Source organism: Ochotona princeps, chromosome 18 (assembly GCF_030435755.1).
Source record: "Ochotona princeps isolate mOchPri1 chromosome 18, mOchPri1.hap1, whole genome shotgun sequence".
Lineage (NCBI taxonomy): Eukaryota > Metazoa > Chordata > Mammalia > Lagomorpha > Ochotonidae > Ochotona > Ochotona princeps.
The window spans coordinates 1,471,823-1,610,449 of record NC_080849.1 but is presented as its reverse complement, the minus strand read 5'-3'; the positions used below and the strand labels follow the sequence as shown (position 1 = coordinate 1,610,449).

Sequence of the window (138,627 nt, the reverse complement as noted above, 5' to 3'; positions counted from 1 at the left end):
CACCCTCACCCCCAAGGCAGCAGTGCAGGGCCTGGTGGGGGCCGTGACTCCTTGGCTTCCTCCATGCGTGTGCAGGCACCAGAGCCCTGCCCGTTGTGGGCACAGCCCCCGCCCCACTCCAGGCCAGCCACCCTAGGCAGTGGATAGCCCTGGGTACTGACACTCCCAGGTACATCCCAGTCCCCGCCTCAGCACACCTGTGGCCCTGTGCACCCCGTCAAGAGTGTGCCAAGGGGGCCGAGGCCCCAGGCAGGCATCTGCGGCAGACATGACTCAAGTCCTGTGCACACACAGGAACTCGAAAGAGTCGCAGGGTCTGTGGAGTCGGACACAGTCTAGAGACGGGACTCTCATGAATAGCTCCGACAGCCCGCAGGCTGGGTCAGCTCATTGACGTGCCCATTGCCCTGCGATGCCTTCTTCCCCACACGTTCTGCCACGAGGGCAGAGGAGGCGAAGGGCGGGGGCAGAGAGCAAGGGAAAAGCTGCTTACCACCCAGCTCCTCCGGCTGTCCCCATGCCTGATTCAGGCAGCCCTGAGTGCCTCCACCAGCCACCCAAAAAGCCCTTACTGACGGCCATGACAAGGGCCTGCGTGTGCCGGAACTGGCTCCTATGCAGCGAGCCAGCAAGCCAACCAGAAACTCCAAGTAATCTGGATGCTAGAAGGTTGCTTCCTCAAACTCTGTTTCCATGGTGACAAAACACCCCAACTCTGCCGGCCCACTTGCAATCCATCAGAAGGGGCCCACTGGCTGCAACTCTTCCGGAATCTGCAGACCTCCTGGCCACCTGCAGATACAAGGAACGTGGGTGGCCGCTTGTCCCGGGCGTATGCCGGCAATATTAATTTTAGGTGTTTTGTCAGCAACAAGGTACAGGGCGTTTGCACGACACGTGACAACTTGTGCAGCACACAGGGCTGTCACAGAGCAAGACAGCCTGGGTGGCTCAGTCCTCCTGTCCAGCGTCCCCAGTGCGGGGAGCGGCCCCTGTGGGGCAGCCACACAGCACAGGACTGCTCTGAGCTGAGTTGTCCCTTCATTGCCTGGGTTCACACAGTCTCCCATCGGTGCAGATCTGTGAAGGCAGCGAGTCTCCTGGCTGTGCCTGGAGGATTGAATGCACCGAGTTTAGCTTACTGCACGTTGTCACACGGCATGGTTACGGTGGGACTTGCAGAACCACTGATAACGTGATGGGAAGCAGGAGGAGGCTGGAGCCAGGCTGAGGCTGCAGGTGTCCGAGTGACGGAGCTGCACGGCCAGCGTGGACCTCTGCTGGCGAGAGAGGCTGCCCTGCCCAGGGCGCGGGGCAGTACTGACCCCAGGGCTCTGACAGGTGTGGAGCCTGCGGGACCTTCTCAGTGCGGGCAAGGCGGGGGGACCCCTTTCTCAGCAGTACAGCTGGGGTCAACAACTGATGTTTCCAGAGTTTGGGTAGGCCCGTGCTGGGGTCAGGAACAGACTCCACTAGCCACAGTGCGTGCTTGTGGAAGATGTGCATCCCGAAGGGTTCGTGGGGAGGACAGTGAAGCCTCGCCCTCTAGCGACCTTCAGGCATATGTGCACCCGGACTACTAACATCACCACTCTGCACAATGGGTCTCCCCACCGCTCTTCACCCACAGCTCCGTGTCCCACCTGCTCCTGGCCCAGCCCTGCCACGTTTGCTCTGTTCCTAAGAGTTCAGGAATGAGGGAGATAAAGTGATTGTACGTGCTGGTGTGCACAGGTGGATGGAGCCAGGGCTGGACGCCGTGTCCTGTCTGCTGGGGGCAGGAGTGTGGGCTCTGGTTTCCCTCGCGGCTGCAGGGCAGAGGGGTGCTGGGCTGGACAGCGGGTCTGCTCTCAGCTTTGTCCATCCTCAGGAATGTCCATGCTGCATTCAAGCACGGCTGGACCTTCACACCATCAGCATCTGGGGAGCTCTGCTCTCCGCATCATCACTACAATTGAAAACCTTTGGGTTTGGGGAGTGGGCAGCCCAGCAGCTGGAAGGCGCCACCGCCCTGTGGTTTGACTTAGCGCTTGATGCTGCTGGCTTGGCCACTGCTTGTCTGCTTTGGATCAATCCTGGGCCATTACTAAATTGGATTGTCTTTTGTTGCGCTGGTCAGGTTCCTCATTGTTTTAAATACGCGCTCCTTTTTCAGTGTCTGCTTTGCAAACATTTTCTCCCGTCTCTGCATTGCTTGCTTTGTTAACGCCATTCCTTTGCCTGTTTTCGCTTTTGGCCGCCAGTGCCCTGGGGTCGTATCCAAAAAGAATCCGATCTTTAATACTGTTAAGTGTGCAAAATATATTGCATTATCACTGCTCAAGTAGAGCATTTGCAAATGACAAATGTTTGATTTCATCCTTTTCACTGAGAGTTGACCACACAGACAGAATCATTTTCAGGTCATCATTCCACCCCTTCTCCACACATCAGGGCGTCCCCCGTGTTCTCCAAAGGCCCTGCCTCCTGACAGCACCACCCTCAGAGCTCTGAGGTTCGCTCTGTCGCTGTTCATCAGGCAGAGTTAAGAAACAGACAGAGGTCTTCCACCCCCTAGTTCACTCCTCAGACGGTCACAACGGCCAAGACGGCCCAAGCCAAACCAAGAGCCTCGGGCTTCAGGTCTCCCATGTGGATGGCAGAGACCAAGCACTTGGGCATTAGCAGGAAATAGGATTGGAAGTGGGGCAGCCAGCTGTTAACCTGATGCCCAGATTGGATGCCAGTGCCACAGGTAGAGGCTTAACCCGATATGCCACAGTGCTGGTCCTGGGAGATGTGATTTGATACAAGAAATTGGGGTGGCTCAAATAGACCACAGCCTCATGTGACACTGGGAATCCTCTGCCTTTGGAGCTTCAAGGTCACTCTCTGTGATACAGAGGACGATGACCAAAGAGGGCAAAGGTGAGGCCTAAGTGACAAGCCTAGCTTGAAGGCAGTGCCCGGCAAGGAGCTGTGGCTGCCGAGCTGTGTGCCTGCATCCTCAGGAACTCTCCCTAGAGAACGCCTGGCCTCAGGGCTCGCAGACTCAGCTTCGGCTGATGGAAAGGCTCAGGCAGAGGGGAGAGGACTCAGAGCAGGCGAGCACCTGCTCAGAGGAGCTTCCCATGAAGCCGTGTCCTTCCCCGCTCAGCCCTGGCCCTCCAGACTCAACCCCTTCCTCTCCAACCACTGTCAAGTGGTCCTCTGTGAAATGCAGCTCTCGGCCTTTGAAACGACCCAATTAATGGAGAGCGTCGGAATGTACTGCACACTACATCTCCCTCGTAGCTCTCTGTCACGCATCTGGTCTCCCCAACATCCGTAAAAGGGAAAGGCACGGCTTCCCATAAGGAGACGGTCTGCTTCCCACTGACAGCATCAATGGCGGCTCACAGCTTTCTTAAGAAGCCGCAGCCCTACCCTGGAGCCTCTGTGTTTGCCCGACCCTGGCCCATGCACCTGACTCAAGACAGCAAAACAGGCCGTGCTCACCTCCCAAGGCTGTGCTGAGGAAGCAGGAGGGGGTCCTGGCTGCTGACAAGCCCATGTCCCCTCAGTGACCACCATAACTGGCCTGCAAGGAGAGGCTGCATGGTGCTGTTTCCAGACTGCCCACCTGAGCGCTAGCAGCCCAAGCCCACAGCACACCCACGGAGGGCGGGCAGGGCCTGCACCCAGGAGACATGGCAGCCCAAGCCCACAGCACACCCATGGAGGGCGGGCAGGGCCTGCACCCAGGAGACATGGCAGCCCAAGCCCACAGCACACCCACGGAGGGTGGGCAGGGCCTGCACCCAGGAGACATGCCTGCCGCTGTCACAGCCCCTGCTCCCAGGAGGCCCTGGCTGGGAGCCGCCCCCACGTAAGAGGAGCGGGCCCAGGTGTGTGAAATGTGGGACAAGTTAAAGACTCAATTTCCCCTATCAATGGAAATGAGAAACCACATTCCAAAAAAGGAAAAAAAAACTCATTATTTTTGTTGAAGGTTTATATATTTATTTGGAAGGCAGTTACAGAGAGAAAGAGAGAAAGAGAAAGATCTTCCATCTGCTGGTTCACTTGCAAAATGGCCACCATGGCCAGGGCTGGACCAGGCCAAAGCCAGGCGTCAGGAGTTTCTGCTGAATCTCCCACATGGGTCCAGGGGCCCACACCCTTGGGCCATCCCTGCTGTGTTGGCAAGGCACACTAGCAGGGAGTGGGATCAGACGTGGAGCAGCCAGGTGTTGAACTGGCACCAATACGAGATGCAGGCCCAGCAGGCAGTGGCTTCGCCCGCTGCGGCCCAGCATTTCAGTTCTGAGCTGGCGTCATTCTGTTCCAGCCTCCACCGACAGGTGACAGCAGCTCCAGCTGTAGGAACAGCATTGCTTCCCAAGTACGCTCCTCCTGCTGAATGTAACCGATGCCTTAAAATCTCTAGGGACAAGGAATCTGGCTTGCTCCTTCATCTGCTTGCTGGCAGTCTATTTTCTTCAGAAGTGACAGATTGTAGGTTAGACATAAAGGTAAAATAGCTGTTTAAAAATTGTACTGCTAACAACAGTGTTCTTTTTCCTAAGATTGTTTTATTTTACGTGGAAGTCAGAGTTGAGGGAGCAATCTTCACTTTCCAAATAGCCACAGTGGCAGCGCTGGGCCATACTGAAGCCAGGAACCAGGAGTTCTGGCTCTCCCACGTGGGTGCAGGGGCCCAAGAACTTGGGTCACCCTCCACTGCTTTCCCAGGCCATTAGCAGGAAGTGAAGCAGCCTGGACTAGAACTGGCACCTATATGGGAAGCTGGCACTGCAGACAGAGGTCTAGTCTGAAGTACCACCACAGTGCCCCCCACCTTCACCACTGACACTTGTCTGTGAGGTCCCTGGGAAGTAGGCTGGAGTTGGCTTGTGTTCCCACAGTGCCAAGCATTTGTTGACTGGGGAGGCAGCCGTGGGCTCCCCTTGTGGATTCACTCAAGTCCGGTAACCAAGAGCTTTCCATGCAGCTCATAGTGGCAGGAGCCAGGCCAGGGACCTCACGCTTCTCGCATCTCTCGCTGCCTGCTTGGGAGACATTCAGGGATCACTTTCCAAATGAGGCAACTGCACCCCACCAGTGCAATGACGTGACAGAGCAGGAGGCCAGCACCCCAGGGGCGCCCAGACAGCGGCTCCCAACACAAACCTCCGTCAGCAGGAAGTCCGGTTTCGGCTTAGCACCAGGGATGAGTTGCCCCTCTCTGGCGTGCACCTGTCTATGATTTCCTGGGCTGTTTGTCTCCCCCTGTCAGTCCACACACCCTCCTGGCTCCATTCCATCTCATGGACCTTGGGGGGAGCAGTTTGCTTTGACCACGTAGCCCCCGTCTGGACCGTCCAACGGCAGGTGTTCCAGGAGCTCTGAGCGCCAAGCTGGGCCTGGCTGCTGCAGGACCAAGAAACCCAGCGGTCGGCACAGGAGCCCAGCGCTGGCATCAGAGGACAGCCACCTCGGCTCGGGTGCCTGGTGTGCAGGTCCCTGGGGGCCATGGCCTGTGGCACAGGGAGGATGGGCAGTGCTGCCCCGATGGACTCCCGTGGTGTTCCAGGTCAGGCCAGCATCTTCCTCATTTGTGAAGAAGCGTGCTTTGAATGCTGCACAAATCACTGTTGTGACAGCCAAGTCATACTGCCCTGCAGAAGAACAGACTCAAATCCTCCGTGTGTTAAGCGTTGCTTCAAGCTTCTGAGGGAGTCCATTTTTCTGTTGTTCGTGGAAAACCCTGCCGCTTTTCACATTACGTCATGCCGCCGGGTGCTCTGCGTCTGCGTGGACATGCGGCATGCCCCACCGCATGCAGGCCGGGCTGAAGGAGGACAGCCAGCGGCCTGGGAGCCTATTTATAGACCTCATCCACCCAGAGCGCGTGAGGGAGCCTTTTTTGGTCAACTCACCAAAGTCTCCAGTTACGTCTGCTAGAATGAGGCGCTGAGCTCCAGTTACGTCCTGGGAAAGCAATCCTCCTGACCACACCGTGCCAAAGCTTTCTGGACATCCGTGCAGAGCGTCCTTTGCTCTCAGCATGTGGGAGAGCGGGGCTAGAACTGGCCTGATGCCCGACACAGCAGACAAATGGGGCAGACAAGCACTGGGGGCACCTGCCACAACGCGAGACGCAGCACGCCCAGCGAAGAGAGCAGGCCAGCACCTGCTGGTCCACACTGGACTGAGCTTCTTCCACACTGCTTTATCCACAGAGAGGCTGGGAGACGGCGGCGGCTGGCAAGGCAGGTGTCAGAGGTGGGCCCAGAAGGGGAGGGCATTCCTGAGCACCTGCTCCCAAGACTCCTCTCCATCACACTGGCCCCACTCCCCTAGCCTCCAGGAGAATGAGCAACAGGTGTGCTGGACACAGGGGCAGACCCGACCCCAGTGCCATGGGGTGGGCTCCAGGTAGGGGATGCTGGAAAAATCTCCTTGCAGCACAGGCCCCTGCCCCAGCCACGCCTGGACACCAGGAACCGCCTGTAGGAACGACTCCACCTCGCACCCAGGCGGGGACAGCCACGGCTGTGGGGGCTCAACTCCCTGCTTATTCATGCTTCGCTTACCAACGTCAAAGCCCAGTCAATGTTACCCAAAATGTGAGGAAAAGATTGCAAAATATAACAGCACCAACTTCACCGAAATGGTCAGTAAAAGAGCATAGATCTACTGTAAAAACAATCTTTGTCACTGCCTTCAGGCGAAGGCCGCATTCACAGCAAGAACAGGCTGAAGTCTCAGCCACGGACGGTGCTACAAAAAGGGATATAAAAGATTGGTGTGTGTTGGTATAAACATTTTAAACACATGCAGTTTCTTCACATTACACGTTTTCCACGAGCACTGGGATGCGTCTCATGCCATTTTCCATTTCTACAACAAAACACCTGATGCAAGGGGAAAGAGGTCTGTGCGACTCATGGTTTGAAGGTTCATGGTTTGAGATGCAGGTTTGGACCCTGGGGAGGACCACAGAGCCAACAGTCCAGGGTGCGTGTGAAGGGAGGACCACAGAGGCAACGGTCCAGTGTGTGTGTGAAGGGAGGACCACAGAGCCAACGGTCCAGTGTGCGTGTGAAGGGAGGACCACAGAGCCAACGGTCCAGTGTGTGTGTGAAGGGAGGACCACAGAGCCAACGGTCTGGTGTGTGTGAAGGGAGGATCACAGAGGCAACGGTCTGGTGTGTGTGAAGGGAGGACCACAGAGCCAACGGTCCGGTGTGTGTGAAGGGAGGACCACAGAGCCAACGGTCCAGTGTGTGTGAAGGGAGGACTAGAGTCAACGGTCTGGTGTGTGTGAAGGGAGGACTAGAGTCAACGGTCTGGTGTGTGTGAAGGGAGGACCACAGAGCCAATGGTCCAGTGTGTGTGAAGGGAGGACCACAGAGCCAACGATCCGGTGTGTGTGAAGGGAGGACCACAGAGCCAACGGTCCGGTGGGTATGTGTGAAGGGCGGACCACAGAGCAAGCCAAGAGCAACCACGATGAAGACAGAGAATGGCACTGGCTGTCAGCAGCCTTGCAGCATCTGCCAGTACCACAAGGCCTTCAAAACCCACCGAAACACCAGCTACCCAAGCATGTCTCACCCCCAGAGCTGGAGCTTGCAATTCTGGGACACAACACACTACCCTTGTGTATGCACGTGTAGAATTTTAAACACCTGAATTTTAGAACCTGACTTGAAGCATTCACATCGAAAGCACCAAGCAGTAGTGAGTGGCTCAGGCAGTGAGAGAGCCGGCACACACACTGTTCACGCGGACAGCCAAGCCGTGGCTCAGCAAGCCCACGTGCCGCACCGAGGCCAGTTCACATCCCGGCTGCTCCACTCGGATCTGCTGCCTGCAATGCATCTGGCAAGAGCCAATGACGGTCCAAGGGATTGGGCCCCTGCGCCCACATGGCAGACCTGGTGGAGCTGCCAACTCCTGCTTTGGCCTGGCCCAGACCACTCTGTCTTCCAATTAATTAATTAATTAACTAGTAAGTCCATTCAGAATGCAAGGTCAATGATCAGCATTCACAGAAATGGCCCAGCATGTATAGCAGCCACATGGGCACATGAGGAACTAGGAAATCAATCTGGAACTTGTAGATTTGGTAACTAACATTTAAAAGTGCTTCCATGAGGGCCTGGTGTGATGGTTCAATAGCTAAATCCTCATCTTGCAAGTGCTGGCACCCCATATGGGCCCCAGTTCGTTTCCCAACTGCTCCACTTCCCGTCCAGCTCCCTGCTTGTGGCCTAGGAAAGCGGTAAAGGATAGTCCAAAGCCTTGGAATCCTGCACCTGCATGGGAAACCCAGAAGAAGCTCCTGGCTCCTGGCTTCAGATTGGCTCAGCTCTGGCCATTGTGGCCATTAAAGGCGAGTGAACCAGCAAATGGAAGCGCTTTCTATCTCTCCTCTCCATAAATCTGATCTGTCTTTCCAAACAAATAAATAAATAAATAAATCTTTTCAAAGAAAGTGTTCCTATGAAAAGCGTGTGCCCTGGTGTCAGGACTCAGGGCCTTTCACCATTGTCTGCTGCCCCTGAGGGTGCCTTTCTGGGGAGCTGGAATGGGGTGTGGAACCAGGACAAGAACCTGGGCACTCTGGAAGCGGAGGGGTCAGTGGTGCCCGCCCAGGAAAGACTCTCCATGCCTAACTGAGCCACTCTGGGGCCAGCATGCTTCTGTGAAGCCTGAACCCCAACCCGTATCTCCTATGCATGTATCTGCACAGGGAGGCTGCCACTCAGAGAAACATGAACAGCAAAATACTCTCCTTGCAAACTTGGGGCAGAGGTGGTGTGGCCACCTTGAGATGTTGGCAGGCTTTGTTGTGAGCGCGGCACCACCGCAGTGCCCAGTCTCAGGGGCGCTGCGGCAGAACATCCTGGTGCCGTCTTTAGAGAGGATCGTCTCGGGCCCAACCAGAGACTTACTCTGGAAGCAACACGTGGGGAGATGCCAGCAGAGGGCACGAGGCTGCAGGGTGGAAGGCACGGGCCAGCAAGGGTTCCCAAGACAATAAGCAGTCACTGCGAAACTCGGGTGCACAGGGTCCGGGGAACAGTGGGGCCTAGGCACGAGCTACATACAAGAGCAGCACCAACTTTCTAGAAAAATGGACTCACACAAGCACAGGTACCCGAGAGACAAAAAGGCCAAATCCTCAGCACTACGGAGGTCTGTCCAGCAGCCACCAGCCGTTTGTCAAAGCCCCCAAGAGCCCTCAAAACCCAGAGAGTCCCCAGAGTCCCCCAAACCCCCAAGAGTTCCAAGAGTCCCCCAAGAGCCACTGAGAGACCCAGAGAGCCCACAGAGCCCCAGGAGCCCCTCCCCAGAGCCCCAGAACCCTTGTGCTGAGTCTAGGGCCGGGAGCCTGAAGGCAATATGGTCTGCCATGGAGTGCAAGTGCCAGAGCCGAGCCTCCTCAGAGGCTCAGATGAAGCAGTGGAGAGCAGACCCAAGTGCACATGGAGGCAATGGCACTCTATCGGAACCTGCAGAGGACACCTGGCACCACAACAGAGGACAGAACAAATCCATCAACTATCCCAGCCATGCGTTGGCAGTGAAAAGCAGGGCAAACGGAGACTCTAAGGTGGACTATGTCAGTCAGTGGATTCTGCAGCGACCTCATCGTGCTTGGAGTGGCGAGACTGGCAGCAATTCATAACTGTTGAACTATCAAAAACCACTTGAGCAAGACCTCGGAGCATGCCCCACATCGGGGATCTGGGATGGGTGGGAGACTGGATGGGGCTTCTCCCTTTACCTCCCCCTTTACCCCAGATACATGGAAAAATGTGGAAATAGTGTTACCCACTTTCCTGCAGCCCTTGAACCTTTGCGCCCTAACTATGTGTAAAGACTGTCAAAATAAAGGAAAGAATGGGAAAGTCAGGCGTCATCGGCACAGTGACATGATTTGTGTGCTGCGGGAGGGGCGAGTGGTCGGGAGGAAACCGGAAGCACGTGGAGGAGGCTGTCGTCCAGGATCAGAGCAAGGCCATGCAGGACTGCCTCTGAAAGCCCAAACCTCGTTCAGCTTGGAACAGAAGCTGCTCTTGGAAGGCGCAAAGGGACACCACGCCAAGGGCCACAAGCCCAGCCCCAACCACTTGGAGTATTATCAGACAGCATATGAATTATGGAGATATGACTGCATATGGAACTCAGCCCCGAGAGTTTACAGTCCTAAGTTTATTTTAAATATTTATTTTATTGGAAAGGAAGACGTGTAGAGAAGCAGAGACACACACATATTCTATCTGTTGGCTCACTCCCCACATAATCACAACAATCAGAGCTGAACCAGTCCAAAGCCAGGAGCCAGGAGCTTCCTCCCGATCTCCCATGTGGGTGCAGGGTCCCAAGGTCTTAGGTCATCCTCCACTGCTTCCCAGGCCACAAGCAGGGAGCTGGATGGGAGGTGGAGCAGCCAGGACACAAACTGGCACCATGTGAGATGCCAGCATCATAGTCAGAGGCTTAGCTTACTATGCCATGATACCTGCCCTACAATTCCACAGTTAACAGTCTCAAGTCTGTGCCACTCTAGCCCAATACCCAAGTTTAGAAAAGTGGATCCTCTTAAGAGACGCCCAGTGCCACTGTGCTAGCTTGCCTTTCTATCTACTCTAGCCACTGTCTCATTCTACGTCCCCAGATACAGGCGAGAGGGAGCAAAGAAGAGAGAGGGGGAGGGAGAGAGAGAGAGAGAGACAGACAGAGCGCGCATCTACCTGCTGCTTCACGCCCGGAATGCCCACGGGCCAGCTGTGGACCACAGTGCGGCGAGGAGCTACACCCTCCACGAAGGGCTCCCAAGTCACCTGCTGCCTTGTCAGATGACTGGGCGGTCAGACAGATGTGAAATGCAGCAGCCGGCACTCCAGCCGGTGCCACCAGTGACTGTAAGGCCTGCTGTGTACGCCACCAGCCACAGGCCTCTCGTGCAGGCTCCCACTGACCGTGGGCTGCCACTGTGGCCATGCAGGATGGCAGGCAAGCAGGAGTCTTGAGACTGACCAGGTGCCAGGTCATGAGGACACTGCCCCATGACCAGAACCACACTGCTGTGGGATGAGCACTGGGCCTCCTCGCCCCTGCCCTCCCGCCATGTGAGCACACGGCGCTGCCCTCCTCACCCCTGCCCTCCTGCCACCAGAGGCCACCCTGCACCTCTGCAGGAATGTCTGACGTCACAGGGTTTACCGAGCCTTTAGAGAAAAGCTCCTGGGCATGGGCTAAGGCCAGAGCAGAGCGGGGCAGGAGAGGGGTTGGTGTGCAGACCTCGAAAACCTTGGAGGGAACATGCGGTCATTCGCCTTGGCCCTGGGTGGAGCAGCAGGGCAGCTGTGCCCGACTGCCAGGGGAGCAGCAGCAGGAGGGCTGGCCGCTGTGGGATTGCAGGGAAAGCCTTGAACATCCTGGAAGCCTTGCTCCATCCAGCCGCCACTCCTTCCTTCCCCTCCGCCCTTCCTTCCCCTCCGTCCCGCCCCCACAGGGAAGCCCGAGGCCGCCTAGCCTTCTGCCAGCCTCATTTGTACGCTGGCTCTCATTTCTCAAAGGCTACAAGCAACGCATTTTGTACTGGCGAGCTGACACTACCCTTAAGCATGTTTCACCAAGAATGCTTTCGGCCGCGGCAGCCCAGGAACTCCCCCATCACTGCAGCATGTTCCTGTACCTGCAGAACTCCGACCAGCACACATGCAGCCCAGGAACCCCCCGTCACTGCAGCATGTTCCTGTGCCTGGAGAACTCCGACCAGCACACATGCAGCCCAGGAACCCCCCGTCACTGCAGCATGTCCCTGTACCTGCAGAACTCCGACCAGCACACACACTGTGGGCTCCCAGAGACTCCGGCACCAAAGTTCCCTCGCAGGGTCCACGCTGTATCCCGCATTATGCAGGGTGCTGGTTCTGAGGCAGTGTTTCAAAAGGCCGTGTCAAGACCACTCTCCAATCTTCTCCAAGCACCAGCTGATGAGGCGTTTTCACTGACCACCACCCCATGTGAGGCCGTTATGGGGACCCCTTAAGTGGACACCACCACCCGGAGACGAACTCACTACAGCGCCACCTGCTGCTGCTGCGTGGCATGGCTCTGCTTTGCAGTTAGGGGAAAGGGGCTGAAGCCCACCAGGAGGGGAGCCTGCGGCCACTACTGCCCCAGCTCCTCCAGGAAGTCCACCACTGCGCACAGCTCCTGCCCTGCACAGGGAACCTGAGGCCTTCTCCTTCAGCAGGAAGGCCCAGCGGGCCAAAGGGAAACCAGCCAGGGATGGCAGGAAAAATGCAGTGGCCCCGTCTTGCCCCTCCTCCCTGTCTTCTACCTTCAATCCATGGCGCCCCATACCCGAACAACACCTGCAGGGAGCCAGGCGATGGTTTCCCAGCTGGCGTGGCGTCAGCCGCAGCCTCGCCCCTGCAGATTCCACCCAGTCACCTCCGCAGCTTCTCTTACACCTCCTTCCTGCACCCGTGGGATCCCAGCTGGAATCTGAGGGAGTGTCAGTGGACCCGCCCTCCACCAGCACCAGACACTGCCATGCTGACCCCAGGGCCTCTAGTCTTCCTCTGTGCCCTGGGAAGTGTCCGGGGGCAGCAGCCACGGCCACAGCCACTGCTGGACAAACCACAGAACACCAGGGGAGGCCTCCTGGCCACCTGACTGCTGGGCAGGCTTGTGGCGATGGCTTCTCAGCTGACCTTGGCCAACATGCCCGACACATAGCATCCAGCAGCTGGCCCAGCCCTGGCAGGGGGGCAGCCGTGCGTAAGGCCAGCAGTGATGGCCTCGCCACAGTCCAGCATCTTAACAGGACACCCTTCTTTGCAGCCAACACTCACCTCTCTTGATTCGATCACTTATACACCAACTCTAGCACCAGCAGCTACAAGGAGATGCCCTGGGGCTTGGCAGGACAGGGTGCTCCATCTGACAGCAGACGAGGCCCCGAGGGGCACAGTGCCAGCTGCCCCTGCGGCCGCGCGCTTTACACCCAGACACGCACATGCCTGCGTGTAGCACCCGGGGTTCTGTGTAAGTCCAGCCAGAGCAGGAGGCCGAGCAGCCGGCAGAGGCGGCGTGCAGCCTGCAGAGGGCTTCCTGGGGATGAGAACTGCCATGCTGACCCCAGAGCCCCTCACCTGACAGCAGCTGATGTGTTAGCAGCAAAATCTTTTTGAATCTCAAGACAAGCATTCACTGAGTGTCTCGTATCTGCACAAGCACGAAATGGCCTGCAGTACAGGAGCAGCGGCCGGAGCGGCGCAAACGGGGAAGTGTGAGACCAACACGAGCCGAACAATTTCATTTAAAAAAAAAGTTATCTTATTTTACCTCAGACCCAAAACTAGAGGAGACGCAGGGCTCGCAGCGCAGCTGGTCCACTCCCCCTTGCGGTCCACAGGAAGCACCGGGGCCTCACCTCCCGCGCTGTGCACGGGACACCAGCCGGGTTTTGTTTGGGTCTCTGTAATTTTCCATTTCACTCGCTGAAGTGCTGCGGAGGGCCAGAGATCACACTAGACCCAAGTGTAGAGTGTTAGGAGGACCCTTTATTTCCCAAGCTTGACGACAGCTGTCGAAGTGGGGAGGTGGGTTCAAGCTCTCACCCTCCAAACAGGAGGCCGGAGGGCCAGGTGCGCGGGCCTGGGAGTCATTTCCGCTGTCAGCTGTTCTGAATGGTGCGGAAGGAGCGGCGGGTGCACTTGCTGCACCTTCAATCCACTTGAATGGCGGGAGGGGAGGCAGAAAGTGCAGGGTGTCTGCTGTCAAGCCGGTGCTGTGAGCCAAAACAGAAGGAGGAAAGGTGAGCCTGCTGCCCACCCGCTGCATCCGGGGCCCCGGGCAGGGAGGGCCAGGACAGAGCTACTGCAAGCTCTGACAAGGGCCTGAGACCAACTGGGGCGGCAGGGTGAGGGGAGCACACGTGGGCGGTTACAATGGGTGCTATTTCCCGGACTGGGATTGCTGACGACCTTGGGGGAAAGTGCAGGCTCCTCTCGGGACAGGTGGCCCCAGGCGGAGGAAGTGGAGCCTAGGGAGACCACACAGGGCCTCCCACCCCCTCGCCTGCAGGGCCTGGCGCTCCCAGGTCAGGCCAGCACTCCAGCAGCCTCTGCAGGTGGGAACCCCAGCCAGGCAGAGGGTCTGCAGAGCACCCAGCAGACAGGCTGGAGGACTTGGAGCCACTCTGTGCAGGCCGATCCCACAGAGGGCTTGGGACACGAAGTGGAAAGCCCGTTGTTTACTGGGAGACGGGAAGAGAAGTAGGCGGGTGGTTTGTTTCCATGGTGACGAGTGCTGGAACAGGACAAACCGACACCCATCCTGCCTCAGCCTTCCATGGTGCTCCTTACAAAGGGCTGCAAGCAGGAAAAACCAGCTTTTCCAACAATTCTGCTTTGCCACTCACAGATAAGATTTTTGTGAAGAAGTCAGAAGAACATTCATTTACCATAAACTCACTCTGGTTAGAATGTGTATTTTCCATATAGCAACTGTCCTGGGCGTTTGCCAGGAAAACCGGGCTCCAGCAGCCACACTTGTTCTTGTTTTATCACAAATTGCAAGTGAGCTGGCCTGCCCCCAGGAGTGGACAGTGAACCTGTCCAGACACCTGGCTCCGCTCCCAGCCGCTGGCTGCTGATGGCAGGTTGCCGTCATGGATGCCCTCGGTGAGGGGGGTGCGCACAGGCGTCCTTGCATGGCAGTGAGTAGGGAGCCAGAGCCACAAAGAAAAACACTGGTTCTGTCCTGGGAGGAAGAAAAGCCCAAAGAATGTTCTAGAAACCCCCAGGCGCCTGCTGGAGTTCCCAGATGAGTACAGCTGACCCCCACCCTGGGGATTTAGGCCCCATGACCTATTTCTTCTTCGACTGGCCACGCAGTCCTCTCTTTTATTGGTCCGGTCATTCATTCCCCAAGCTCCCAGGAGTTCCCACAGGCTCTGGGGATGCTAAGGAACGTGAGAGCGCATGGCTCACACTCACTAATGAGTCAGCAACAGTGGGAAATCATGGCTTAGGTGTGCAGGGTTCGGGCTCAGATGCAGATCGCAACTCTGGCCCCCATCAGCAAGCTGGCAGCCCTCCCCGTCGTGGCCCTGCCTTCCCTCTTGCCTGTACCCTGGATGCTGTGCCCCTCGCCCGGCTGGAGGCCTGAGCCAGCAGCCCGGGCCGGGCCCTCTGAGCACTGCAGTTCCATCTACTGACCCCACTCTGTGGGCTGCCCACATTGCCAGGGGCTGGGGGCTGCCGTGTTGACTGTACGCAGGCGAGCAGACCCCATGCTCTGCTCTCCCACGACTCCCTGCACCTCTGCCTTGCCTGGGCTCATGGCTTGTTCTTAGACACACAGTGCCAATAACTGCAGGAGTCCCGGCCTGCAGGTCGCCAGGACACGCTCACCTCAGACACTGAGACCCAGCTAACCCCCACCCTTCCCCCCCATTCCCTGCGTGGAAACCTGAGCGTGTGTCCTCAACTGGGCTTGCTTCCCTCGGCACAGTGGCCTGCGCATGACGGGTGGCCAGCTGCCATGAGAACCCTGAGTACGAGTGTTGAGAGGCGTGTGCAGCCAAGGACGGCAGGTTCAGGCCTCTCGGCCATGGACACAGTCGCTGTCCTGGCAGCACCTGCGGAGGGCGTCAAGGTCAATTGTTGAGGGAGTACGGAGGTCTGAGGCATAGACCCTCAGGACCCACCATGTCCGTCTGTGTGACTCCACTGCCTGGACTCAGCACCTCCCCTTGGGGAACACAGCCCAAGAGGCCCTGGGTGCTGTGTGTGGGCCCGACTCAGGGCTAAGTGAATGAGAGACTAGGCTGTGTGCCCAGGTGTGTGACTGTGTGGGGGCATGAGTGAGTGGCTCCTCAGCCAGGAGTGGATGTGTAGGAGTGTGTGTGTGTGTATGTGTGTGTGTGAGAGTGTGGCTGTGTAAAAAGGGATGTGTGAGAGCAAGTACTCAGGAATGAGTATATGTGAACTCCGAGTGTGGCTGTGTGTGAGCAGACACGCAGTGAGGCATGACTGTGAACTGTGTGAGTGTGGCTGTGTGTACAGGGGTGTGTGAGCAGACACAGTGAGGCATGACTGTGTGTCTGTGAATGAAGATGTAACTTGTGTATGGGTCTGAGCAGAGACACGAGTGGGAGTGACTGTATGACCCGTGTGTGAGCATGGCTGTCCACAGGAGTGGTTGTATGTACATAAATGCGTGTGTGTGTGTATGTGTGTGAGACAATGGGCAGGTCTGTGCTGCGTGGGGGGCTCATTATCAGTGGGCAGGTGCGTCGTCCGTGTGGTCGGAGAGTGTGGAGGCAATAGGGGCATCTGAAATCCCTTCACTCCTGCTCACCCTTATGAGGTGGCAGGAAATCGGAGCCCTTGCCCTACAGTAGCAGAAATGCTGCCAGGTGCAGCCTGCATGGGTGTTCTCTGATACCCGCTGGAAAAGGCGGGTGACGATGGTGGTCTCTGCCCCCCGTATGTCCTCGAGGAAGCTGGGGACAGTCCTTTCCACACCAGCAGACACAGGCATGACACAGGCCAGCCCCTCCGGGCTGCCCAACAGCAGCCATAGGTTGGTGTGCTCTGTCTTAATGTTTGCTGCCTTCAGCCGCTTTGCTATCACCAGTGCGTTCTAGGGTGTGGCTGGGTGGCAGAGGGGCCGTGCACAGAGTCCCCTCGGCCTATCCCAGGGGTCCCTCCAAGGACAGCTGTGCTCTGCAGAGCTGCGTGGCACTTCCAGGAAGCAGCTGAAAGGGGCTGGCCTGGTTTACAGTCAGGATTTGCTGTCTTGGTTGTAAATCCTATGTCTTCAAGGGTTCTGGACAACTTTCCACCAGAAGTGGGAATTAGGAAGAAGGTGGGGTGGAGATCAGGGAACAAAGTTCCCCCAGGCTCGTGCCAGGCTAGCCTTGCTCGGGGCCGGGTGCTTGGGCTCCTGTTTCGTATACCTCAGACCAGGCGTCTGCACCAAATGTGGAAACAGGAGAACTCAGTCACAGGTGTGAGTGTGTGAGTGCGTGCATAGGTGCTTCCACAAGAGAGGCCCGCCTGGTCACAGCAGGCGGCCTGGAGGACGAGGCTGCTGGGACATCAGCACCTCCAGGCCGCAGAGGCGTGGAGGTCAGTGCTTCCGGGCTTCTGCGGAGTGGCTGCTCCCCACTCCCTGTGCACATGCGTGTGCAGCCACGAGCCCTGTGTTTGCCACCCAGGGGTCCACCTCAAGCACATGAGGCAAGCCTGGCACCAAGGTAGGCTTCTGGAAACATTAAACACGTCAGAGCTGGCATCTGCTCGCTCATTCCTGAAACGCCCTCAGTGGGCAGGCAAAAGTAGGAGCCTCAGATGCAACCCAGGTGTCTGTAAGAACACAGTTAACTCACTGAGCCGTGACTCCAGGGACCCCAGGGTCTGCCACAGCAGGGAGCTGGAATCCGGCGGGAGCCAGAGACCAAAGCTGGAGTGTCTGACATGGGACCTGCCATCTTAACTGGCACCGACCCTGCCAAAGAAGGGGCGTCTTCTCCCCTTGAAAGGAAGCTCAGGCCCTAATCCCACACATAGGGTGTCCCACTCCTTTGTTGGGCAGTCACTGCCTAACTCCATGCCCCAAACCCGTCTTTGCTTTCCCGTCTTCCTCTGACCACCAAGTATCTTTTGTTGGGATTCCTAGGGGAGTGTGTTTGTAAATTATACTTCTTTTTAAAATGGCATACACAGAGGTCACCCCTAAATAAGTGCAACACTGTTGATCACCCCTAAATAAACACGACACTGCTGGCAGGAGGCGGCAGGCCTTGAGTCCACCGCAGCAGACACCGCCTCCTCTGGGGTGGTCCCCACTACACATCCATGACCCACACGGTGGGAGTGCACTGTTTTCTTTTAGTTAGGGTTATGTAAATGCGCATCTATTGCCCTAATGTGCTATTCACTATGAACACTTACTGTGAAGCAGTATGCTGCAGATAGTACTTTCAGCTGCTTTAATGGTAAATACATGTATTACATATATTTTGCTCTCACTCCAAGTTGTGTTTTGAGTGCAAGCGGTGGGCTGACACGCTCCTTACACACGATTCAGCCGGGCCGCTCTCGGCCCGTCTGAGGGTTCTGACGGCTTGTCACGCACCCCGTGCCTGGCTGTGGGGTGACATTCAAGAGAGCAGCCTGGGGCCAGGCCCTGCAGAGGCCTGGGCCTTAAAAAATAATAATATCCCAAATGCCTCCACGGCGGCAGCTGTCTTCTGTGAGCTGGGGAGAACGCCCGGGGGACCTGGCTGGGCTGGAGGGCAGCAAGGCACATCCCGGTGGCCTCTCCTTGGGGTCCACCGGCCCCCGCTGCAGGGCAGGCCCCGCAGCCGCGGGAGCGCCAAGCTCGGGCCGGAAGGCAGACTGGCTGCTTCCCGGCTCGAGCTGCACAGGCTGGCCGCCATCTCGGCTGTCTCCCTTTTAAGGCATTGTTTTCCATGCAGGATGGCACGGGAACATCCAAGGAGATGTGGCTGACAGCAGGCGCCGAGGGGCGGGGTGCACCCCAGAGGGTTTCTGACACCGCACAGCCTTCCTGGGCGGCTGACCAGGCGCTGCCCCGGCCTGGCCCCGTCACGGTCAGGGCCCAGCGGCCCTGGCTAGGGTTTCTCCTCAGGGCGCCCCTGGCTGCGCTGGGCCAGGCCCGTGCACCTGCCCGGCTGGGCCCGGCACACACGCGGCCCTTCCCCACGGGCTTCACAGGAGGCCCCGGGGCTCCTGCGTGGGAGCTGGGAGAGACGGCCCCCAAGCTGACTGGCCGCGTCCCGGGCAAGGCCCGAAATGGCGGGAGTCCCTCAGCCAGGAGCAGGCCTGCACCCTTCCTGCGGGAGCCGTCCCTCAGGCAGCAGCCGGGAAGGGTGTGTCGAGGGCCCCGGAAGCGAGGCTTCCGACCAGGACTCCCGCTTCCCGTGGCGCGGCGTGGCGTCCCCTGCCAGCAGCAGGGAGGCCGGGACTGCTGTCCATCCACGGCGTGGGCGTCCTCCGCCCTGGAAGGCAGCGGGACCCAGCCACGGAGAGCGAGCCTCCAGCAGTGCCGGTGCGCCCACGCCGTACGCGGGAGGCGCGGCCGGCTGGCCCTCCGCGAGCCTCGGCCAGGGCGGCCCGGGCGGCCAGGGCGGCCAGGGCGGCCAGCTGGACTTCCACGGGCTTCCGGGGCCCGGGCCGCAGCCGCTGGCTTAGGCACCACCGCCCCCTGGTGCCCGCCCGTGCCAACTGCACTTTCTACTGGGGAAACAATGCCTCCTTACTAAAAGTTGAAAGCTGGAGGCTGATGTTAGGAAGCGGCGGGATGTGTGACGGGGCGGATGGAGGCTGGGAACTCATTCTAAAATGTTTTGAATTACGGGGAAGGCATCCCGATGTCTGCCACACAGAATTGCACTTGTACTGCTGGCTGGGTGGGTGGTGATCTGCTCTGCTCCGCCTGTTTGAGGTCAGCCACACCCTTGGTTCCTTGTGAACTGGAATACATGCAGGACCCTACTCCCACTCCTGAACTCCGGCTCTGGCCTGGACCCACAGAGACGATGACACCCCCACCCCCTCTGGAAAATAGCTCTCGATGCCAGCTGCAGACGAGCTGGTGTGCCACCCTACCTGGTCGCTGCCCTGAAGCTGTGACTGGGCTCTGCCAGCCTGAGCAAGTGCTCATTTGCTTACCGTGTAGGGTTACTTGAGAGCAGGGCTGCAGACCTGCAGGGGCACAGCCTCAGCGGCACCACACACGGCAGGGCAGCCTGAGGGACCTGTCCTCCAGCCAGTGCTCCATCCTGGTTGCCTCTGCCCAGCTCTGGGCCTGTGTGGCCCGTGGCCCTCTCACACCCTCTCCTCATTGCCACCTGATCTGGATGTGTCCAATCCTGACACCACCCCCAGGGACCTGACATGTGTGACCCTCGTGTCCCACATTAAGTGACAGGTAGGCCCCGGGCAGTCCCAGGCAGCCCAGGGAAGCAGCTCTCCCAGGTCAGTGGAGGGATCCAGAGGCCGCTCACACACGGGTGTTGTCCAGTTCCTCACAGCGGTCACCAGGCTGCCCGGGCACTGAGCAGTCCCTGCTGCCACTGCTCGTGAGTGGCTCAGTTTGGGACCCCTGTGCTGGAGCTGAGACCCCGCCTTCCTGACTCATGTCCGGGGGTCTTCACGCTGAGACCCTGGTCCTGTCGACGTGCCTGTTTTCACCACATGGTGACTGTCCCAAGGTGTGGGGTGTTCCTCCGATGAGACACCAGCTCGTCTGAGACTGGCATTGAGAGCTATTTCCCAGAGGGGGTGGGGGTATCATCGTCTTGGTGGGTCCAGGTCTGAACAAGGCAGCCTTATGAATTGTCCAGAGCCAGGGCCAGAGGTCAGGAGTGGGAGTGGGGTCCTGCCAGCGTCTTTGCATGCATTTTGCTTCCAATGGAACCAAAGATGTGACTGACATCAAATGGCAGAAGAACAGAACATGTGTGAGGTGGCGGTGTGCTGGCGTGGAGCACGTGTGAGGTGGCCGCGTGTGCTGGTGTGCAGCATGTGTGAGGTGGCCGTGTGCTGGCGTGGAGCACGTGTGACATGGTGGTGCAGGCAGAACCTACCTGCTGGGTTCCTGGGGGTTAGAGTGACCTGGACAAGGGCCGCCCTCTGCCACCATCCTCATGTGGTCCTGAATCTAGTAAGGCTTTCCTCCTAACAGCCCTTTTTACCTGACTTCCCCTCTGCGGACTGGAGATTAGGAGCTGGCATGCTGGGAGCCTGGTTAAAGTCTGGCTCCAGCATGGATGAGCTGGGGGATCCTGGATGACTGACGGACCTACCCAGGTCAATACCTAACCCCAGGACTGATCATCTAGGGGACCCTGGGTGATTGACGGACCTCCCCTACCTGTGTGGAATCCCCCTATGTGAATGAGAAGCGAGCAAGCATCTGGGAGGTGACGCCCCGGGAGCAGACGGGGGTTTCAAGAAGCACCGCGCCGCACTGGAGAAGCTGTCAGGCTTTTCAGGGCTGCGCAGGGAGGTGGGAACCCTGAGGGCCCGACCTGTGGCACATCAGGGGCAGAGAACCAGGCGACGAAGCCGGCTGCCACCCTCAGATGGCACTGTGGCGCCTTCCATCATTGCTTGATGACTTGCCTACTGATGAGGGCTGAGCAGCTGCGGGAATCTCTGCTGGGGACAGGAAGAGAGCAGGGCGCTGCGTGGAGGGATGGCAGCGTTTCACTGCCCAGGATGCCGCCCCCCGCCAGGGGCCCATCTTCCCAGGACGCCGACTCACTCGTACCATTTGTAGTCTGTTCCAGTGGAATGAGTTCTGTGCTCATCCTAACTGGGGAGGCTCAGACTGCTTGCAACTTCAGCTGCCTTTTCTAAGCTCAGTTTCAGGAATCCACAAGCAGCCGTCACTTGTCTACTCCAGTTTGTCACAAGGTTGGTCGTTGGCTTTTATTCATTTAAAAAAATTAAAAGGCAAGATGCTTTTGGAGCAGTTAGAAGACCACTCACTGGGAGGTTTCTCCAGGAGTGGCCCTGCACAGACTGGAGCTGCCCCGCGTGAGGAGGCATCTCTGCCCTGCTTCAAACATAAATTCTAACTGTAAAAGCTGGACTACCAGTTCTGAAAAGAAAACCTAGAGATAAACCTGGGATTTTGCTAAAATCTCTGAGGCTGAATGTCTAGGATATAAAAAGAACTCATATAACCTAGCAGTAACATAAAAGAAGGCTCGTATTGAAAAATGAGGGCCTTGCGTGATTGCTTATCCAAAGCAGCAGCACGGGGCCAAGAAGCACGCGGAAGACGCTCAGCATCGTTGCTTGGTAAGGAAACGCAGGTCCCCGGGAGCTGCTTGGCACCCATGGGTGGCCGTGATGTTTCCAAAAGGAGAACTTGCCACATTCTCACAAAATGTGGGAATGTGGACAAAGTCACAGCTCCAAGTAGAAACAGGCCGAATGTTCAGATAAGGAAAATGTGGTGTGTACTGTGGGCGATATTCAGCCGTAACACGGACAGCATGACGACCCGCTGCGGCACGAATCTTGCAGTCATTGTGCTTAGAGAATAATCCAGTCAGCGAGAGACGCGTGCTCGGTGGTTCTGTCATGAGAACAGAGGCAGGCAGTAGTGGCGTGGAGAGTGGAGAACAGAGAATTGTTAAAGACTCGTGGGAACAGGGCTTCTGGGATGGTCTGTAGGTTCTGGAGCTAGGAGATGGTGATGGTAGCATGGCAACAGGACTCTGCTCAATACCATGCCAGGGCCAACTTCCTGTTGTGTGTATTTTAACACAGTAAAATGGCAGCACAGGAAAAGGTTAACATAGGCTTATCAGACACAGCCATCCCACTCCTGGGACTATGGCTAAAATCGTCAGAAACTCAAGCATACGTGCACACATGTTTACAACAGCCAAAAGATAGAAAGAACCAAGTTCCATCAGCTGCTGACTGGGTTAAGCAAATTGTGTTATTGTTATGGCCTTACAATGGGAAGGCCGTAGGCAAAGAAGGAAGGAAGTAGAAATTCATGCTGCAGCGCGGGGGAGCCTTGGAGACACTGCCAAGAAGTGGGGCCATAAAGGGCAAGTCTGAAATGTCCGGACAAAAAGCAGGTGAGGGGTCACAGGGCAAAGGTCACTGAGGGCCCCCTCAGGGGTTGCCATGATGGAAACGTTTTGGAACAAGCCTTACCATTGAATCGTCCAATCTTAAGATTAACCTTGGGTCATGTTGCGTGTGCTTCAATAAATCAAGTACATGTGAGTAGGTGCTTATCTGTCCAGTGGCAAAAACTGCTTTTATAAAGGTCCGTTTCAGATGTCGCATAACGCCAGTTGTGTAGGTTCACCTGTCGAGCTGCCACCAGCAGTCCACCTTCATGCCAGCGCAGCGGGGGCAGTCCTGCAGTGTGATGGACTCCACCTTCATGCCAGCGCAGCGGGGGCAGTCCTGTAGTGTGATGGACTCCACCTTCATGCCTGCGCAGCGGGGGCAGTCCTGCAGTGTGATGGACTCCACCTTCATGCCTGCGCAGCGGGGGCAGTCCTGTAGTGTGATGGACTCCACCTTCATGCCTGCGCAGCGGGGGCAGTCCTGCAGTGTGATGGACTCCACCTTCATGCCTGCGCAGCAGGGGCCCCAGGCGGGAACAGCCTGGGTTTGTTTGGCTGACAGAGTGGTGGTCATTGCAGCCACGTACGGATCGTGACCCACATATCATGTGACCACTTCATGCAGGGGCGGAGTCAGCCTGCCCTCCTCACAGCACTGGCCCCCATGTCTTGTGTGGGATTCTCTGCTGTGGAGCATCAGTGCAGGCAGCTGACCAGCTCAAGGGAAGCCCCGGAGAGGAGAGGGCCGGGCCAGGGCCCCTCTGCCCGGGCAGGCAGGACAGGGCTCTGAAACACCTTCCAGGGAGTGGGCACTCAGCCCTGCGGGCGAGGGAGCTGTGTTCCACCAAGAGGGCTGGCTGGCAACCCCAACTTCCTATCAGAGCACATGCTACCGGCACCTCACCTCATGTGACACGGTGACATCGCCGGGCACCCGGTCAGGGCCACATTTATCCTTGCAGACCTACCAGACAGCACAGGTGGACAGCAAGGCCTTGCGTGAGGCCTCACTTTGCCTTGCTGCCCAGCAGCCATCTTCTGTCCAGCTCAGCTTGGTTCTGGCTGTCTAGACATGCGAGTGCCTGATATTTGCTCGATCTGAAAAAAATTCCAGATCCTGGGATAGTTCCTGAGCTAAGGGCTTGGTTAGGAATGAGTGAGTGAAGAAACACGGATGAAGTGTGTCTCAGTGTGTCCCGGCAGGAGCAGAGGCCACCATGGCGGCGTGGGAGGTCAGCTGCCGGGCTGCCAGACAGCGGCCTGACTGAGCTGGCTCGTGTGGACCTGAGAGCCACATTCAAGCAGGGATGTAGGGGTCAGGCACACCCACACTGCGGCACTGCTGGTCACTACCCAGCCCAGAAAAGACCAGTTTCTGGCACAAGCAGCACGGCATTTCAGCTCTTGGCAAAAGTGAAAGTTCATATCCCCAAGTTGTACACATAATGCTTTTCCTGCAAGACGTCGGCCCTCCTGGAATCTTCCTGGGCCCTGTGCGCTCACGGCCTGCAGGCAGAACTGATCCATTTCTGTCTGCTTCGGCGACAGTGCGTCTGCACGGCGATCCACAGCAGACCAGAGCTGCAGTTCTGGCTGGGCGGAGCTCCCAGGGACATGAGTTGGCGTCACAGAGGGAGGCACATTGCTCCCTCAAGCGGAGTGGGACATTCTTGCGTGGCGTTAGTACGCGTGGCTAAGGCGGGTTTCTGCAGGGCAGGCAAGGAGACCAAGTCCCACTGTGCTAAGTAATGGCAGAAGCAGCTCGTTCTTACTGCTAAAAAAAGAGACAGTTATTTGTGTTGTACTCAAATAAAATTGTTCTGTGATTGAACTCATATCACGTGTAAAATCCTGGGGAAATTGTGTGTGTGTGTGTGTGTGTGTGTGTGTGTGTGTGAAAGACAGGGGAAAATATTTTATGGGAAAAAAATCCTACACTTATGGGAAGCTGAGAGGTTCCTGTGTTTCCCCAGCAGTTACATTGCACATGAGTGTAGCACAATATCAAAACCAGTAAACCAAGGTTGAGTGCGTGTGCGCATGCGCAGTGCCAGCCTATCTTATCACAGTGGGATATGTCGGGGGAGCGTTTCGTTTCAGCTCATGTTCTAACCATGGGACAATGTGTGGGTAGTTCTCTCTCTCTCTCTCTGTGTTAGATTTATTTACATTCATTGCAAAGGCAGAGCTACAGAAAAGCAGAGACAGAGAGGAAGAACTTCTGTCCACTGATTCACTCCCCCAAGCGGCTACAACAGCCAGAGCTGAGCCAAGCTGAAGCCAGGAGCCAGGAGCTTCCTCCAGGTCTCCCTGCAGTTTGCTGCTATTCCTTCACTATTGTGGTTAGAATAGGGTCTAGGCATGACTCAGCTGTGCTCATTGCAACAAGGACCCAGAGGAGAGATAAGATTTCTCACGCAGTGTTGAGAAGAGCAAGGTTGATCTGAGCCCCACTGGAGTGCTGGGGCTCCTGTTAGTCGGCAGAGTGTCCCAGGCTTCAGGACAGAGGCACATCGCACCCATATGTACACGCCTGAGCGCTCAGTGTGGGAAGGTCTCGGGCCCCTCAGCAGGTCAGGGTGGTGCAAATTCCCACCCTAATCTACTGGCCAGGCAGTTCCCCACATGGGGCAAGTGCTTCCACCGTGAGTCAAAGGCCCCACAGCAAGGATGGGAGACCAGGGCTGAGGACTCACTGCGCTGACATTTCACAACGAGGCAGAGGTCCAGGGCTGATAGAACCCTGGCCCTCACCTCTCTGCCTTTGGGAAATAGTATGGCTGCTCGGGGAACAGGCCGTGGGGCGCCACTGACAGCAGAGTGGAGGACAGGTGGCGAGTACCCGGCAGGCTGCGGGCATGGGGTACACCTGGAGCACCCTGAAACTCGAGCTTCTCTGGGATTGGACCCTGCTGTGCGTGTGCCTCACTGTGTCCCAGGAAGCTGGGTCCAGCTGCACGGAGGGAGGGCTGTGACCTCCCACTCCTCCAGGAGCATGATGGGATTCCGCTGACCCCAGGGTCAGTGACTGCACTCCAGCAGGACCAGGCGTTCCCATCCCGAGGGCCTGCAGCTGACGCCTTGGGACTGAGCCTTCCCAGGCCGCCCCACTGACCGGCAAAGGCCTGCATGTCTGATCCAGGGGCAGCTCCGATGTCTGCGTTTGCGGAGTCCATTTACATTGTAGCCCTTACGGACCCCAGATCAAATGATCTCCTCCCTCTCCCAAACCTTGTGTGGTTGGGGCAGATCCCAGAGCAGAGTACAGGAAGCAGTCAGCCTTGTACTGTCCTGGGACGCCCAGCACTGGGTGCCTCCTGCATGCCTGGGGACCTGTGGAATACAGGGCAAGTGGGAGCAGGCCCTGCGGTGCTCACAAGCCTCAGCTGATGCTGGCCATCTCACAGCCCTGGAAGCTAAAGTCCAAAGCCAACGGGCCTTCCGTGGGGGTAGGGGAGGATGTGCCACTTCTGCCCATCTTCACAGGGGCTTCGTGGAGCTCCCCTGGGTGCCAGTGTCCCTTGTTAGGGCCCTAGTCCCTGGAGTCGGTCACCCCGAGCTACTCCAGCCTCGTCTTGAGCAGGCCATGTGTGCAGTCCCCATTTCCAGCTTGTGTCCCTGGAGAGCCTGCAGCTGGTTAAGAACAGCCCAGGCAGGACGCCAGCCTGGGAAACCCCAGGACTGTGGACAGTGATGGACAAGGCCCCTGCTGTGAGCAGCTGAGGGGAGGAAGCTGATGCCAACAGCTCACAATGCACAACTTGCTGCCCGGTTGGTCACTTCCTAGCCCTTCAGAGTTGTCTCTGTTCCGCAAAACTGCCAAACTGTCTCCTGGGGCTCCCTGATAAAACCAGACGGAACTGGCTGTTGCTAGAATTGTATGGACTACGGCATTGGCAGCTCAGACAGGAGAGTTCCCTGGGACGCACCTGCAATGGCCATCCTCTGGGACCCTGAGCCATCGGGGCACACACATTGGGCACACACACATGCCCAGTGCCTCTGCACCGGTGGCCAGAACACAGGTCAGCTTCAGTGCCAGGCAGTGTGCCTGTCGTTGCTGGGGCCCTGAGGAAGGTGTGGCATGACCCTCGTCCTCTGTGGGCATACACCACGTGCATGACCTGAAGCACCAAGTCCAGATAGCAGAGGGGCACAGCGTTTGCACTCATTGGCTTTCTGATTAGAATTTCTAGAATTATCAACTCGTGACTGGCGATGTGAAATGGGAGGACGGGGGAACTGTGCATCTACTACTCGGCAGAGCCATTGCTGAGAGTGGCCAGGATGCCCGTGACAGCCTCAGCTGCCAGCAACATGAATGCCCCAAGATGGCCTGATGTAGGCAGATGGCATCGTGCAAGTGCAGTGGACACAAGCGTCTCCGGGGGAGAAGCTCGCAGCCCTGAGCACTGTACACATTTCACTGCTGTGCTCGGAGGAGAGGCTGCGGTGCGTGGTGCGCTGCGGGAGAAGCTCGCAGCACTGAGCACTATCAGAATCCAAGCATGGTAATGAGACATTTTGCTAAAATGAAGACAGGGAAAACTAAAGCTATTGTAACTCATGAGTTTGTAAAACCACATGATATCCCAGTCCCTGGGTAGAGGTGTTGGTGGCAGGAAGGACGATTCGGGGGCCTGAGGAGACGGCGGGGCAGAGGGTCGGGACAGTGGCTGTATCGTCCCAGGAACCAGAGCTGAGCAAGGAGCCGATAGTGGCTAGGGATGCTGTCCCTATGGTCTCTGTGTTGCTCCCTGATTTTAAATTGAATTGTTTTCTGATTAAAATTAGACCGTGCTCATTTCAGAACACTTAGGAGCTACAGAAAATTTTTTTGAACACATGACAAATAGTTACAGAACTGGGACAAGAGCAGAGCCGTGGTTTTCCCACTGAGCTGAACTGCATCAGCCGGAGCTCCTGGTGGCCCTGGAACCTTGAGCCCCTGCCCACAGCATCTTCGCCCTTCTCTGACCCTGGGCTGGGCACCTGCTGTTGTGTGCCTGGGGCACGGCAGGATAAGGTTCTCCCTCCATTGCACAGAGGCTGCATCCCTGCTCCAGCCCTCCTGTGCACAGCCCACGTCACGCACCCCTCCAAAGCCATGATGGAAGTGGCCCAGATCTCACCCAACACCCGGTGTTCGGTGTGGGATGGGGAATTTGTGAGAGAGTGACATGGCAGAAGACTGACTGGGACTAATTGGCACATGAATACTGGTAAGTGAATGTCCCAGAGAGACCACCCATGGAAGAGGACATCACAAACACAGTGGCAGCACTGCCCGCCACACGGCACAGCGCTGGAGAGGCCAGAGTGGCCAGCCACATGTGGACGTGCTGGGCGTGCCCTCAGAGAGTTTGTGAGCAGGGGTCTCGGGTTCAAGCCCACCAGCAGGCTCTGAGGTCACCAAGGGTGAGGCGATGGTGTGCTTTGGTTAGGGAACCACCCGAGTCAAGCTGGTGAGGAATGTCCATTTATTCGGCACAAGTTCCGGGTTTTTAAAGGTTAAGGAAGGGGAGGGTGAGGACATTTTCAGGTAGTCCCTTCACCCAACAACGACGCTGCGGTTGGGTAAAAGGCATGCCCAACCCTGATTGTCTTCCAGTCATGTCGGAAGTCACAGTCCTTATATAGGACTGGAAGTTGTGCCTTAGCCCAAGGCAGGTAAGCTCTAAGCCACGCCTACCAGGCAGCGGGCAGAGACCCAGGGGTGACTGTCCACACAGGGGCCCAGGCCCCCATGAAGACCCAACATGAGCACAAACCTTTCAGAAATTGGAGTGATTGGGCCTGGCGTAGTAGCTCAGTGGCTAAAGTCCTCACCTTGCATGCACCAGGATCCCATATGGGCACCAGTTCTAATACTTGCAGCCCTGCTTCCCATCCGGCTCCCTGCTTGTGAACTTGGAAAAAGTCAAGGGCAGCCCAAAGCCTTGGGATGCTGCACCTGCGTGGGAGATCTGGAAGAGGCTGCAGGCTCCTGGCTTCAGTTCGGTGCAGCTCCGGTCGTTGTAGTCACTTGGGGAGTGAATCAGCTGGCCATCTGCAGGTGTGTGTTCCTCCAAGAGACGGGCTGTAGCCGGGGCTGCTGGGCAGCTCCCACTGCATGATGTGTCTGCAGCCTGTTCTCTCCCCCAGGGCCATGGCTGCGTGACCTTGGCAGCCATCGAAGCAAACCACCACCACCTCCAGGTCTTCCTGGTGGCGGCTTTGCATCTGCTCCTGTGGATGGAAGCTCAGATTGCAATTCCTGCCGCAGGTACCGTAGGCTCACCTAGTCCCCAAACCCGCAGGTCATGAGCGTTAACATGGCAGTCATTTAAACTTCCTGCAGTGCAAGGAGGACTTCATGCTATCCCACGGAAGCAGGGCAAGCTGAGCTAGGCCCCGGGAAGGCACACAGGAGCGGCAGAGCCGTCTCCACCCTGGTGCACGCCACTCCCATTCCCCGTGGCTGCTGTTCAGGTCAAGGTTCTGGTTGCACTCAGCTGGCCCTCTCTGTCCCCAGTTCAAGGACGTGAAGAGCGACCTTGATGAGGCCCAGGCCACAGCCTCCAAGGGCAGCTGGGCACAGGAGCAGCCTGGCCCAGGCCTGGGTGTTGCCAGGGAGGGAAGAATCTCCTTCCTTCCCTTTCAAATGCAAATGAAACTTGGTTCCTAAGGACCCTGCAGACACCGTGGACCCTGGGGCGCACCTAAGGTGTGCAAGAAGGGTTGGCTGGCTGCTCTGGCTAGGGGCTCTCAAAGCCCCTCCGAGGGGGTCAGTGGCTGGTGGCCACTTCTCTGATGGGGTCACACAGACATCACTTGCTAGAGGTCCTCTCAGGTGGGACCCCGGCCGGACTTGACGCAGCTAGAGGCAGTTGGTGCCGAGGTGGCTTGTGCTTCTGCAGTGCTGTGGGTCCAGCGGACAGGGCACGAGAGCACTGCAGGGTGGATGCCATCCGGCTGGCCGCGGGGAGCTGGGCTGGCTCCTGGACTCTGGGGTAACAAGCTCCAAAGCAGCCAGGCGCTTCTGGAATTCACTCATCCAAGATCTCACGCCCGCCCGTTGTCTCAGACTTTCTCAGCACCTGCCGCTGTGAGACAGACGCCCACATAGGAGCGCAAACTCGTTGGTATCCGCCTGTCTGCTGCTCGGGTTGTGTACGTTGCAGGGAGGGGCCGTTTTAGTCACATGCACAGGCTCATACACACAAGAGGAGGGGGAGAGAAAGTAATGATGACATTTTTTAAATAAAGGCGGAATGAGACAAGCAGGACTGGCTGAGAAGCCCGAGGGCAAACGAGCACTCCTGTGGGACGCAGCATCACAGTGGGCTGCGCTGTTTTTTCCCAGATTTATTTTATTTATTCAGGCACACAGCCACAGAATGAGGTCTCCTCTCTGGTAGGTCACCTTTCCAGATACCGTAGCCGTGAGGCTGGGCCAAGCTGGTCAGGTGCCAGGAGCCCAGTACCAGTTTCCCATGTGAGAGGCACTGCCTGCCAGAAAGTGCTTTAGCCGGAAGCTGGGAGTGATGGAGCTGGGACTGGAACCCAGAGCCTCCGTGTGGGACACAGGCACCTGAGGCCATGCTGCCCCTCAGACACTTTGTAACACCATGCGGGGGTGGGGGGAGCTGCCGCAGCAGGACCATGCCGTCCAGCTCCAGGGACCAGGCCGCTGTGCCGTGGCCTTCTGCTCTGTGCCACACCTGCCCGCAGCGCCTCTTGGAGGCTCAGGTCTCATCCTGTGGGGGTGCGGGCGATGTGCTGTGCCGTGCACTGGGCATGCCTGGAGGCAGACCAGGGGCCGCTGCCGGGCCTGCTGCACAGGCTGTTCTATGCAGATGCGTGACTGAGGCTTTGTGTTCAGGCTCTGAGGAAATCACTGGCAGCCCACAGACAAACATGAAAAATAGGTTTGTCTCTAGGACGTGAGAGGGCCTATGATGGATTTGAATTTGCGCACAATAGAACCCTTTCACACTCCAGGGCAACTGAAATGTGAAATAATTCTTTAAGTAGAATGCGTGGCTTGTTGATCCCTGCAGAAGCCTGACTGCCCTGGTGCCCCTGACTGCCCTGGTGCCAGGAGGAGGATGGAGCTGGGGCAGAGGGAAAGCCTGCCCACTGCCCCTAGGCGCCAGCAGGATTCTGGGGCACACAAGCACTCCACCAGGGAATTTCAAGAAGCAAGGTGTGTAAAGGAAGCATGGGTCCAAGGACCTGAAGGGCAGAGAGCTTCCTGGCCAGTCCGGGACCAGAAGAGCCAGCCGCTGGAATGTGTTCGCCGAGTCCCTGCCACAGTGGTTCCAGTGGCTGAGTGTGAAACAGCCAGCCTCATCACCCCAGCCCAGCACAAACGGGCGAGGCCCATACAACAATTCACAGAAGAAAATGCTGAAAAGCTGCATAGACCAGTGGAAGACACCAGCTGAAGAGCAGCTGTGGAGTTAGTCTCTCAGAGGTGATCCTCAGGGACCCTGGGGTGTCCAAGTGCCGCCCCTGGCAGGTTTATGTCACTCCGAGCAGGCCAAGGGACCCCACAGTGCCCTCCCTCTGTGATGTCACCTGCCATGTGGCTTCTGGGAAGATCTGGTGTGTGGCAGTGAGCGACACTCCATGCTTCATCATCTGAAATGCAACCTCCCTTCTCAGCGTGCCAGGGACCCACAGCACACATACGCACGCTGTGGGTCCTGACGGTGTCGAGACAACAGTCACTCTCGCGTGAGGCAAGTTGGCCTCAGAGCGTTCCGGGGAGCAGAGCGGCACGGGAGGTATGCCTGTGTGTCTCCAGCGTCCTGCACCACGTGGCCTAACTGGCTGGTCCCGGACTGGGCCAGGCTGATGCCAGGAGCTGGGGTTAGAATCCAAGTGCCCCACTGGACCTGGCTCCCAGCCATCCTGAGGCCCCCCCATGGTGCCCAGCAGCAGGAAGCTGGGAACACAGCACTTGAGCCCTCCTCCATTGCTTTCTCAGGCTCATCAGCAGGAAGCTGGATCAAAAGCAGAGCAGCCAAGACTCTAGCCAGCACCCACATAGGATGCTGGCAAACCTGTTACCCTGGTTCCTTGGTGACTCTCAAGGATTCACTTACATAATGCCTCACCTGGCACCTAAGCCGTGCCCAGCTGCCCCGCTTGCATCTCTCGCTGACCACACCCTTGCCGGGACTGACCAAGGTCACGATCAAGCCCACCTCACCCTGGGCAGCCCCTATGCCTGCCATTCCCACGGTCATATTGTGTCCGCTCACATGACAGAAGGCAACATGTCAGGCTGTGTCCACAGATGGTCCGGTTCAATGTTCTCTCAGAGTACGCATCTGAAGAAGTTCTACTCAGAATGTTTTGTCGGAGTTAACAAGCTGACTTTAAAATACTGAAAATGTCAAAACAACTTTGGGAAGGAGCAAAGTTGGAACACGTAGTAATGCTTTTCTTCCTCATCACGCCACTCAGTGGTAATGACTGGTAGGGGGCACAAGCGCGTGGCACTGGGTGAGCCGTGGCTTGAGGTGCAGGCATCCCAACCGCAGGGATGGTTTGGCTACCCTGTCCCCTGCTGCTGAGAGGGGACAGCAGCGCAAGCCGGCCACCCACAGGGGAGACCCAGATGGCCTCCTGGCTCGAGCTGGCCCAGACCTGGCCCTGTGGTCACCTGGGAGCAGCAGGGAGACACAGGTTACCAGCAGATAGAAAAGCAATGTCTCCCTCCCTCCTGCTCTGTCCCCCTGTCTTCAGATGAATAAATCTCATTAAAAACAAGACCGTGGTGCTGGTGAAGAGACAAGCACATTAGTAGGCTGGGCTGGGTCAGGAAATTGACCCGGACAGTAGCTAGTGGCCGGGCACCTGCCTTCCCCATGCCCCACTGTCTGTGAACCTCCTCAGGGGCCTTGCTAGGGACCTGGGTGTGTGGGAGGCTGGTGGGTCCTCCATGGCCCAAGTTACGGTGTGCAGGGCCATCAGAGCAGAGGGCTCTCTGAGTCCAGGGCTGACCAAGTTTCAGGATGAGAGGAACAGGTGTCCAACCCTGCCCACAGCCCCAAACCAATGTACACGCCCTGACCCAACCGAAGCCCTGGGCACAGGCTGTGGGAGAGACCAGGGTGCGGGCAACGGGACACAGGGGTGGGAGATCAGAGTGGGGTGTGGGATGCAGGGTGCAGGAGCAGGGCACTGGGCTTGGGAGCTGGCTTCTTCAGGAGGCCCTGTTGTTCAGGGCCCGGCTGGGCCTGAGGGCGCGGGAAGCCTCGCGCTGTGGGCAGAAGCCAAGAGTCGCGTGTGCCATATGTCCCGCGGGTCTGTGACATGTCGCTGTGTCCTGACCAGAGCCCAGCGTCCACGAGGTGTTGACTGTCAGTCTGTGCCAGCCAGGATTCCTGGGTCAGCCGCGAAAGGTCCTTCCTGAGGGGTGTCGGCTAGGCACCACCTTTGCCTGCTCAGCTGCAGCCCGAGGGTTGCTGGTTCAAGTCCCAGCTGGCTCCACTTTCAACGCAGCCCCCTGCTTGTGGCCTGGGAGAGTAACAAGCTAATCCAGGTGCTGGAGCCCTGCACCTGCGTGGGAAGCCCACAGGAAGTTCCTGGCTGCTGACTTGGGACCAGCCCCGCTGTGGCCATCACGGTCAATGGGGAAATGAACTGCGGATAGAATATTCTCTCTCTAATCATGAAATAGCCTCAAATGTCTTTGAAATGATTCCTTCTCTTGGGACTTAAATACACAGGCCCCAGGAGGATTCCAGGGAGCCTTTCGATTGCTCATCTTGTCATTCACCTGGAAGTGCTCCCACCAGCTCGCTGTATTTAAGCGCTCCCCTAAGGCGCAGTGGGCGTGGCCTAGGGCACGTGACCAGGGCGTCGCTCCTCCCCCCCGTCGCGCATGCGCAGTGCCTGTTCTGGCTGCCGCCTCAGGATCTGCCATTTTGCGTCCCGGTAGGTGAGTGTGCGCGGCCTGGCGTGTTCTCAGGCTCCTCGGCATCAGAACCTCGGCGGGAACGCGGCGTGAGGGGCTGAGGGAGGCTCATGGCGGGAAGGGAGGCCAGGGACAGGCCCCGCAGGGAAGTGGGGCTATGGAGAGGCTGACGGGACTGGGACGGGGAGGAGCATGAGGAGGAGGAGGACGAGGAGGAGGAGGAGGACGAGGACATGGAGGAGGAGGACGAGGAGGAGGAGGAGGCTGAGGACATGGAGGAGGAGGACGAGGACATGGAGGAGGAGGAGGACGAGGAGGAGGAGGAGGAGGAGGAGGAGGAGGCTGAGGATGAGGACGAGGAGGAGGAGGAGGAGGAGGACGAGGAGGAGGAGGACGAGGAGGAGGAGGAGGCTGAGGACATGGAGGACGAGGAGGAGGAGGAGGACGAGGAGGAGGAGGAGGCTGAGGACATGGAGGAGGAGGACGAGGAGGAGGAGGAGGCTGAGGACGTGGAGGAGGAGGAGGAGGAGGACAAGGAGGAGGAGGAGACTGAGGACGTGGAGGAGGAGGAGGAGGAGGAGGAGGAGGCTGAGGACATGGAGGAGGAGGACGAGGAGGACAAGGAGGAGGAGGAGGCTGAGGACATGGAGGAGGAGGACGAGGAGGAGGAGGAGGCTGAGGACATGGAGGAGGAGGAGGAGGAGGAGGAGGAGGCTGAGGACATGGAGGAGGAGGACGAGGAGGAGGAGGAGGCTGAGGACATGGAGGAGGCTGAGGACGAGGAGGACGAGGAGGACGAGGAGGAGGACGAGGAGGGGGAGGGGGAGGGGGACGTTGAGGGGGAGGGGGGGATGGGAAGGGAGGAGGAGGAGGAGGTCGAAGAGCAGGGAGCTGGATGGGAACTGGAGCTGCCAGGATTAGAACCGGCGCCCGTATAGGATCGTTGTCCGTTCAAGGCGAAGAGGACTTTAGCCACTAGGCCACCGCGCCAGGCCCGAAAACTTGTAAAGATGGAGGTGAGCATGTGGCCCGGTGGCCAAGACATCCCAGCCCGTGTCAGAGTGTGTGTGTTTGAGCTGTGGGCTGGTTCAGGAGTCCCACACTGTGGGACGTAGGGGTGATGGCTCAGGACTTTGCTTTCTACTGCTTCCGGTTCCAGCCCTACCCAGCCCTTGCCGTCCGGCACGGGAGGAGTGGACCAGGACAGGAACTTTCTCCCTTCTCCAGTGAAGGGGTGAAAATGGGAGGGGGGACAGAGCAAATTTTTTTTTAAAGATTTATTCATTTTATTACAGCCAGATACACAGAGAGGAGGAGAGACAGAGAGGAAGATCTTCCATCCGATGATTCACTCCCCAAGTGAGCCGCAACGGCCGGTGCGCCGATCCGAAGCCGGGAACCAGGAACCTCTTCCGGGTCTCCCACACGGGTGCAGGGTCCCAAAGCTTTGGGCTGTCCTCAACTGCTTTCCCAGGCCACAAGCAGGGAGCTGGATGGGAAGTGGAGCTGCCGGGATTAGAACCGGCGCCCATATGGGATCCCGGGGCTTTCAAGGCGAGGACTTTAGCCGCTAGGCCACGCCGCCGGGCCCAAGAGCAAATTTTTAAATGGAGTTTTTCTCACCTCTCAAAGGAAAGATGAGAAAAGTACTCAAAATATTGCTAGCTGCAAAAATCAAAAGTGAACAAACTACTGAATGAGCTCCGCTTGGTGGCTGCTGGACAGAGTGAGTCCTGCCGCCCGGGAGGAAGGATCGGGCTGGGCGCCGGCTCGCGGGTGCTGCGGGCTCAGGGGTGCTGCAGGTGCTGCGACGGGCAGCTAGTGGGGAACAGGCTGGTCGTTGCGTTTTCAGTGACCCCGGGAAGGGCTGTCCTGGGTCCGTGGCTCGGGCCGTGTCGTGATGAACCCCTTGTCCTACTTGCCTCGCATCCAGGGCCACAGCAGAGCCAAGGGTCCTTGAGGACGCTGTTTACAGGGCGGGACGCAGGCCGGGGACGGTAGCCCTCCAGTCCTGCAGGTGACTGAAATTCAAGTCCCTACTGTTAGGAAGACAAGCAGGATTTGCAAGTGATGTAATGTTAGGCAGGCCCTTGGCAACCCTGGCAGTCCTATATTTTGAAAACCTAACAGCGTTTTATTTGTAAAAAATACTACACTCCATTACCTTGATGTCTTTGAAAGAAGTCATTAAAGCAGAATTTCACGGAAGCAATTACACAGAAAGCAGAAGCCAGTTTCCTTGTGCGGTTCCCAGGATGACTGGTTTCTGGGGCTGCAGTGGGCGGCCTGGCCACTGGAGGGCGCGCCTTCTCCGTCCCCGGCTAACTCCGCCCAGAGTGTGGGCTGTGGGCTCAGGGTGGGAACTCCCAGTTCCTTCTGTGCTTCCACCCTCTGGCTTTTTTTTAATAAAAATGATTGATTTTGAACATCTACTTATATCTGCTTTTCTGGACTTTTAAAAAAAGATTTATTTTATTACTATTGTTTATTGTAAAGTCATACATACAGAGAGGAGTGACAGAGAAGATCTTCTGTCCGGTGGTTCACTCCCCAAGTAGCTGCATTGGCCGGAGTTGCACGGATCAGGAGCCAAGAGCTTCTTCCAGGTCTCCCACACAGGTGCAGGTCCCACGGCTTCGGGCCGTCCTCGACTGCTTTCCCAGGCCACAGCAGGGAGCTGGAAGGGAAGCGGGGCCGTTGGCACAGTAACTGGCGTCTGTATGGGATCCCTGCACTTGTAGGGTGAGGATTTAGCCACTGAGCCATCGTGCCAGGCCCTGCCTCTTTAAGATGGACTTACTGAATTGAAGGAAGAGTTGGGGGAGGGAGGCAAGAGTTTGGTCTTCTGTCTCACTGCCCAAATGGTTGCAATGGCCAGGGCTTGGGTTACGCCAAACCCAGGGCTCCTAAGTGGGTGTCAGGAGTACACGTGCATGTTAACAGAGAGCTGGATTGGAAGTGGAGCACGGGACTCAACCTGGTGCTCAGCTGGAATGTTAGCATCACAGGGAGCAGCTTAACCCACTGTGCCACCATGCCTGCAACATTGATTTGGCGTATCGTAGTATTTGTGTTCCACAGTTGCTTTTGCCACAAAGACTCTGAATCGCTTGTGATCTGGGCTGGTCTCTCACTGCCCTGTGCCCCAGCTACATGGCACATATGCAGTGGCTGTCAACTGGACGCGTTACTCTAGGGCCCTGTTTGAGAAAGAGGAGGACAGCAGTTAATGTTCAGGGAGGTTCTTTGGTAAGGAGGCAGGACGGCACTCCGGGTCCGTTCCGTTCCGAGGCTACCTGGCAGCCAGAGCCTGGCACACAGCACAACCACGCGACCCCATGGTCCTTGGGCTAGATTCCACTCGGCTTCCTCTGGCGGCCAGCTCTTGACTTTGGACTGAGTTGTTCACTTTTTGTTTTGTTTGAAAGGCAGATGTACAGAGAAGAGGAGAGACCGAGAGAGATCCGTGCATGGTTCACTCCCCAAGTGGCCACAACAGGTGGAGCTGAGCCGATCCGAAGCTGGGAGCTTCTTCCGGGTCTCCCATGCGGGAGCAGGATCCCAAGGTTTTGGGCCGTCCTCTCCTGCTTTCCCAGGCCACAAGCAGAGAACTAGATGGGAAGTGGAGCTGCCGGGATTAGAACCGGCGCTCATATGGGATCCGGGGCGTTCAAGGCGAGGACCTTAACCGTTACCTTATCATGCTTCGCCCAAGCCATTGGCTTTGAGCAAGCATCCCACTTGGGTTAGCCTGAGTCCCACCCTCATATCTGGTCAGGCTCCTTCTGTCAGCGCACCCGTTGGCCTGTAGGCCTGGTTCGCCAGGCTGCCTGGTCCTGGGGCTCCTGTAGCGGCACACTGTCCCTAGATTGTGACTCCCTACTCCCCGTGGTCTGCTCGGAGTTGAGCCTCATCTCTGCCCCACTGAGAACTGTTGGCATGATCCTGAGGCACCGAGGCCCAGAGCCAGCGTTGAGCGGCCTTGCTGTCTTTAAAAAGGACATCACTGCTCTGCGCAGTGAACCCAGCCTGGCCAGGCTGCCCCGCAGCAGTGCCCACTAGCGCAGCGTGGGAGGGAGCTACGGGGTCCAGAATGGGCGCCGGCGTGTGTTCCGGATGCCCATCCAGCTCCCTGCTTGTGGCCTGGGGAACAGTCAAGAACAGTCTCCCTGCACCCGCAAGGGAGACCCAGGAGAAGCTCCCTGGCTTCAGATCAGCTCAGCTCCGGCCTTTGTGGCTACTGGGGAGTGAACCAGCAGATGGAAGATCTTTGTCTCTCCTTCTCGCTGTGTATCTGCCTTTCCGATGAAAACGGAGAAATCCTAATGAACAAAGCAGCGGAGAACAGCCCAATGGAGCCCCGCAACGCGCCTTTCACTGAAGTGACACTTCCTGTCATGTCTACGATACTCTGCATTGGTGTCCTAGGGAGCCGACTTACATGAACTTCATTTTTAACTCTTTAAATGTACGTCCCTAAAAAAAGTGAATCTCCTAAATAATACTGGGACATATTTTCATCTAGGCCATTGCCCTGTCTCTGATTTCAGAAAAAGGCTTGAAGTACCGACAGCAGTCTTGAGACCCAGCCGGAGGAGTTCCTCACTGCTGCTTGAGGCTGGTTTTAGCCGGCGGCTTGCCTGCTTTCACTGGTAAGAACCAGCAGGAGCCCCTCTGAGTTCGCAGTCTCCAAGCTGTCGACAGGGTCGCCATCAACCGACAGCTGGGACGGCTTCCGCTCTGCGGGCTTTCCTGCTTGTAGAAACGGGCTAACCAGACGAGAAAGGCCAAGGACGGGCATTTTTTTTTTTTTTTTGGTCTTCCAGTAAGAATTACTTATTTTTATTGGAAAGTCAGATCAGATTTATGGAGAGAAGGAGATCGGAAGATCCTCTCTGCTGGTCACGCCAGAGATGGCCACAATGGCCAGTGCGAGCCGATCAGGAGCCAGGAGCCTCTTGGCAGGTCTCCAAGGACTTGAGCCATTCTCCACTGCTTTCCCAGGTCACAAGTGGGGAAGTGGGGCAGCAGGGACACAAACCAGTACCCATATGAATCCAGGCGCTTGCAAGGCGAGGGTTTAGCCCCTGAGCCGTGGTAAGGGCTGGCTGCTGTTCCCATGCCGAGTCAGGTGCAGTTCCAGACTGATGCGCAGGCAGAGGGGGGCGCGCCTCAGGGCAGCAAGAGGGATGCCTCCAGGGCGACTTGGTCAGGGGCTGGCCGGGGGCTGCAGGGGCCACGGGACGCATGCCACCATGGGATTGATGAGGGGACGGAAACTCAGTCACGAGGTCCTGGCCACTTGTTCCGATGGTTCCAGAAGCTGTGGGAGCTCCTGGGTGGCCATCGGAGAGGGCGCTGGCTTCCTGCCACCTGCCTGTCCCAGGTGTCCAGGGCTGCCTTCCACAGGAAATGTGGCTTTCTTGACAGGTGGCTCCGGGCTGAGTCGGCGTTCTGTCTGAGAGCTGTTCCGGCTTGAATGTTGACAAGAATGAGGCATTTCCCTGAGGAGAACATGTCAGAAGCTGAGTGACTAGAGGCTAATTATCCTGTTATTGACAAGAGGGTCATACTTTGCACTGTTCAGCTTAAAGTGTTGCTTGAGAGAGAAGTGGATGGCAGTGGGGAGGGAAAGCGCTTCCGCCCTCTGGCTTCTTCCCCAGATGTGTGCAGAAGCTGGGACGAGGTCAGGCCCACACGAGGACCCAGATGGCAATGCCCTGGGTAGTGGGGACCCAGCAGAACCGTCACTGCTGCCTCCGGAGTGCCCATTGGCAGGAAGCTGGGGTCAGGAGCCAGAGCGGCTCGAACTCAGTACCCCGTATGGAACAGGGGCGCCAGACACCCGGCCCGGGCACGGCTTTCTCATCCGCCAGAGAAGACATCTGCGTGAGATCGAAGCTCAAGTCTTTTCCAACCCTGTTCTTTCATTTTACTAATGAAGAAAAAGTACTTTGGATTTTCCTCAAGTCTCATGAAAAATTTTGGCATTTTATTTCTTGATATTTTTAAAAGGCTTAGTATTTATTTTCATTTGAAAGGCAGGTTTTAGAGAGGAGAGACAATGATCCTCCATCAGTCCCCAAGTGGCCGGAGCTGCGCTGACCAGGAGCCAGGAACCAGAACCTCCTCTGGCTGTCGCGCGCACAGGTGCAGGGTTCCATGGCCTTGGGCCACCCTCTGCTGAATGGGAAGTGGAGACGCCCTGGCACGGACTGGCACCTGTATGGGATCCCAGCGCTTGCAGGGGACCATGAAACAACCGACACATTGCACTGGGTTCTGTCACTTTTTTGTGAAGATTTGTTTATGACAAAGGAAGGTTCCATCGACAGGTTGACTCTTCAGAAGGCCGCCCACCAGGCCTAGGCCAGGCCGAAGGCAGGAGCGCGGAGTTCCATCTGGGGCTGTTAGCTGGGTGCCAAGGCCCCAAACTCCTGGGCCATCGTCTGCCGTCCTTCCAGGAGCGTTAGCAGAGCAGCTGTGACGTGAACTGGAACTCTGATCTGGAATGTCAGTCGTCACGTGCACAACCGTGATAGCAATAGTTGCAGAATGGAGGTCTGTCTAAGGAAATTAACAAGATGAAGAGATGTGAGAATGGGCTTAGCTCTTCATCCTCTTCAGGTCAACTCCAGGGAAGGGCCCTGTGTTACACCATCCTGGAAGTCCTCATCTGGCAGAGCCTCCAACAAGTAGTTGGTTTCAGCATCTGCTGCTTTGGTAACTTCTCTTTGGTAGAAACTAAAATGGGGGCCTGGTGCGATAGCGTAGCGGCTAAAGTCCTTGCCTTGAACACACCGGGATCCCATATGGGCACTGGTTCTAATCCCAGCGGCTCCACTTCCCATCCAGCTCCCTGCTTGTGGCCTGGGAAAGCAGGAGAGGATGGCCCAAAGCCTTGGGATCCTGCACCACCTGGGAGACCCAGAGGAGGCTCCTGGCTTCGAATCGGCTCAGCTCTAGCTGTTGCGGCTGCTTGGGGAGTGAACCATTGGATGGAAGATCTTCCTCTCTGTCTCTCCTCTCTGTATATCTGCCTTTCCAATAAAAAAAAATCTTTTTTAAAAAAAGAAACTAAAATGTGTAAAATTTCTAGCCGTGCGGTGATTCCTGCCCCACATCCTTGATGAGCACTGTGTCCTAGCTACTCCGCTTCCGACGCAGCCTCCTGACGTGCCTGGGAGAAGCAACACCAGATGGCCCACGTGTCTGAGCCTCTGCCAGCCATGTGGGAGACCTGGGTGAAGCTCCCGGCTCTTGGCTGGTGCCTGGCCCAGCCCTGGCCACTGTGGCCATCTGTGGAGTGAACCAGTGGAAGGAAGATTTCTCTGTCACCCTGATTTTCAAATAAATACATCCTAAAAAAGTGAAGAGGAATTTTGTAAACCGGGCGTGAAGTTCTGCGTTGTAGGAACAATGAGCCCAAACGTGTTTTTTAAGTGGTAAAAGGCACACAACCTAAGCCTGAACCCCTGGCAGCGACTCTGGCCTCGCAGGGGCAGCTTGTGCCAGCGGAGCGTCCTGCCGCCTGGATGAACTCCTGGCTGCGGTGTGGCTCCCCTTTGCCTGGTGACGGCATTTGGGGAATGAACCAGTGAACACAAGTTTCTTTCTGCCTCTGAAATTAATTTCAAAATGTCACCATCGGCGTTTCTTCCGTGTGCAGTGCTGTGGCATCCTGCACTGTGACTGAGCAGCTGTCACCAACATCCTGTTCCAGAACTCGGCATCAGCACCTGCCCTGCCCACCCAGTGCCCAGAAACCTTTCCGCTGGAATCACATGGTTTGTTGTTCTGTGACTGATTACACTTAACTTGTCTTCATTTTGTCAGTTAAGATGACATCAGAATATTCTGTTCTCTGAGATAATAATGACGGGATTTTCTTTCCTGTTTGGGAAGGGCAGGGGTGTGATGTCACCTTCATGAGTGATGCAGTTACCTAGGTACGCCACGTGGGGGCGGCGTCCCTAATCTGCTCAGTGCTAGGGTGTTTTGTCTTGGGGGAGTAAGATCCAGCCTGTTGATGAAGATCAAGTGTGGGAATGCGGACTGGTGCAGGGCCAAAGTGTAGAACATGGCACTGCATCAGGCGCCATTTGGCATACAAATCCGTTCCCGCTGAATGCTTGAGAGGCCCTGATACGCCTCAAGGGCCTACAAGTGGTCTCTGAAAAGACCCGGGCTGTCCTGCCTGCCTGAGAGGCAGCCCCGTCTTCCCACATCCACTTGTGGTCACGGCTCCCCTGCTTGAAGTGCCCCCCAGATCCTCAGCATCCCTGGAGCCCCCTCCGCCAGCTTCCGCTGATCTCTCCCCGCTGTGAGTGGATGTAGAGTGGTCTTACACTGGCAGTGTCCAGGGAGAGGCGTGGCCTGAGGACTGCTTGGTGTTGGAGGTGTTTTGGAGATGTGGCCCTTGCTGGCACAAGGGGGGCGGGGAGGCCTGTTGTAATGGAGAGGCGACTCCTGGATAACCCCAAAGCTTTCAGCCTGAAAACTGGAAGGCCAAGTTACAGCCCTGCCTTCTTATCTTTGCTTGTCTCACTGGTGTTGTGGAGGGAGACTAACCTTTTCTATTTGGACACTCGGTCTCTTGGAAGCCTCGGGCATGGTGTGTATGAGGCAGCCGTGACCTGAGCCGGGCTTGGCCCAGCCAGAGGCCCTTCAGGGAGTGGGTCAAACTCGCTGGAGAAGCCAGGGCCTGAGTGGGCCCCTTCGTGGTGCCCCGGACGGCTGGGATGTTGGAGCAGGACCAGCTCCCAGCCAGTGCGCCCAGGAGGTCGGCTGGAGGACCAGGCTGGATGCTGTGGGTAGCACAGAGGAGCCAGTGGGCTTCATGGTGTGCAGCCCGACTGACCTCGGTGTGAGTGGAAAGGATTTTTCTGGCAAGGGAGGTGGGGTCAGCCGGAGCCCAAGGGCCACCTGCTGGGGAAGGTGGCCATGGCCATTCCTGCACAGGACAGCGTGTGGTCTTGATGGCCTCCTGCCCAGGACAGCGTGGCTGTGGGCAGGCACCCCGCCCCCAGAGCTGCAGACTCATGTGTGAAGCCACTTGGCCCAGCCAGGCCTCCATGCAGTTTGGGCAGTGCCCACCTGTGAAGGGAAGCAAGGTGCCCACAGGGCAAGGGACAGATGGGCACAGGGAACACGAACAAGAGGCTGCCTAAAACACAGACCTAAGGGGCATCAAGAGCCAGTGCTCCCCGAACAGACGGGTAGGGTCAGCGCACTACCCAGCGACCAGCAAGGAACTGGGACAGAGTTTAAAAATGACTTTGCAGATTTGAAAAAGAAACAATTTTTAAAACATCTTCAATAACTGAAAAATACAAAACTGAAATTAGAAACTCAAGGGCATGCTTCTTGGCAATTTGACAGTCGTGGATCAACAGACTAAACTGGAGGGCGGATCACAAGGAGCATGATGGGCCGTGCAGGAAGAATGAAGAACACGGGATGGGTTAAGTGTCCAGGATGACAGAGTGCACAGTCACAGGCCCAGCAGAGCGGTGGAAGCAGCATTTAAAGATAGCTTCAGGTTTTGCAAAAGTCCCAAACGAGATAAAGATTACAGAAGGAATGTAGGAAATTGAAGATATGGAGAACAACCTTAAAAAGCAGTCAGAGGCAGACAGACGTGGAGGCTGCTCGCGCCCTCCCTGGTGTCCGAGTTGCAGCAGCTCAGCTTCAGCTCAGGGACAGCCTGCACAGCGCAGGGCTAGCCCCGCTCTTGGTCCCGCCCAGCCCGGGCCTGGACGGAGCTGTGGGCTCCCAGCTTCACCCTGCGAGGCCTGGACGGGGCTGTGGGCTCCCAGCTTCACCCTGCGAGGGCCTGGACGGGGCTGTGGGCTCCCAGCTTCACCCTGCGAGGGCCTGTGTTTGGGGAGTGAAGCAGAAGATCTGTTTGCCTTCCCAATAAAATGGAAACAACAAAACTGTTTCGAATGGCTTCAGATAGAACTCTCAGATAAAGACGCAGTTCAACTTTTTTTGGGTTTGGTTTTTTAATTAAGCCAGCATAATCTTGATGCCAAAACAAAGAATTGAAAAAGGAAAAAAAAAAGGCTTCATTGATGATCACAAATGTAATACTAAACAAAACAGCAGCAAGGAGAACAGCAACACATAAGGACACTGTATTCTGAGTAAGCTGGATTTATTCTAGGCACCCAAGGTTTATGTTTTAATTCACCTTATTGACAGCGTATGTGACAAGACATGCGAAAGCTTTCATTAAGGTTGGAAGACAGCTAGCTTCCTCCAGGCAGGCTGCAGGCAACTTGGCTGGGAGGGCGGCCAGGCACGCAGGGCGGGCCGGCTGAGGAGTGGCTGGATCCAGCTCAGACCTTGGCAGCAGACAGAACTGAGACAGGACCAACTGAGGGCTAAGCAGGGATGGCTGCTGTCACTAAAGGGAAGAAGTTCTAACCAGTACCCTCAAGGAAAGGGGCCGAGAACTCAAGGTCCAGACTGGTCCACAGGACAGAAAACGGGGAGGGAACACAGCCAGGACGGAGCTGCCTGCAGGAGGGGGGAGCTGCCTGCAGGAGGGAGGAGGCGCACTTCAGCTCATGGGGAGCAGGTGCAGCCAGGCTTACCACACACCAGCGAGCAGCGAGGTCCCCTCACAAGAGGACTTACTGAACAGCCAGTGTGGCTGGGTGGCCAAGGTTCCTGCTTAGGTTGGTTAAATGTGAAGTAACTTTCCGCAGGATACTCAACTAGGAGGCTTGAGAAGCAGCCCCCCGCCCAAAGGCTTAATGGGGCTGGCTCTATAAGCCAGTCCTCCACTTTCAAGCGCCAGCATCCTACACGGGGAGTGGTTAGTGTCCTGGCTGCTCCACTTGAATCCAGCTCCCTGCCTGTGGCCTGGGAAAGCAGATGGCCCAAGCCCTTGGGGCCCTGCACCCGCATGGGAGACGCGGAAGCAGCTCCTGCCACTGCAGCCACTGGGGAGTGGGCCAGTGGACAGAGACCTAGCGCTCCGGCTCTGTAATTGGCCGTTCAGGTTAAAATAATAAAAGCTAGCTTAGGGAAGACATCTTGGGTAACAGCACAGAGAAACTTCCATTTAGGGTTACTTGCTCAGGACCAAGTGGGTGAGTTCATCTGGAATTTAGGGGTCCAGTGATGCAGGGACTTTCTCTTGGTCTCTCCTCTCCATAAATCTGACCAGGCTTTATGGTTAAAAAATAAGTTAAAACTTTTATTTTTTTAAAGATTTATTTTATTTTTATTACAAAGTCAGATATACAGAGAGGAGAGACAGAGAGGAAGATCCTCCGTCCGACGATTCACTCCCCAAGTGAGCCGCAACGGCCGGTTCTGTGCCGATACGAAGCCGGGAACCAGGAGCCTCTTCCGGGTCTCCCAGGTGGTGCAGGGTCTCAAGGCTTTGGGCCGTCCTCCACTGCTTTCCCAGACCCCAAGCAGTGAGTTAGATGGGAAGTGGAGCTGCCGGGATAAGAACCTGCGCCCATATGAGATCCTGGGGCGTTCAAGGTGAGGATTTTAGCCGCTAGGCCACGCCGCCGGGCCCAAAATAAGTTAAATCTTAAAGACCAATTGGGGATGTTGCCCCCCCCCCCCCCCGCACGGAGGCAGCGGGGGGGGGGGGGGGGAATGCCCTGCTAGGGTTTTTGGATACTGATCCAAGGTTCCTGGGCTGCGGAGGACACTTGTTTTAGAGGCAATTGTTCATCATTTCAGATCCAGCAAACACAGCTTTAGCTCTGCGTTGGCCCTTGTGTTCACCTGCCCTTCCTGAGGGGTGCCAGTAAGACCCCACCTGCTCACTCCTGTGGGGCTGAAGTGCTCCTCTGCATTACAGGCACTCCACTCCAGGCAGGGGTCAGGGCGAGTGCCAACTCTGTTCAGCTGTGCTCGGGGGACAGTGTCCCCCAGGCTGCAGCTCTGTCATCAGTAGCCCAGGATGCTGGGCCGCGCAGCCTGTTGCTCAGTCTGTTAGGTTCTACTGGTCCTTCGTCCCGACTTCTCACCCATGTACCCCACTCGTGTATTTTGTAAATGGCTTCAATCCTTTCCGGATATGAAATCCTTACGTTTCCCTGGCTTCGTGCTTTGGTCCTAACACGGGGAGGCCCACACTGCGTGTCCCTCGCTCCGACGCAACACGAGCGTGTGCATCAGTGGCAAGCGGGTACTTACAAGCCACGCGCCCTCAGATGGCTGGGTGCTTCCAGAGTCTCTAGGAAGGGCACAGGAAGGCGCCTTCAGGGAAGCGCTGCGGCGGGCAGGTGAATGAAACGCTGAATTCCCCTCGTGCTTCGTGGGTTCACCCACCGTGGCAGCTCAAGATCTTTCTTTCAAAGTAGAGGCATTTACCAGGTCACATCTCCAGGAAGTGGGTGAGCATGTGTGAGCACATGGCCCAAAGGAAGCGCTGCTTATTCTGTCCCCGCGTCCTGACCCGCTTCTGGCTGTGAAGATGCGACTGCTCCCTTCGGTCCGGCTCAAGCAGGCCCTGGCCCACTGGGTTCCCCCTCACTTGCGTGCATCTTTGAACTTGTGCTGGATTGTGGAACGGTCCGCCAGGTGTCAAGGTTTTGGCAGGTGAAGCCCTTGAGCACCTGTGTCCCGCTGCAGCTCCCCGGGCGCTGCTGTGCACGCGGGGCTCCAGGCCCGGGGCCACGTCGGGGAGGCCAACGCGGGGGCACGGGCGCGGAGGCGGCCCCAGTCGTCCGCGCCGGACCCCGGGCCCCCGACCCCGAACTCCCAGGTCCCTGGCCTGCCCGCCTCCGGGATCTCCCAGACCCCCGACCCCTCCGACCCCGGCCCGCCAGCCCCCCAACCTCCCAGACCCCCGACCCCAGCCTGCCCGCCCCCCAGCCTCCCGGCCCCTCGGACCGGGTCCCCCAACCTCCCAGACCCCCAACCTCCCAGACCCCCGACCCCAGCCTGCCCGACCCCCGGATCTCCCAGACCCCCGACCCCTCCGACCCCTCGCCTTCCGACCCTGGCCCGCCCGCCCCCGACCTCCCAGACCCCCGACCTCCCAGACCCCCGACCCCTCGCCTTCCGACCCTGGCCCGCCCGCCCCCGACCTCCCAGACCCCCGACCTCCCAGACCCCCGACCTCCCAGACCCCCGACCCCGGCCTTCCCGGCCAGGTGACGCCGCCGCCCGCTCGCCCGGCCGGCCCCGCGCATGCGCCCCGCGCCGCCCCCGCCCCCACCGGCCCGCGCCCAACGCCCCGCCGCGGCCCGCGGGCCATGGAAGCCGCCGAGGCCGGCGCGGCTGGAGCGGCGCCCCCCGCGTGTGCGGGCGCCTGCCTCCCGTGATCCCGGCGCGCCCCACCGCTCCGTCCGCCTCCCCGCCCCGGGCCGGCCGGGCGCGCCCCCCGCCGCAGCACCCGCGCGTGCGCGCGCCCGCCGCAGAGCCGCGCCGAGTGAGGGGTGGTCCGCCGACGATGCCGCGGGGCCGCCCCCCGAAGCCCAGGGACGGCGCGGCGCGCGGCGACTCCGGTAAGCCCGCGGCCCGGGCCTCCGCACCGCCCAGTGCCCGCATGGCGGCCGGATGGCGCCCGGATGGCGCGGGGGGCGCCGGGAGCGGCGGCCGGGCGGAATGATACGGGCGGCGCCGCGGCCCCTCCGCGCGCTGGGCCTACTTTCCTGGGCCGCTGCTCGCTCGCGCCCGCCCCTGCGCCCGCCCCGCGCGGGGTGGGGGCCGGGGCCGGGGCCGGGGTCGGCCGGGGTCGGCCGGGGCGGGGGCCGGGGGCCGGGGGCCTCGCCGGGCGGGCAGCGGGCGGGTAGCGGGCGGGCGGCGGGACGCCCCAGCCCCGCAGGCCCCCAGGCCGCGCCGCCGCGCACAGTGAGGCGGCCCTGCCCCGCGCCGCGCCGCCAGAGGGCGCCGTGCGGTGCACACAGTAGGTGCCGCGTGGCCTCGGCGGGGTCGGGCTCCGCGCACGCCCTCGGTGCGTGCCCCCGGGTGCCCGCGGCCCCGCAGTGTGCCGCTCAGGTACCGGGAGGCAGCAGGGGAGCCCGGGGCTCCGTCCCCGGCTCACCACGGCCCTGGGAGGAGGCTGGCTCTGCTGCGCCCTGAGACGCAGCGGCTTCTGCCCAGGTGAGCGGGCCTCGCCCAGGCGGCCCTCACCTGGCCACCGTCCACCTGCAGGGCCGTTTCATACGGGAAGGAGGCGGCCACAGCCGGGTTACAGCCCTCGGAGAGCCCCGGCCCCTCTGTGACAGGGCCCAGGCCCGTTTGAGGTGGTACCGCGCTGTTACCGTCTGCAAGGCCGACTTCCTATGCGCGTGTTGGATTTAAGTCCCACCTGTGGCCGTCTTGGCAGGGCCAGGCCAAGTGCAGCCCACGGGCTCCGTGTCCCCGCTCTGCTCTGGGGCACCCGGCTGGGTCTGCTTCCACAGAGCGGCGCCACCTGCTCTTGGCTCAGGGCCTCAGCCAGGCCCGTCTTCAAGGCCTCCTCCTGCTAGTCCTGTAGGGCTCTGTGCCTCCCTCGGCTTCTTGGAAGGCCTTCTTCCAACCAAAGCCCGTCTCCTCCTCTGGGGCACTTCTCAGCAAGTGGGCGGTGGCCCTGGCAGCTACTGCAGGTGCCTGGGAGGACCCGTTCCGCCGCCTCTTCCTGTGCAGGAGGTCTTGGGGGCGCAGCCGGTCTCCCTGTCTGCCAGCTGTAACAGTAACAAGGATCTGTATACAGAAACTCCTGGCAGTTTTTTGTGTTAACATGTGGTAGAGTTTGCAAAGAGCATTACTTATTGGAAGCGGGGAGGAGATAGAGCTTCCATCTGCTGATTCACTCTCCAAGTGGTTGCAGAACACGCGGCCTGGACCAGGCTGAGCGAGGAATTGTACGTGGTTTCCCATGTGGGTGCAGGGGCCCAGGCCCGTGGCCCACCCTCTGCTGCCATCTCGGGAGCCTTGCCAGGGAGCTGGCGTGGGAGGTGGGCAGGGGGCACCGGCCGGCCTGCTCTGCCCTGGCCCCCATTCCCTCAGCTCCTAATGATATCTCTCCTGGGAACTGATCTCACCTGGCCTTTCGGTTGCCCCACTGTGGACGGCCCTGAAAAGCCTGTGAGTGCTGCAGGCATCTTCAGGGGAGAGGGGCTTGTGAGGTGCCCGCTGTGGCTTGGGCTGCGGGTCCCTGCGCCCAGATGTGCGTTGCGTTTGCCCTGGTGAGCAGGAAGGCAGCAGTGCCAGGGGCTGGGAGAGGAGGGGGTGAAGTGGGAGGGTGGCCTGCACAGGGCAGTGCCCGCCCCGCACGCAGCCTGAGGCGTCCCCAGGGCCTTCCCTCCTCTCACTCACTGTCGGTGCAGGAGGTTCCGCTTTCTGTCTGCCCTGCTGCCGGTTTGCTGTGTCTAAGAATCGCCCGAGTCACTGGTGTGTCTCTCAGAACTGCAGACGTTGCCTTTGGGGGCTCAGGGCTCCTGGGGAGCACCTCTCCTCTCCCCAAGAGGAGCAGTCACCCCTTTTCTCATCTGAGGCTTGCCAGGGCTGCTCAGTTTGACCGATCTTCAAAGAGAACAGAGTAAAGTTTGGGGTCCCTTTCCCTAGGTACTCGTCGGGTTTGCACTGTTAGTTTTTCCCTTTTTATTTCCTGTTCCTCCTGGCTTCTTGATGTGGCCTGCTCATTTTCAGCCTTAACTTTCCAACACGTGCGCCTGAGGCTGCGTGCCTGGCTGCCGTGTCCGCGGCGTGGCAGGCACCCTGGCCCCGGGCCGGTGGGGTCGGGATGTTGCTTCACTCTGCCCCCCACACATCTGGACAGGGTTTCCTTTTATCTTCATTAGGTTTGAGAAATGAGGCTTTTTTGTTTGTTTGTTTTGTTGTTTGTTTGTTTTTTACAACGTATTTATTTGAAAAGCAGTTACAGAGAGGAGAGACAGAGGTCTTCCGTCGTTGTTTCACCCCCCAGAAGTCCTATGCTGGAGCCAAGAGTTTCCCTTGGATCCCCCAGATGGGAGAGAGGCGCCAAACACTTGGGCGCTCTGGCTGTTTCCCAGGACATTAGCAGGGAGTTGGGTCAGAGGGGAGCAGCCGGGACTCCCACCAGGACCGGTGTGGGGTGCATGTCACTGCTGCGCCGCAGGGCCTGCGCGGCTCAAGGCATTGCTAATCGTCCTGTGATGGCTTGTAAATCCCCCTTCTCAGCTGGGGCTCTTCCAGGCAGTTGGGTTGGTGCTGCGGTGATTGGTCGGGTGGGGCGTGTGCCTGAGGGGACTGTGGCCATCTGGGGCTCACGGGGGCTTAGCTCACATCTGCTTAGGTGCTCGGATGGTGTTATCTGGTACTTTCTGCTGGGGGATGACTGTCCCCCCTCGTGGCTCCTCGTCCTGTTGGACCTCTGTCACTAACTGGCGTGTTTACCCTCGGCGGCGCCTTCGCCCTGGCCTGTGCTTCGGGCCCTCTGCCCCTGTTGGAAGCTGTTTCTCTTGGAAGTGGCTTCTTTCTTCTCTCGTAAGGGTTGTCTGATAGTGTTTTAATTGCCGTGTTGAGTTTTGTGTTTGATTCTCTCTTCTGTTACTCAGGCAAGTGTTTTCAAACGTGGCTTTTGTCCCCCTCCGTGTGCGTTCTGTGGTGACGTGGTCATATATGAGGGGAGTGTGCCTTGGCCTGTTGGTTGGCCCCTCTCCTTAGGTATTATGGAATGTGTCGTCACTGTACTTAAGACTTGGGGTTTTTCATTGTGAGCCCCCGAGAACTGTGCCCTGGCACTAGCATGTGTCATGTTCTGCAGTCATCCACCCGACATGGCTCCTTCTGGAAGCCCTGTGCCCTGGAGCAGTTGCTCCCAGGCACTGCTCCAGTCCCTAACTCCCAGGACCCCCCTTTTAGTATGTGGCTTCGTCCGGCCTGGCTACCTCCTCTCACTGGAGTGTGCGGTGCCTGTCTGTGACCTTTCTGCTTGGTGACTCGGTCAGTGCTTGGTTCCTCTCTAGTGGAATGCGTGACTACCGGGGTGCTGTCTCTGCTTGAACGTTTCTTAGGGATGGACATGTAGGCGGTGCCACGCTGGGAACACGGACGCGTCTGCTGGGCCCCTCTGCAGCCCTGAGTGACTGCGGGAGCGGAGTCGCGGGTTGGATGGAGACTGGCTCTCAGAGCTGCCAGCAAGGCCCAGGGGGCCATGCTGTTTGCTGTGCCCACCTGCCATGTGCTGCAGTCCCGGAAGTGTGCTCCCTCACAGTCCTTGTTGCTCTGTGCGGCTGAGGGGCCTCCCACGGAACCCCCTTGCTTTTGGGGGACAATTTCCATTGCTGGGCATCTTGGCTGCCCCTTGGCGGCTTGAGGACCCTGTGTGCTGCCTCGCCTGGGGCGGAAGCTGATAGCCTCCCATCTGTCATTGCGATTGGGCCTGAGGGCTTCCACCAGCTTAGCAAGAGCACCTTGTCTGTCAAGTTCACCTCTGTGAAGGGCATAGTGCTGTAGGAGCTCCTGGGAACAGAGGCCTCAGGCTGGCCTTCCGTGTGGTGATGTGGCAGGGACAGGCTCTGGGCAGTCCCCGCCAGCTGAGCCTTCTTCCTGTCCACCCAGTGCTCACCGTGCACGGGCCATCCTGGGTGCGGACATCCCCTTGGCCCGTGGCCTCTGGTCTGGCTGAGCAGCTGTTTTGGCCCAGGGTTGGCCGGCTGGCTAGTGACAGGGGTCAGCCCGCCGGAGCATGGCTGGCCGTGGTGCCGCAGCTGGACAAGACGGAGCTTCCCGGGCCAGCCCTCCTGGCTGCTGCCCGCGGTCCTGACTTCCGGCCAGCTGCTTTGTTCCTTCTGGGCCTCCTGCTGCCTTCGGCCTCTGGGGGCGTCCAGGGCGGCTGGGGAAGTTGTCACTGGTTTTGGTGGATGTTCCCTGTTGGTGAACGGCGGAGAGCATCTTTCCCTGCGTCCGCAGCCGTCTGCAGCTGTGGAGAAGTGTCCCTTCAGCCCACCCGTGCTGTGGCTCAGCCGTGTCCTGGAGTGTGGTGTCGGAAGACGGTTGCCGTGTCCTGGATGGTGTCAGATGGCGGCTCTGCAGAGCTGTGTACTCCAGGCTTAGCTGTTTTCCTTTGACATACACGAGGGTTTAGTTCTGGTGGAGCCCAATCTCCATGTTTTCTGCTTGGTTCCCTGCAGCACTGAGCCCGCAGCCATGGGGCTTTTCCCACGTGAGAGCTTTCATGTTCTGCTTCCCAGATCGAAGTCTCTGCCCTCCCATGTTGGTGTGCGGTGGGCTGTGTGCGTGGTCCCGGGACCCCTTGCAGAGGAGTGTGCCCTCTGCGCCGTGTGGTCTTGGATTCACATGTCAGTCGACAGGCAGGCATTGTGTCTTATTCTGACCCCCTGCCCTGCCCCGTGGTCTCCTCAGGCCAGTGCCACACTGCCCAGTCCACTGTGCTTCACGTCGGGACACGCCCCCTGTGCGACTTAAAACCACCTTAGACTGGTGGTGGCACTTTAAGGAGTGCTGCCCGCACGTTGCTGGGCGAGGCTCGTGAGCATGGGCTGCCCTGCAGGAGTGCCTGCTGGGGCCTTCAGATGCTGCTGAGTGCTCGGTTGACGTGAGAGCGCCGCGTGAGGTGGACAAAGCTCGAGGCCTTTTCCCGTGAACTTGGCAGTGACAGGGGAGGAGATGGGAGATTAGATGGTGTTTGGATCCCAGCTGCAGTGGGACCGCTCCCAGGGACTCGGGGTGCTGTTAGGGCAGGAGGCGCCTGCTGCTTCTGAAAAGGGCAGGGTCAGGTGCTTCGGGCTTGTCCTGTGGTGTTCCTAGAAGGAGGTGCTCCAAGCTGTGCTCGAGGCCCACTCCGAGCACTGGGTTTTCTGAGTGACGTCAGAGAAAAGAGTGCAGTCCCACTGGGGCAGACTCCTGGGAGCCGCCTGGCTGGTGATGCCTGTGGTGGACAGGAGTGGGCGGACCCAAGGAGGCTGCCTGTCGCTTTGGGCAGTGTGAGCTGCAGGCTGTGGAGGAGTAGGGGCCGTGTGGACGGGCTGTGGGGCCCTCGGATGGCGGGGCAGGACCGTGTGGACGGGCAGAGCCGTGTGGACGGGCTGTGGGGCCTTCGGACGGCGGGGCAGGGCCGTGTGGATGGACTGCGGGGCCCTCGGACGGCGGGGCAGGGCCGTGTGGACAGGCAGGGCTGTGAGGATGGGCTGTGGGGCCCTCAGACGCTGGCTGCATGACCTTGTGTGCCAGCCCTGTGAAGGCTTGGGAGACCAGTGTGCTGGGGGAAGGGCTCTGGCCGGTGTGGGAGGGGCAGCAGCAAACAGGCCACCCGGAAGCAGAAGGAATTAAAAAGTAATGGGGAAAGAGTGCAGTGTCCAGGAAGAGAGCCTGGCGGTGCCAGCATGGGGCTGGCGCCAGGAGGAGTGCAGGGGGCAGGACACTCAGCTGGGTTACAGAGCATAGAGCCCAGGAGGCGTTTGGGGGTGAGCACAGTTGCTTTGGAAACAGGCTGACATAGTCTCCTTTGGGTGTTGAGGGTCCTAGGTGGGGACTTAGGCATGGCCGATACGTCAGGCGCGTGCAGCTGCCCTCTGCAGCGCCGTGGGCGTGGCTGGACACGGGGAAGTGGCTAGCAGAAGAGAACGGCCCGCCCACTGTCTGGACACGCCCAGAAGCAGGCTTGGCCGCGCAGACCCCGCTGCCTAGCCAGTTCAGCTGGGCCTGCTCTGGGGAAGGGGAGGCCTAGGGGCGCTCCTGGAGTCCAAGCCCTGACACGGGGAGGTCGGGTCACTGGGGGCGGGCGTTGAGCAGCAGCTGTGAGCACTGGAGCTGGCCATGCCCCGCCAGCGTTGGTGGGCTTCTGTCCCTGGGCTGTCAGGAAGCTTTCCGTGTGCTTCATGACTCAGATGGGGTTCACTGGCTTGGGGTAATAGATGGCTGTTTGCTGTTTCAAATCCATTCGTCCGGAGGGTTCCATTGGCCCCGAATCTGTCTCTGAGGCAGGCAGTGCTGCTCGGACCCTGCGCCATCCCTGCGCCGTTGTTGTCTGGTTCTGCACATGGGCAGCAGTGCTGGCCGGCACATAGTGTGGGTCTTGGCTGCAAGTGGTGGTTGTGTGTGTGTGTGTGTGTGTGAATTCCTGTTCTGACTGTGTGTGTGTGTGTGAATGCCTGTTCTGACTGTGTGTGTTTGTATGTGAGAATACCTGTGTGTGTGTGTGTATACGCCTGTGCTGGCCTCTGTGTGTGTGTGTGCACGCCTGTCCTTGATACCTCCTGGTCGTAAAGAAGAGGCTTGAGGCAGAAGGCCTCCTGGCTGTACAAGAGGGGAGGTCAAAGTTGCTTTGGTTTTTATTTTTTAAATAATCTACTCCTTTTTAAGAAGAAGAATTTGTTCACCTGAAAGGCAGAGTGACAGAGCCAAGTGTTCCACGCACATTGGGGTTCCCCCCCCAGAGGGCCTCGTTGGCACTGAGCCTCGAGCTGCTCGGGCCATCCGCTGCCGCATCAGAAGGGCTGCTGGGGTGGCAAGCGGTCATCCAGCGTGCTGTGCGATGTCAGCTCCTGGGCTTTAACGTTTGGCTCAGTGTAAAACCACAGCATTTTTTTCTCCTCTAGTCACAGTTGAGTTAGGATAACTGTGTTCAGTTTGCTTTGGAGCCAGGTTAATATTGAATTATTGCTGTTTGGTTAAGGGACTTTTTGAGAAAGTGCTTTATTATACTTTGAGAAGAACTCTGCTTAAGATGAGAGACTTCTGGAAATGTCTTAAGTTGTAAGTACAACTCCATTTTCCAATTTTAAATGTATAGTTCCTTGTCTCCTGGCTTTTGTCTGTTCCTTGCAGCTCATTAAATCCCTTCTCAGTCAGCACAGAGACTCAGAGCCTTGCTTCACTCTGTCCTCCAAGATCTGTTGCAGAAACACTTGAACTGTGGCCTTGAGGCGCGGATGCTGCTCCTTCTGGGAGCTGCCAGCAGCTCGCCGCTTGCAGGCACTGCAGCTTTGGGAGGGGGGCTCCGGTGCTGCAGGCCCAGGCCCGGGGGGGGGTGGGTGGGCAGTGGTTGGCTGCGGCTCTGCCTGCTCTGCTCCCAAGCCGCCCCGTCCAGGTGTTGAGTCCAGGTGTTGACTGGGGAGGGGTGGCTGCGGCTCTGCCTGCTCTGCCCCCAAGCTGCCCCCGTCTAGGTGTCTGACCCAGCTGTCTGTGGGTTGAATGTGACCCTGCGATTTGTTATGTAACCATAGAACAGGTGTGTTTGACCTCAACCTTGGGCCTGGTTGCCGACTTAGCCAGTTGTGGTGGAGTAGGACGCTCGCCCTGATGAGATCTGAGCTTGTTGAGGCGCCGTGGTGTTTCTTGTAGCTGGGCTTCTCTGGAAACACTTAGGGGTCGGGAACGGTTTCTGGCTATGAGGTCTGGCCAGGGCACTGTGTCTCCCCATCTCGACAAGCTGTGGGAGGCACCTCAGGAGTTGGTCAGTTATGAGATAGATTGGATTATTGTACTGTCTTTGAAAGGCTTTTATATTTCTCCTAAGGTTCATTGCTGAATGGTTTATGAATTTGTGTGTGTTACAAATGGCTTTTCCAAGTGACTACATGAAGGCTCTGTTTTGTAATGCACCAAGCCTGAGGAAGATCTGCACAGGTTGAGAACCCACCGTGGCTTGTGTGTGTGCAGGCAAGCTGATGGAGCTGTGTGTGTGCACATATGTGTGTGCAGGTGTGCCTGCATGTGCAGGTGCGCCTGTGTCTGTGTGCAGGTGTGCCTGCATGTGTAGGTGTACCTGTGTGTGCAGGTGTGCCTGTGTGCAGGTGTGCCTGTGTGTGCAGGTGTGCCTGTGTGCAGGTGTGCCTGTGTGTGCAGGTGTGCCTGCGTGTGCAGGTGTGCCTGTGTGTGCAGGTGTGCCTGCATGTGCAGGTGCGCCTGTGTCTGTGTGCAGGTGTGCCTGTGTGTGCAGGTGTGCCTGTATGTAGGTGTGCCTGTGTGCAGGTGTGCCTGCGTGTGCAGGTGTGCCTGTGTGTGCAGGTGTGCCTGTGTCTGTGTGCAGGTGTGCCTGCATGTGTAGGTGTACCTGTGTGTGCAGGTGTGCCTGTGTGCAGGTGTGCCTGTGTGTGCAGGTGTGCCTGTGTGTGCAGGTGTGCCTGTGTAGGTGTGCCTGTGTGCAGGTGTGCCTGTGTGTGCAGGTGTGCCTGCATGTGCAGGTGTGCCTGTGTGTGCAGGTGTGCCTGTGTCTGTGTGCAGGTGTGCCTGCATGTGTAGGTGTACCTGTGTGTGCAGGTGTGCCTGTGTGTGCAGGTGTGCCTGTGTGCAGGTGTGCCTGCATGTGTAGGTGTACCTGTGTGTGCAGGTGTGCCTGTGTGCAGGTGTGCCTGTGTGTACAGGTGTGTCTGTGTGTGCAGGTGTGCCTGTGTGCAGGTGTGCCTGTGTGTGCAGGTGTATGAGCTACTGGATGTGTGTGCATGTGTATGTGTGAGCAGATGTATGAGTGTGTGCAGGCGTGTGCATGTGGGGTGGAGCTGTGGGCCTGCGCGGGCGTGGGTGCTGATGTGTACCTGAGCTGAGTGTTAGCATGCAGGGCAGTGAACTGGCTTGCGCAGGCGTGGATGGCTCAAGGCTTAGGAACCCCACTTCTGGTTCTGAGCATCCCACCAGCAAGGACTTCAGCTCTCTTCTCCCAGGTCCCCATCATCTGACCATCTCTCAGTTCTAACCTGAGAATATGTCCGTTTTAAAAAACCGGTGTGTGATTAACTTCCTGTAACATTGGCTTCTAAGTGTTAAGCAGATACTTCGGTTTGGTTTAGGGCTCGGAATAACGACTGGTGTTTGTTGTCTGTACCTGTGCGGTTTTGTAGATGCCGGTTTCACCTTGAATGCAGAGAGCACTAACTATGACGAGCCAGTCCCAAACTTCCACACGTGTGAGATCTGTCTACAGACTTTCCCCAAAGAGTCCCAGTTCCAGCGCCACATGCGGGGGCACGAGCGGCATGACAAGGTACGTACCCTCGCAGGGGAGCCTGGCTGTGCCTTCGCTTCCGAGTCCTGCTCACAGGCGGCCGTAGTGCGTGTCACTCTGGAGAAAGCGTGGGGCACTTTCTGCCTGTTTGTGAGTGCATGTGCTAAGGGAATCTGTGCTTCCTTGCCAGTGTGGCATTGGTGTGCTGTGCGGTGTCTTTCTCCAGCAGGGAGATTTGCCCTGAAGTGGTCTGGTCTGTGCGGTGGTGGCTGTGCAGATGTGGCCAGCAGGGTGCAGCAGGATTGTAAGCAGATGTTTGAGCCCTTGCAGGGTCCTCGGGACCTCACTCCAGTGTCTTACCGGGATGGTTCGCCTGAAGGACAGGAGGTGGCAGTTGAAATGGATGGCTGGCATTTCCCTGACTTGCCTGCATGTTCCAGCTCTAAGTACGAGTGCCAGGGCCCAGCCATGGGTGGCGACCTCCCATCCTGGGAATCCACAGATTTCCACGTGCCCACTGGCTGCTGGCAGGCTCACTCTGGGAAGATCCCTGCCAGTCCAAGATAAGCACTCTGTTAAAATCCAGGAAAGAGTGTCTCATGACTTTTGTTGCTAGAGGTGGTTTGGTCTACACACGTGAGTGGGTCAGAAGTCGGACCAGGAGTGTCCTGAGTGAGCTGCTGTTGACCGCTGAGTCGGCCGCCACCACAGCAGCTAAGGTGCCAGCCAGTCAGCGCCTGGTGCTCGGCAGGCCCCCGCTGGGCTCTGCTGTGGCCGCGGCCAATGTGGCCTTGTAGCCCTGGGGGCAGCAGGTGTTTTGGGGAGAGGTTCTGTGTGTGCCGCCGGCCTGTGCTTCGCCAGCGTTTATTGGACACGCGTGTGTGGGACAGTTTACCTCAGGGCTTCTTCACTTTTCTCTCCAAATAGCCACATCGCTGTGACCAGTGTCCCCAAACATTCAATGTTGAATTCAACCTGACACTGCACAAATGCACCCACAGTGGGGACGACCCCGCCTGCCCCGTGTGTAACAAGAAGTTCTCCAGAGTGGCTAGCCTCAAGGCGCACATGCTGTTGCACGAGGACGAGGTACCGTGACCGTTCCCCTGTGCTCTGTCGTGGCCGTGCCGCTGGGCTCTGTCGTGGCCGTTCCCCTGTGCTCTGTCGTGGCCGTGCCGCTGGGCTCCGCGGGCGGGGGCTGTCCGCCGAGCACTGCACGCTTCGCATACACGTTGCAGGAACCCGGTTACCACGTGGTTCGGTTGCCTTGACTAATCTCTAGTTTCCCAGTACAACGTTTTAGTTTGTGGCTCTGTCAGTAGCTCAGCGTGGAGGCATTTTCAGGGCAGTGTGCTGGAAGGGCCGTGTGTGTCCTCGTGGGGTGGCAGGCATCCCGCGTCCGAGCACAGCCTCTGCTCCTGCTCCCTGCTGCTGTGCCTGCGAGCTGACGCAAGTGCTCGGGCCCCTGCGGCCGCGGGGCGACCCTGGGGAGGCCTGTGCAGCCCTGGCTCTTGCGGCCATCTGGGGGCAAATGGAAGACCTCCTTATCTCTCGTCCTCCCTGTCAGTCTGCCTTTCAGATAAATAATAAATACATACTTTAAAATAAAAAAACGTCCAGGTAGCAGAGGCTGCTTCTGTGTCTACCTTTCCTTTAAAATGTCTCTTCAAAATTTATTTTCTGTGTTAGAAGGAAGTAGACAGAGAAGGAGCTCACATCTGGTGGTTGACTCCTCAAAGGTCTGTGACGGCCAGAACGGGCCCAGGAGGGAGCCACGTGCTCGGCCTGTTGACAGCCAGGACAGACCCAGGAAGGAGCCACGCGCTGACCCGTGACAGCCAGGACAGACCCAGGAGGGAGCCATGCGCTCGGCCCAGGACAGCCAGGATGGGCCCAGGAGGGAGCCACGCGCTCGGCCCAGGGCTCCATGTGGGTAACAGTGCTGCAGCTGCTGGAGGTATAATCCACCGCCTTCCAAGATGCGTGTTAGTAGGAAGCTAGGATTGAGAGCGGAACCAGGCCTGGAACGGGCAATGCACCCTGCAGATGTCCCTGGGGCGTCTTAATTGTTACCCAGAGGCCACTCCTCCACACCCACTGTTCACCCAGAAGGGAGCCTTTGCAGGATCCCACCGTGGCTCCCCCGACAATGATAGGGGAACCCTTTCCCCTGGTTTGTGGGAACTGGGGGAAGAGAAGACGTGGGTGGCCAGAGTGCCAGGTGCTTGGCAGCATGGGAGTGCAGGCACGGCTGTGGGGTGGAAGTGGCTGTTGGCTACACCATGCCCAGCCTTCCTGCTTCTCATAGCAGATGCTTATGAAGACATGAGGTGGGGGAGGGGGAGGTAGCGAAAGCCACCTCTGGTTCCGAGGTGATCGCTGACGGTGGTCGGGATGTTCTTCCGCAACAGGAAAGCATCTACAGTCTTCCCGTTGCACAGATACCGCTAAAGCCCAGAGTCAGGTCATGTTTTCTGGGTAGGTTGCATCCTCTTTTTCTGAGTGCCTTTATTTTTGTTTTTAAGTCATGTTGTTTTTGTGTGTATACACATGTTTACTTTGGAAGGAGCTAGAGTCGAGACTCAGCAGGAAGTGCCTCTCCGGGAGGCAGAGTGCAAGGGCTGTCGTTGCCCAGGCTGCAGTAAGGTTGGCTGGCGAGATGGGGCTCCAGGCTTGGGATTCGGGTCAGTCGGGGGAGGGCAGCGGGAGACAGAGAGACGGGGTCCCAGGCCTGGGATTCGAATCTGGCAGGGGAAGCCGGGGGCCCCAGGCCTGGGATTCGGATCTGGCAGGGGAAGCCGGGGGTCCCAGGCCTGGGATTCGGATCGGGAAGGAGGAGGGCAGCGGGAGCCAGGGAGACGGTGTCCCAGGCCTGGGGTTCGGGTCGGCAGGAGGAGGGCAGCAGGAGCCAGGGAGACGGTGTCCCAGGCCTGGGGTTCGGGTCGGCAGGAGGAGGGCAGCAGGAGCCAGGGAGACGGTCTCCCAGGCCTGGGGTTTGGGTCGGCAGGAGGAGGGCAGCGGAAGCCCGTCCATGTGTAGGGACTTGTTGTCACCACTGGCTGTGAAGTGCCACCCCAGACCCATGAACGAGTCCTGTCCGTGCGTCAGTCACAGAACTTTTTCTTTTAATATGTATATAACCAAAAGCCTCTGTAATCACCCCATTTGGAGAACATGTGTGTGTTCTTTCTGACCTTTTCTCAATCCTTGCATTTCGTGTTCATTTTTTTAGTCATTGATTACGTTGTGTTATGTGATATAGTTTCATAGGTACTGGGACTTTCCCCATTTCATGTTCATTTTTACAAACTTTCCCATGATTGTTAATAATCTGTTTTTCTTCTGTTATTAAATCTGAGTGCCTTCCTCTACCCAGAATTTGTTGCTTTATGGAAGTGTTTATTGTTCAACCTTGAAATTGTTAATATAGTATCCATCTTAGAAATGATAATTCAAGCACATTTGTGCATCTTGAATGTTTCGTTAGGATAGATTCTTGCAGTTGTGTCGGCAGCACACGTGTTCGCGAGGTGCCACCTTGGGTCCCAGGAGATGCGTGTCCCTGCACACCTGTGCTCTGGAGCCACGTGGCTCCTCAGACGTGACTGCACTTTTCGGGATGGTGCCTTGCGGGAAGTGGCAGAGCTCGGCTGGTTCGCTGTGACTGCTGGTGCGCGGGCACCCAGCCCCCAGGGCAGCCTCTGCCAGCACAGCTGAGCTGCCCAAGCTGCGAGCAGGGTTTTCAGCGTCTCCTCCAGTCGCCCCTCAGTGAATCCAGCCCAGGGTGCCTGCTGCCTTCTGTCTTCAGGATGCTAGGGGTCGCTTGGGGTCGCCAGGCCAGCTCCTGTGATGGGCAGGTGTTGTGGTGCTGAAGGGGGTGCCCTCATAGAGCTGTGAGGAGCACTTTGCACCCCCAGAGCGAAGGGACTGGCCCAGAAGTCAAGCGTGTTGAGGCTGGGGACACCTGTGCTGTCACTGGATAGTTCATCTCTGGAAATGGAATTGTTGGGACAGGATGTACGAATCACAACTTTAATGTTTGTTATCAAATTGTTTTCCAGAGTTCGTCAGTTTGTATTAGAGTCAGTGGGTGTGGCTAGGAGTGCCCAGGTCTCATCATTTTCAGTAGGCTCTGTTGTAAAACTCGTCTTCCAGTTTGATTAGTCGTTAATATGTTTTTTCTGTTTTACATTTCTTTGACTGAAACATCTTTCTGTTTTTTTACTTATTAATGTTTTTCTATCTTATTTTTGTTTTTTCCTATGACTTATTTATTTGTTTGAAAGGTATGGTTATTCTGGATTTAGGGAGGATGAAAACGGAGAGAATTTTCCATCTGCTGGTTCATTCCCCAGATGACCAGAGCAGGCAGGGCTGGGCAAGGCCAGAGCCGCTGGGGGCCCCAGTCCTGGAGCTGTCTCCCGCCGCTCCCAGGGCGTTAGCGTGAAGCTGAGACCGGAACCCCGGTACTCAGCATCTGGACAGGAGGCCACTGCTGCCACCTTCGGCTTTGTGCAGATAGAGGGGCAGAGAGGCGAAGCCCCGAGCACCTGCTCAACATGCCTGCAGTGCTCAGGGTCGGGCCAAGATGCTTTCATGTGAGACTAAGCGTCTCACACACACTCAGATTTGCAGTCTGCTCATTTGTAAATTATGATTCTTGTAACTTGGTTAGAAATACTTCCTGCTTCTAAAATTAGGTAAGAAAAGTCTCCCATACCTACTGCGGAGCCCGGTATACACCTTTAGAATCGTACGGTACTGCGGTGTCTGCGCGTCTCTGGTCCCTCCTGAAAGGGCCCTTCCCTGTAGGACCCAGAAGCCCCCGTTGCACCCGGCTTCCCAGGGCCCCTCCTGCTGCAGGACCCAGCTTTTCAGGGCCCCTCCTGCTGCAGGACCCGGCTTCCCCTGGAGCACCCGGCTTCCCAGGTACTGCCCCCTTGCTTACCCCCTCAGTGCTGCTGCACTTGGGCTCTTGGCTGCTCACCTCCAGTCGCATGGCATTCAGGACTGGCCTGAGGAAGGTGTTCCTGCTTACCTGTCTCTTTCTCTTTGTCCAGGTTGCCTCTGCTTAGCCCTTGGACCCCCTTTCTAGGCTTGAGAGCCCCCTGCCCCTGTGACAGTCAGGTCACTGGGGCACAGGGAGAGTCTGGGTGGAGTAGGACTGCAGGCTGGGGTGCAGTGTTGGTGAAGGTTTGGGGGTGAACTACTGCTGGAAGTCTCCACTGTCCAGCTGTGCCTTGATGTGTCATCTTGGTCAGGATTGCCAAAGTCCATTCCTCTTCTCTGGCATTTTACCCATGAACTTCAGAATTCCGTGTAGCTTTTTAGGAAGTGTTTTGTTTGTTTGTTTTGATTGTATTACATTTGATTGTCTTGGAGAGGAATCTGGTGTGCGAGTCTTTGTGAGAACATTGTGCCCAAGCCTCACCTGGTAGTATTTGTTACTGCATGTTCGGCACACCAATTCAGTGTGCTCTCAAGCGGACTGAGGTTGGTCCTGGTGTCACCAGGGATCTCCCAGAGGCTGTCCCTTGTTAGCAGGAAGGAACGTTTTTGTATCTGAACTTCCCAGATGCCCTTCCTACCAGATCCTCTTGGGTGTTCCTGGTGTGCAGCTCAGCCACAGACAGTAACTGGGGATCCGTGTGGCGTTCCATGTTCATGTGGCCCCTTGACGTCAGCCTTCATTATCCGCATCCATAGTGAGGGCACGCTCCTCAGTTCTATCAGGAAACATTTCTAACTTCAGAATTGCAAAAATATTTGTACAACTTATTTTAAAATGATTTATTTTTAACTTGAAAGAGTTACAGAGCAAGAGGGAGAGACAGAGCGTGAGAATGTCTGTATATTGGTTCACTCCTCAGATGGCTGCGACAGCTGGGGCTGGGCCAGTCTGAAGCCAGAAGCCAGGCGCTCTCCTGTGAATGCAGGGGCCTACGGCTTTTGGCCATCCTCTGCTGCTTTCCCAGGTCCTCAGCAGGGAGCTGGAGCAGGAAGTGGAGCAGCAGGGACTTGAACCGGCGCCCATATGAGATGCAGTGCAGGCGAAGGATTAGCCATCTGTGCCACCACGCTGGCCCCTGTACATTTCTTGATTCACCAGTCGTTAACATCTGTGAAACCTCGCTCTCCTTCCTGTTTTGAACAGTTTGATATCACATGCCTTTACTGCTGGACACCTGAAGACTGTCTCCCAAGCAAGGGTGCTTGTCAACATTGCACTCCAGGGCTGCCCCCGCCTAGCTGAGCAGAGCCCAGCAGTCCCTTCGGTAGTCCTGTCAGCTCACCAAGGAGTGCAGCTGGGGGCAGGGGAGCTCAGCAGCAGATGCTCCGGTCCAGCTTGGGAGGGACGGGCTGCGGGCCGGGTGGACCAGGGGCTGAGGGCCGGGTGGACGAGGCGCTGGGGCAGGATGGGCCATGGGCTGGGTGGACGAGGGGCTGAGGGCCAGGTGGACGAAGCGCTGGGGCAGGACGGGCCGCGGGCCAGGTGGACGAGGGGCTGGGGCAGGACGGGCTGTGGGCCGGGTGGACGAGGGGCTGAGGGCCGGGTGGACGAGGGGCTGAGGGCCAGGTGGACAAGGCGCCGGGGCAGGACGGGCCATGGGCCTGGTGGAAGAGGGGACGGGGCAGGACGGGCTGTGGGCCGGGTGGAAGAGGGGCTGAGGGCAGGACGGGCCGCGGGCCGGGTGGAAGAGGGGCCAGGGCAGGACGGGCTGTGGGCCGGGTGGAAGAGGGGCCAGGGCAGGATGGGCCGTGGGCCGGGTGGACGAGGGGCCGGGGCAGGACAGGCCATAGGCCGGGTTGACGAGGGGCCAGGGCAGGATGGGCCGTGGGCCGGGTGGACGAGGGGCCGGGGCAGGATGGGCCGTAGGCCTGGTGGAAGAGGGGCTGAGGGCCGGGTGGACGAGGCGATGGGGCAGGACGGGCCGTGGGCTGGGTGGATGAGGGGCCAGGGCAGGATGGGCTGTGGGCCAGGTGGATGAGGGGCTGAGGGCCGGGTGGACGAGGTCTTTTGTCTCTCCCTGTCCCCGACTTCCTTTCTCTGCAGTTTCTCATTATTTCCTGCTCTGAAGTGTGGGTGGGAGTGGAGAGTGGCAGTGTGTCAGTGGGCTTGGGCAGTGTGAGTGCCTCATTGGGCCATGTGCGGCTGCCTTCCCTGGGGTTCCCTGGTCCTAGGGATGGCTGATCCTGGAATCTCCTGACTTTGTGGATCCCACATGCTGCACCTGCCGTGCTGTCTGCACCCGCCCCTGTCGGCCGGTTCTGCCTGGAGGGCCCGGGCGGTACTGACCTTTCCCATGGAACCTGGCCTCAGGCGGGGACTGAGGTCCCACTGCCGTGGTTTCCTCTGACAGGAGTGCGTTGCTCAGTCTTCAGACACATGGGGTGACCTGGGAGCCAGAGCCAGACTTGTATCGGGGAGTCTTCTATAACTGGGGAACAGGGCCACTTGGGGCAGTGGCAGGGATTGGCCAGGGTCTTGGTTTCCTTGTGCTGGCTGTGGAGCGAAAGCTGGGGTTGCCTGCCCTGCTGGTGGGTTTTCAGCCTGGGTTGTGGGTGACATGGGCCGGGGAGGGGCCCATGAGCTAGAAGGAAGGATGGGATAGCCGTGCCATCAAGGCCGGGAGGACCTAGAGGGCCCTGAGCCGGCTTGTGTCGTCTCTTCGTGCTCTGCATGGTTGAGCCAGAGAGCAGAGGGGTGCTCCTGGTGCTGTGTGTGGCCCAGGCCCTCTGCGTAGGTGTCCATGCCAGGCCTGCTTTCTGCTCTCTGGTGGCTGTGGGGGTACCTCACCTCCCATTTGGCTTGCCCAGATGTGCCTGGCAGTCGTTTCCAGAAGCCTGCAGGTTCCCCAAGGCACTTTCAGTATCTTCTCTTCGTTATGTTTTCTCCTTCCCAGATTTTGTGCAAGTTCCCTTCTGGATCATTCTCTGAATGGAGCTCACAGTGCTGTTCACGTGCCTGCTTGGGGCCCTCTTTCTGCTGCCGTGTGTGGGTGGCAGTGTGCCATGCCAGGCCCTCGATCTCAGTGTCCGTGGGCTGTGGTTGAGTGTGTGCGCTCACATCTGTGCCATCTGTGAGTAGAACAGCTGTCAGTGGCTGTTCATGGCTGCTCTGCTGAGATGAGCAGCCTGAGGCCCACAGTGGCTGCCAGTCGCTGGAGCCACTCTTTAGCCAGGGCAGTAAGTGGTTTGTAAACATGCGCCTAGGACTGAGTACCTTCCAGGGCTGTCGGGCAGCCTGCTCATACTCCCAGACCCTCCCTGCCTCACTCTTGCTGATGACAGATGGCCAGTGGGCTGTGCCCACCCTTGTGGCTGTGAGGGCAGGGTGGGCTCTGGCACAGTGCCAGGCTCTTCCTGCACTGAGTCCTGTGTGAGGTCCACAGAGGCCAGCAGCTTCCAGAAAGAATCTTTGGATAGGTCCTGGCATGATGAGAGACTGCAGAGAAGGGGGAAGTGGCCCGGGGGCGCTTTGCCCGGGTGGGCTGGGCAGGGGGTATGGCTGGGAGACTGAGCGTGTCCCCTCACACTCTGTTGGCATTTGGGAGATGAGCTCGTCTCGGACAGGGCGGAGGTGGAGGTGGAAGAAAGTGCTGGGCCTTTCCCGTGCTGCTTTCTCCTGGTGGGGCTGCGTTTGAGGGTTGCTTCTGCTGCCCAGGAAGAGGCCCTCCCTGTCATGTAACTTGCTCAAGCCCCCAGGGTGGCCATGGTGTGCGTGTGGGCCTGGGTGTGCACGCAGCACAGGCAGGTGCATCCCGGCTCCCTGTGGACAGAAAGCGCTTTCCCAGGGGTGACATCTTGGCTTGGCCTGAGGGCTGGGGCGGACTGCATTCTGCTCCCAGTTTGCAAGGTGTCTGTGCTTTGCTAACCTGTGGTCACGTGGCAGTGAAGTAAGGCCTGGGCTGTGGGGGGCCTGGAGCAGCGGGCACTGGGGTGCGAGGCTCGGGCCTGGCCTGTCTTTTTCCAAGGAGAGCTGTGTTGGGAGTGGTTGTTGATTTTCTGGAGGGCAGGGGTCATAGACACATCTCTATTGGGTGTTTATTTTGAAGAAGTGCTGCGCATTTTGGTACCTCCATTTTTCCTTTTGTGAGTTTGCTAGAAGAAAGTTAATGTCAGCGGGCTGTACACAATCTAGGGGTTCATGGTTTCCGCGGATGATGACTAGGCAACAGCTCTGGTCCCCGTGCCTGAGGTCGCAGACAGGCTGCATTCGCCATGTGCTGTGGCTGGGAGGCTGGCACACACTGTGGTCGGCAAGAAGTGTTGCTGGGAGACCGTCCAAGGGGCCAGGACTCTGTGGTGTGCAGACAGCAGGCCATGTCCGCTGTGGGCACCGTGCAGGGAGCCCTGTTGGGCGAGCTGACCACAGCCTGTGGGGGTCGGTCACTGCATCTGACGGACGTAGCTATGGAGCACTGGGTGCGTGTTGTTTGGTCTTGACTTGGGCCTCAGGGGATTCGGCTTTATGGCATCGGGGAGGCAGAGGCTGCTGGTCCATGTGTCACAGGGCAGGTGATTGGCAGGACAGAAGGTGTGCACTAGCGTCAGTTACTACCATGTATCTGAATGGTGTTAACCTTCCAGGAGCCATGTGAAGAACAACAAAACAAAGCAGGAGAACAGACGAGGGAAAGACGTTTTAGCAATAGAAGTTGATTATTAAAAAATATCCAAAGTGTTACTGCGGCACGTATGAAAGGTTCTCCGGGATTCTGTGTTTGTTTTGGCCCTGTGCTCATGGCTGGCAGTGGCCACCACACTCAGCCTGACTTGTCCTCACACCTGGGCAGAGGTGTAACCCACTCCATTGCAAAATTGAGACGAAAGAATTCCACCTACTTCAGAGTGGGAGGTGACTTTTTGTTTAAAAGGGGTCTGCTGGGCCTGGCATGGTAGCATAGCAGCTATGGGCGCCAGTTCTAATCCTAGCTGCCCCACTTCCCATCCAGCTCCCTGCCTGTGGCCTGGGAAAGCAGAGGAGGACGGCCCAGTGTCTTGGGACCCTGCACCTACATGGGAGACCTGGAGGAGGCTCCTGGCTTCTGTCTTCTGACCGGCCCAGCTCCAGCCATTGCGGCCACTTGGGGAGTGAATCAGCAGATGAAAGATCTTCCTGTCTCTCTTCTCCTCTCTGTATACCTGATTTTCCAACAAAAAATAAAATCTTTAAAAATTAATAAGTGAAAGGGGCCTGTTAGACTATAACCTGGCATCAGAGGCAGCATCTTTGTGGGGCAGGTGGACTGAATGCCAGTTAGCCAGCAGCCAGTCAGAACCTGCCTAGCTGACACCACGTCGCCCTCTTCCCGATGTGTGTGTTTTTTCTCCCAATGAAGAATTCCATGTGCAAGTGGTGACTGGTTGGTGTCTGGGCCGTGAGCAGTGCCAGTTCTCCTGAGGAGTGCTGCCTGGGAGATGCCCGCCCTGCTCACCTGTGGCGTTTTCCTTTGCAGAACCTGCTGTGTCCCGAGTGTGGGGACGAGTTCGCGCTGCAGAGCCAGCTGGCCGCGCACATGGAGGAGCACCGGCAGGAGCCGGCCGGGGCCCGGCCGCACACATGCAAGGCCTGCAAGAAGGAGTTTGGGGCCTCGTCGGAGCTCAAGGAGCACATGAAGGCTCACTGTAAGATCAGGTACGCGTCGTCGCAGAGCTCGGGGGTTCTGGACCGTGAGAGGAGCCAGGGCCTACCCGCAGCCAGCCACGTGAAGGGCTTCTCTGCTTTAGCAGCAGGGAGCCACACGGCCGACACGAGCCAGCGTGGCTGCTGCTGGGGTGGTTCCTGGGTTAAGGAAGAGGAGGTGGGGGAGCTGGAGCACAGGCGCTGGGCCGAGTGGGCAAACATGGGTCGCTGGCATGGCCGTGTGAGCCACACACACAGCGCTGACTGTTCCGGGAGGTGACCAGGTGTGTGAAGGAGCCGTTGTGGTCGATGGCTTGTTGATGACACCTGCTTGAGAACATGTGTGTACCAGGCACTTGTACCCGCCTCCCTGAGTCCCCACACAGTCCTGGGAGGCCAGCGTGTTGCTGTGCCCGTGTGCAGAAGAGAACCGAGCAGAGCCTGCGTTCATTCCCGACGCTGCGCACCTGGTCATTTGGCAGGCTGAGCAGAGCGCGCCTTCTCAAGGCCGCACTGCCCTGGAGTCCCGGGGCGTGTGTGCTCCCAGGCAGAGTATGTGTGTTTCCCCTCCTGCTGGTCTCTCTCTGACCACCGTTCGCCACACCTTCGGAAGCACTTGTCCAGCGCGCTCGGACTGCCTGTGTCAGCTGTCCTGTGGCTGTCCTGCGTGGGCGCCGAAGGCGAGGTCCCGCGCCAGGGAATAGGTGCAGCTGGGACGTGCTGGCAGGTGCATTGGGGCCAGCCCCGCCTGACTAAGCAGCTGGCTCTTCGTTGCCTGTGGACGGCCCCTTGTCACTGTGGAACCTTCGGAGTAGTGCTGCTCTCCGTGCACCCCGAGTTCTGCTACAGCCTTTCCTTTACGTCCGTGAGACACCATGTACTCAAGTCAGCTGGCTGGGACTTAGTTCACATAGGAATTTACTGGTTGTCTTGGTTTAAGATTGTAACAAACACAAATGTAATGCCTATATCTATATGGCTTTTTAAATTTTACTTATTTTGTTTTTAAGAAATGTTTAATTAGCATGTAGCATTTAGATATGCCGAATGAGGCAGCCGTGCTGGGCAACCAGCCCTCCCCCCTGTGTGGTGTTGCGGGGCTGCAGCCTGCAGTCCGTCCTGCAGCACGTAGGCTTAAGCCGAGCTGCCCATGCGCTGCCAAGGGCTGCAATGTCTTATGGCTTCTTTTCCGCCTCTACATATTATTTTGTCTGCTGGGAAGGCAGAGTGGCCCAGAGAGGAGGATAACCATTGGTTCATTTCCCACATGGCTGCAACAGCCCAGGCTGAGTCAGGTGGGACCCCGTCCAGACCTTCCATATGAGTAGTGGGAACTCAGTACTTGGGCCACCTCTCAGTGCCGTCACCACAGGGCTAGTACGGAGAAGCCCTCTACCAGGGGATGCGGGCACCCCAGCAGTGGCATCACAGTGCCACAGTGCCTGCCCCTAAAGTGACAACAGTGGCCAGAGCTGAGCAGGGTTGAAGCTGGAACCCGGGAGCTTGCTGAGGAGTCCCGATGGACACAGGGCCCAAGTGCTGGGGCCGCTTGCTACTGCTTTCTCAGGTGTACCGGCAGAGGCTGCACCCACAGCCAAGCAGCGGGGAAACACAGCAGGGCTCTGGTGGGCTGCTGGTACTGCAGGTGGCAGCTTTCCCCACTGTGCCGAATCACCTACCCTCCTCCCACCTTCCTAGGCTCTGGCGTTCGCTATTCTAAGTTCACATAGATTGGTGTTTTATTTTTTAACTCCCACATGGGAAAGAGAACATACAGTGTCTTTTGATCTGTGTCCGGCTTGTTTCGTTCAACATAACAACTTCCAGCTCTGGGCACGCTGTTGCTGATGGCAGGATCTCGTTGGCGTGGCTGAGTGGTACTCCCTTGCACTGTCGCCCCCCTGAGCCTCCTAGTGAACCCTGGGCTGACTGTGCATCCTGTGACACGCGTGCAAGGGCACAGGTCTCTGAGGCACCGTAACCAGCAGCCTGCGCCCCCCGACCCCCTCAGCACCACGGTCCACATCCCCCCAGTTGCCTTGGGGTTCCCTCGTCGCCATGTCCTCGCCAGCACTGATGGTTTCTACTCAGTGAGGTGATTCCTCGCCTCTGATTCTGTCTTGGTGATGGTCAGTGAGTTTAGCATGCTCGCACGGGCGTGGCGGTTTGCATTTCTCCTGAGAGCTGTCCGTGTTCTTCAGCTGATCACTTTTGATGAGGCTCCTGACTTCCTGTAGGGTCTGTGTCAGTTGTGTTCTCTGCAGAGGCTCCAAGCTTCAAGCTGGTCCCATCTGTGTTTCCGCTTTGGTGGCCTGTGCCCGAGGCTCTGGCCAGGAAAGCCTGCAGTCGCTGCTGGTGTGTTCAAGCATTGCTCTGTGGTGTTAGACCTCGTATTTAGGTTTTGATCCCTTGGAATGCTTTTGTATAGGGTGAGAGGTGGGGAAATGCCCCCTTTTTCCTTCTGGGTGTGGGGTCCAGTTTTTCCAGTGCTGTGCGCTGAAGAGACCCTACTGGGTCCAGTGTTTGTCTTTGGCTCCTCTGCTGGCTGCGGGTGCATGGATTAATTTTCGAGGTCTGTGCTGGCCTGTTGACTCCTGGGTCTGTTTTCAAGCCAGGGCCACAGTGGTGACTGTCTTTGTAGTGTGGACAGTCTTCACGTATCTGGAAGACGTTTGAGAGGTGATTGAAGATGTTCAGTTGGTGGTTAAGTTGGCGACCTTCCCAGATTGTCAGGTGGCCTAGCCATGGAGTGGGGAGGACAGATGGGGACAGGGCACAGATGTGTGTGACCATGTCAGATCCACCCTGAAGGGGGTATGCTGGCCAGTGCTCACACAGGGGCCCACTCTCCTGGCTGAAGCAGAATAGGATCGGAGCCTGGCATGGGGTGACACGCTGGCACTACCTTTGGCAGGCAGGGCCCTGGCCTGGAGGCCTCAGCAGGTCCTCCATTTGCTGCTCACTCTCCAAATGGCCACTGAGGCCAGAGCTGAGCCAGGCCGCAGCCAGGAGCCAGGAACTTCTTCAGGTCTCCCACGCCGGTGCAGGGACACAAGGACTTGGGCCGACCTCTGCTGCTTTCCCAGGTGCCGTTAACGAGGAGCTGGGTCAGAAGTGGAGCAGCCAGAACATAAACTGGCATCCATCTGGGATGCTGGCAGAGGATTAGTATGCTGTTCCGTGGCGCCGGGCTAGGATCAATGGGTTTTGTGTTGTGGAGTGCACAGCGCTAACACGTGTGTGTGCACACACTGCTAGTCGGCTTCAGGTGCGGCCCGTCCTGCCGGCCTCTCAGCCGCGCTCCCTGCTGGATCTGAGGGAGTGGCTGAACGAGTGTCTCCTTGCATTGCACTAGGGTGTCAAGTACCAGGTCCTACAATCGCAACATCGACAGAAGTGGCTTCACATACTCCTGTCCACACTGCGGAAAGACGTTCCAGAAACCCAGTCAGCTGACTCGGCACATCAGGATCCACACAGGTACGGAGCCTGCGCTCAGCCAGAGTCCGCCCCGCCTCCCCGCGCCGTGGCCTGGCTTCCTGTGGGAGGCACTTGATCTTGCCCTGGTTTTGTTTGGGCTGAAAAAGGGGATGGTTGTGTTTCTCTCTGTCCCGAATTGCAAGTGACGTGCTTGGCTGGTGCTGGGCGTGGATGTTGCTGTTGGGAGGTGGGGCTTCTGGGTGTTTACCGTGTGATGCCAGCAGGTGCGGTCCTCAGCTCATCAGGCCTTGCTGGACAAGGCACCCTGGGTCTTCATGTTGTCCTGTAATTGGGCTTTACTACCTGAACTGGAAAACATGCAGTAATAAAAAGTGTGTTTCTAGGCCCGGTGCAGTTGCCTAGCAGCTAAAGTCCTTGCCTTGCACACACCAGGATCCCATATGGGCGGCAGTTCTAATCTTGGTGACCCCACTTCCCATCCAGCTCCCTGCTTGTGGCCTGGGAAAGCAGTCGAGGACGGCCCAAAGCCTTGGGACCCTGCACCGCCTGGGGGACCCAAAGGAGGCTCTGGGCTCCTGGTTTTGGATTAGTGCAGCTTTGGCCATTGCGGCCACTTAAGGAGTAAATCAGTGGACAGAGGATCTTCTTCTTTGTCTCTCCTCCTTTCTGTGTATCTGACTTTGCAATGGGAATGAAATCTTTAAAAAAAAAAAATGTTTCTCTGCACCTTTGCTCGGTGCTTAGTTCTGCCTAGATATTTCAAACCTACTTGAGTACTCACATTGGACTTCCCTGTGCCTTCTCGTAAGCGCTGCTTACCGCAAGCCTTGTCCTCTGAGTGGGGACGCAGAGGCACCCAAGGTGCTGCCAGGCAAGAAGCTGGGCGGCCCTTGCTTCCCTGTCTCCTGCCGGACGCCTGCCCCAGCTCTGCCAATGGTGGCTCTGTGGTGGCCGTTGTGCCTGTCGGCCCGTTCTCTGCGCACCGGCTTCACGGCGTTCCCAGCTCTGGGATCTTAGGGACCGTCTCAAGGCCGAGTGCTGTGGCGTAGATGATGGTCCAGGCAACTCTTAAGAGCCTCGGCTTGCATTCATTCTGTAAGGGGAAAAGAACATTGCATCTGCGATGATGCGTGCTGTAGCTCACCTCGCTTTACCCGAGAAGCCAAGGTGTCGTCTCCTGTTAAGCTACCACGGTGCGGTGTGTCTTCTGCACGCAGGACACGCACGGCCTCAGTGCCTTGTGCTCCTGTGCCACCACCTGCCTGGCCCCAGCGTCCGCCGTGTGGATCCCGCCCAACCCGTTGTTGCTGCCACCTTAGTCTGGGGCTCCCTGGAATGCTGGGGAGGGCAGCTCCCCAGCTCCTGGCAGTGCTTCCCAGCTTGCTTCTTCCTCTGCCTCCTGCTTTCAGAGCAGGCAGGCTGTTGGCACCTCCTGTGTGTGCTGTGATGCAGTGAGCAGTCTTGTGCAAACCGTGCCTCGACTGGACGTGCTGGGCAGCAATTGCTCCCAGAGCGGCCTCCCTGACCCTCAGCTCTGGCTGGACTCCCTACTTCCTGCCCCTATTCCTCGCCCCATTCCTGCCGGAGACAGGGCCATCTCCTGTTGGGGCCACTCTCCTGAGGATCAGTTCGGCTAAGAACTGTTCAGTCTCTTTCTATTTCTCAGATACTGAAAGTTAGATGAGACAGAGTAAAGGAGTGTTGCTGTGGGTTGTACTCCAGCCTGGCTCTCTCCTGTGGCTCTGTGAATGCTGAGTCTGTGCAACTGGCATGCCTCTGTGGGCACATGCTCCAGCGAGGGCAGAGGGTGCTGTGGTCAGCGGGCAGGAAGCCAGGCGTCCTGGGGGAGAGTCCTGTGTTGAGTGTGAGGCCCGCGAGCCAGGTAGCTCCTTCTGGGCAGAGGGCCCAGGAATGGAAACACGCCCCATGTGTCCAGGAGCAGGAAGGCGGGTGGGTGGGCGGCTGGGCACAGACTCTGCCTTTCCTCACAATGGCTGGGAAGGCACTGGAGCGGACCTGAGACTGTCAGGCATGGGAACAGCGTGTCGGGTCCACAGTGCAGGCCGAGGGCATGCTACACCCTGCTCCAATGCCACCACAGCCCAGGGTGCCCTGGGTGCTTGAGGGAGGCAGAAGAATCAGAGGTCAGGGTGGCTCCAGGGACCCTGAGCAGAGCCTGGGTAACATGGATTTCTCCTTTGTGGCGTGTCAGATGTCTGCGGACTACGGAAGTGACACTTGGCTCCCTCTCGCTGCAGGTGAAAGGCCCTTTAAGTGCAGTGAATGTGGAAAAGCTTTCAACCAGAAGGGGGCGCTGCAGACACACATGATCAAGCACACTGGTGAAAAGCCCCATGCGTGTGCCTTCTGCCCAGCCGCCTTTTCTCAGAAGGGGAACCTGCAGTCGCACGTGCAGCGAGTCCACTCCGAGGTAACACAGTGCCAGGCCACGCAGCGTGCAGTCAGCTGCACATGCCCAAGTGTGTCCTGAGCAGGCCTCAGTTCAGAGCGTGTGTGGGGGAGTCCCTTGGTTTATGATGTGGGCGCCAGGTGGGCACTGCTGCCTCAGCTGGCATGGCATTTTGGAAGTAACAGAGCTCTGCAGGCCACAGCTCAGCAGCCTGAGTAACGAGTTGGATTCCTTCAGCACAGTTGAGACACATGCACTGTCGAGCTAAGACCTTAAACATCACGGGATGGAAGTGAGGATACAGCACTTCCCTGGCGGCCGCCCTGAGGTGTGGTCCCTGCAGTGCCCGGCCTGTGCCCGGCTCGTGCCTCCTGCTGCTTCCGGCAGGGCTCCTAGTCATAGGGCAGAAGCAGATCTTTAAGCAACACAGAGAACACCGATCGTGGTTAATTCTCTAAAACTCCGGTGTGAACTGCAATCTCCCCTTTTCCTGGAGGTTCATGTGTGTTTCCATTTGTCCCTGGAGTAACACTTGAAGAATGGACTGAGTATGAATAGTACACTTTTATCCATACTTAATTAAAAAAAAACCAGGCATTATCTGTTATCTTAGATAAGCAGAATAAAATTTGAAATGGAGACATCCCCGTACACTTCATGCAGTTTTAGAAACAGACGCTGTGAATTACTTTAAAAGAGACCCCATGTCCAGTGGTGGGGTGTTTGTGCTCAGGCCCTGCTTGACTCTGTGCCGGCGTGCTGCCAGGCGGGCCTGGGTGGCAGCCCAGCAGCCGGGTCCCTGCCGCGCACGTGGAGGCTCGGCTCCCAGCGCTGGCTGGCGCAGACATGGGAGTGCGTGAGCCAGTAGACCGGAGCACTGTCTTTGTAGTAAAGAACAAATAAATAAAAGTAGATCTTTTTGTTGTTGAAGACCCAGAGATTTGAGCAAGGGCATAAATGTCTTAGTGATGCTTTCATAATGTGAGGTGAGCTGCTCTGGGCTGCGTGGGGAGGGGCTCAGTGAAGATGGCTGCTCAGGTAGGGGAGGGTGTGTGTGTGTGTGAGAGAGAGAGAGAGAGAGAGAGAGAGAGGCTGTGTGTGAGAGAGAGACTGAGAATGTGTGAGAGGGGCTGTGTGTGTGAGAGAGGCTGTGTGTGAGAGGCTGTGGGGGGGCTGTGTGTGTGAGAGAGGCTGTGTGAGTGTGTATGAGAGTGAGAGGGGCTGTGTGTGAGAGTGTGTGTAAGAGAATGAGAGAGGCTGTGAGTGTGTGTGTGAAAGGCTGTGTGTGTGAGAGGCTGTGTGTGTCTGTGAGAGAGTGTGTATATGTGTGAGTGTATGAATTAGTGTGTCTGTGTCAGGCTGTGAGAAACAGTGTGTGTGTGTGTGGAGAAGAGGAGATTGTGCATCTGAGAGTGTGTGAGAACTGTGGCGGGGCCCAAGGACTTGGGTCATCTTTCGTTCTACCAGTTTTCCAGGTACATTAGCAGGGAGCCAGATGAAAAGTAGAGCAGCTGGGACTTGAACAGCTGCTCATATGGGATGTCACCACTGCAAGGGAGGCTCCGTCTGTGCCACAGCACTGGATCCGGAGGCCTCGGAGCAGCCCTGGTCATTACACTGGAACTTGACACTGGCGTTGAGTGACCCTGAAAGGCCCTGGGGCGCTGTTCGCAGATGTCCTCACGTTCTTGCCGTTTATGGGGTGTGCGAGAACTGCTGATGTGTTCACAGATGGCGTGGCTGTCCTCCCACGTGTCTCACTTGTGGCCCTCCCAGCTCACTCTGAGCCATCAGTACTGAGCAGTGTGCTCAGAGTATCAGACGTTTGGTCTCTGTTAAAGTAATTGGAGCTGAGAGATGTTTCTGTATGCCTTTGGCCAGTGTGACCTCCCGGGACGGTGGCCCTGGGAGCAGCAGTTCCGTGTGAGCCGCTTGTTGACTCGGGGGTTGCTTCCTGGGAAAGGGGCTGCAGGGATGGGAGTGGGGTGCGCACTCAGCTTTCTGTTTTCCAGGTCAAGAACGGGCCTACCTACAACTGTACGGAGTGCAGCTGTGTGTTCAAGAGCCTTGGCAGCTTGAACACACACATGAGCAAGATGCACATGGGTGGGCCCCACGGCACCACGCGCCCCGCCGACACTGCGCACGTCTTGACGGTGCGTGAAGGGAGGAGGTGTTCTCTGGACTGTTGGCTAGCTCAAACCCATAAGGTGCTAGCAGAGTGCTTTGTGTGGACCAAGGCATTGCCTTTTGGTTTTCTTAATCATGAGAGAAAGTCTGTTTTGAATTTTCTGACTCATAGACTGTTACTGACCTGTAAAAATAAGACAAAATGTTGTCACTTTCGCAGTTGGCATCATTGATGAGCCATTGCATTCTCTTTCAGTTATAGTTTAGAAGTTGGTTACTCTGTGTAGATGGTACTTCTCTGTTGCTAAGTCTTCTTGGGATACTAAATTGTATTTCCCAGTATATATACTTAAAAATTGCCTACACACACACACATACATACATACTTACATACATTGCCCATGGCCATGCTTGGTTTCCTCCTGGTAGGAGTCTGCAGCTCAGGCTCAGCCTGTTAGTGACTGTAGTAGCCCCCAGTGGAGTGTAAAGTAGAACCCCTTGCAGGGAGCTGCCAGAGAGCACAGCCCGAGGTGGGGAGGTGCGGGGGCTTGCGGGGGCTTGCGGGATGCTGCTCAACACGGGGCTCGGGGTGTTCTCCGGGTGCGGCTCACCTCCCTGCCCCAGCATGGACAGTGACTGCAGAGGCCGCTGTGGGCTCCCCGGGCTCAGCTGGAGTGTTGGAACTCGCAGCTGGAGCTGCTTGCTTGGTCTGTTCCCGGTCAGGGAGGACGGTGTAAAATAAATGGAGGACCTGGGTGGTAGAGTGTGATGATGATAAAGCTTTGAAAGTCGCATTTTGAATTAAATATTCCTTAACATAAAAATTTAGTGCATGGCATCAGCAAATACGACGGTATTTTCACGGTTTCTTTCGGCAGTATGCAAATCAAAAGGTAGACCCCTGTCACTGAGGCAGTCATCCAGGGGACCTTGGTGCAGGGGCAGCCGGGATGGGTGGGTGACGCCGGGGACCTGCTGGCTGAGCAGTAATTGCTGTGTTCTGTCAGGGGAGTGGCCTGCGCCCCCAGCACGGACAGCACCTGCCATGTTGTACCTGCCTGATGGAAGGGCCAAGGGCCTTCATCTTCAGGGCCAGGTCTCTTCTCTGCTGTCCTTTTGTAGTTCAGACACTTTTGTAAGAGTAGTTTTTGGGGTTATAGAAAATTGGAACAGATGGTACAGAGAGTCCCCACCTGTCCATGTCCCTGTCTTCCCCGTTGTTAGTACCGTGCTTGTTGTGGCTCTCTGCGGGCTGGCCTGTGGTGTCATGCCATGCCCTGCTGCGCTCCTTGGCCGTGGCTGTCCGCGGGCCACCCTGCAGCGTCATGCCATGCCCCGCTGCTCTGCCCTTGGAGTGGTGCTCTGTGACCCGAGTCCCCACGAGTCACCACGCCCCGTGTGGGTGTGCATTGTTGGCTGTAGCCTTATGAGGTTGTCACCCACTATCCCTGTTTTTTACAAGTGTATTGCATTTCTTTGGCTGCTCTGGTTCTAGCTTTGTTTTGAAGTGCCTCTGCTTCCTTTACTGGGCAGCAGGAGCATGAGAACCCCTGATTAGAGCAGAGCATTCCCCCGAGCATGTTCTTTGGGGAGCCCATGGTGAATTTCACATCGAGCTCAGCAAAGCGTGCTGTTCACTTTTAGGGTGGTGAGGCTTTAGATCCTACAGGAAACGGGTTGCCTATATTTCTTTGCTGTGCTCAGTGCAGCATGCAGAGTCGATTTACCTGCAGGGTAGGGAGTCAAGCAGGCACTTGTGGTGCGAGATGATCTGAGCAGAGCCTTCTCATGTGCTTGCCTGCGCTGGGGGGCCGTGGCGCGTGTTACTAGCACCCCCATGGACGCACATCTGCCGCAGGGGAGGAAGAGCCCCCTTGGTCCCCAGCTAAGAGCACTCTCCCTGGCCAAGGAAAGCACCACTCTACTGGACACCAGGCCAGCTCCACGCCTCGTGCATACTACGCAGTCCAGGCGCATTTCATGTGCTGCTCAGGGTTGCTTCTGGCGGCCATCCTGCGGTGGGCAGCGCCGGCCCCCAGAGCCGTGTTTCTCACGACCATATTGCTGTGTTCCAGGCCACACTCTTTCAGACTCTGCCTCTTCAACCGGCAGAGGCCCAGGTTGTATCCACCACCAGTCAGCAGAACGCCCAGGCGGTGACTGACGTCATCCAGCAGCTTCTAGAACTTTCAGAGCCAGGGCCTGTGGAGTCCAACCCATCCCCGCAGCCTGGGCAGCAGCTGAGTATCACCGTGGGCCTCAACCAGGACATTCTCCAGGTAAAACCCGTTTGCCTGCTGGCCTGGGATCTGGCCGAGAGCGGGGCTTGTTGGAGTAAGGGCAGAGTAGGTAGTACAGCCTTCTCCATGACCTAGTCATCCATAAATTAAAAAAAAAAAAAGCCTGGATCTTTTTTCTAGAAAGTGAATTTACTCAGAACAGGCTTCCCCAAACTTCCTTTGGATCTGCCCGCATCAGCTGCAGGCAGCAAAAGGCTTGGCCGTGCCACCAGAAGGCGGTCAGGGGCCTCCAATTCTGAGTGCCCCAGAGCAGGGCACAGGAGGGGCAGGGGCAATGCACCCCTCTGGGCCTCAGAGCCACTCTGAGGGCTGTTATGTAACAGCTCTGTCCCGTACCGTCATGGCAACAGGCGGCCTGGGCTGGCCGGCTGTATTCTGTGTCTGCAAGGAACATGCAGAGACCCTCAGCCCTAAAATAAGGACCCTCACCCCATTTGTGGAGGGACAGCCTGTATTATCCCCGTTGGGCCAGTTCTGCTTCCCCGTGGCTTAGAAATGTAAGGGAAAGCCTAGACTCTGGACAGGGGCCAGGTGGTGGATCTGGGCTTGGGGGCCAGGCTGGCCGTGATGGCTCGGGCTGTGGAGCTGTGGCCTTGGGAGTTGCAGGCGGTGGGGGAAGCGTGTGGTGGATCTTGGACTGGGGGCCTGGCTGGCTATGACGGCTCGGGCCGTGGCGCTGTGGCCTTGGGAGTTGCAGGTGGTGGGGGAAGCTGTGTGACCTCTTGTGATTGACTTTGGCAGGCAGACATGGGCCGCTGCATCCTCTAACCTTTTAGTTCTGTTCTGTCTCAGCAAGCCTTAGAAAACAGTGGGCTGTCTTCACTTCCAGTTACAGCACATGCCAGCGACACCAGCAAGGCCTCTGCCACGCAGACTCAGAGCCCAGAGGTCACCGGCGAGTGCCCTGTGCCGGCGGACCCCACAGAAGCAGGGCAAGAGAAAGAGCAGGACAGCCCAGAGAAGCTGGATAAAAAAGAAAAGAAAATTATCAAGAAGAAGTCACCATTTCTACCTGGTAATTTTCTCCGGGCACCCGGGCTCTAGGTGTCTGAGGAGCCACTCGGTGGCCTGGTGCTGACTGTCCTGCCCTGCTTGCTCTTGAGTGGTGGCTAGCGTGGAGGGGTGGCCACCGTGACATCTCCTGAGGCTGCCTGTTGTCAGGCTCTCTTGTCGGCCATGGCTGCTCTCTGCCGATGCGCCCCGGCCCGAGCCTGTGAGTCTGAGTGTTGGGCCTGTGTGCACTGGGGACTGCCTGCTGCCTTCGCCTCTCGCCCTGGCCTCTTCTTCCCCGCTGGACCTACAGTCCCTGTCCCTTGGAATCGTCCATGTCTCAGCTCTGGGCCCCTCAATACCTGTCCTGACCTCAGACCTTCCCATAGCTCATGGTGCAGGGCAGGCATTTCCAGGTCTTTCCCGCGAGCAGCCTGTCTGTCGGCACACTGCTCTTCTCAGGCCCCGTCCGGGCGTCCGGGAGCAGCGGCCTTCCTGCAACGCCATGGTTGGCAGGGCTGCGTCCCTCGGGGGCGACTGTGTCCACCCTCTGCTCCTTGGTACTTGCCCTCTTTGCACTGAGTGACGCACTAGGTGCTAGGAGCTAACAGTTTAGTCCCTGGGCTTTCCTTGTCTCACAAAGGACGAGCAAGGAGGGAACCGACGCTGCTTCATCTGTTGATGAGCTCCGTGTTTGATGGCGTCCGGCACAGGTGTGTGTGCGCTCAGTGCGTGCTGTGGGGCTGGCAGGTGGGGGCAGCAGCTCAGGCCAGCCTTGGGGACTTGTGCATGCTGTGGCAGCAAGCCTGCTGGGGCCCTGTCTCAGGCACTTGGATCCCTCCACCCACAGCTGAGGCCTTCGTGGGGATCCGGGCTCCTGGCGGTGCCCGTGCTCAGTGGGGGCAGCCGTTGGGAAGGTGAGCCAGTGCGTGAAGGGTCTCTTGGTATGTGTCGTCTGTTGCTGTCCCTTGCAGGTGGATGGAAATAACCCAACATGTGAACCAAGCGCTCAGACTCTGTTAAGTTTGCTAGCAGAGCTGCCATTTTGCGCAGCTCAGATGTTCAGTAGAGGCCCGTTGCGGCCTGTCACCCTGGTCGAGTTGTAGAAGGGACCTGGAAAGTCCGTCCCGGGGCTTCCGTGGAGCCCTGTCTGTGCTTCCGGGCTGTCTTTCTCTGATGATCTGTTGGGGATCTCTGCGTACTGGATCCTGAGGCCTCCTTGGTACACGTGTTTCGAGTCCCCAGCTGAGCTCTTCTCACTCTGAGGCGTATGTTGATGAACTGTGACAAAAAGCTGCGAGCTTCTAATGAAGTTAAGGCGATCCGGCTTTCACAGTGTTAGGCACCTTGTATCTGGGTTAAGAAATTCCACCCAGTCTGAATTCTCCCATATTAAAAGCTGGCCACTCATAGTGGTCAGTTTCCCTGGGCCTTATTTTGGTGTGCGGTAAGTTATGACGGAATCTTACGGTTTCTGTATTGATAATTACTGGTAAGTAGTTTTCTAGCAACATTTGTTGAAAAATTGTTTTCTGTCCCCCTGCCTACAGATCCTTTCGACCTACTGTAAGAACTCCCTTGCCAGCATTCTGTTTGTTGCCATAAGCAGGGGTGGGGCTTGGCCCTGCCATGGCCGCTGCATCTGGGACTGAGCGCTTTCCCCAGAGCAGGCTAGTTGAAAACCAAAAACGAGGTTGATTTCTTTGTTTTGAAAGAGTTGCAGAGAGAAGGAAGAGCTGACAGGACTGCCACCCACTGGTTCACTCCCAAGTTGGCCACAACGGCCAGGGCTGGGCCAGGCCAAAGCCAGCAGCTTCATCTGAGTCTCCCACATGAGTGCTGGAGCCCAAACACCTGGGCCAGCAGGGTTTATGAAGGAGCCCGGTGTGGTAGCCTAGTGGCTAAAGTCCTCTCCTTGCATGTGCCAAAATCCCGTATGGATGCTGGTTCTAATCCCGGCAGCCCTGCTTCCCATCCAGCTCCCTGCCTGTGGCCTGGGAAAGCAGTCGAGGACGGCCCAAACACCTGGGACCCTGCACCTGTGTGGGAGACCCGGAGGAAGCTCCTGGCTTAGGATCAGCACAGCTCCAGCTGTTGCGGCCACTTGGGGAGTGAATCAATGGCCAGAAGATCTTCCTCTGTCTCTTCTCTCTGTATATCTGACTTTTCAATAAAATAAATAAATAAATAAATCTTTTTTAAAAGTGGAGGAACCAGCACACAAAGCTGTGCCTCGCTGCTCTGGGTGCTGTCTGGGGTCAGGCAGCCAGGGGTGGGAGGGCGTGGTCTGCTGTCTCCCTTTAAGGGGTGCCTGTGCGGCAGCGGTGGGTTGGGCTCTCTGCTCTGCAGTTCGCATGGATTCCTCTCGGACGTGGGGAGTTTCCTTTCACTGTTGGCTTAATGGTTTTCCTTTTCCTTGTGACTCTTTTATCGAATGCCTCTTTCTGTTTTCATTCTGTCATGTGATGCACTCCAGGCCTTGGTTTATTCATGCTGAGCGGGCTGCACATCCCGCTGGGCCCCGGTCTTTTCTCATTTCCTTCCTTCATTTCTTCTGTGGGACACATTTCTGGATTTACTCTGCCAGTTTTGTTCACATTTGTGGATCTTACTGTAAAATTTACAGAAAGAATTTTTTGGTAAAAGTTGTAAGACACCGGCATGTATCTGCATATTCATTGGCATTGAAATACTTCATGAATAATAAAGTCCCTGGGGGTACCAGGAGTCCTCCGTGTCTGCTGTGGCATTTGACCCAGAGCAGCTTGGGTCTCCGTACAGACCCCTTCCAGCATCACGCTTGTACCACACACGCTTGCACGTGGAGGCAGTAATACCTGTTTCCCAGAAAATTGCCTACAAATACACCCCAGGAAGCTCAGAGCAGTATTGAAGTGCCAGCACTCCAGAGAAAGGAAGGGTGCCAGCGGGATGGTACATGCTGCCAGCCGCCTTAGCCGTTAACTGGCAGCCGATCTTGGGAGCACGGGGAGCCTGGTCCCTGCAGTCGGCTCAGTCCCTGGAAGAATTCCACTCAGTAGTCTGGATACACAGCAGCTGCACGACAGAGGACCCGTGCCCAGGGTGCCCACATAGCCAGAGCCACCGTGATGCCTGTGCCTGTCCCAAGCCGAAAGTGGCCTCTAATAGTGCTGCGGAGGACGGCAGAACAAGCCCCCCAGTGTGGCTGTGCCCCCTTCCCCCGTCCTGCTGTCCCTGCTAGGAGAGGGTGGAGCAGGTGCCCATGGGGCTGGTGCTTGTTCTGTGCCTGTCGTCCCCTGCTGTGGTGCCCTGGTCCTCAGAATCCTGGGGACTGTCACAGAATGAGCTCCTGGGTCCCTTTTCCCAGGTCACCAAGATGAGCAGTGTGGGGCGGGGACAGAGGTTAGTCTGCCCAGCAGCCTCACGAACTCTACTCACAGGGCCCCGTGTTGAGGTACAGCCCTACAGGGTTCACAGCACCTTGTCACAAAGACCCCGCAGATCCAGCCACATGGGAGCCACCTGCACCGGCATTCATGTTCGACAGAATCCCGAACTCCTTCATGGGGCTGGGGGTGGCCACGTTTGTCCTGCTGGGCAGGCGCTGTCAGCACTGTGTGCTGGGCGATTTGTGTTCTGCTCACAGTTGTCCTACTTCTGCAACCCTGTGAGCCCTTGTGTGTGCAGGCGGCTGACGTTCTGCTCTTCTCTGTCTAGCAGTGGTTTTAAGAACGCCAATGTCACGTCTGTAATGCTGATGGCACTAAGCCCGGGTGTCTCATGTGTCCTGCATGCTTCTGAGTGTGTCCTACAGAATGCTGGCTGCTGAGCCGCCCCCAAGGAGGGAGAGCCTCCAGAGACAGGGAGCCTGTGCCGCGGGGCTCGCCGTGCTCAGCATCCACGAGCCATGCGCCTGGCAGGGCTGCAGGGTGCAGATGAGGGGCCCACCTCGGTAAGTGTGGGCAAGCTGTGCTGCCGCTGGGCAGGCACGGCCCATCCTCATGTTCATGGTCAACGATCAGTTATAATTCATCGGTTCCCCCTCCCTGACAGCCGACAGCCAGCGTGTGTGCCTCTGTGTCAGCTGTTTGCTGGCTTGTGGACACTCCAGTCTCTCCCGAGCAAAGCCAGCGGGGAGAGAAGCAGTGTTGGTGCGGGCCCCTGTCGCTCTCAGTCATCTGGACAGTGTGCCCCCACAGAGTCCATGTCGCACCCCTGATCAGTACCGACTCCAGCAGATGAGTGCCCATGGCACCCGATGGTGGCCAGTGACCAGGCATGCCCATGGCCCTTCCTCAGCCACAAGGCCTGGCTGCGAACCTGCAGGCTGCCCTATGCCTGGGGCAAGTCTGAGAAAAGCCCCAGCTGTGGGGTGACACAGGCTTGTCCCCCGTGAGTCTATGCACAGGCAGTCCTGTAGGGTTTGGTGCTGTGATTGTAGTGGGCTTGTGTGTCAACAGTGTGTCTGAGCCAGGGCCATGGGGAACAGAGCTACCCTGCTTAGGGGAGCGTCAAAACCCCACAGACAGTAAAACTGAAACGGGGCCTTCTTGGCATGAGCTTGGAGGCACCCAGGGAGCCAAGCCCCAGGAGGGGGGAACTGTTTAGCTGGGAGTTCCTCATTTGAAGCACAAGCTGGGGAGCTGTGGTCCTCTTCCTTGGGGAGAGCTCCCTTGCCCAGTTCTGCCCAGCCCTGCCTGGCCCTGCCCAGCCATGCCCTACCCAACCCTGCCCTGCCCAGCCCTGTCCAGCCCAGCTCAGCCCTGCCCAGCCCAGCTCAGCCCTGCCCAGCCCTGTCCAGCCCAGCTCAGCCCTGCCCTGCCCTGTGCAGCCCAGCTCAGCCCTGCCCAGCCCTGTCCAGCCCAGCTTAGCCCTGCCCAGCCCTGTCCAGCCCAGCTCAGCCCTGCCCAGCCCTGTCCAGCCCAGCTCAGCCCTGCCCAGCCCTGTCCAGCCCAGCTCAGCCCTGCCGTACCCGGGCTCTGGGGCATCTGCAGAGACTGCAGAAGCCATCCTCTGCCTGTACCCAGTGGTTCCATCTGGTTCTACACACACACCCTCCTGCAGGTGTAGTTCTGTGAGGCCAGCCGCATGGCTCTGACACCTGTCCTCTGTGTCTGTGCTACTGGGGTGGCCCGAGGGCCCCACAGGACCCTTCACAGTCCTCCGTGTTTGTCCCTCTGTTCTCTGCCTGGGTGTGGCCAGTGCTGGGGAGAGGGCTGCTGGGTCGGTCTCCCTGGACATGGTGCCTTCTTTCTGTTGAGCCCGGGGAGCAGGTTTTTGTCCACCGCACATGGCACTTGTAGCTCTGACATGTCCCGCAAACTGAACGCCAAGTTTCTGCGACTTGCTTTCATGCTTGGCTCTCCTCTGGTTTAGGACAGGTGCCCCACACGAGGGCCTCCTCGGCAACCAGGCGCTTGTCTGCAGAGCCTCTGCTGCCCGTGCTGCTGGGTGGTAGGTGTGGGCAGGCCTTCTGAGCAGGCGGGCCTGGCTCATGGGACACAGGTGCCCCAGGAAGAGGGAAGGGACATGCACCCCTGTGTTGGCCCACTACACGGTAGCCTAGGTCACTCCATCCCATACCTACTGCCTTATTTTTCAAAGCGCTTGCCTCGTGTTCCCTTGTGTGGATAGAGGATAATTCCTGTCGTCTGCTGGCGAGTGCGTGGACATTCGGGTTCCTTGCAGACCTGGGCTAATCAGAACTGCAGCGACTGTGTCGTGGGCGTGTTTGTCCAGAAGTGGTGCAAGTTTCAAAGACTTTGGTAAGGTTGTAATTTTGAGACAATTTCAGTCTTAAGCCCCATACACCTTGTCCACATGTCCCCAGCGGCTGCACTGTACAGCTGCCTCTCTGCTTATGTAGTTTTCTCCCTGAATTTTCTGAGAGTTACTTGTGGGTAGCATGGGGCTTCAAAAAGCTCTTGGAAGATGTGGAAATAAAGATGATGCGAAGTTTCCTGTGGCTCTCTGGCACCCCAGAAGTGCTTCTGTGCGCGGGAGGCCTCCACTGTGGCCCAGAGCTCTGGGCTGCTTCCTGAAGGCCATCTGAGTTAGCCTTTCCTGATGTCCGGGCCTCATTTCCATGGTCATGGCATAGTTTCTGGCAGCCGCAGGTGGCTGCCCCTGGCTTTGAGAGATGCGTTTCGATGCTACAGGGGCGTCCAGTGCTACCCTTCCCCGCTACACAGGCCGACGCATGAGTCCTGGGGGCCGTGTTTTTGCACGCTGGAGGGGTGTCTCCTGCTTTGCCCTCTGTGTGCAGGTGTTCATGGGGAGGCGGGCCTTCCTGCTGCCCCTGGAGGGGAAGGCGGACGCGTGAGTCCTGGGGACCGTGTTCTTCCGCACCACGCAGAGACCAGCCTGGGGACGTGCCTGTGCAGTGGGGACACGTGTGTTAAGTCACGCCATGACGGCATCAGGGCCGCCAGCGATAGATTGTGTTATATGCCGTGGTTAGAGATATTTTCTTCTGCAGTTGCAGAAAAACCTGGCTTTGGGGGATGATTTCCGTGTGTCACTTAGTGGATGGCTTCATGCTTACCGCTTCCTATTCTGTTCCGGTTTACACGGCACGTTCTTCAGTAATTCTTCATTTCTGCATTGGGTTTTGCTGTCAAAGCAGGCTTAGATGTTAGATTCACTTAAAATAAGCAGCATCTTTCTGTCATCTCTCAGCTGTCCTCCTGAGTCCCCATCCTTTCTGTCACTGTTTGAAGCCTAGCATTGGTTGTCGCAGTGCGTCGTTCTTGGGAAGCAGGACGCATCCTCTTGCTCTGCCGGCCGTCACTCTGACTTGTAGTCAGTGAGAACACGGAGAAGGGAGGCAAGGATTTGATTTTGGTTGTAATCTCATTAGCCTGACCAGGGTCAGTTTTTAATTTTTTCAGGATATTTCTAGAGATCATTCTAGAGACCATTCCGCTTCGTACATTTGCACAAATCTTACCGATCATTCTTCCATCAGAAAAGGCTCAGGGCTGTTTTCCGAGGTGTCTCATTGGTGGAGTTGTGAAGGGTGAACCTGCCTGCTCCCTCACTCCGCGGTGTGGATGTTCTGCTCCTCCGCCCGGCTCCCAGGCTCTCTGCTGTCCCGGCCGGAGCCCTGATTCCTCACTGCAGGTGGAGAGGCCCGGGCTCCTGTTCCGGCCCCGCCCTGCTGGCTCCTGCCTGCCCGGGGCCTGTCTCCGGATAGGGGTCCTGGTCCCCACCCGCTGAGGGCTGTCCCTCGGTGTCCTTCGTGTCCCTCGGAGGTCATTTCTCTGGTGTGGCTCCACAGCCCAGCAGGGTGGCCACAGTGCCCCTTCCTTGGCCCAGCTGTGCCACTTGCTTTCCCTGTCACTGCAGGCTCCATCCGGGAGGAGAACGGGATACGGTGGCACGTGTGTCCCTACTGTACCAAGGAGTTCCGGAAGCCCAGCGACCTGGTGCGCCACATCCGCATCCACACGCACGAGAAGCCCTTCAAGTGTCCGCAGTGCTTCCGGGCGTTCGCCGTGAAGAGCACGCTTACGGCGCACATCAAGACCCACACGGGCATCAAGGCCTTCAAGTGCCAGTACTGCATGAAGAGCTTCTCCACCTCGGGCAGCCTCAAGGTGCACACCCGCCTGCACACAGGTGCGCCGTGGCCCGGGCGGGGCTTCTCTTGGGGAACCAGTTTAGACCGAGCCTCAGACTGAACGAGTCTTTCTAAGGATGAGACCCTCGGGAGCCTGCGGGGGCCCCGGGGGCAGCTGTGGCCCTGGGGCTCAGGGCACTGCCTGTACTGGGGCCCTGAGCAGTGAGGGAGATGAGAACGCCGCCCTGACCGCCGGGTGGCAGGAGAGCCTTCCGGTAGGGGCTGCAGTGTTGTGAAGGAATACCCTCTCTGGCGTCTAACGCACACACAGCATTCAGTCTGTTAACGGTGTCGCTGACACTTTTGTAGCCCGCTGTCCATCGGGGTCTTTCTGTCATTTCTGCAGGTACCCCATGTTCATGAGCTGTGTGTGTGCTCCTTGAGCGCCCTGGCCAAGCTGAGCCTGAGTGTGCAGATTTGCAAAACTGAAGTGTGTTTTGTTGTCTACTCTGGGATCTGTGTTTTCCTTCACCTGTGAGATTGGGCACAAGGGCGTTCCTCAGACAACCTGCGCTCAGTAGGACCACAGGCGGTGGGAGGCACTGAGCGCTGGTACCAAGCCACCAGACGGCGCTCCACCTGCTTCCCCTGGGGGCTTCTGCCAGTTACCTGGGCTGGGGCCGTTACAGTGGAAGGCTTTGTCCTGAAGACGGTGTGCTTATTACATACCTCCGCACCTGCTGTGCGCTGAATCAAGAGGAGGAAAAAGAAAGAATGTGTGACAGCCTTCAAATTATCAGCATGGAATAACAGATTGAATATTCAGATCAGTTGGAAATTCCTACTTATGTTGGCATTCTTTGTTACAGCACAAGTCCTTGAAATAATTGTAAAATGTAATTTTTTTTTCTTTTTTCAGGAGTTAGACCTTTTGCTTGTCCTCACTGTGACAAAAAATTCCGAACCTCAGGCCATAGGAAGACGCACATTGCTTCCCACTTCAAACACACGGAATTACGGAAGATGCGGCACCAGCGAAAGCCCGCGAAGGCCCGCCTTGGCAAGGCCAGCGTCCCAGTGCCCGACATTCCTTTGCAGGAGCCAATTCTCATAACGGACTTGGGTAAGGCAGGTGCCAGGCCACCTCAAGGCTCTCCCTGCGTGCGCCTTGTCCTAGCCCCCACGCCGAGTGTGGGTCTAGGTGGGCCGTGGCACACGTGCGTGCTTCTCAGGCTCACCCATCCCGCTGTCAGGGTTCACGTCTCGTGTAAACCACTAGTCAGAGTCGAGTCGAGTCGGTGCTCACGAGGCAGGGCCCCGGCAGGAAGCTTGCAGGCTGCTGAGTGAGGAAGAGGAGGGTAGGCAGTGGCAGGTGCTAGAACAGAAGCCAGAGAGCCGGAGCTTGTTCAGGGAAGAACAGCAAAACACATGGAGGATGAGTGGGGATGTGCAGAGGGAGGGACAGACAGGTGGACAGAGAGCTGGGCAGGCCCGTGGCAGGGGAGTGGCCAAGCCCAGCAGTCGCAGTGGTTGTGCCTTGACAGTGAGCCATTGGAGGTGCCTGAGGGGATTGTTCTTGGCGATTTCCTCTTGTGGGTGACTGGAGAGGGAGTTCAAGCTCAAGGAGTGCCCGGGAGCCAGGGCCTGGGTGAGTCCTTGACACCCAGCAGGATAAAAGCGAGCTTCCCGAGAGTTAGGCCTGGTCCTACCGCTTCCCTTCCAGCACAGGCGGTGTTTCCCCCTGGGAGTGGAGAGGGGAGCTGCTGGGGCGCACAGCCATGCCCGCGGCTCGCAGGGGAGCTGGTGGAGGGCAGAGCCGTGCCCATGGCTCGCAGGGGAGCTGCTGGGAGACAGAGCCATGCCCTTGGCCTGCAGGGGAGCTGGTGGAGGGCAGAGCCGTGCCCGTGGCTGGCAGGGGAGCTGCTGGGGGTACTGATAACGCCACCAGCATTGCACGGTGCAGGCATGGTGCAATACCCAACCTGTCAGATTTCTCCCTTGTTATTTGAGGTTGGTGAGTATGCAGACAGCAGTGGAGAGGCGTGGGTTGTTTTTTTTTTTTTAACAACTTACTTTGTTTTTATTGGAAAGTCAGATTTATAGAGAAGAGGCAGAGAGAAAGATCTTCCATCCACTGGTTCACTCCCCAAGTGGCTCCAATGGCCGGAGTTGAGCTGATCCTAAGCTGGGAGCCAGGGGACTCCTCTGGGTCCCCTGCATGGGTGCAGGGTCCCAAGGCTTTGGGCTGCACTTGACTGCTTTCCCAGGACACAAACAGGAAGCTGGATGGGAAGTGGAGCAGCCGGGACACGAGCCAGAGGCCGTGTGGGATCCCAGTGCTTGCAGGGTGAGAATTAGCCGAGTGAGCCATCGCTTTGGGTTCGGGGAGTTCTTTGCTGAGGTCTGGCTCTGAAATCTGAGATGTTTTAGGGTTCTTGCTGTTTGCAGATACTCTGTTGCGTTGACCTTTGCAGGGTGGAGGTTGAGTCAGAAGCATCTGTTTAAGTTTGCTGTGTTCCTAGTGTACAGTAATCACCCTGAATGTACAAGGGATGTGTGTGACTGTGTAACCCCCACGTCAGCCACTGCTTGTGTGAGAAGGAAATCCACTAAGAGTTGATCAAGACAAGTCATCGTGGGAGTGGGGTGATTCCCCTCGTGGGAAGCCACGACAACTCACATGCTCCTCATGTCCCCCGTCCCTCCAGCTGTGCCAGCCCGGCTGACGTGGCTCTGCTGTGGCTCTTGGGGACACTGACACCTTGGGGAGAAGCCCCAACTCTGAGTTTGTCCTGCTTTGTTTGACTGTAGGTCTTATCCAGCCCATCCCGAAAAACCAGTTTTTCCAGAGTTATTTTAACAATAATTTTGTCAGTGAAGCAGACAGACCATACAAGTGTTTCTACTGCCATCGTGCATATAAGAAGTCTTGCCACCTTAAGCAGCATATCAGGTAAGGCAGTGGGTCCAGACACGCGGAGGCAGTGTGATGCTGCGCTGCCTGGGGGGCCTGGCGCTTTCAGGAAGCACTTAGGGTGGTAGTGCTAGCTTTGGGTATTTGAAATGTCATCCACTGATAATTAGTAGGTTTCATTCTTTAGTCTCTTGACTAAAATATTTTATCCAGAAATGACCACTTAACTGTCTATATTCTTGATACAGTTCAGTATTTGCTGTTGAAAGGAAATATGGAAAAGCACTGTTTGATGTATTTTTTTAGCATTATATTTACTCTTTAGAGTCTGTATTCATCGGAGTGTAGCTTAATGCTTGGAGCTAGTTCCATGAAGACAGCAGCAGGAGCGCTGTCCCTCGCTGGGCTCCTGGGCTCCTGGGCGCTCGGCGGGGGGCGGAGAAAGCTGCGTGGTGTGGCGTGGCGTGGCGTGGCTCTGGAGGGTGTCAGCCTCACTCGGTGTGACAAGCTTGATCGGGCTTTTTGTTCTCTAGGTCCCACACAGGCGAGAAACCCTTCAAGTGCTCTCAGTGCGGGAGGGGTTTCGTGTCTGCAGGAGTGCTCAAGGCCCACGTACGTACGCACACGGGGCTCAAGTCCTTCAAGTGTCCCATCTGCGGTGGGGCTTTCACCACGGGGGGCAGCCTGCGGCGCCACATGGGCACCCACAACGACCTCCGGCCCTACATGTGTCCCTACTGCCAGAAGACCTTTAAGACCTCGCTCAACTGCAAGAAGCACATGAAAACTCACAGGTCAGTATGGTTGTGGTAGGCACCTTTTCATCGGGTGTGATCCCAGGTATACCTTGAGGAAGTAATTCTCTTCGATTCCCATGTGAGTGCTTCCAGCTGGTCCACACGCTGAGGAGTCATCAGCACCAGTGTCAGGCCATCTCTGAGAGCCGTAAACGGTCATGACCTGTTGGTGTGCGTGGGGCCAAGCGCTCTGCTCGCTGATGGTGGACATTCGGACATTCAGACATTCAGAGGGCATGCTGTGAGTCCCAGGCGCATCACCAGCACGTGGCTCTGCTCCTCTGGGTAGACGGGAGGACCTGAGTGGGCCTGCTTGCCTCGTCCCTGAGCCCGCCCTGCTGCCTTTGGCTTGGTGTGGGTGCTGGACACTGTCTTTCTGAAGGGTCTGCCCTGCTGCCCGGTGGGCACTTTGCTTGCCCTTTGTTTGAAGTGATGGGAATTCCCAGCGGTAGAACACTTGGGAACGAAGGAGGCCGAGGTGGAAGGGCCAGAACATGTGCACCCTGGCCGGTCCTCGGGCAGATGCAGTCCGGTGCCCAGGCCTGGCTGTGCTGGGCAACGCTCGGGACCACCGTTCAAAGCAGAAGCAGCTGAGATGCCAGAAAATGAAGAGGAAGAGTTTGGGAGTCAGGATGATTCAGAAGATCGTGGGGTTGGTCACACGTGGGGGATCCCTGTGGGTCTGGGGTGTGCAGGAGTGAAGAGGGGACTGCCGCCTTGTGGACTGTGGCCATTCGATGTGTTCCAGGGTCAGATCTGTGGTCCAGGGGCGGGTGGGTGGGTTGGCTTGTTAAGATTTTGGGTTCATCTGCCAAACTCCTTGTTCTTTCTCTGCAAAAGAGACTGTTGACCTAGAGGCATCAGTGCTAGGTACTTTTTTGCAGAAGTGTATGTTGCCAAAATCATTGTGAATGTGGGAAACCAAATGGATTTCACCACTGATCACCAATCAGGAGGGCATGTGACTTCCCTTTCTGGGCATATTGCATGCTTGGGCATGGGCCCTGGGTGGATCTGGATGCATGCCGGCTCTTTGGACACCTGAGCTCTCCACAGAATCAGAGTTGGGATTTCCACTGTTAAGCAGGCAACATCTTGCCTCGTTCTGAGACATGAACACGCAGGTGTGTGCTGTGTCCTGCAGCCCGAGAAGGCACCAAACGCATGAGACCCTGTGGTTTCTCCTGAGAGTTGCTCATGGTGGCTGAGTTTTAGCTGCGTTGTCACCATGACTTCAGAATGAAATCCGTGATGAGTGGGTGGGGGCATTGGTGCCAGTGTCTAACAGCACCCCTGTCCTCGGCCTCTTGCAGGTACGAGCTCGCCCAGCAGCTGCAGCAGCACCAGCAGGCCGCCTCCGTGGGTGACAGCACCGTGGATCAGCAGGGCGTGCAGGTGGAGCTTGAGAGCTCTGGGCTGCAGCACAGGGCTGACGCAGTGGCTGCTGACCCCGAAGCCATGCTGGACCTGGGACCCCCACCTGTCGCGGCTGCGGAGGACACGGCCCTTGGCCAGCCGCTGGCTGAGCAGCCTTTGGGAGCGGATGAAGGTTAGTGTTCAGGAAGGCCGGAGTAGGGCGACCCTCAGAGTCATGTGGCCCTTCGCACTCCCCACAGTGCATTCCCACCTCTCTGATGTTTTACAAAACTGTTGATGTGTTTGAGAGGCAGAGAAAGACCCTGACACTACTGTCTGGCACCTCCTTTGTCAGGTGATGCCGAAGCCGGGAGCCAGAACGTGAGCCTGGCTCTCCTATGTGGGTGGTACCCCCTGCCCTCTGGGGTCTGGTTTGGTGGGCAGTAGGCCCGGGAGCAGGGCTGAACACTGAGCGCAGGGGCTCTGCTGCTGGCGTGCTGGCATGCCATCGCCCGCGCATGCCTGCCCCTCCAGTCACAGGATGTGTTGGGGTGTGCGCAGGGGTTGCTGCGCGTTTTCCAGGGCCCCGCTTGCTCCTTAATCAGGTTTCTACTCCATTTTATTTTTTGAGGGCAAGTTCTTGGCTTTTTTTTTAGTGCTTATTTATTTCCATTATACTTCAAAGGCAGCACTACAGCCATTACTTAATTCTTAACATCTGCACCAGGCAAGGCTGGGCCAGGTGAATCCAGGAGCTCAGAACTCCACATGGCTTTCCTACGTTCATGGGAAGGATCTGAGTACCTACACCATCGCCTGTCACCCCCCCGGAATGCACACTAGCACGGTCTAGATTGGAAGTAGTCAGGGCTTGAGTCTGACCCTCCAGTAGGGCAGCCAGGGGTCACTATTTCGCTCTCCTGCCACGAGGCTGACCCTAACAAGCGTCCTTGAGTGACCTGGGGGAGGTTGGCAGGTGGGAAGTGGCTTCCAGTGTGTGGTCTCCTGTCATCTGCATGCTTGTCCTCAGATGGCTTTGCAGCCCGCCAGAACCCCCTCGGAGGGCACATGGAGCAGTTTGACGAGCAAACCCCAGCGGCACAGTCCTTTGAGCCAGCAGGGCTGTCACAAGGTCAGTGGTGGTCTCCCTGAGCTCTTGTAGGCAGCGCCTGCGTTGGAGCTAATTCTGACCCACCTTCAGCATTCCTGGAGTTACAGACCGGATGCGTCGTGGCAGGCAGCGCATGGTTGACGCATGTTTTGACTCAGACATGCTACTTTGTGGTCCCCTTGGACCTTTGGGAAAGTGGCTTTCTCACCTATACCTGCTGTGGCTTCCAGCCAAGGACAGGGGCCTGTGGTAGGGTGCCCAGTGCCATGTGCTGGGCATGGCTCTGCCTGTGGGCAGCTAGTGCACAGGTGCTGGTTACCTGATCTCGGTCCCGATCCAGAAGGCTGACCTGTCCCTTAGATATTTTTCCTGCCTCTTTTCAGGTTTTGCAGTGCCGGACACGTACAGCCAGCAGTCAGAGTTCCCGCCTGTGCAGCAGCTGCAGGATTCCAGCACACTGGAGTCTCAGGCGCTTTCCACGAGTTTCCATCAGCAGAACTTGCTGCAGGTCCCTGGCTCCGATGCGATGAGCGTGGTGAGTGCTGGCAGGAGGCACGGATCTGGCCCTGGGTGGCCTGTACTGTAATTGCCCAGCACTGATTTCCTGAAGAGGGTGTGCTGCCAACTACACACTAAGGCTCTTGCATCACCCATGAAAATAAGGATAAATTGAACCCTCTGTTTTCCTTAAGATACTTAGATTTTACGTAAAGATTTCAATACCCGGGCCTGACGCAGTGACCTAGTGGCTAAAGGCCTCGCCTTGAATGTGCCGGGATCCCATATGGGCGCCTGTTCTAATCCCAGCAGCTCCACTTCCCTTCTAGCTCCCTGCTTGTGGACTGGGAAAGCAGTCAAGGATGGCCCAAAGCCTTGGGACCCTGCACCCGTGTGGGAGACCCGGAAGAAGTTCCTGGCTCCTGGTTTTGGATTGACTCAGCACCGGCCATTGCGGCTGCTTGGGTAGTGAATCATCAGACGGAAAATCTTCCTCTCTGTCCCTCCTCCTCTCTGTATATCTGACTTTGCAATAAAGATAAATAAATATTAAAAAAAAAGAAAGATTTCACTGTTCCTGATGTGCTTTTGCCTTTTTGGTTAAAAGCCAGGATGAGTAACACTCAGGAGAGTATTATGTAATAACAAATGCAGGGTTTTAATGTTGCCCTACACACAAACCTAAACATTTTTGTTTGTACACTCTTACATATGGCAGAAGGAAAATACTACAAAGACTAATATGTTAAATTTTAATTGCATCATTTTATTCAAAAATGTTATCTCTTGTTGGAAATGCTAGATTTTGTATTTTGGAATGTTTTTAATGCTGATGCATACAAATGATTGACCAATCAATTGTTCTCTCTCCCCTTTCTCTCCCTCCCTCTCTGATTGATTTACTTATTTTGAAAGTGTTGCAGAGAGAGGAGGAGACAGATTATTTCATTCACTGGTTTACCCCCCCCGCCAAAATGACCCCAACTCCCAATGCTGTGCCACACTGAAGCTCAGAGCTTCATCTGGGTCTCCCAGTGGGTGCAGGGGCCCAAGCACTCTGACCACCCTCTGCTGCCTTTCCAGGCCATCAGCAGGGGGCTGGATGGAAGTGAAGCAGCTGGGACATGATCTGGTGTGTATGTGGTATGCTGCATTACAAGCAGCAGCCTAACCCATGACATTGCAATAGGCTGCAGGGTGATCTCTCTTAAAATACACTGCTGTGGCATTGAAGCTGCCACTGTGACACTAGCAGTCCAGCTCCTGGCTGTGGCACTTGGGAAAGCAGTGGAGGGTCCCTCAAGTGTTTGGATCCCTCACCCTATTTGGGAGACCTGGGTACAGTTTATGGCTCCGGTTTCAGCCTGGCCCAGCCCACCCCCCACCCCCCCATAGCCATTTTGGGCGGTGAGCCAATGAATAGAAGATCTCTGTCTCAAACTCTCAAAACAAAAGAATCTAAAAAATCAAGCTGTTGGAGTTCTGTCCGAGCGTCAGGGCTGGCTTCTGCAGAGAGCAGCCGAGCCTGCTGGCAGTGATGCCCCTGGCTCATGCTGGGCACAGCTCCGCAGACCTGGTACAGGTGCTGTGCCCCCAGCTCCACAGCGGTGGAGGGTGAGTGGAGCCTGACCCTTGCCAGCAGCTCCCTCTGTGCCCCACTTGGACGTACCCCTCCGTGGCTGTCCCCTGTCCTGAAGGTTGTCTGATTGTCCGCCCTGTGTGTGAGCGGCCTGTTGTGCTGTGACTGGAAGGAGCTCCCCTGGTTGTCGGGAGGAAGTGGCTCTGACAAGAAAGGAGACAGGCTCCCCGGGAGGCAGGGTTCGCATTCTCATGTCGGAAAGGGTCAAGCTGACAACAGAGCATTTTTTAACAATATTTCAGCATCTCATTGCCAATGAAAGTCTGTGTTCCAGTACGTTCAAATCAGGCCAGTAGGCATTGGTTTTAAATTATGACCAACGGTGTTGCTTACAGTGTCTGCAGTGGACTGCTCGGCTTTTTCCTGTGAATGTCCATGTGCGGCCTTGACCTTGATTTCTGGATACCCATGGCAGTCCACTTGACACTTGTGTTCCATTGCAGACAACACGGCTGATCCAGGAGCCACCCCGGGAGGAGCTGGATCTGCGGCCGCAGCGTCCCCTGTTTCTGGAAGACAGTGAAGATCAGAGCCGGCGCTCCTACAGGTACACTGCAGCCAGGCTCCGGCTGCCAAGGGCGAGGCTGCCTCCCCGTCCCAAGCGCTTTGCAGTGTGCTTCTCATGGCACTCTATGGAATAGGTTCCCTCACATTCTCATTTTATTAATGAGATGAGCTGGCTGGGCTGTGGCAGCCACGTCATGCCTGTAGCTGCCACACCTGATGTGCTCTGTGGGGGCTTCTCTGCCCCATTGAACTCCTGTGCCTGTTGGCACAAGTAGCCAAGACGTACTGCACACCTTCTCCATCAGTGGATGGTCTTCAGACCATTCATGGAGGTGACAATTATGAAAAAACCATGCGTGGATCACAAATTTTGGGAAAGAAAACATGTTACAATTCCATGTGTGGCAGCCTGTGTGCCAGGACAGGTGAGCCCCAACAGCTGTGGCTGTGCAGGAGCTCGGAACCGGCTGTGGGTCTCGGCTCTGACCCACACACACTGTGGTGTGGGGCGCAGGGAGTAGAGTGAGTGTCCGTGAGAAGTCCAAGTGTATGTTTCTGAAAATTAGCGTGAATAGTATTTTCTACGGAGATAACTTTAGCCTCAACGTAGTTTTAATATTTTCCTCATTTCCTTTAAGCTCTTCTAAAGTCGAGTCATTTTCCCAGAAACTGTATTCAGCGACGTTGCAGTCACTGTTGTGGGTGTCTAGCAGCTCCCATGGGGTTTCTGGAAGTCGACGAACTTGACCATGCAAGTTTGAGAGGCCCTGGGACTCCTGGGTGTTTACGGATTTGCAGATTCACGGTATAGGGTGTTGATTCTGGCTGCAAAGGGTGTGTGGGTTCCGGGGGTTTCCAGGTGGGCTGCAGCCTTTCCTGCAGCGCTCCCGTCACTTGGTGTACACACTTCATTTGCTCCACGTGACGTGTGCTCATGCCTGAGCATTGGAGCTGGAGTTGGTGATTCCTTCTTGACATTGCTCAGGCTTTACTGGATGGTAGTTTTCAGTCTACCCACCAGCAGCTTACCTACTGTCCATCCAGCCATCCAGTAGTGTTTACTGTGGACCTGTGATGTGCTGGGCACAGCAGAGTTCAGATTGCAGGGGAAAGAGCATAAGCAAAATAAGTCACTGAACTGCATGGAGATGAAATGTTCCCTCGGCAGTAGAGAAAAGGAAGACAGGAAGAGCCGTGGGCCTAGAAGGGCTGTGTGTCCGCCCATCAAGTGTGGGTGACCGTAAGCAGTGGTTTTAAATTCTGGCTATATTTAGAAGTAGAACCTAGAGGATTTACAGCAGGCTAAGAAGTGAGAGAAAGACAAGGGGTAGGGGGGCTGTTAGGAGCTTGAGCTATGCATCTTGATGGAGAGATAGCTGTCTGGAAGGGGAGACCCTCAGCAGGCAAGTTCCTGTCACCAGGCTGGCAGTGATACGGATGGTTGGAGTTAAGGGGCAATCCAAACTGGCAGTCCACATGTGGGAGTTGTCAGAGCAGAAACCAACCTTTCGAGCTGAGGGAGTGTGCGTCCCAAAAAGCATCACATCCTGACCACACCCCTCAGAGGCAAACGAGCAAAGGATGAGCCAGCCGCAGGGACCAAGGTGTACCCGCTGGGAATGGGCAGAGCCTGCGGGGACACATGCGGGTGGGCACCTGCATCGTTTGAAGGAGAGAGAGTGCAGCTTTCCCTGGATCCCCAGGACTGCTGTGATGTCAAAACCATGGCACCTGGAGCTGGCATCACGCTATTGAGCTTGGTCAGAGTCAAGGCTACGCAGCTCCTGGAACTGCTTCCTATGCCTCAGCGCTGATGCTCTTGAGGACAAGGCCAGGGCCTGGCCTCCAGGGTTCAAGCTGTTGCTGGACACCGGGGCAGAATGACTGCAGACAGAGGCCAGCTCCGACCTGAGGGAGAAAGGGCCTTGGCACAGGCAGTGAGTGGTCCCTAGTTGTTGTTTTAAAGAGCGAGAAAGATCCTCCATTCTCTGGTTTGTTCCCCAAATGACTGAAACTGCCAGGGCTGAACCAGACCCAGGCTAGGAGCCAGGAGCCTTATCCAGGTCTCCTCAGTGGTGCAGGGCCCAGCCACTTGGGGCGTCCTCTGCTGCTTTCCCAGGCCACTAGCAGCAAGCTGCATCAGAAAGCCGCTGGGGCTTGAATCTGTGCCTGTGAAAGATGCTGACTTCGCAGGTGGGGCTGTACGTGCTGTACCACAGTGCTGGCCCCGGAAGGTTCCGTCTTGTGTGCATGGAGCTGGGCCTTTAGGGGAGGGTGGAAGATGCGGCTGGAGCCAGCTGGGGAAGGTCCTGTTTGTCAGAGCTGCGCTCCCAGGATGGCCAGCCAGTGCTGCCTTGTCGGGGTAGTTGGCTTGGTCAGTGTACATTACTGTTCCATAGACGTTACTCTTTCGCCATCAACCTTCTTGGTGGATCCCAGCTGGCTCCGTGGCAGTCACTGTGCAGCTGGTTGCTTTCCACGTGACCTGGAGACCAGGAGCTGCCCATGTGCACTGCGGGCTCATCCCTCTGTCGGATGGGGCCTGTTGGGTGCTTGCTTTCTGCTTTTGGTCGATAGCCTCGGCAGACTCCATTACACAGCAGTGAGGCCTCAACACACCTTCACACATGTGCAGCCTTTGGTCTAGTGCCCAGTCTTCATCTGCCACCTCCTGTAAGCTAACACTGAGGCGTGGACAAATAGCCACGTGCCAGTGGAATACGCTTTTGATACATAAATGGGAATTGTGAAGTTTATAATTATTTCAACCCTTGGTAATAATTGAGAGTGCAATAATGTGCAGCTTTTTGGATACTTTATTCGAAATAGCCCCAGTGTGGTCTGTTTGGTGCAGCCTTTACCAAACGTCTGCATCTGAGTGTGGGACAGGAGGCTTCCGGGTCTAAGCACGCTGTGAAGGAAGTAGTGCAGAATGTATGCCCCTCCCATTTGTTGACATGTCCGTGTGCAGGAGACGAGATAGGGTTCAGCCTGCAGATGCTCTCCAGATTAGTTACTGACTCTGCGTCCTGTTGTTGTGTTTAAACCTCCGAACGCTTGCTGGCTTTGGAAGTTGGGTTTGGTTGTCGAATGGCTGTCAGGGAAGATTCTCGAATATTGTGTTTGTGGCCATGTTCTGCTGAGTGTGACCTGAGTGCTGTGTTGGTTTCCAGGTGTGACTACTGCAACAAAGGCTTCAAGAAGTCCAGCCACTTGAAGCAGCACGTGCGGTCACACACCGGGGAGAAGCCCTACAAGTGCAAGCTCTGTGGCCGTGGCTTCGTCTCCTCTGGAGTCCTCAAGTCCCACGAGAAGACGCACACAGGTCACTGTCTGCCTTTAGTGCTCTTTGCCATTGTTACAGGATTTCTGTATGTGTGCATCGGAATGGTGAAGAAAGGGGGGAGGGGGAAGCGTTCCCCTCTGCACACTGACTCACCAAGTCTCAGCAGCCGTGCTGAGCTAGTTACTCCTGGGCCTCTGGTGTGGGAGGCCTTGGGCTGTCTTGCACTGCTTCCCAGACACAGTGACAGGAACCTGGGTTCATTCTGATGCTGATGGGGTGGTGGGTGTCCCTGTGGTGTCATCGCATGCCAATGGGATCACCCACTTTGCATGGACACATGTTCTGAGTCTGACAGCCTCACTCCTGTCTAATTTTACAACGTTCTTGTCATCCCATTAGCTGTCACTACCTCCCACTACATCTGAATCTCTTGCGTGCTCAACCCTGGGGAATCCTTGGTCTACACTAACTCCAGCAACCCCGGGGAGTCCTTGGCCTACACTAACTCCAGCAACCCCGGGGAGTCCTTGGCCTACACTAACTCCAGCAACCCCGGGGAGTCCTTGGCCTACACTAACTCCAGCAACCCCGGGGAGTCCTTGGCCTACACTAACTCCAGCAACCCCGGGGAGTCCTTGGCCTACACTAACTCCAGCAACCCCGGGGAGTCCTTGGCCTACACTGACTCCAGCAACCCCGGGGAGTCCTTGGCCTACACTGACTCCAGCAACCCTGGGGAGTCCTTGGTCTACACTAACTCTAGCAACCCCGGGGAGTCCTTGGCCTACACTGACTCCACCAACCCCGGGGAGTCCTTGGTCTACACTGACTCCACCAACCCCGGGGAGTCCTTGGCCTACACTAACTCCAGCAACCCCGGGGAGTCCTTGGTCTACACTAACTCCAGCAACCCCGGGGAGTCCTTGGTCTACTCCAACTTCATGGATTTGCCTCTTATGCACATTCCGGTAGACTGAAGCAGCAGGTGGTCTTGCTAGTCTCTCCCAGCACACGGTGTGTGCTGGGCCACACGTGCGGATTGTGGCATGTGTCCGTGCTTGCCTCCTGATGACTACCACACTCCGCCTCACCTCGTGTCCTCCTGACACCTGATGGGCATTTGGGTCATTTCCATTTATTGACTGTTAATGAGTAATCCTGCTTGAACGTTTGCATGTGAGGCTGTGTGTCAACTTTGTCTTCATTTCCCTTCTTAGGGATGGGATTACTAGGCCATGTGATGGCAGTGTCTTTAGCGTCTCCTGCCTCTCGCAGCAGACAGCACAGTTCTGAGCTCTCCACACCCTTGACAGTGCTTGTCTGAGCCATCTTTCTCCTGATGCTCTGTTCTGGGGAGGGCAGCATCTCACTGGGGCTTTGACTTGTAGCCTCTGATGGCTAGCGATGTTGAGCATCTTTTCAAGTGCTTCTTCGGAAATAATCTATTTCAACTCTGTTCATTTGTCATCATTGACTTGTAAGAGTTCTTGTATAAAATGTATTTTGACTGCTCCACCTTTATCAGCTATGTGGCTTGTGATAAATATCGTTAGATATACTGCCTGCACTTAATACAACCACTGTATCTATTTGGCATATGAATGACATGTTTAATGTCAGCATGTGTTCTGGTAGGGTTCAGTGAAGATACCCTGCTCAGAACATGCGCTCAGACGGGGCGGGCAGGCCCACGAGCTGGCCTCCACGTGGAGGGAGAGGCTCGCCGAGGGCAGCTGCCCATGAGGGGGCAGGACAGGCTGTCCTGAGCGACGGGGTCTCTCAGATGGATTTGAAAACCACTTTCTCAAGGGGTGAAAGGTCCTGAGACACATTGTGGGTGAGGGTGGAGAGGCCGCCCGAGCCCTGGCTGGTATAAGGGCACACTCTGGGGGGCCACCGTTCTCTCCTACTCTGTTCTAACGGCCTGTAAGCCAGCCAACCCGCTCTGCACAGAGCCCCTCTCCTGTCGCAGCTGGAGACTGTCTCGGGCTCCCTCCTGCCAACCGTGTCTCTGCTGTTGTGCCGCCGCAGGGGTCAAGGCCTTCCGCTGCAGCATCTGCAACACCTCTTTCACCACCAATGGCAGCCTCACGCGGCACATGGCGACACACGTGAGCATGAAGGCCTACAAGTGCCCCTTCTGCGAGGAGGGCTTCCGGACCACTGTTCACTGCAAGAAACACATGAAGAGGCACCAGGTGGTGGCCCCCGCTGCGCCCACAGCTGGCGAGACGGAAGGAGGAGGTACTGCCCGCACAGTCTCGCTGATTAACTGGATAGTGGCGTATGAATACACTTGTACCCAGGTCACCCATGGCTGTTTCCGCCTGGCTGGGGAGGGCTTGGCCTTAGTAGCACCTTACATCTTAAACTGTCTTGTTTTCTGATTATGAGAGCATGCTTGTTCGTTGCACATGGCCCAGAGGTGCAGTGAGGGAGTCATCTGGCAGTGCTATGGGCCCTGCCTCACACCCAGCTCGCCTGCCTCCATCCCTCCACATGGACTGGGCGAGGCAGGGCTCACAGGGTTGGCTTGGGTTTTTAAAGGAAGGCGATGATGTGCCGTCTTTTCTCTCCAGTGTGCGCCCCATTCAGCCCTGATCCTCGCTGGGCCGGGGGACCACCTGCAGCCCTTTCCCATTGTGCTGTGCCATTTCCTGGGGATGGACGTGCCGCTGGCATCTGCTCTCTCCCCAACACAGAGACAGCTGGTGTTGGCAGAGCACCTTCTGCCACACTGTGCCAGCAGCAGTGCCCGCACAGCCCTCTCTCACAGGCGGCACAGACCACTGGACAGCTGACGGAATTCCTTCCCTTGTATTGTATGGGAACCAGCTAAACCTTGGAAAATCTGCCCGCGTCCACATGCCCTCGGTGTATACCAGATGATGTTGGTGTCAGGAATGTGTGTGCACGCCTGCGCACGCATCCACACACACACTGTGTGATAACACATTGCCTTTGAGTGCTGTGAATGGTGCTGGCCTCAGTGCGAGCCATGGGCCGCCGCCTGGTGCCTGGTGCTTGTGGGGAGAGATCTGTGAGTTCCTGAGGACGCTGTGTGGAGGGGAGCTATCAGCCCACAGCCCTGCCGTGGCTGCTGCCCTCTGCCCCTGCAATGCCCAGCCTGCAGCTCTGCGTTCATCTGGACTCAGGGTCCGATGAAACTGTGCGTGGTACCCAGACTCATCCCAGAACAGAGCAGTCTAAGTTGCTGTTGCATTTGGAGGCGTGTGTCCTGTGTCCCCCAGCTTCAGGAGGTACTGCTGTGAGCTCCGACTTTGCAGGAGGCAGGACCCTGAAAGCCTTCACTTCCGCCTTGAAAATCCATCATGAGATTTAGCAAAGGGTGAAGAAAGTGACTTCTTCCCCTCAGATGAATCAAAACGTGTCATCAGCTCGGGTGTCCCACCTGGAGCTCGTGCCAGCCCAGACGTAACATGTCCCATCCCCACGCTCACTGTGTGTCCCCATGGTCCAGGAAGCTGCCAGTGCTGTGGAATCGGTGTCCCAAGCATTGCTCCAGGGCTGTCCTGGGGCCTCCGCCACAGCTGTATGTACCTATGTGGAAGTCACCTGCTTGGTGGTTGGCCTCCTATCCGCCGTCCCTGACCTCAGCTGCCGAGCTCACTTCCTGTCCTGTCTGGCTGTGTTTTTGGGCACCGTCTGCATGAGTCTTGCCAGTTACTGGAGACCATTGTGAATGCCTGTAGATTTCCCCAGGGTTCCCAGCTGGGAGCTGCAGGTTTCTGGCCAGTGATGACTGAGTCACTGAGCTGTCTAAATCACTAATTAGGTTTTAGCCATTGTCTGTTTTGCTATTTCACCTTTATGTTGCATTTTCTCTTCTTTTTTTTTTTTAAGGTTTAGTTTCTTTTTTATTTGAAAGGCAAAGTTACAAAAAGAATGGGAGACATTTTCCATCTGTTGGTTTGCTCCCCAAATGGCTGCAGTGGCTGGAGCTGGGCCAGTCCAAAATCAGGAGCTTCTCTTGGGTCCCCCATGTGGCTGCAGGGGCCCAAGGACTTGGGCCATCCTCCACTGCTTTCACTGCCATTAGCAGGAAACTGGATTAGAAGTGGAGCAGCCAGGACATGAGGGAGCACCTGTATGTGATCTGGCACTGCAGGTGGAAGTCTAGCTTACTACATCCCTTGCATTTTACTTTTCAAAGTCTTTCATGCATTAATGGCATCCCTGTTCCCAATCAGATTTTATTTCCTTCCCTATTACGTATATTTTCTTAATTTTTATTTATTTTCGTTTTATTGGAAAGGCAGGGAGACAGAGGTCATATCCACTGCCTCATTCTCCAGATGCCAGTGGCAGCGTGGGCCGTTGGAGCAGACTCAAGTCAGGGCCTGGAACTGAGGCCAGCTGCCATGTGCCAGGGTCAGCAGGAGGCTGCACTCTGGATGGAGCTGGGACGGCAGCCCTGGCCCCAAAGCACAGGATGCCTGCCACCACGTGTCCACGTGGAGTCCTGACCACTGGACAGGAGCCTCAGCCTGTTTTAGGCTAGTAGCAGTTTATTCTTCCTTGAACCAAGGGAAATGAACCCTTACGCCCAACTGAGAAAACACGTGTGCACGCAGACATGCACACACTTGGTTTTACAGTCTTTTCATTGGAGGCTCTTTGTTTAGAGATCAGCTGGGTCTCCCGTTTTTAGGCTTCTGGCTTTCTTTTCCTGGTGATAATTGACTTTGTGCCCTCATTAGTAAATGAGTGCTGGGAGCCTGTGTGGACCTGGGCAGTTGCTGACAACACAGTGCGCCTGCAGCCAGGCTGTGGGTGGAGCTTTCTCCAAGAGTCCCCCTGATGCAGTCACCCCCACCGCATGCAGCTCCTGGTGCTGCCCAGGGACCTCCTGGTGCTGGCCGACTTCTGCTCATGGCCTGTTTGGTTTCTCAGGGAAGAGGTGATGGGGCAGGAGGCAGCTCTTTGTCGTGGGATGGAGCACCTGGATGAGGCTGAATCCACCTTACGTCCTTATAGCGTCAAGTGACTTCCGGTGCTGTGTTTGGTTTAGGCGTGGGCATGGAGGAGGAGGACGGCTCAGACAGAAACGTGCCAAGAAAGCCCCGCCCTGAGGTCATCACGTTCACCGAGGAGGAGACGGCACAGCTGGCCAGGATCCAGCCCCAGGAGAGCGCCACGGTGTCTGAGAAGGTGCTGGTGCAGTCGGCTGCCGAGAAGGACCGCATCAGCGAGCTGAGGGACGAGCAGGCGGAGCTGGAGGCCGAGCCCAAGCACGCCAACTGCTGCACCTACTGCCCCAAGAGCTTCAAGAAGCCCAGCGACCTGGTGAGGTGAGACCTGGGCGTCCTGTGCTGGCGGTCGCGGCTCCCATGCTGTCTTTGTGGAGGCTCGCCCAGCATCCAGCAGGAAGTCTGGGTCCTGGGTAGATTGCTGGGCCTGTTTCCTATCATTTGGAATTATAGTGAGTGAGGATTTGGAGAGTTCACTTATTTTTTGTTTGTTTGAAAGGCAAATTGACAGGGTGACCGAAACAGATAGCAAGATCTTCCATCAGCAGGTTCACTTGCCAAACACTGCAACGGGTGGGGTTAGACCAGGGCGAGGCCGGGCGCTCCAGGTCTGCCTCTGGAGCTCCAGCCCCAGGCACTGGAGGTGTCACCTGCTCCTTCCAGGGTGTGCATCAGCAGGAAGCTGGGCTGGAAGCAGCCATGGAGCTCAGTGCCCGGCCCCTAATACAGAACAATTGTTGACTTAGACTGCTGCCCCTCAATGCGCAGCCTAAAGCTGACTTCCACATCATGGGAGACTGCAGAAGAGCAGTGGACACCTCCTGCTCCCAGAGACTGCCGGCCGGGGCTCAGGGGAGATGGCAGAAGGCCGCTAGCCATGCAGCAGTGGTGGGCACCTGAGGCCAGACTCCACTGGAAACCAGCAGGTGCTGGCCCTGCAGGGGCCCCAGGACAGAAGGAGTGGGAGGCGTGCGCAGACTGGAGAGGCGAGAAAGCCGAGTGCACGTGTCCTGAGTGTTAGGACCGTTTCCGTAGGCATTGGGGACGCTTCGCTTCTGCTCTAGGAGACAGAGCAAATGAGCCATGATGGGGACAGCGCAATGGCTGCTACAAAGCATCGCATAGCCTGCCTTCATGGTGCTCCTGTCCCAGGATGGTGGGCCCAGCCAGGGAACATGGCAGCTGACAGCTGGCTTCATGCTTCCACATGCAGGGAGTGCGTTCAGAGACCCACCAGGGGCGAGAGGTTAGAGAGGGTGGATGGTGGGGTCTGAGGGTCGTATGCACCCGCGCGTGCGCCTCTGGGCATGAGTAATGGTTGCTGCCATGTGGTCCCGGGCTGGGGAGTGCAACCCTGCGGAGCAGAGGAAGAAGCGCTCGGGCTGGGACTGAGTTTGCTGTCTTGTGACTGGGAGTTGTGTGGAACCAGGGTGGCTACGGAGTGAGGCGACAGGAGAGTGGGCTTCATGTGGAGTTAGGTGGGGCCACAGAGAAGAGTTTGGAAATGCTGGGGCAGCACGTGTGTTAGACACCTGCCAGGCTGAGGCCTGTGGGTGGGCCCGCGGGACAAGCAGGCGATCAGGGCTGGGGCAGCAAGCACCCTGGTGTCTGCAGAGGAAGGTGCAGGGACGGGAGTGTGGGACAGGGGTGCGTCTGCCCAGGCTCCCCGGGGAGCTGGGCGCAGCCTCTCCTGAATCTGGACGAGGGCAGCGTCGGGAATCCTTTATCCGTGTTATGGTCAGACAGCCTGAAGCAAGCGGGGTTCTGCTCCCAGAAGGAGCCACTCAGGTTCTCGTGGCTGTTCCTCAGGAATGTTTATGCCTCTGTGTGTCCCTGACTCCTGCCTCGTCCACCTGCTCCTGCAAGCCTGTTCGCGTCCCTGTGGTGTCAGTAGCACGTGCATGTTGTGCCCTGCCAGTCCCCACCTGTGGGGGATGAGCTCTGGGATGCGCCCCGGACACCGCACCTCGTGTCCCCTGCCAGCCCTTCTGCCTCTGCTCCAAGTGCTGCGGTCGGACCACGGGGCGGGCGAGGCGGGAGCACCTCGACCCCAGCCTTCTGCCTGTTTGCTCTGCTTCTCCCATTGCCTGGGCCTCGGGCTTGTTTTCTGTGCTTATACCAGGTGCCTCCTTGCTGGTTTGTGGGTACTTTTTGGTATTTATGGAAATGACCCCCTCTTTTTTTTTGGTATTTTTTGGTTTGTTTTTTGCCTTTAACATATTTTTAATTTGTTATTGGATCAGTCATTTATGCTTTGGGGTTTGTTTTGTTTTTGTATAGAGTGAGATTCAATTTTTTTATATTTAGTTTTTTGAAAGAGTATATATAGAGAGAGATATCTTCCATCCGCTGGCTCATCCTTGAATGGTCACGATGGCAGGACTGGACCAGGCGCGAAACAGGCTGGCTCTCCCACTGGGCTCTGAAGCCGGTTCACGGGGTCGTCTTGCGTTCCTTGCTCAGGCAGACCAGCAGAGAGCTGGAGCACACAAGTGGAGCAGCTGGGACTGAGGGATGCTTCTCATGCCGCAGTGCAGCACCAGCTGCCGGAAGTTGTTTCTCAATGTGTAGAAGTAAACACTGACTTAGACATGTCTTTTGGCTAGGCACGTTCGAATCCATACAGGAGAAAAGCCATATAAATGTGATGAGTGTGGGAAGAGTTTTACCGTTAAGTCTACGCTTGATTGCCACGTGAAGACTCACACAGGTAAGAAGCCAAGCCCTGCACCCTTGGCAGATACTCGGCAGCGTTCATGTCATCGATACAGGTGTCCCTGTATGTGGCAGCTGCAGTTCTATGGTACAAATCAGGCAATGGATGTGAAGATGACTTCTTGGTAGGGAAGGTGGGCTTGGTGACTGAGCAAACTCTGTCTGGTTCAGCTATGACTTGCCTTGGGCGCCTGCCTGCCTTCAGAGCCCTGAGCCTCGTCAGGGAAGATTCCATTTGCCGAGTCTGCGAGACACCTGCAGGTTCAGCACAGCTGGCGGCAGCTGCCGGCCCTGGCTGGCTTTATGAGGGGAAACATCCTGTACAAGGAAGAAGTGGTGTCTGACAGGCTATCATTGCCGTCCTTTGGCCTAACACGAGCTAATCACAGTGAGGCTTGGCATCTCCATTGTGCTCGGCGCATTGCCGTGGCCCCAAGTGTGGCTGCCACACTCGCTCCCCAACCTAATGACCCTTGAACAGGACACTTGGTGTGTGCTGGCAGGCCCTCTCTTGGGGGTTAGGTGCCATTGAGTGGCCTCAGAAGCTCTCTCTGACTGCTGGGCTCATTCCCTGTGGGTCACGCAGTAACGGCCACCAGGGAGCTGTGCACATGAGTGAGCCCCTGTGGTCTCTTCCAATGGGCAGACACTTGCCACTGCGTAGCTGGCTGTGCCAGTCGCCATGACCTAGCTGTTCTGTGTGCAGCTTTCCTGCCATTGCCTTTGCTTCTTGGGTGTCTTTGTGTGTGACACTGGGAACCAGCCTGTGATGGAAGGCAGTGAGCTGTTTTTTGCACCCATCGGGGTGCTCCTTACAGGGCCCCTGAGGCCTGTGGTGCTCTGCACACCAGCTTCCTTGATTTGGCCTGCGGTCAGGGGGAGCAAGGAGAAAAGGCCTCAGTGCAAACACCTTTCCCCACTATCTCCCTGGGAAGCAAGAATGGGATTTCCATGGCCCCGGGGCAGGACTGGAGCACAGCATTGCTAGCCCTGGAGCGTCTGTATCCTCCACCAGTAGAGAGTCCCCCCAGGGCAGTAGGGGTGCTGCCTGGCGCTGGGTGGCAGCAGGCAGCCTGGGCAAGCTCCAGGAGGACCGCTGCCTGTGTGGGGTGCAGTGAAGCTGCTGGCCCTTGCACAAGAGGAAGTGAGAGGGGCTACAGCTCTCACTTGTACTTTGTACAACCGAAAGGAAGTAGCAGCGATGCTGAGCCTGCTGAGTGGCCGCCCTGGTCGGGCCGTGCTGAGTCCCTGTGATCAGCACGGCCTGCCCAGGCAAGCAGCAGCTTCTCAGAGCCTGGCCTCGGTGACGTTGGCGGGCCCAGGGCATTCACCTCCTTCCCGACTGCCGGGCGGCGGGGGTGTGGTAGTCAGAGCCATCACAGCTCTCCTGACCCGGTTGGCTGTCTGCAGGTCAGAAGCTCTTCAGCTGCCACGTGTGTAGCAATGCCTTCTCCACCAAGGGCAGCCTGAAGGTCCACATGCGCCTGCACACGGGGGCCAAGCCCTTCAAGTGCCCACACTGCGAGCTGCGCTTCCGCACGTCAGGCCGACGCAAGACACACATGCAGTTCCATTACAAACCCGATCCCAAGAAGGCCAGGAAGCCTGTGGCTCCAGCGTGCTCTGAGGGCCTGCAGCCCGTCAGCCTGCTCGGCACCGCCTCCTCTGACCCCAGCGTGTTTATCATGAACAACTCTGTCCTCGCTGGGCAGCTCGACCAGAGTCTGCTGCAACAGGGGCTGGTGGGTCAAGCTGTTCTCCCTGCCTCCGTGTCAGGTGAGCCCCGGGCCTGCGCCTCGCACCCTGCTCCTGGTGTTGCGCCCCAGGGACTGGGAGCCATGGCCCAGCCAGCAGGGGATGTCCCTCCCTCGCTCCAGAGCCCAGCTTTGGGTGCCAGCCCCTGCGTCTGTCTCACTTGGTGTCCTCATGAATTTCACAGTGAGCCGTGCAGTGCACAGCACTGCTTCCTGCTGCACCCACCTAGTGGAGTCCCCGTGTCACCAGGTCATAGAGCCTGCTGCTTCTCCTTCAGGCACAAGTGGCAGTTTCTGGTTGTGAGTGAATGCCCTGCTGAGGGCCTCGTGGTGCCCTAGAAGCCCAACCACACTCAGAAATGCTGGCCCAGCAGTGGGCTTTCTGAGAGCCTTCTCTGATTTGTAAAATCAGTAATGTTACTATCTGTCACGGAGTGTTTTGTGCTTGAGGTGGCGTGTGTGGGGCACATCAGCAGTTCTTCATCAGGTGGTGCGCATGTGCTGCGTGCAACTTCCTCCTTTGGAGGTCCTTGCGGGGCACGCATCCTGCGGGCGGTGTGCCGGACGGCTGCTGCAGACCCTGGCAGAAGCAGCGGTGGCTCAGGTGACGGGCGCCCTGCTGCCTGTGGTGGAGATGTGGATTGACGCCTGGCCCAGCTCGTGCTGCGCCAGCAGTGAGGAGTGAGCCAGCAGGTGGAGCCCACCTTTGCTTGTCCGTCTTTCTCCTCCTCCCTCCTGTCTCTCTGCCTTGCAAATAAGCTTGAAGAGGATTAAAACAGAAGCCTCCCTGTAGGGGATGCCTGTCGTAGGAAAGCTTTCTGGTGCTCACCGCCCCCTCTCTCCTGGCCAGCTGGAGGTGACCTAACGGTGTCCCTGACTGACGGCAGCTTGGCCGCCCTGGAAGGCATCCAGTTACAGCTGGCTGCTAACCTGGTCGGCCCGAACGTCCAGATTTCTGGGATTGATGCCGCCAACATCAACAACATCACTCTGCAGGTACGGTACCTGCCATCCTTCCCTGGGATGCCGACGGCGCAGGAGAGCAGGGCTCGTCCTGACAAGCGTCTGTGTCACCTTGCAGATTGATCCAAGTATTCTGCAGCAAACACTACAGCAGGGGAACGTGCTGACGCAGCAGCTTGCGGGGGAGCCTGGCGCGGCCCCGCAGAGCAGCTCTGTTCCTGCCAGTGTTGTCATCCAGCCTATCTCGGGCCTGTCCCTACAGCCCACAGTGACCTCTGCCAACCTGACCATAGGCCCGCTGTCTGAGCACGACTCCGTGCTGACCACCAGCAGCAGTGGTAAGTAGGGTGGTTTGCTTCACCCCTGGTTGGAGTCCCACGGGAGTGACTTGGGACACAGGACGCAGTGACCGCCTGTGGCCTTGCGTCTCAACCTTGGCCCTGTTAATGAAGGAGTAAGAAATGACTGCTGTCTTATTTTCAGTCTCTTTTTAAAGTAACAATTGCAGTAAAGTGTGTTTGGTACAAAATGGGGAAATGTGTACTTTTAAAGCTTGATTTTGTTTTGCTTTGTGATACCCAGGGACGCAAGACCTCACGCAGGGGATGACGTCTCCAGGCCTGGTGTCCACCTCCACTGGTCCCCACGAGATCACCCTGACCATTAACAACTCGAGTCTGAGCCAGGTCCTGGCGCAGGCCGCCGGGCCCACCACCACGTCGGCTTCGGGGTCTCCACAGGAAATTACCCTGACGATCTCTGGTTAGTAAGTCGGCGTGTGCCGCATCCTTGCTCCTGCCGTGGAGGTGCGCCTTCATGGTATCTTTCTTCATCACGTTCTGTGGCACACAAAGCAGTGCTCAACTTGTAATTCATGAGAAATACTCAAGTTTAGTGAAAAAAATAATCTGATACAGTTTACACCCAGAACTCAAGATAAAAATGGTAGTTGGTCCTGTCACTTAGGGTTTGAGTTGTAACTTAATTCAGTAGATTTGTCGTTTTCCTTGGTGAGGAGGAGGTGTAGTGAGTGCATAATTCCCACTCGTGTTCCATTCCGCTGAGGGGCATGATCTGCGTGCCCTGGGACTGAAGAGCGCCGAGGTGCTGCTGCTGTCTCAGTCCCCAGCAGGTGTGTGCAGCAGTTGAACACAGGGCCACTTGGGACGCGTTCTGCAGTGCAGCTCATAGAAACCCCATGCCCCAAGCCATGGCACTGCCTGTGCAGGGCTGTGGTGTTCTGAGCCCACCTCCCTGCCTCGGCTGGGGGCTGTGGTGTTCTGAGCCCACCTCCCTGCCTCGGCTGGGGGCTGTGGTGTTCTGAGCCCACCTCCCTGCCTTGGCTGGGGGCTGTGGTGTACTTTCTCCGTGGAAACACTGCTTCACCCTGGCAGGCCTCAGCCGCAAGTGCTTCTCACCAGCCACATGCCCTCACTATGTTACTGATGTTGATCTGGAAGTTCATTGATGCCTCCTGTCTTGGAAGGTCATTGATGAACATAAGAAAACTAATTGCTGATGATCAAGATGCCGGCTGTGCAGATTCAGTGTGTGGGAGAAGTGATCATGTTTCTCCAGTGATGGGCAGGATAACCAGGCCAGCTCCTCCCGTCCCCCAGGAGGCTCCCCCAGCAGGGCCATCCTTCCCAGAGCCTTCTGCAGCAGTTCATAGTGCCGTGGGCGCCGTGACGAGGCGTCCCTTGGCAGGAACCGTGGGCGCCGTGACGCGGCGTCCCTTGGCAGGAACCGTGGGCTCCGTGACGAGGCGTCCCTTGGCAGGAGCCGTGGGCGCCGTGACAAGGCGTCCCTTGGCAGGAACCGTGGGCTCCGTGACGAGGCGTCCCTTGGCAGGAGCCGTGGGCACCATGACAAGGCATTCCTTGGGTGCTGTGACGAGGTGTCCTTTGGCAGGAACCGTGGGCGCCGTGCCAAGACGTTCCTTGGAAGGAGCCGTGGGCACCGTGACGAGGTGTCCTTTGGCAGGAACCGTGGGCGCCGTGCCAAGACGTTCCTTGGAAGGAGCCGTGGGCACCGTGACGAGGCGTCCCTTGGCAGGAGCCGTGGGCGCCGTGACGAGACGTCCCTTGGCAGGAGCCGTGGGCGCCGTGACGAGGCGTCCCTTGGCAGGAGCCGTGGGCGCCGTGACGAGGCGTCCCTTGGCAGGAGCCGTGGGCGCCGTGACGAGGCGTCCCTTGGCAGGAGCCGTGGGCGCCGTGACGAGGCGTCCCTTGGCAGGAGCCGTGGGCGCCGTGACGAGGCGTCCCTTGGCAGGAGCCGTGGGCGCCGTGACGAGGCGTCCCTTGGCAGGAGCCGTGGGCGCCGTGACGAGGCGTCCCTTGGCAGGAGCCGTGGGCGCTGTGCTGGAGGAGGATGTCTTCATGGCTTCTGATCTGGGAGGCCTTTGGAGGGTTCATCCTAAGGGAGCACTTTACTTTGGGGTAGCACGCCATGGTTAGGCAGCAGAAGCTGCCCATAGCACCTGGTCTCCAGGAGGACTTGGAAACTATCTCATGTTTATGAGATCTTTCTAGAATGTGCAGGTCGCTTACCGGGAGGCCATCAGCAGGTGGTTTTGCTCCCGTCTTTCTATTTCCCATACTGCATCTGGGGCTTGGACGGCGGCACCTGGGTGTCCTAGGTCGTCAGCAGGCTTCCACACTATGCACGGAGCGTGTGTGCTGGGAAGCCTGGGAGAGCAGGCTCCGTGATGGTCACAGTGTGCCTAGATTCATCTAAGCGTGTTTTGACCATACTTGGCAAACTACTGCTCATGGAAGTATTTTCAATTCTGTGAAAGTTTTATTCAGCAAAGTTTGAAATTTTAATACTTAAATATTGACAAAATGTTGAACTCCTAAGAAGTGCTTTAAAACCCAGCTTAAGGAGTGTGTGTTCCTCTGTCATTTGGGGGATGTTGTTCACCCGTGTCCCTCTGCTCTGCAAATGTATTCAAGCTGGTTCCCCTTCTGGGTACTTGTGTGATGTTTCCAGTCACCCAGTGGGCATCTCCACCTGGATCAGGACCTTACTCCGCGTGACCCAAATGCCCGTAGTTGACTCAGTCGGGGCATTGAGACTGTGGACGAGTGCAAGCCTTAACAATAGCCAGTGCAATAGTGGGCAGCTAAGGACCTGCCTGGGAGCTGTGCCTCGAGGACTGGGGGACTGGCCGACGGCCTGGTGGGCTAGCCTGCGCTCTGGGGCCGACGGCCTGGTGGACTAGCCTGCACTCTGGGGCCGACGGCCTGGTGGACTAGCCTGCACTCTGTGGGGCCGACGGCCTGGTGGGCTAGCCTGCACTCTGGGGCTGACGGCCTGGTGGACTAGCCTGCACTCCGTGGGGCCGACGGCCTGGTGGACTAGCCTGCACTCCGTGGGGCCGACGGCCTGGTGGACTAGCCTGCACTCCGTGGGGCCGACGGCCTGGTGGACTAGCCTGCACTCTGTGGGGCCGACGGCCTGGTGGACTAGCCTACACTTCGTGGGGCCAACGGCCTGGTGGGCTAGCCTGCGCTCTGTGGGGCTGATGGCCTGGTGGGCTAGCCTGCGCTCTGTGGGGCTGACGGCCTGGTGGGCTAGCCCGCTCTGTGGGGCTGCTGACTTTGGCTCTGTGCAGTGGGTTGTGTTGTCACAGGTTTGTGGACTGCTTTCAAATGAATTTATCTCAGACTAGTATTTTTATTCCCACTCTCGGCCACTCTAAACTTCAGGTACTTGCGGTGAGTAGGTGGAGTCTCTCGTGGGAGATAGAGTGGTTCTTTGCATAAGGTTTCTTTGAAAGGTTCGTTAGCTTTTCTTCTAGACTTGGTATAGTCAGTCCCTGCTCTGCTGTTTTCCCGTCTGCCTGTGGGCCAGGTGGCTAGGCTGGTGGCTGTCTCCATCGTGGCATGTTTGCGTTCCTCTGGCCTCTCCTCACTGCTCTGGAAGCAGTGGCCCTCCTCCCAGCAGGCGGCAGGCTGCTGGCTTGGCGTGTGCTTCTGTGTGTTGAGGGAGAGGCCGCTCTGCTTGGATGTGTCTGGGAGTACAGTGGTTACAGTAAAGCAAATGGGAAACAGAAATGAGAAGTTACAACCTACAACCTTTACGTAGGTGTCCAGTGCTCACGCTCCTGTTGGGAATAATTGGGGGCCGACATTGTGACGTGGGATGTGCAGCCCCCAGCTGAAATGCTAGCTTTCCACTCGGGCGCCGGTGTGAGTCCCGGCTGCTCCACTCTCCATCCAGCCCCCTGCTAGCGAGTCTGGGAGAGCAGTGGGGGACGGCCCACATGTGTGGGCCCTGGTACCCGCTTGGGAGATCAGGAAAAAGCTGCTGGCTTCTGCCTGGCCTAGCCCCAGCTGGTGTTGGCCACGGAGGCAGTGGACATACACATGGAAGAGCTCTCTCTTTCTGTTACTCTCTCCTTCTCTCTAACTCTACCTCTCAAATAAAGATTTATTCATTTTTATTGGAAACACAGAGTTACAGAGAGAGAGGAGAGACAGAGAAAGATCTTCCATCTGCTGGTTCACTCCCCAAGAGACCATGATAGCCAGAGCTGTGCCGACCTAAGGCCAGGAGCCAGGAGCCTGCTTCCAGGTCTCCCATGTGGGTGCAGGGCTCCAAGGCTTTGGGCCGTCCTCTGCTGCTCTCCCAGGCCACAAGCAGGGAGCAGAGCAAATGGGACATGGACGGGTGCCCATATGGGATCCCGAAGCTTGCAAGGTGAGGGCTTAGTTAATGAGCCATCACACCACTCTGCATAAACAGGTCTTTTTTACAGACAAATATCTAATGGAGAGTTGGAGCTGCGGCTTCTAGGGACAGACCAGTGGTCTGGCAGCTCAGAGGCCTGTGTCCCCTATGGGCACACCCAGGTTCAGCCCAGCCTCGGGTAGCCAGCATCTGTGAGAGGCATTTGGGAGGGAACTAGCATAGAGTTCGCTCTCTGCCCCTTCAGTGAAGTGGTGTGGTTGGTTTTTCCTTTACAGAGTGGCTGCTAGAGCTTTCGGCAGATGCGTACTTAGGAGCTGCTTGTGGCTTGTGGAGTAGCTGGTGTGTGCTCAGGGTGTTTCCATGCCCCCTTCCTCTAGCCCCACATGCTGTTCGGCAGCGTTGAGTCTGTTTTCCTGCTCTGGGGAGTTCTGCTGAGTGGAGCCCCGTGATTCCCGGCAGGCTGGCCCTCTGTGCAGTTGTTTTGCTCCCTGTGCTTGCTTCCCAGGGTCCTCGGTGGAGTGTCCAGGACGTCTCGGAGCCTGTCCTGGCAGCCCTGTCCTGTGAGGGGATGTAGGGGATCTTGGGGTTCATGTCCAAGGGAAGGCTGAGCAGCCAGGAGCTGTTTCTGCTTGGTTTTGGCGGTTTTCTGTGCGTCCCTGGTGAAGCTTACAGGGAAGTGCCCTCCCTCTGCCCAGGCCTCCTGGGCACCTGTGCCCACCAGGCTCTGCTGAGGCAGCTGTGCAGGGTCAGTTAGTGGCTAATGCTCATGTCACTGTGGAGCGATTCTCTGGGGTGTGTGGGGGAGCACGGGTTGCCATGGGGTGCTGTACTGGCAACTGGAGTGCTTCGGTGCGCAGGCGTCCTCCACACATCCACACTCCCCTCCTGCCCCGCATGTCAACGAGTCGGCTCTGTGCCTGTGCGGGACACCATGGCAGGCGGGAGGGGGCTGGTGTTGTTCCTGCGGAGCCCCAGCCCCCTAATGGTTGTACTGCTTTTGAAGGTTCCAGGTCTGTGCAGAACAGTGTGGGATTCCCTGAGTGTGGATCTGTGGAGGCCTTGTGGTGGAGAACTCCAGTTACAAATAAGTAACCTGGCTGCCTGCGGCCCGTTCCCAAGGGAGGTGCCGGATGGCCCAGGTCACACAGTGCTCGCCGCGCTTGGTTCCATTTTATTTGGAAGTTTTATTAGGGAACAGCCTTGCAAGCAGATGATTGGGGTCACTCATGGCCAGGTGACCGTGTGTCTTTCTGTGTGTGAGTGTGTGCTGTCACTGTTGGGCCCATCCCAGGGTGAGGACGGTCCCAGGCTCGGCTCACTGGCCAGGACGGCACTTGGTGTCTCTTCTACAGAGGGAAGGCCTCGCCTTGCCCCCTGCTGCCCCAGCTGTCTTCCGTTCTTTGTTCCTAAGTGTCATGCAAGATTCGTGAGCAGATAGAGGCGGCTCGTGGCTTCTGATTGCCTGTGGTCCAGTAAGTGGACACTAAGGGCTTGAAGTGAGGGATGAGTAGAGCTGCCCAGGCCTGTGCATTTGCTGTGGAGGGTATCACTGCTCGTAGGACCGGCTTGGCTGCTGCCTTGGGCTGCTCCCCGTGGTCTCTGGCGCTGCAGTTCGAGGGCCAGGGCTACAGTGGTGGCCATCCTAGGACCCAGACAGAAATGCCACGTCTCCCCTTCGCTCTTATGGCATCTTCCTGTAAGAAGAGCCTCATCCTAGAATTGGGGTGAGAGCCCAGGGCTCTGGGGCACTCTGTTGGCAGCACTGGTCAAGGCTCAGGGTGCATTTCTGCTCTCACAGGCACGCTGCTCTGCGTGCCCACTGACGTGCGTGTGTGGCCTTTTGCAGAGCTGAATCCTGCAAGTGGGAGTCTGCCTTCAACCACACCCATGTCCCCGTCAGCCATTTCCGCTCAGAACCTGGTCATGTCTTCATCGGGCGTCGGGGGAGATGCCAGCGTGACACTGACCCTGGCGGACACTCAGGGCATGCTGTCAGGAGGCCTGGACACGGTGACGCTCAACATCACTTCTCAGGTGAGAGCCCTGGCCTTCTCACAGAGGGGCCCTTCTGCTCTGCTGAGTATAAATTATGCACACTTTCCCTCCAACTTCAGGTATCGTTGTTTGTACTGAAAGAAAAAAAACACCATGTTGTAAAGGGGAAGAAAATTTAGAAAAGCATAAGAAATACAGAAGAGCAGCGGGCTCAGTGAGCACCCAGCATCCCCACTGCTGTGGGGTTAGTGAGCACTCAGTGAGCACCCAGCATCCCCGGAGCCAGTGAGCACCCAGTGTCCCCGCTGCTGTGGGGTTAGTGAGCACTCAGTGAGCACCCAGCATCCCCACTGCTGTGGGGTTAGTGAGCACTCAGTGAGCACCCAGGGTCCCCAGAGCTAGTGAGCACCCAGCATCCCCGCTGCTGTGGGGTTAGTGAGCACTCAGTGAACACCCAGTGTCCCCGCTGCTGTGGGGTTAGTGAGCACTCAGTGAGCACCCAGCGTCCCCAGAGCCAGTGAGCACCCAGTGTCCCTGCTGCTGTGGGGTTAGTGAGCACCCAGTGTCCCTGCTGCTGCTGTGGGGTTAGTGAGCACTCAGTGAGCACCCAGCATCCCCGGAGCCAGTGAGCACCCAGTGGCCCTGTTGCTGTGGGGCCAGTGAGCACCCAGTGTCCCTGTTGCTGTGGGGCCAGTGAGCACCCAGTGTCCCTGCTGCTATGGAGCCAGTGAGCACCCAGTGAACACCCAGGGTCCCCGGAGCCAGTGAGCACCCAGTGTCCCTGCTGCTGTGCAGCCTGCTCTTGCTCTTGCTCGGTGGTGTGGCATCCTGGGGGCCTCAGCGTGACGGCGTGCTGCCCTTGGCACATGTGCCAGATCCAAGGTTCTGAGCCGTGGGTGCTGCTTGCCCTAACCCTGAGTGGGAGGGGAGCTAAGTGCTGCATGCCCCAGCGGGCCCGGTCCCTTCTGTTCCTGTAAAGTGAATCCTTTAGAGGCTGAGTCATTGCCTTGTCCCTGGGAGCTCAGCGGTGGTGAGCGTTCAAGCTCAGGCTGCTGACATGAGTGGCCTGCGGATGGGCTGGGCTGCGGGCAGACTGGCAGAAGCTCCTGAAGGTGCAGCACTGACAGAATCCAGCCCAGCATTTTCTGCAGCTCCAGTTCCCACTCACATTATGGAAAAAAAAAACATACAAAAGTAACATGCTTATTACTTATTATATATGTTAGCAAGATTATGTCTTTGTGAAATCTGAGAAAGAAAATAGTTGTACAAGAGAATTGGCCTTACAGAGCATTCTTAAGTTTAACACAGTTGAGCCCATAAAAGTCAAAAATTTGGAACAAATACGTTTTTGTAAGGCTCTGATTAATCCTGAGTTAAATTTGAAGAGGGCCCAATTGCAGAACATTCTGTTGGGTGAATGAGAATTCTAGACCAGGGGCAGTTAATTCACTTTGAAATGTGGTTGGTTCAAGTCGAGGCTGAAGTGCAGGGATGAGACATGCGTTGACCGTACAAGTGATTTTGGAGGAAATGGTGCCAACGTACCAGGCTGTGGAATTCTCTTGCTCAGTAGGCAAGCCAGGAGGCCTCATCTTCCCAAGCTTTGCACAGCTGTGGGGTGGAGGGGCAGCGGAGGCCTGGCTGCCCCAAGTTAGTCAGCAGGTGCCAGCAAGCACCTCAGCCAGCTGGGCAGGACCCGGCTACAGCCTACGACTTCCTGCGGTTTCTCACCTGATCCCAGCCCACTGATGTGGATGAGATGTGGAACTGTATGATTTAGACTTGGAAGTGTGACCTTCCTGGTCACAAGTGGGCTGCGAGTCTCTCCTCCAGGGCACAGTGACTGCAGTGACCAGCTCTCACTGCTTAGGGCTGCCTTCCTGTGGAGCTCCTCTCCTCCACAAGTCACTGCTGGTGACAGCGACATGTGTCCTCTGTCTCCATCAGTGTGTCTATCCTTGTGGGCTCTCTGAATAGTCATGTGTGGCTCGTGTGGCTGGCTCCCCATGCTGTGTGGGCCATGTGGGTGTTCTCACTGCTGTGTGGCCCGTGTGCATGTCCGCTTCATGCTGTGCTGTGTGGCCTATGTGGCAGGACCTCCTAATGCTGCATGAGTCATGTGGCTGGCCCTCCCCGTGCTGCGTGGCCCGTGTGGCTGGCCCTCCTAATGCTGCGTGGCCTGTGTGGCTGGCCCTCCTAATGGCTGTGTGGCCTGTGTGGCTGGACCGCCTCATGCTGCGTAGCCTATGTGGCTGGACCTCCTAATGGCTGTGTGGCCTATGTGGCTGGACCGCGTCATGCTGTGTGGCCCGTGTGGTTGGACCACCTCATGCTGCGTGGCCTGTGTGGCTGGACCTCCTAATGCTGCGTGGCCCGTGTGGCTGGACCTTCTAATGCTGTGTGGCCCGTGTGGCTGGACCACCTCATGCTGCGTGGCCCGTGTGGCTGGACCTCCTAATGCTGCGTGGCCCATGTGGCTGGACCTCCTAATGCTGTGTGGCCCGTGTGGCTGGACCTCCTAATGGCTGCGTGGCCCGTGTGGCTGGACCTCCTAATGCTGCGTGGCCCGTGTGGCTGGACCTCCTAATGGCTCTGTGGCCTGTGTGGCTGGACCTCCTAATGGCTCTGTGGCCTGTGTGGCTGGACCTCCTAATGGCTGTGTGGCCCGTGTGGCTGGACCTCCTAATGCTGCGTGGCCCGTGTGGCTGGACCTCCTAATGCTGTGTGGCCCGTGTGGCTGGACCTCCTAATGCTGCGTGGCCCGTGTGGCTGGACCTCCCTGTGCTTCTTGCATTGCCTGTTTATGATGGATTGGTCGCTTGCTCGGCACAGGGCTCTTTCCACTTTCTGGCTGCATGCTTGCTGCTGCCATGAGCATAGGCGCCCATTCTTCAGTGAATGCAGACACATCTCTTGGTATGCTGGGCTGTGTGATAACTCTACAAGTGGCTGCCCCTTAACATGTCTGAAAATTTGTTTTGGCTTATAGCAATAAGCAGTGTCTTTCCCAGGGCCAGCAGTTCCCAGCATTGCTCACGGATCCTTCTCTGGCCAGCCAAGGAGGAGCAAGTTCCCCGCAGGTCATATTGGTGAGCCACACCCCGCAGCCGGCAGGTGGCTGCTGTGAGGAGCTGGCCTACCAGGTATAGTACACCCGGCACTCGTACACTGCAGATTTGGGAGGGCTGGTGACAGAGGGTCATGGGACAGTTGTGGCCTGAGCAGCTGGCTGGCCTTCAGGGATGTGTCCTGCAGCTGAGGCCAGCAGTTGGAGGTCCTGTGTACTACAGTGACCCGACTGCAGGGGGGCACACTTGGCCTGTCTGCCTCCCCTGAGCCTGCTCTGCGCTGGGTACCAGCTTCCTGCAGGGGGGCACACTTGGCCTGTCTGCCTCCCCTGAGCCTGCTCTGCGCTGGGTACCAGCTTCCTGCAGGGTGGCACACTTGGCCTGTCTGCCTCCCCTGAGCCTGCTCTGCGCTGGGTACCAGCTTCCTGCAGGGGGGCACACTTGGCTTGTCTGCCTCCCCTGAGCCTGCTCTGCGCTGGGTACCAGCTTCCTGCAGGGGGGCACACTTGGCCTGTCTGCCTCCCCTGAGCCTGCTCTGCGCTGGGTACCAGCTTCTTGCAGGTGCAAAGCCTGGGAGGACAGCTGATGTCCTGAGTGGTTGGGTCACTGCTGTGCACACGGCAGACCTGCACTGAGTTCTAGGCCTCTGGCGGCGGCCCAGCCCAGCCCAGCTGCTGTCAGCATTACTGAATGAGCCCCTAGAGACAGTGCCTGATCTCATGCACTCGCTCGCTCTCCCTCTCTCTCTCATCGTTGGCATCAGGAGAAGTGTGGCCTAAGCCTCATGTTACAGTGCACTCCTGCCCGCAGGAGTGTGGCTATGAGGGCAGCCCGTGCTGGCGCTGCTGGGAGTGTTGGCTCGCCTGTTGTAGGTGTTGTGCAGCCATCTCGGCAAGGGCTGGCCCCCGTATCCTCTCACAGGGGCACAGCTGCCTCCTGGCCCTGTCACAGCCCCCAGCGCCCACGTGCTTCGGCCAGTACACCTGCACTCGCTGAGATGGAGCCTTGTCCTCTTGTAGGAAGAGGGCCGCTGCTTGGGGACCAGGAGCCTCAGGCTGCCTTCTTTCCTCAGTACTTTGTTTTTTTTCTTAAGATTTATTAATTTTTATTGAAAAGGCAGTTTTACAGAGAGAAGGAGACACAGAGAGGAAGATCTGCCTGCTGGCTCAATCCCCAGGTAGCCGCAAAAGCCAGAGTTGAGCTGATCCAAAGCCAAGAGCTGCTTCCAGGTCTCCCATGTGGGTGCAGGGTCCCAAGGCTTTGGGCCGTCCTCGACTCATTTTCCTGGGCACTTCTTTGAAAAGTATTGATTTACTTATTTATTTGAAGAGTAGAGCAGGTAGTGTACAAGCGAATCCTGCAGTGCTGTGATCCCACACAGTTACTGCTTTGTGTCCCAGCTGCTCCACTTCCAATTTAGCTTGCTGTTACTACACTGGACATGCAGTGAAGGACGGCCCAGGTCCTTGAGACCCTGTGCTCCTGTGAGACCCAGAGGATGCTCTTGGCTGCTGGTTTTGGACCAGCTTAGCTCTGGCCATGGTGGTCAGATGGGGAATGACCAACAGGTGGAAAATCTCTGTAACTCTTTCAAGTAAAACAAATAACTCTTAAACAAAACAAAGCAAAAAACCAAGGTTGGGAAAGACGGAACAAGAGAGGGGAGAAATGCATCCACTGGCTGTTTCGCACATGCGCAGAGTAGCCAGGGACCAAATCCAGAGGCCCGGAGCTACTCAGTGGGCTCCAGGACCCCACGCCCTCGAGCTCCACTGCCATCCGTAGAATGGTCAGCACAGATTAGTAACACCAGAGTACCTTGCAGAGAAGTTGTTGTGGCTGTGTGTTTTTTTTAGCATGTATTATGTTCTGGGCAGTCTAGCGTTGCCAGAAGACTGGCTGAGGAACTAGAATCATGGCCATGTTGGCAAAGGCTGGTCCTTTTCCTTCTGTGACTCGCCCCGCGGGTTTCCGTCTGCAAACCTGAGGTCTGTGCTTTGTTCAGACTGAGTAACCAGCACCCGCTACTTGATGTGGTTTAGCATATCGGTGCCAGCCACGCAGAGCTGTGGCCCCTCAGCCCCGCGGGAAGGGACCTCCTGCTGGGATGAAGGGTCTGTCCCGTGGCTGCAGATGGTGCGCCTCAGAGCAGCAACACTCCTGACACTCGTCCACGCCAGTGCTGGCTGTTCCCACCGTCAGTCCATGTTGGGCAGGTGCTGTCCTGGCCAGCTGATGGTGTCCTTCCCTGCTGCCAGCTGTAGGGGTCCAGTGCACAGCCCCAGCAGCCAGGACAACAGCAGTGCAGCTACACTCTACAGCACGCATGGCTGGCTCTGGCTGTTCCTCATTTGTTCAGATCTTTATTGGTCAGTCCATTTCCACTGTCCCTGGCCAGCCTTGCCCAGGGTGATGGAGGTGAGCCGTAGGCCAGCATGTTCTCTTGTGAGTGGCCCTGTTGTGATTGGCGCTCTGTCGCTGTGCTCAGTGTGCGCGAGATGCCAAGAGTGGCGGGTCACGGCCTCTCCGGCCATTGCAGGTGACTGATGTCTCGGCTGCCTTGGCCCAGGGCAGCTCTCCCGAGAAGGAGGGCCGCATGCGCCAGTGCCTGGAGTGTGACCGCGCCTTCTCGTCGGCCGCTGTGCTGCTGCACCACAGCAGGGAGGTGCATGGCAAGGAGCGTATCCATGGCTGCCCCGTCTGCAGGAAGGCCTTCAAGCGCGCCACGCACCTCAAGGTAAAGCCCTGGCCTCCCCGCAGCATGCAGCTCTCCGTGTGGGGCTCGGCCGTGGCGGGGCCGGGGCAGTGCACGGGGAGCGGTCATCTCCTCACCCGCAGGTCAGCGCCAGTGTCAGGTCGGCTGGAGTGACGCTGTGGCACTCCTCACCTGTCTGAGACCGTCCCTGGGGTCTAGGAGCAGATTTCCGGGCGGGACAAGCACAGGGCACCAACTCTGCACAAACTGTGCTTGGTGCTTCTGGCCATGGCCCCTGGTGGCGGCTGCCCCTGGGAGCCCACCGTGGGAGGCGGCGGAGGGCAAAGCCCACGCCTGTGCCCTGCAGTCTCCAAGGTTTTGTTGGCCTCCTCATGTGTGTGCTCCGCTGTACTGTCTTGCCAGGAGCACATGCAAACGCACCAGGCGGGCCCCTCCCTAAGCTCCCAGAAGCCCCGAGTGTTCAAGTGTGACACCTGTGAAAAGGCCTTCGCCAAGCCCAGCCAGCTGGAGCGACACAGCCGCATCCATACAGGTAAGGGCGTGGTGCTTGCTCGCACACGTGCTGCCGGAGGGGGACTTGTGACCAGGCAGGGGACCACACCTTCCTGCTCCCCTAAAGTTGGCTCTGGTGTCGCTGTGCCCCTTCACCATGGATACACACACCATGGACAGGACCTCTCCCTGGCCTCCAGGCCCTGGCGCTGTGCCTGCCCCTGGCAACTGCTTTCTGCCCCATTCTTGCCTGTTTTCTGCGTCAGCGTGTCACTGCACCGGAGGTCCCCCAGCCACACCCGCAAGGGCTGGGCAGCTCCCTGGTCTTCCTGCTGCCCTGTAGCCATGACTCCTTCACTGGCACCTGGTATGGCCACTGCAAGCCCTCCTCCCACAAGGCCTCTGCCTCCCAGCACACCGTCTTCCCCAGCCCTGTCTCCTGGCTGTTCCCAGACCTGACACACACAGCAGTTCCCTGGGGCATCTCCTCTGGGTCCCCCGACCCCCTCCCTTGGGTTCCTAGCATCTCCTCCAGGCTCTGAGTCAGCCCTGGCCTGAGGCCTGGGCACCTGGAGCCCATGTGTATCCAGTCCAGGTCACTCGCTGCTGCCCCTGTGCCTTATCCAGTGTGTACTTAACATCTGTACGTAGAGGGAGGTGCTATTTGCCAGGAGAACGGCTTTGCTGTGTGCTTTGCAGGTGCACAGGTGCCTGTGTCGGGTGAGCACTGCAGGCTGGCCCGCTGGCAGGGTTCCTCTGTCGGGCCTGCTGTGTGTAGTTAGCACAAGCTAAGCTGTCGGTGTGGAACTGCAGGTGTTTCAGTTGACTGAAGACCTGTGTGCTTTAGTAAAGATTTCAATTTCTAAAGATCTTACAGTCACTGTCCCTACCTCACATGCCTGGGCAGCTATAGCCAGGCGAGGCTGGGACCAGGACCTGGCCCTCAGTGGGTGCAGGGTCCCACATACCTGGGTTGTCACTGCCACCCCTCCGGGTTGCCCACGAGCAGGCTGCTGCTCGCGGGGATGCGCGTGCTCAGCAGGCATCCCTGTACGGAGTGCAGGCCTCCAGGCAGCCCCGGGCTGCCATGCCCAAGCCCCGCCCCAGCCCTGCCCCGTGTCCCTAGCCTTCAGCTGCTCCTCACGCCGGGCAGCGGTGGAGATGTTAATGTTGGTGTCTCGTTTTGTTAGCGCTGCTGGGGATGTGTTGAGTTTCTGTTTTAGTCCTTATGACTGAAGATGATGAGTAGCTCTGCCGTGCAGTTACCTTGTAGCCAAGAGAATCCTGAAGACTGACTGTGGGCTCCAGGCTCTGTGTGTGCCGCTGTGTGTCACTGTGTGTCACTGTGTGTCACTGTGTGTCTCACTGTTTCACTGTGTGTCACTATGTGTGTCACTGTGTTTCTCACTGTGTCACTGTGTGTGTCACTGTGTGTGTCACTGTGTTTCTCACTGTGTCACTGTGTGTCACTGTGTGTCTCACTGTGTCACTGTGAGTCACTGTCACTGTGTGTGTCACTGTCACTGTGTGTCTCACTGTGTCTCACTGTGTCACTGTGTCACTGTGTGTGTGTCACTGTGTGTCACTGTGTGTCTCACTGTGTGCCTCTATGTGTCCTTGTGTGGCTGGTGGGCCTCATCCCAACTGTTACCTCTGAAAATTGCTTTCTTTTTTTCTCCCTATCTTGAAATGTAAAAGAATATTTTCAATTGCTGGAAAAGGCAGTGGGACAAGAGTGAGTGTCCCCTCTGGTTCCTTCAAGGCCCGCATCAGCAGGACCTGTGCTGAGCCGTGTGCCAGGAATCCACTCAGGCTTTCCACGTGGACACTAGCTGTCCAGTGCGTGTCCTCAGAACATGTTGACAGATGCTGGGAATGCATGACTGCGTGGAGTTCCTAGGTTCCCCAGAGTCTCCTGGGCCACAGTGGCTTGGTGCCTTCTGAGCTTGCTGCTTGCAGCTCTGCTTGGGGACTAATGCCCATGTGTCCTGACCCAGCTTCTCTCAGTCCCTGCAGCTCAGCTGGTCTCGCGGGACCATGAGGACAGGCTAGCCAGACGGGCACCCTTAACTGCTGAGATGGTTACCACTTTTCCATTGGGGGCGGGGAGGGGCGGAGCAGGTGGAGTTGGGGTGGTGGGTATGCGCAGTGGAGGCAGACAGCAGTCCTGGCATCCCGTCCTTCCCCTCTTCAGGACCCCTGCTCCCTGGAGAGTGCTCCGTGGCCTTGACAGAAGCCGCCGTCAGCCACTGAGTGGGCTTGCACTGCTTGTGTCCCCAGTCTGCAAGTTGGTTTAGCCCATGCGTGCCTGCTGCTCGTCCTGGAGGCGTGTGCTGCTCCCCACAGCCCCTCAGAGCACTGATAGCTCGTCACTGTGCTTTCCACAAAAGGCCTCCTTGGGGCTGGAATTGTGGTGCCTCAGGTTACGCTACTGCTTGCAACACTGGCATCTGTCTCAGAGTGTTGGTTTTAGTTCTGGCTGATCCCCTTCTGATCCAGCTCCCTGCCAGTGTGCTTGTAAAAGCAGGGACTTGGGCCCCTACCACCGACTGTGGAGACCCAGGTGGCGTTGAGGGCTTCTGGCTTCCATCTGACTCAGCCGCAGCCATTGCTGCCACTGGGGAGTGAAACAGTAGGTGGAAGAATGCCATCTCTCTCTCTTTTCTCTCTCCATCACTCTGCCTTCCTAAGAAAGTAAATCTTGTCAAGCAGCGAACAGTGGCCCCTTTGCCTCGGAGTCGGTCTGGGTGGGCTGACCCAGCCTTTGCCTCGGAGTCGGTCTGGGTGGGCTGACCCAGCCTTTGCCTCGGAGTCGGTCTGGGTGGGCTGACCCAGCCTTTGCCTCGGAGTCGGTCTGGGTGGGCTGACCCAGCCTTTGCCTCGGAGTCGGTCTGGGTGGGCTGACCCAGCCTTTGCCTCGGAGTCGGTCTGGGTGGGCTGACCCAGCCTTTGCCTCGGAGTCGGTCTGGGTGGGCTGACCCAGCCTTTGCCTCGGAGTCGGTCTGGGTGGGCTGACCCAGCCTTTGCCTCGGAGTCGGTCTGGGTGGGCTGACAGCCTTTGCCTCGGAGTCGGTCTGGGTGGGCTGACAGCCTTTGCCTCGGAGTCGGTCTGGGTGGGCTGACCCAGCCTTTGCCTCGGAGTCGGTCTGGGTGGGCTGACCCAGCCTTTGCCTCGGAGTCGGTCTGGGTGGGCTGACAGCCTTTGCCTCGGAGTCGGTCTGGGTGGGCTGACCCAGCCTTTGCCTCGGAGTCGGTCTGGGTGGGCTGACAGCCTTTGCCTCGGAGTCGGTCTGGGTGGGCTGACAGCCTTTGCCTCGGAGTCGGTCTGGGTGGGCTGACCCAGCCTTTGCCTCGGAGTCGGTCTGGGTGGGCTGACAGCCTTTGCCTCGGAGTCGGTCTGGGTGGGCTGACCCAGCCTTTGCCTCGGAGTCGGTCTGGGTGGGCTGACCCAGCCTTTGCCTCGGAGTCGGTCTGGGTGGGCTGACCCAGCCTTTGCCTCGGAGTCGGTCTGGGTGGGCTGACCCAGCCTTTGCCTCGGAGTCGGTCTGGGTGGGCTGACCCAGCCTTTGCCTCGGAGTCGGTCTGGGTGGGCTGACCCAGCCTTTGCCTCGGAGTCGGTCTGGGTGGGCTGACCCAGCCTTTGCCTCGGAGTCGGTCTGGGTGGGCTGACCCAGCCTTTGCCTCGGAGTCGGTCCGGGTGGGCTGACCCAGCCTTTGCCTCGGAGTCGGTCCGGGTGGGCTGACCCAGCCTTTGCCTCGGAGTCGGTCCGGGTGGGCTGACCCAGCCTTTGCCTCGGAGTCGGTCCGGGTGGGCTGACCCAGCCTTTGCCTCGGAGTCGGTCCGGGTGGGCTGACCCAGCCTTTGCCTCGGAGTCGGTCCGGGTGGGCTGACCCAGCCTTTGCCTCGGAGTCGGTCCGGGTGGGCTGACCCAGCCTTTGCCTCGGAGTCGGTCCGGGTGGGCTGACCCAGCCTTTGCCTCGGAGTCGGTCCGGGTGGGCTGACCCAGCCTTTGCCTCGGAGTCGGTCCGGGTGGGCTGACCCAGCCTTTGCCTCGGAGTCGGTCCGGGTGGGCTGACCCAGCCTTTGCCTCGGAGTCGGTCCGGGTGGGCTGACCCAGCCTTTGCCTCGGAGTCGGTCCGGGTGGGCTGACCCAGCCTTTGCCTCGGAGTCGGTCCGGGTGGGCTGACCCAGCCTTTGCCTCGGAGTCGGTCCGGGTGGGCTGACCCAGCCTTTGCCTCGGAGTCGGTCCGGGTGGGCTGACCCAGCCTTTGCCTCGGAGTCGGTCCGGGTGGGCTGACCCAGCCTTTGCCTCGGAGTCGGTCCGGGTGGGCTGACCCAGCCTTTGCCTCGGAGTCGGTCCGGGTGGGCTGACCCAGCCTTTGCCTCGGAGTCGGTCCGGGTGGGCTGACCCAGCCTTTGCCTCGGAGTCGGTCCGGGTGGGCTGACCCAGCCTTTGCCTCGGAGTCGGTCTGGGTGGGCTGACAGCCTTTGCCTCGGAGTCGGTCTGGGTGGGCTGACCAGCCTTTGCCTCGGAGTCGGTCCGGGTGGGCTGACCCAGCCTTTGCCTCGGAGTCGGTCCGGGTGGGCTGACCCAGCCTTTGCCTCGGAGTCGGTCTGGGTGGGCTGACAGCCTTTGCCTCGGAGTCGGTCCGGGTGGGCTGACCCAGCCTTTGCCTCGGAGTCGGTCCGGGTGGGCTGACCAGCCTTTGCCTCGGAGTCGGTCTGGGTGGGCTGACCCAGCCTTTGCCTCGGAGTCGGTCTGGGTGGGCTGACCCAGCCTTTGCCTCGGAGTGGTCTGGGTGGGCTGACCCAGCCTTTGCCTCGGAGTCGGTCCGGGTGGGCTGACAGCCTTTGCCTCGGAGTCGGTCCGGGTGGGCTGACCAGCCTTTGCCTCGGAGTCGGTCTGGGTGGGCTGACAGCCTTTGCCTCGGAGTCGGTCTGGGTGGGCTGACCCAGCCTTTGCCTCGGAGTCGGTCTGGGTGGGCTGACCCAGCCTTTGCCTCGGAGTCGGTCTGGGTGGGCTGACCCAGCCTTTGCCTCGGAGTCGGTCTGGGTGGGCTGACCCAGCCTTTGCCTCGGAGTCGGTCTGGGTGGGCTGACCCAGCCTTTGCCTCGGAGTCGGTCTGGGTGGGCTGACCCAGCCTTTGCCTCGGAGTCGGTCTGGGTGGGCTGACCCAGCCTTTGCCTCGGAGTCGGTCTGGGTGGGCTGACAGCCTTTGCCTCGGAGTCGGTCTGGGTGGGCTGACCCAGCCTTTGCCTCGGAGTCGGTCTGGGTGGGCTGACCAGCCTTTGCCTCGGAGTCGGTCTGGGTGGGCTGACCCAGCCTTTGCCTCGGAGTCGGTCTGGGTGGGCTGACCCAGCCTTTGCCTCGGAGTCGGTCTGGGTGGGCTGACCCAGCCTTTGCCTCGGAGTCGGTCTGGGTGGGCTGACCCAGCCTTTGCCTCGGAGTCGGTCTGGGTGGGCTGACCCAGCCTTTGCCTCGGAGTCGGTCTGGGTGGGCTGACCCAGCCTTTGCCTCGGAGTCGGTCTGGGTGGGCTGACCCAGCCTTTGCCTCGGAGTCGGTCTGGGTGGGCTGACCCAGCCTTTGCCTCGGAGTCGGTCTGGGTGGGCTGACCCAGCCTTTGCCTCGGAGTCGGTCTGGGTGGGCTGACCCAGCCTTTGCCTCGGAGTCGGTCTGGGTGGGCTGACCCAGCCTTTGCCTCGGAGTCGGTCTGGGTGGGCTGACCCAGCCTTTGCCTCGGAGTCGGTCTGGGTGGGCTGACCCAGCCTTTGCCTCGGAGTCGGTCTGGGTGGGCTGACCCAGCCTTTGCCTCGGAGTCGGTCTGGGTGGGCTGACCCAGCCTTTGCCTCGGAGTCGGTCTGGGTGGGCTGACCCAGCCTTTGCCTCGGAGTCGGTCTGGGTGGGCTGACCCAGCCTTTGCCTCGGAGTCGGTCTGGGTGGGCTGACCCAGCCTTTGCCTCGGAGTCGGTCTGGGTGGGCTGACCCAGCCTTTGCCTCGGAGTCGGTCTGGGTGGGCTGACCCAGCCTTTGCCTCGGAGTCGGTCCGGGTGGGCTGACCCAGCCTTTGCCTCGGAGTCGGTCCGGGTGGGCTGACCCAGCCTTTGCCTCGGAGTCGGTCCGGGTGGGCTGACCCAGCCTTTGCCTCGGAGTCGGTCCGGGTGGGCTGACCCAGCCTTTGCCTCGGAGTCGGTCCGGGTGGGCTGACCCAGCCTTTGCCTCGGAGTCGGTCCGGGTGGGCTGACCCAGCCTTTGCCTCGGAGTCGGTCCGGGTGGGCTGACCCAGCCTTTGCCTCGGAGTCGGTCCGGGTGGGCTGACCCAGCCTTTGCCTCGGAGTCGGTCCGGGTGGGCTGACCCAGCCTTTGCCTCGGAGTCGGTCCGGGTGGGCTGACCCAGCCTTTGCCTCGGAGTCGGTCCGGGTGGGCTGACCCAGCCTTTGCCTCGGAGTCGGTCCGGGTGGGCTGACCCAGCCTTTGCCTCGGAGTCGGTCCGGGTGGGCTGACCCAGCCTTTGCCTCGGAGTCGGTCCGGGTGGGCTGACCCAGCCTTTGCCTCGGAGTCGGTCCGGGTGGGCTGACCCAGCCTTTGCCTCGGAGTCGGTCCGGGTGGGCTGACCCAGCCTTTGCCTCGGAGTCGGTCCGGGTGGGCTGACCCAGCCTTTGCCTCGGAGTCGGTCCGGGTGGGCTGACCCAGCCTTTGCCTCGGAGTCGGTCCGGGTGGGCTGACCCAGCCTTTGCCTCGGAGTCGGTCCGGGTGGGCTGACCAGCCTTTGCCTCGGAGTCGGTCCGGGTGGGCTGACCAGCCTTTGCCTCGGAGTCGGTCCGGGTGGGCTGACCCAGCCTTTGCCTCGGAGTCGGTCCGGGTGGGCTGACCCAGCCTTTGCCTCGGAGTCGGTCTGGGTGGGCTGACAGCCTTTGCCTCGGAGTCGGTCTGGGTGGGCTGACCCAGCCTTTGCCTCGGAGTCGGTCTGGGTGGGCTGACCCAGCCTTTGCCTCGGAGTCGGTCTGGGTGGGCTGACCCAGCCTTTGCCTCGGAGTCGGTCTGGGTGGGCTGACAGCCTTTGCCTCGGAGTCGGTCTGGGTGGGCTGACCCAGCCTTTGCCTCGGAGTCGGTCTGGGTGGGCTGACAGCCTTTGCCTCGGAGTCGGTCTGGGTGGGCTGACCCAGCCTTTGCCTCGGAGTCGGTCTGGGTGGGCTGACAGCCTTTGCCTCGGAGTCGGTCTGGGTGGGCTGACCCAGCCTTTGCCTCGGAGTCGGTCTGGGTGGGCTGACAGCCTTTGCCTCGGAGTCGGTCTGGGTGGGCTGACCCAGCCTTTGCCTCGGAGTCGGTCTGGGTGGGCTGACCGCCTTTGCCTCGGAGTCGGTCTGGGTGGGCTGACAGCCTTTGCCTCGGAGTCGGTCTGGGTGGGCTGACCCAGCCTTTGCCTCGGAGTCGGTCTGGGTGGGCTGACAGCCTTTGCCTCGGAGTCGGTCTGGGTGGGCTGACCCAGCCTTTGCCTCGGAGTCGGTCTGGGTGGGCTGACAGCCTTTGCCTCGGAGTCGGTCTGGGTGGGCTGACCCAGCCTTTGCCTCGGAGTCGGTCTGGGTGGGCTGACAGCCTTTGCCTCGGAGTCGGTCTGGGTGGGCTGACCCAGCCTTTGCCTCGGAGTCGGTCTGGGTGGGCTGACCAGCCTTTGCCTCGGAGTCGGTCTGGGTGGGCTGACCCAGCCTTTGCCTCGGAGTCGGTCTGGGTGGGCTGACCCAGCCTTTGCCTCGGAGTCGGTCTGGGTGGGCTGACCCAGCCTTTGCCTCGGAGTCGGTCTGGGTGGGCTGACCCAGCCTTTGCCTCGGAGTCGGTCTGGGTGGGCTGACCCAGCCTTTGCCTCGGAGTCGGTCTGGGTGGGCTGACCCAGCCTTTGCCTCGGAGTCGGTCTGGGTGGGCTGACCCAGCCTTTGCCTCGGAGTCGGTCTGGGTGGGCTGACCCAGCCTTTGCCTCGGAGTCGGTCTGGGTGGGCTGACCCAGCCTTTGCCTCGGAGTCGGTCTGGGTGGGCTGACCCAGCCTTTGCCTCGGAGTCGGTCTGGGTGGGCTGACCCAGCCTTTGCCTCGGAGTCGGTCCGGGTGGGCTGACCCAGCCTTTGCCTCGGAGTCGGTCCGGGTGGGCTGACCCAGCCTTTGCCTCGGAGTCGGTCCGGGTGGGCTGACCCAGCCTTTGCCTCGGAGTCGGTCCGGGTGGGCTGACCCAGCCTTTGCCTCGGAGTCGGTCCGGGTGGGCTGACCCAGCCTTTGCCTCGGAGTCGGTCCGGGTGGGCTGACCCAGCCTTTGCCTCGGAGTCGGTCCGGGTGGGCTGACCCAGCCTTTGCCTCGGAGTCGGTCCGGGTGGGCTGACCCAGCCTTTGCCTCGGAGTCGGTCCGGGTGGGCTGACCCAGCCTTTGCCTCGGAGTCGGTCCGGGTGGGCTGACCCAGCCTTTGCCTCGGAGTCGGTCCGGGTGGGCTGACCCAGCCTTTGCCTCGGAGTCGGTCCGGGTGGGCTGACCCAGCCTTTGCCTCGGAGTCGGTCCGGGTGGGCTGACCCAGCCTTTGCCTCGGAGTCGGTCCGGGTGGGCTGACCCAGCCTTTGCCTCGGAGTCGGTCCGGGTGGGCTGACCCAGCCTTTGCCTCGGAGTCGGTCCGGGTGGGCTGACCCAGCCTTTGCCTCGGAGTCGGTCCGGGTGGGCTGACCCAGCCTTTGCCTCGGAGTCGGTCCGGGTGGGCTGACCAGCCTTTGCCTCGGAGTCGGTCCGGGTGGGCTGACCAGCCTTTGCCTCGGAGTCGGTCTGGGTGGGCTGACCCAGCCTTTGCCTCGGAGTCGGTCTGGGTGGGCTGACCAGCCTTTGCCTCGGAGTCGGTCTGGGTGGGCTGACCCAGCCTTTGCCTCGGAGTCGGTCTGGGTGGGCTGACCCAGCCTTTGCCTCGGAGTCGGTCTGGGTGGGCTGACCCAGCCTTTGCCTCGGAGTCGGTCTGGGTGGGCTGACCCAGCCTTTGCCTCGGAGTCGGTCTGGGTGGGCTGACCCAGCCTTTGCCTCGGAGTCGGTCTGGGTGGGCTGACCCAGCCTTTGCCTCGGAGTCGGTCTGGGTGGGCTGACCCAGCCTTTGCCTCGGAGTCGGTCTGGGTGGGCTGACCCAGCCTTTGCCTCGGAGTCGGTCTGGGTGGGCTGACCCAGCCTTTGCCTCGGAGTCGGTCTGGGTGGGCTGACCAGCCTTTGCCTCGGAGTCGGTCTGGGTGGGCTGACCCAGCCTTTGCCTCGGAGTCGGTCTGGGTGGGCTGACCAGCCTTTGCCTCGGAGTCGGTCTGGGTGGGCTGACCAGCCTTTGCCTCGGAGTCGGTCTGGGTGGGCTGACCCAGCCTTTGCCTCGGAGTCGGTCTGGGTGGGCTGACAGCCTTTGCCTCGGAGTCGGTCTGGGTGGGCTGACCCAGCCTTTGCCTCGGAGTCGGTCTGGGTGGGCTGACCAGCCTTTGCCTCGGAGTCGGTCTGGGTGGGCTGACCCAGCCTTTGCCTCGGAGTCGGTCTGGGTGGGCTGACCCAGCCTTTGCCTCGGAGTCGGTCTGGGTGGGCTGACCAGCCTTTGCCTCGGAGTCGGTCTGGGTGGGCTGACCCAGCCTTTGCCTCGGAGTCGGTCTGGGTGGGCTGACCCAGCCTTTGCCTCGGAGTCGGTCTGGGTGGGCTGACCCAGCCTTTGCCTCGGAGTCGGTCTGGGTGGGCTGACCCAGCCTTTGCCTCGGAGTCGGTCTGGGTGGGCTGACCCAGCCTTTGCCTCGGAGTCGGTCTGGGTGGGCTGACCCAGCCTTTGCCTCGGAGTCGGTCTGGGTGGGCTGACCCAGCCTTTGCCTCGGAGTCGGTCTGGGTGGGCTGACCCAGCCTTTGCCTCGGAGTCGGTCTGGGTGGGCTGACCCAGCCTTTGCCTCGGAGTCGGTCTGGGTGGGCTGACCCAGCCTTTGCCTCGGAGTCGGTCTGGGTGGGCTGACCCAGCCTTTGCCTCGGAGTCGGTCTGGGTGGGCTGACCCAGCCTTTGCCTCGGAGTCGGTCCGGGTGGGCTGACCCAGCCTTTGCCTCGGAGTCGGTCCGGGTGGGCTGACCCAGCCTTTGCCTCGGAGTCGGTCCGGGTGGGCTGACCCAGCCTTTGCCTCGGAGTCGGTCCGGGTGGGCTGACCCAGCCTTTGCCTCGGAGTCGGTCCGGGTGGGCTGACCCAGCCTTTGCCTCGGAGTCGGTCCGGGTGGGCTGACCCAGCCTTTGCCTCGGAGTCGGTCCGGGTGGGCTGACCCAGCCTTTGCCTCGGAGTCGGTCCGGGTGGGCTGACCCAGCCTTTGCCTCGGAGTCGGTCCGGGTGGGCTGACCCAGCCTTTGCCTCGGAGTCGGTCCGGGTGGGCTGACCCAGCCTTTGCCTCGGAGTCGGTCCGGGTGGGCTGACCCAGCCTTTGCCTCGGAGTCGGTCCGGGTGGGCTGACCCAGCCTTTGCCTCGGAGTCGGTCCGGGTGGGCTGACCCAGCCTTTGCCTCGGAGTCGGTCCGGGTGGGCTGACCCAGCCTTTGCCTCGGAGTCGGTCCGGGTGGGCTGACCCAGCCTTTGCCTCGGAGTCGGTCCGGGTGGGCTGACCCAGCCTTTGCCTCGGAGTCGGTCCGGGTGGGCTGACCCAGCCTTTGCCTCGGAGTCGGTCCGGGTGGGCTGACCCAGCCTTTGCCTCGGAGTCGGTCCGGGTGGGCTGACCAGCCTTTGCCTCGGAGTCGGTCTGGGTGGGCTGACCAGCCTTTGCCTCGGAGTCGGTCTGGGTGGGCTGACCCAGCCTTTGCCTCGGAGTCGGTCTGGGTGGGCTGACCAGCCTTTGCCTCGGAGTCGGTCTGGGTGGGCTGACCCAGCCTTTGCCTCGGAGTCGGTCTGGGTGGGCTGACCCAGCCTTTGCCTCGGAGTCGGTCTGGGTGGGCTGACCCAGCCTTTGCCTCGGAGTCGGTCTGGGTGGGCTGACCCAGCCTTTGCCTCGGAGTCGGTCTGGGTGGGCTGACCCAGCCTTTGCCTCGGAGTCGGTCTGGGTGGGCTGACCCAGCCTTTGCCTCGGAGTCGGTCTGGGTGGGCTGACACAGCCTTTGCCTCGGAGTCGGTCTGGGTGGGCTGACAGCCTTTGCCTCGGAGTCGGTCTGGGTGGGCTGACCCAGCCTTTGCCTCGGAGTCGGTCTGGGTGGGCTGACCAGCCTTTGCCTCGGAGTCGGTCTGGGTGGGCTGACCCAGCCTTTGCCTCGGAGTCGGTCTGGGTGGGCTGACCCAGCCTTTGCCTCGGAGTCGGTCTGGGTGGGCTGACCCAGCCTTTGCCTCGGAGTCGGTCTGGGTGGGCTGACCCAGCCTTTGCCTCGGAGTCGGTCTGGGTGGGCTGACCCAGCCTTTGCCTCGGAGTCGGTCTGGGTGGGCTGACCAGCCTTTGCCTCGGAGTCGGTCTGGGTGGGCTGACCCAGCCTTTGCCTCGGAGTCGGTCTGGGTGGGCTGACCCAGCCTTTGCCTCGGAGTCGGTCTGGGTGGGCTGACCCAGCCTTTGCCTCGGAGTCGGTCTGGGTGGGCTGACCCAGCCTTTGCCTCGGAGTCGGTCTGGGTGGGCTGACCCAGCCTTTGCCTCGGAGTCGGTCTGGGTGGGCTGACCCAGCCTTTGCCTCGGAGTCGGTCTGGGTGGGCTGACCCAGCCTTTGCCTCGGAGTCGGTCTGGGTGGGCTGACCCAGCCTTTGCCTCGGAGTCGGTCTGGGTGGGCTGACCCAGCCTTTGCCTCGGAGTCGGTCTGGGTGGGCTGACCCAGCCTTTGCCTCGGAGTCGGTCTGGGTGGGCTGACCCAGCCTTTGCCTCGGAGTCGGTCTGGGTGGGCTGACCCAGCCTTTGCCTCGGAGTCGGTCTGGGTGGGCTGACCCAGCCTTTGCCTCGGAGTCGGTCTGGGTGGGCTGACCCAGCCTTTGCCTCGGAGTCGGTCTGGGTGGGCTGACCCAGCCTTTGCCTCGGAGTCGGTCTGGGTGGGCTGACCCAGCCTTTGCCTCGGAGTCGGTCTGGGTGGGCTGACCCAGCCTTTGCCTCGGAGTCGGTCTGGGTGGGCTGACAGCCTTTGCCTCGGAGTCGGTCTGGGTGGGCTGACCCAGCCTTTGCCTCGGAGTCGGTCTGGGTGGGCTGACAGCCTTTGCCTCGGAGTCGGTCTGGGTGGGCTGACCCAGCCTTTGCCTCGGAGTCGGTCTGGGTGGGCTGACCCAGCCTTTGCCTCGGAGTCGGTCTGGGTGGGCTGACCCAGCCTTTGCCTCGGAGTCGGTCTGGGTGGGCTGACCCAGCCTTTGCCTCGGAGTCGGTCTGGGTGGGCTGACCCAGCCTTTGCCTCGGAGTCGGTCTGGGTGGGCTGACCCAGCCTTTGCCTCGGAGTCGGTCTGGGTGGGCTGACCCAGCCTTTGCCTCGGAGTCGGTCTGGGTGGGCTGACCCAGCCTTTGCCTCGGAGTCGGTCTGGGTGGGCTGACCCAGCCTTTGCCTCGGAGTCGGTCTGGGTGGGCTGACCCAGCCTTTGCCTCGGAGTCGGTCTGGGTGGGCTGACCCAGCCTTTGCCTCGGAGTCGGTCTGGGTGGGCTGACCCAGCCTTTGCCTCGGAGTCGGTCTGGGTGGGCTGACCCAGCCTTTGCCTCGGAGTCGGTCTGGGTGGGCTGACCCAGCCTTTGCCTCGGAGTCGGTCTGGGTGGGCTGACAGCCTTTGCCTCGGAGTCGGTCTGGGTGGGCTGACCCAGCCTTTGCCTCGGAGTCGGTCTGGGTGGGCTGACCCAGCCTTTGCCTCGGAGTCGGTCTGGGTGGGCTGACCCAGCCTTTGCCTCGGAGTCGGTCTGGGTGGGCTGACCCAGCCTTTGCCTCGGAGTCGGTCTGGGTGGGCTGACCCAGCCTTTGCCTCGGAGTCGGTCTGGGTGGGCTGACCCAGCCTTTGCCTCGGAGTCGGTCTGGGTGGGCTGACCCAGCCTTTGCCTCGGAGTCGGTCTGGGTGGGCTGACCCAGCCTTTGCCTCGGAGTCGGTCTGGGTGGGCTGACCCAGCCTTTGCCTCGGAGTCGGTCTGGGTGGGCTGACAGCCTTTGCCTCGGAGTCGGTCTGGGTGGGCTGACAGCCTTTGCTTGCAGGGGAACGGCCCTTCCACTGCACGCTGTGCGAGAAAGCCTTCAACCAGAAGAGTGCGCTGCAGGTGCACATGAAGAAGCACACGGGCGAGAGGCCCTACCGCTGCGGCCACTGCGCCATGGGCTTCACGCAGAAGAGCAACATGAAGCTGCACGTGAAGCGGGCACACAGCTATGCAGGTGCGTGCCCCGTCACCCGCACCCCTGGCAGTGACCGCCTCTCTGGCAGGATGCACCCTGCCCCCACACCACACCTGATGAGAATGCGGGTCTGCTTTGTTTTGGCAGACAAGCAGAGTGGCCCCCAGAGCCTGCATGGGTGCAGCATTTGCTGCAGCACGTGCTCAGGACGCAAGAGGCTGGGTGTGCTGCTGCCACCCCGGGGGCCTAGGTGTGCAGGCCAAGTGGTTGCCACCCTGCACCTGGTGCTGCTTCTCGGGGAGTCAGGCTCTTGTGCCCTGGCCCCCTGGGATCTCGCTCTCACTGCTCTGGCCTTTCTGTCCTGAGCCCCATGCTGCCTGGCACTGGTCCAGGAAGGGGCCGGGTAAGCATGCCAAGGAGGTCACATGTGCAGCTGTGTGTTGGACACAGGTGTGGTTGTCTGCGAGTCCTGAGTAGGTGGACCTGGGTTGGGGGGCAGGTACTCCGTGCAGTGGCACTCTGCTCGCCGTCCTGGCGGGCGGCCGTGGGGAAGGGGTGAAGCAGGTGTTCCCCGTCTGGGCCCCGGGGACGCATCGCCTTCCCTCAGTCTGAACCCCTGCCTGCCCTTTCTCTGCCTGCATCCCAGGAGCCTTGCCGGAGTCCACGGGGCCCCAGGAGCCAGACGGGGAGGTGCTGCGGACACTGCACTTGGAGGAGGTGGTGCAGGAGGCTGTGGGCGAGTGGCAGACGCTCACCAACGTGTTTTGAAGCCGCCAGCAGGGCGCGTGCGAGGACCCTGACGCGGGGCAGCGGCATGGTGGAATGTGTCTCAGGGCTTCAAGCGTTCAACACGCTACACAGTCGTTTTTTAGCTACATGGTTACCTACCAAATCATTGTCTATCCGAGACTGAGAGGAGGGGAGCTGGGAGCGGCGTGGGTTTGGCACCATGCCCCATTTACAGATGGCTGAACTCAGGGCACATGGGAGGCAGTCCTGTGCCCCGCTCCGCAGCCAGCCTGCCCGCTTGCGGCAGAAGCTGATCGGTTTGTCCTATCATTGTCACGTGATTCCTCGAATTGACAAAGACAGTGAACATGGACGGGGCGTGAGGTGTCCCGTCGTGTTTTCTGCTAGAAGTGTAGCTTACGAGACAAGCCTAAGCTAGGTGCGTGAAGCTCAAAGCAGTGTCCCACCGCACAGGGGACTGCCACTTTTTTCTAAGAAATTGACTCTGTGAAGTCGCCGTAAGTTAACGTTACCCAGTACCGTGAGAGCCGGCTGGCCCAGCGCTCTCCTGCGCACGTCGCAGCCCCTCAGAGCAGTGCAGTGGAGCTGCCCTGGCCAGCCGCCCCAGACCTGCCGCGGGGCGGGAAGGGAAACGCGCCATACAAGCCATCATGCGACAGGTGCGCCCACCGGCTTCTCTTCCTCCCTGAGGAGTGTCTCTTATTCAGGGAATTCTTAGTATCATCAGTGGTGCCACAGGAAGCATGTCCCAAACTCAGCCCGACCCATGCTCGGCCACACGGCCTTCCAGAGCTGGACGGCCTCCCCTCCCCCTGCTGCTTCCCCTCTCCCTCCGCGGTTATTTATATGTTGTGTACATAGGCAGCCCCGTCCAGGCGGGCCGGGCCTGGGCCGCCCCGGGCTGTGTAAATAGTCCAGGAGCACACTGCTGCCCGCCAGCACTTCAGCCAGTTTGCGTTCTTTGTCCTGCTAGATGGGTATCTTCCACTATAATATAAAGCTGGATTTCATTTTATTTTTATTTCCTGGAAAATAATTGCCTTTATTTTCTGTCGTTGCTTCCTGGATTTCAAAGCAAGTAGTTGTATTGTACATACGTGTGGACTCTGGAGTCTGAGAGAGCTCGTTTCAGACTCCACGGCAAGAGGCGTTCCGTCGCTTCCAGGGGCACCTGCTGGGCGTGCTGTTCCTTCGGCATGTGTACATACGTAATATTGATGGTGATATGAAAACTTTTGTTACGTGAAGATATTTAAGTCAGAAAACTGTTAAATAATATTACTTTTTTCCAAACTGCTTTGTGTATTGTATATTTTTTTAAGAAAACAGAAGCCTTATTTGACTTATAAGCCCCGGGCTTTCCCCGAATGTCAGTGTGTGCGGCTGGCTGGCGTCAGAATGTTCAGAATAACTGTAATTGTGCTAGAGTTTTGAAGGTTCTGCTTTTAATGCACTTTTTTTCTTTATAATTTTGTATTAAGATTTTTTTTTTAAATGTCAATTTTGGTGAACAAATATTCCCCCGAAGTTGAAATTATTGGAATTTTAAATGTTCATTGTTGCTGGACTGTTTATTTCGCTTTTAGCATTAAATGCAGTCTCAGGACACCTCTTCACAGGGTGGTTTGACTTCCAAATTGTATAGAAAGCCTAGTTGGGTGACCTGTGTTAATTCATCGTGCCTGTGGCAGGCCTTAACAGGTGAAGCTAAAGTCTGTTTTTATTTTGCCTAAAGAAAAAGAAATCTATCAATCAGCCGTTGTATGTCCTCTCAGATTCTTGAAAGGCCAACACGAGACAGTTCCACACGAGACAGTTCAGTTTTGGTCTGACGCACTGCCTCATCCCCTGCAGATGTTAGGGTTTGAAGGGATGCGATGCCCTTGAGTCCTGTGGTTTGCGGTTCGTCTGTGTGCGTACTGACTGAGCGGTCCGCTAGCAGGGGGCTTCCAGCTTTATGCATGGTTCTGAAAGCTGTATTTTAGAACTGTCTCTTCATAGCAAATCCTCCTTGGAATACCTGTAAATTTTAAAATGACATGAAGAAATGTGATTCATGTCTTTCCTCTAAAAATACTAAAGGCAGAATAATAGTTCATCGTGTGAGTTAATGCCAAGGTTGGGCACGTTTCATAGAGAATTTGTTGTTTGCTTTACCTCCATGAAGTCTGGACAGGGCATGGTCGTCCTGCGGTCTCGATGCCCAGGTCCCGTGGCTCGTGGGCCTTGTGCACAGTCCCAGCTGTCTCCAGCCGCTGTGGCAGACGTGCCTCGCTGCCACGGCCTCGACATTCGGAGCCGTCTGTGGCCCCACCATGATGGGGAAATCATTGCTGAACACTCCAGAAGCTGGAAGGAAGGATTCCCAGACCCTGAACTCAGATGCAGTGTATGTGGCCGCGGCCGCAGGTGCCGCTGTGCAGCCCAGCCCCTCCCTCCCGCTGCGTGGGCTTCGGGAGTCAGCCACGTGCCCTGCCTGCTGGCCACGGGCAGCACCGGATGGCTGAGACATGTGCAGCGGGGGGCCCAGCGCGCCAGTGCTGCCCTGGCTGTCCCTAGGCGTCTGCAGCCTACTGTGTTGGGCTTAAATCCCGGCTCATGTCCCTTTGGCATCTCTTGACACGATGGCCCCCAGGTGTGAGCTTCCTGGAGGTAGATGTTCATCCTGACGGTCATGTTGATTCCCGCCCATGGCTGTTCTTCCTGGAGGATTCACCGCTTCCTAAGCTAGACACTTTCACTGGAAAGGCCCTTTGTAAAGTGACATTTTCTTGAAGGAAATATCAAAGATATAGGAGAACTGCTTCTCTATTGACTATCTTTTAGGGATGTCTCATGCCTGCTTCTTACCTATTTTTTCCTCCAAAGCTTAATACTGTGTCCTCACCTCTCCAGGAGTTTCTCAAGTACTACTCATTGCTGAGTTGTTGGTTTTAAACCTGTTGCGTAGAGAGTAAGTCAGTAGATGAGCTTTTACAGTTGACTGTGTGAACGAGAAGTATTCTCTTTTTTTGAAAGCTGGAACAACAGAGGGACACACACACACCCAGAGTTCTTGCCTGCTCTTACTACCCAGATGGCGGCAGTGGCCAGGGCCAGGCCAGGAACACCAGCCAGCCAGGTTTCCAGCCTGGGCCATCTTCACCTGCCTCCCAGCTGTGGCAGGAAGCTGGAGCGGGAACCCCAGGATGGAACACGGGTGTTGCAAGGAGCAGCTCCACCCACCAGGCTTGGGTGACTTAAAGGCCTTTGCGTTTGCTCTTCTGT

The 138,627-nt window shown here is 58.0% G+C and overlaps 1 protein-coding gene across 2 annotated transcripts; it reads left to right on the top strand.

Moving 5' to 3' along the window:
• Positions 1-46,892: 46,892 nt before the first annotated feature.
• On the top strand, positions 46,893-135,829 carry ZNF236 (zinc finger protein 236). 2 transcript variants are annotated; one of them, XM_058676923.1, is made up of 31 exons: positions 46,893-47,032; positions 56,297-56,439; positions 57,328-57,489; positions 66,861-67,039; positions 70,383-70,507; positions 72,727-72,899; positions 74,891-75,034; positions 77,084-77,287; positions 78,101-78,323; positions 85,628-85,900; positions 86,761-86,964; positions 88,653-88,794; positions 89,289-89,549; positions 90,866-91,101; positions 91,939-92,040; positions 92,403-92,554; positions 94,600-94,703; positions 97,837-97,988; positions 99,981-100,193; positions 102,982-103,261; positions 105,547-105,650; positions 107,066-107,431; positions 108,260-108,405; positions 108,491-108,710; positions 108,955-109,134; positions 114,914-115,101; positions 118,077-118,208; positions 120,673-120,870; positions 121,252-121,381; positions 134,473-134,649; positions 135,257-135,829. In XM_058676923.1, the coding sequence occupies exons 1-31, from the start codon at positions 46,978-46,980 to the stop codon at positions 135,376-135,378; spliced, it is 5,490 nt and encodes a 1,829-aa protein (XP_058532906.1). In that variant the 5' UTR covers positions 46,893-46,977; the 3' UTR covers positions 135,379-135,829. The 2 variants fall into 2 exon arrangements, with proteins under 2 accessions (XP_058532906.1, XP_058532905.1); XM_058676922.1 differs by lacking the exons at positions 56,297-56,439; positions 57,328-57,489 and having other exon boundaries at positions 46,901-47,032.
• The last annotated feature ends 2,798 nt before the right edge of the window (positions 135,830-138,627 follow it).

Bases quoted from the DNA above. Each gene is read 5' to 3' on its own strand.
- ZNF236 (XM_058676923.1), top strand. From the start codon at position 46,978: ATGCCGCGGGGCCGCCCCCCGAAGCCCAGGGACGGCGCGGCGCGCGGC. The intron at 70,508-72,726 runs GTACGGAGCCTG...CTCTCGCTGCAG, and splicing joins GCACATCAGGATCCACACAG to GTGAAAGGCCCTTTAAGTGC. The intron at 107,432-108,259 runs GTGAGCCCCGGG...TCTCCTGGCCAG, and splicing joins TCTCCCTGCCTCCGTGTCAG to CTGGAGGTGACCTAACGGTG.